Here is a 116,539-nt window from a genome sequence, read left to right on the forward strand (position 1 = left end):
AAAGAACATCCATATTTCATATTTGCCCTTCAGGGGATCTTCGCGATGGGGAGAGAACCAGGGAAGTGCTCTTTTGCATTGTTATATACCAAGCAGATCACAGGGATACTACCATTCGCAATGGTAAATCACAAAGATGTTTCTAGAAATCTACTGGTGTTTATAAAAGCCATCCAAGTCTTTCATTTGCTAATATAGCATTGTGTTTATTATCAACTGGAAGACGTTGTCCCTCTTGGTATTTTTATATCTTTGATGAAGGACTTTGAGGCTGATTCCTTGACTTATCAATGTTTTTAATTAATTGTTTCTATGATTGTGAATTATGACTTAGTTTTTCTTATTATTGGAGGACCTGTGTTTGTCTTTTGTAGTTTTATATAAATACTTGCTGCTGTCTATCTTGGCCAGGACCCTCTTAGATAAGAGATCTTTAATCTCCATGAGCCTTTCCTGCTTACGGACATTTCCAAGGTTTAATAAATAATAAAATAAAAACTGCATTGAGTCGTTTTGAACGCACTTTAAATAACATAATTTCATTAAGATTGGAAGCATTCATTTGGAAGTTTGTTTTAAACTGTATTTCTTAAATCTAAGGGACTTTGGAAAGGAACTATTTTTCTTTACCTTTAAATTTATGACAAATGTTGCCCAATGTAAAAATCGGTCATTTATACCACAAATGTACTTTGCCCACCATTTAATGAATTTTACATTGTCCAGCTTTTCTGCTTTGGCTTTTTTGTTAATGACCAAATGTGGGCATTGTTGTTCATATTTCTGTGTAGTGTCGGTTGTGTCCTTAGACCCATCTGGAATATGTAAATCATTTATTTATTTTCTAGCTCAAACGATTGGTGTCCTACAGAAGAGGTTTTACTTTAGTCTTTTCTGGGTACTGTGTTCAAACAGGCATTCCCCAAGCAATTCAGCATAGCTTAGACTGGTGGATTTGGAAGAGTCCAACAAGACACTGTTAAAGAAAAAAGTCCCTAAGATAAGCACACACAAAAGCCATTCGTGACACCGTGTGATAAATCGACGCTGTCCCGCTGTGTAGCTGTTCCGCCTAGCCAGGGTTTTAAAATCGTAGCCATGGATATTTGGCTCACTACAATCGTGTGTTGTGCTTTAGCCTTGTCCTTTATATTAGCTACGCTAGCAATTGCTAGTTACGTACCTTGCCACACTGAGGGCAGTGATCAGCAGGTGGGCGAGGCGGACGCTGGAGTTGTCATGCCGTGTCACCCGTTGATCAGACTTTGTCATGAGTTCCAGATTATTATCACCGTAAATCATTCAGGCGTCGCAGTTTTTTTTTTTAAACTGTTTACAGTTGTGTGAACAATTCAGTTCACATCCATATGACCGACTAAAGGATTACAGATTTCTTATTTCTTGAATGTGTTCATATTTACAGTGGGTACTATCTGTCAGCTGTGAGAGAGACGCCACTGCATCCATCTGTTAGTAGGAACACAAATCCACCACCATGGCGAGATGCAAGCACCCTTGTTGCTTTATCTGGGTGCTCCTGTTTTAATTGGCGTACTATATTCTCATCCAGAGAAAATCAATTAGCGAGGAAATCTAGCTGAAATAACAGATTTTACACACTTTGTCCCAGCGTCTCACAGACTGCGTGAGCTAAATCCAGGGGTGGGCAGGAATTCAAGCTGAGCTTGTTTCAAACTGCAAACAAAAATATTGATCAAACTCTGAACTGGTCTCGTGTTGTTGGTATACTGAACAAAAAAACTGAATTTGCAAACCGCTAGTTACATTTGGGAATTCTTAAACTCTTCTGCATTATCCTCTGCTCAGGCTGCTTAACCCAACCACGGTCCAATCACCAATCTAGAAAAGAAGACCAAGACAAATTTGACCAATAATAACCATCAGGAAATCTTTAGCATTTTCATCAATAGCAGACTCCAACATTTCCCAGGGAAAAAAAATATTCAGATCAAATGTTGAATTGGCTTCTGACAGAAATACTGTGTGACAGACCACGTATACACTCTGCACAGTCTTATTGGAAAAACAAACAAAACAACTCTTCTCATGATTTGTTGATTTAGAAAAGGCTTTTTTGACTCAATTTGGCCTGAGGGTCTGCTGTACATTTGGATGAATGGCAATGTTGGGGGTTAAACATAGAATATAATTTGGTCAATGTGAATGAAGTGTGATGTTAAAATTTGGCTGCAGAAAGGCTTTACCAGGGCCAAAGGTGCAATCTGAGGGCCATTATTTTCAGCATTTACTGCAAATGTAGGTGACTCCAAAAGTATTCGGAAAGTGACAATTTGTTGTTATTTTTGGCTCTATATTCCAGCACTTTGGATTTGAAATGGTGATAACTTGCAGACTTTGTTTTGGGCGTTGTTTTTTACCCATATTGGATAAACCATCTAGAATTTATTTCAGAGAAACCTGTCAATGTGTTGCATATCTGTTAATATACTGTAGCAATAAAATTAAGTAAAATAGATTTTCCCCCAGTAAAACTGATATTATGTGGCATTGTACCGCAAAACCGTACTTATCACGACACACGAGTTGGGAAACATTCTGACTCAGCATCCTTGTGCTCGGTCCAACAAATTGGGCCTCTAAATAAGGTATTTGTCTGTCCACTCGATGGTAATCTACTGTATTAGCTTTTGACAGACTGATACAGTCCTTCACCCGGTGAGTTTACAAAAAAGCCTGACAGTGAATAGTGATCATACGCAGTTCTGTCTCTGTCTCAGTCGACTTCCATGAATTCTAAGACAGACCCCCAGTATGGCTGAGTGTTTTCCAGGAAACCCATGGGAGGTTGGGTGAACTCTTCTCAGTAAGAGCTGGTCTTAACTGGAACCGAGCCAAACCGGCCGGACATTCTCACAGCAGCTAACCCCCCCCCCCCCCCCCCCCCCCCACCCCCCACCCCCGCTGCCATATAGCCTGTCTGGGCGCACGTGTGTAGCTCCTCCCCCTGGCCCACCTCTGTGCTTGCTGACCAGGCAGAGAGATGGGCCTGATATGCATTGTGGTTTCGCTAGCTCTCGCTAACGGTGTCAGTGGTTCTCACAGAATCAAACACCCTGCCGACTCGGCTCTAAACCAGCCTGTTGTTGTTACGTTGAGCAACATGGTTTGTGGGATAATTACCACACAGTGTTTTGTTCACCAATATGCAAATATTGTCTTCAAAAGTGATATTGTTAGGAAATTATTCACATTAACAAAACAGGCAAATGAACCACCTCACAACTCTTGTAGAATAGAATACAACTTCAGGAATAGAATAGAAATGCTATAGTCCATTAAAGTTTTGGACATCTAAGTGTGATTACAAAATTGTTCAAACCCTTCAAAAATTAGTAAATTTTACTAGAAAATAAAGGGTATTTAATTCTGCGTGGGAATTTTATTTTAAAACACTGACATTCAAAATCAATTATTGAATGGTATTGCATAGAATATATGTGGGTAAATATTTGTAAGTTATTATGTATGTTAAACTGAAATATGTGGCTTCTCTCAAAGGTTGTAGCCAGAGGCCTGGGTTTCCAGTGACAGAGTTTTCTTTACATTGCTTGTGTGGCATTGATACAGCTTCCATTTCCTGATTATGGATCCCACTGTTTTCACTGTCTTCATAGCCTGACTAATGTGGTGTTTAACGGGTAAATGGGACAGAATAAGTCACAGGTGGAGGCTGATGGAAATAAGAATGCATCCCTGTTAGGTCAGTTTCTTTCATCTGTGTCAGCTGGGAGCTTCCACAGCACAGAGGGTTGAGTACTTATGCAAGCAAGGTCTTTCAGATTCTTTACTTAGAAATATTTCCCATAAAACCTATGTCACCAATCCGAAAATATATTTTGAATGTCAGTATTCTTAAGAACAAATGCCGACCTACTGAACGCCGTGCCACATGAGACTGTGAATCATTGTTACAAACAAGTGTTGTTTCTGTACTAACTATGTTGGTATGTTACATGATTGCAATAAAGCTTCTCAGGGATTTGTGGTGTGTGGCCAACGCATGCTGATGTCGGAAGTACAAAGAAGACTTGGTATTCTGGCCATTTACCCCCCCCCCCCTCCCCCGCCCCCAGGCCTTATTGCTTAATAATACCTTGTATAATAATAAATGTGTGTGTACACCAGCAAAGTGAATAAGACAATAAATGAACAGAGCCAATTCCTTTATTTGTTTTCCCGGGCGATAGGCAGAAAAGTGTTAATAATCAATGAGGGTGAGTTAAAGAATTATTCAGTTAGCTTGCAGGTGCATGGATCGCCACAATGAGGTGCTAGAAAGTGACCAGCCAAGGAATGCCCTGCCAAACCTGTTTTCCCCTCTCCCAGTGTGCTGAGACGGCTTCTGGTTCCTGCGTGGATCCCCGTTGCGCGTCGTCGTTACGCTTTCCTTGTGCTGACGGCCGAGTGCCTGAGTGACTTCCTCACACTGGTCAGGCTATGACTAAAACGTCGGACGTGGCTCCGAACAGCAATCACTGCAGTCTTACGTTTTCTACCTGCTTACACTATGCACGTTCCGAATGACCAGTCTGATCCCAAGTTCCAAAAACTGTACGGGGCTGAAAACACTTCATAGTGTCTGGCTTTAGGTCACACTGGCACCCGGGAGACCATGTTTTAGTATTTTTTTTGTGTCTGGTGTGAAGAATATACCCTGAGTGGACCATTCTGTCTCCCTCCCCCTCTCTCTCCTTTTTTCACTCCATTCCTCCTCTCCTCTCTCTTTCTCCCCCTCTCTCTCCACCTCATGGTTTCAGACTGTAAGACACATAATTTACATCCTATTTGCAACAAAGTGGTTTCCACCACAGACTCATAGCTGTAAAACCACTGTAAACTGGTGGATGTGAGTCCTACTGACTGAAACTGGGTTTTTTTTCTAAACGGACCCCCGTTCCTCTCTTTCTCCTTCCCGTCTCTCTCCCCTCTTCTCTTACTCCCTCTCTCCCCTCTTCTTACTCCCTCCCTCCCTTCTCTCCCTCCTGTCTTTCTCTCCTTCCCTTCTCTCCCTCTCCCTCACTGTCTCTCTACCCTGTCTTGTTCTCTCCATTTCTACTCCTCTCTGCCCTACTCTTTTGCTTCCTCCTTTCCCTCCAGTTTTCTTTTTATTTCACACTATTTTCACGCTTGTCTGACATACTGTGACCTCCGAGTCCTCAGATACTTTCGCTGTGGTGTTTTGCGCACTATGTTTTGGTTTTCTGTGCGGCTGCTTAAATTATAGTTATAACCCTTACTTGAATGTAATGTAATTATAGTTATAACCCTTACTTGAATGTAATGTAATTATAGTTATAACCCTTACTTGAATGTAATGTAATTATAGTTATAACCTTACTTGACTGTAATCTAATTATAGTTATAACCATTACTTGACTGTGATCTTATTATAGTGATAACCCTTACTTGACAAAACGTAATTATAGTTATAACCATGTAATTATATTTAGATAAGTCATGGTTATATAGTTATAACCCTGACTGTTGTCTAATAAGTTATAACCTTAGCTTGACTACATTCTGATGATGGTTCTAACCATTACTTGACTGTAATGTAATTATAGCTATAAACATGCCCTGACTGTAATCTAATGATAGTTATAAGACCGGTTTGACTTATTTGCTGCAGAAGCCACAGTTGGTCCTGTGACATCTTTTACATTACACTCACTTTTCCCCAGTTACTTTTGCAATTGACACATGTTGTATGAAAGCTATATCTGACAAAAAAAAACAGAAGAAGTCCCTTTATTTAATGGCCTCACATTTTCTCACTGAAACTGACAATTTTCATGAGTCTTGCGTGGATACTGAACGGTCCTCACTGGCTTTTCAGCCCCTAGGCTTTAATGGCCTTTTTGATGTAATTTTCTATAATTGTTGGATGTGACCCTTCTTTCCCAGGTGGATCACGTTCCATTTCAACGTAGTTGTATTGTCTGTGTGTGTGTGTGTGTGTGTGTGTGTGTGTGTGTGTGTGTGTGTGCGTGTGCGTGTGCGTGTGCGTGTGCGTGTGCGTGTGCGTGTGCGTGTGCGTGTGCGTGTGCGTGTGCGTGTGCGTGTGTGCGTGTGTGCGTGTGTGCGTGTGTGTGCGCGAGAGGGGGTGTTCTGGCACTGTATACATGCTGGGCTTGCCAGGACTCGATGGAGGACCAGGCTATGTCAAAGCAGCCAGCAAGAATGTGTCAGTTATCCTCAAAACACACACACACACACAGGTTACTAAATATGCACACACAACAGTTAGTGAACATGACAAAAGTGTGTGTGTTGCTGTGCTCACAGGGATCTGCTCTTATTTAGACAGGACCGACTTGTCAATCTGATAGCCAGTGAGGCAAAACGAATAATCTCAAACACACACACACACCCACTCACACACACACACACACACATATTTTAGTTTAAGAGAAAGCTGCCTTCATGTCAAGGTTCCCGGGAGACTAATTTGACCACTACATGCAGAGCAGGTCTTTGCTGACCAACGCCTCACCAGGCACAGCTCTCGAGAACAGGGGACTAACCTGAGCAACTATCCTAGACCAAAATCTAAGGTAGACAAAATAATATTCATTTGAACGGGTCATTTTTCAGGTATTTCTGCTAGTGAGCTTTGCCTTGGTGGAGTGGGCTGCCAGTGTGCTTCATAGTGGTTCACCGTGATGTCGATGGGGGCAGCGTCTCACATTATTTCCCTTGGCCCTGATTAAATTAACGCTCCAACCAGAAGGCCATAGTTGCGGACCTGGGGCAAACCTGGGATCAATCAGGTCCAGGCAAGTGGGGCTGACAATCCCTGAGCTGAAAACTGTCGTTTTCCTGTAGCTTTTTCCATGCAGTTCGATGTACTTGCGGTTGTTTTTAAATGAAACCACAGTTGTATTTATTTATTAGGCCTCTCGTGTCCAGTGTCTTACAGGGAGATATGTGTGTTAGGATTTGGTGTTACCTGGCACTTATGGAAAAGCAGGGAGCCACACGTTGTTACATCACACCGTTAATGTACGCGAACAACCAATACTTCTCTATACCTTCATAATGACTTACAGGTTGGCTGAGGGTTAATAGCATTAATTGGCTAGCCAGCTAGTGGAACATGAGGCAACAAAACCCCAAGCTAGCCGGTTTAAGCATGTATGTTCTTATCACCAGACACAGGTTCTAAGTAGCTCGCTAAGCTAAATGAATAACATACGCACCACACTGGCTATTTATTGTAGTTAAATATTTATGACGGCCAAAAGAGGTATTTAAAGTGTGCGCGTGCGTGTGTATGTGTGTCTGAAGTCAAGTACAGCATGCTTAAGGACGCCCGTCCATCTGAGTGTTTATGAATGGGTCTCGGGCTGGGAAGCCATGCCAGTTAGCAATTCATTCTGTTGGTTTCGGAGCCAGAGCCAAGTCAGGTTGGACCACAGCAGGCGGTAAATACACACACACACACACACACACACACACACACTACTGGCAAGAAACGCTTCCAAAGACATTAAGACATCAGCCCAATTTTCAACTGTTACGTGTCAGAGTATTCCCATTTTCCAAGATGGCCTCCAGAAGGTTGACATCTTAGACAAACAGGGGGGTTAGTCTCCTGGCAGAGAAACCTGTCCTGACTTTATATTTTCCCCTCGCTGATAATAGTTCGGCATAAGCCATATAACAAACTAAGGCAGATTGTTCTAATCTGTGCATGTCTTTCTGCATTGTCCTCACATACACTGAAGAAAATTATAAACGCAACACTTTTATTTTCTCCCCCATTTATCATGAGCTGAACTCAAAGATAGAAGACTTTCTCTATGTACACAAAAGGCCTATTTCGCTCAAATAATGTTCACAAATTTGTCTAAATCTTTGTTAGTGAGCACTTCTCCTTTGCCGAGATAATCCATCCACCTCACAGGTGTGGCATATCAAGATGCTGATTAGACAGCATGATTATTGCACAGGTTTGCCTTAGGCTGGCCACAATAAAAGGGCAAAAACAAAAGTGTTGTATTTATAATTTTGTTCAGTGTATATTAGAGCCATATCTCTATCTTATACCACACATCCCATTGTCTCAAATACCCACCACTCAAATCCCATTATTGCATATACTCACCACTCATATCGTGTTATGTCATACACTCACCACGCAAATCCCATTATTGCGTATACTCACCACTCATATCGTGTTGTCATACACTCACCACTCAAATCCCATTATTAATTATGTCACCACTCACCACTCAAATCCCATTATCTCATACACTGGCCACCCAAATCCCATTATTAATTATGTCACCACTCACCACTCAAATCCCATTATCTCATACTCACCACTCAAATCTCGTTATTACATATACTAAACACTCGTATCATGTTGTCATATACCACTCAAATCCCGTTGTCTCATATTCTCACCACTAGTATTCCATTATATCATACATTTACCACTCGTATCCCGTTATGTACTCACCACTAGTATTCCATTATATCATATATTTACCACTCGTATCCCGTTATGTACTCACCACTAGTATTCCATTATATCATACATTTACCACTCGTATCCCGTTATGTACTCACCACTAGTATTCCATTATATCATACATTTACCACTCGTATCCCGTTATGTACTCACCACTAGTATTCCATTATATCATACATTTACCACTCGTATCCCGTTATGTACTCACCACCAGTATTCCATTATATCATACATTTACCACTCGTATCCCGTTATGTACTCACCACTCGTATTCCGTTGTCTCATACTAATTATCATGCGATGAATAAGAAAATGGTCAATACCATGTCACAACTCTCATCAGAGAGAATTCTTCATATTCCTCTCCCTCACCCATCTCCTCCTTCCTCTCTCTGATTTTACCATCCATTGTTCCAAAACACAGGTGGGCTTACCAGGTGCCATTTTTATTCATGCAGACCTCCTGATTGCTGAAACAGGTGAATAGTGTTTATGGTTTGGGGTAGATGATCCACATGGGACCAAGATGGTTTTGTGCACATTGTTCATAAAACCAGTTTTAGTGTGTTAGCGATTGTCAAAAACTGTAATACAATTATATATTATCTATTTGAAAATGTGAAACTGATCGTAGATTAGCACACAAACCTGTGTTAAAGTTCATCCATGAAAGGTTTACCATTACTTGAAAGGTCTCTTTCTTCCGTGTTTGTTGGTCGAGGCCATTTCATTTCTGGCTGGTTGTCCAAGCGACGTGCACACTGTTTTGGACATCTGGAAAAAATTGGAGCATTTCAGTCTGAAACCTCAGGAGATGTGGTCATACCCCTGGCTGAGGTTAACAAATGATGTTGACAAATACAGCCCTGGAAAAAATTAAGAAACCACTGCACCTTTTTCTTTGCTTTCCAAAAAAGTCGAAAAGGAAAAGTTTTGAGTGAGGAACAGAAGCGTTCAATTTGCAATGGTCTCCTCACTCAAAACCTTCCTTTTCGACTTTTCTGGAAAGGTGCAGTGGTCTCTTAATTCTTTCAGGAGCTGTATGCACAATATCCCTTTAGCCTACAGCCACCTTTTACACATCAGGAGTAAGAGACTGTCTGCTAGAAATAATCTACAATGCAAAAACTGCCATCTTTCAAGACGAAGACCTTCTCATTTATACGTGAAATCGTTTAAATCCTAATCGTTTTTATCCAGGCCTTCCCAGTTCCCTCATCTGGGTGCAGAACCTCAGCTCTCCCCCGAGCCTCCCCAAGGGTCCCTCCTGGCCGACACAAGACCTTGGCTAACGCCGGATTAATTAGGGACTGGGGTCCCGGCGGAGATATCATGGGAGCTCTGTGTCATTTAGACCCTAAGAATGTCAGCTGCTGAACAACCCAAGACTCTGGAGGTCTTTACAGGTAGACGCCTGTGTAATTAAACCACGCACGGAAGAGCACGCACATCTCCCCCAACCCCGGCCGTCACCATTAGACCAGTAGACGCCTGTCTTGGTCTAACGGTTTAGACGCCGCTGCACGAGACGTCCGCGACGCAAATTTGACCAGTCACACCAGCGTTCTGCTGGTGAGAACCGCGACCTAGACTGTACCACCTACAGTGCCGGGCCTCGTTGTTCCATGAAGTCTGAGGCTTCCGGCGTGAGCTGGGGTCGTTGTTGTCTGGAGAGAAAGTAAAGGCTCGATCCTTATCTTGTCGTTGCCCAGAGCCCATGCAGGCGTGCTGGTAATATGCATCGGTAAACTCATAAACAAACTGTAATTACTAACCCATTGAGACGGAGCCTTTTCAAACACACCCACATAACACACACTCACACTCACACACACTCTCACCATAATTCTAATCCCTACACAGAGGGCTTGAGTATTGACTCCCCTCTTTCAGAGGGTGACTAGCTGAAGAGTGCAAGTGGCATTTAAAGACACGTGATGTGTGTGTGGGCGTGGCTATGTGGGCGTGGGTGTGGGGGTGTGTGGGTGTGGCGTGGGGGTGTTGGGCTAAGAGCTGAAGTATGCAGTGTCAGAGCCAAGAGCTAAAGTGTACAGTGAATAAATGATTTCCCTTATTATCGTCAATGTTCTTTTATGTGATTCCGGCTCTATCTCTTTTTTGTTTTCTGACCTTTTATTTCCGTTCCTGTAGTAGAATCAGCCACAAAATGGGAACGTTTGTGAAATGAAAGATTTACGACTTCCTGTACAAACACTGCAATCAATGAAACAAATATCACAATCAGCATGTCGCACCTCCCATTTCCCCCAGTGATGGTAATGGGCTTGTTGGGTATATATTGTGGAGCGCATGGAGTGATGGGGCTAATGTACAGATGGCACTCCTTAATTTGATCATCCAGTTGTTTTCAGGAATTTTCCTGCGCAATAGGAAGTGTGACAGTTTAAAGGCTTTGAAAGGCTTCTCGAGTTCCTAATTTCCCATTGGACATGTTCACCTGTGGCTGCCAGCCCGTTCCAGCGTGGGGCGCGTTGCTCCACACACAAAAAGAAACCGAAGAAATATGTTTTAGGGAACTTTGGAATTTGGAGAGTTCAGTCAATGCAAGACCTAGGCGAAGGATAAGCTTGGCTGTATTTTTAGTATTATTCAAGGTAATATCTCAACTGATTATTTTCCTGAGTAGTGAGAAATAGACAGTATCTGGCAGCATACATTGATGAGTTATGTGTGTATGTTGTACTGTGGTCAACTCTTCACATTTCCCAGTGTGAATGTCTTTCATTAGCACTACATCAAAGTGTATCCTATGAAGAGGAGTCTAGACATCCTTTTAACAGTCATGACCATAAATACTCAAGGCGATATTATGTCCAGTGGGACAAGATGGGTGAAACATTGCGTACGTTCACCATACAGGGATGTGACTCTGGCTCAGACTATATTCTCCGGATCTGGTCGGCAGCTCAGCTTTCTGAGTGAGTCCAAAAGCTTTTTTCTGACATTCTGGACATTAATATTGCAGGGATTAGGCATTGTCCTCATGTATTCTCGTAGACTAGATTCATAGACATAGTGGTCAGGCCTTGACTTCTCAGTCGTGCTCAGCTTACATCCAACCGTAATCCAGCGGTCTTTCTTTCCGTTTGGATGTGCAGCACACATGCGCGCGCGCGCACACACACACACACAGACTCCATATGGGTCGATAGCAGGTAGAGGTCCAAAGGTGGATGCTGCTCTTCTACCTAATACGGTCTCATCCCAAACCTCATCCTTCTCATCCCCAGCCTTCGTCTTAGAGGTAAAACTCTGTGATCAAACGCACTGTGCTCCTCACAACAGAGCCCCCCCACCCCCCCCCCACCCCCCCCCTCACCCCCCGGCCACAGTCCCGCCACCCTGGATCCGGGGGGGATTTGGGGGGGGGGGCATGTTTATGCAGGAGAAGGGGACCGACCGAAGGCCAAATTAGTTTTGTCTCAGAAATCCCTATATTTCCACGATTGGCGACACGAGAAGACAATCATTGATAATTCATTTCGTCTTCATCATGCGGCCCATTGTCATTCATTATTCCCTTTGTTGAATACGACGACACGATCATTGTATGAATATGAAGACGGCATTGTGCTCCGTGTAATTATATGGTAATAATAATAACAACACGTCCCTCTCCATGGATCCGTCAGTCAAATTCTGAGACTGAGCGCATTTCACTAAAGGGCAAAAAGAACATCTTCCATCGCTTCTCTTTGCCTCATTAAAAACAAGGAAAGAGTAGCACTACTCCAGAACTATTAGTTTCCTCTCAGCTTGTCTACGATCAGGGGGGGCAAGAGCCAGATAACTATTGTTGAGTGGTATGACGACACCCCTCCAACCCATTCAATCCCCAGCTGTTTCTGTGGCAACGTGAGGCCTTGCTGATCAAGGTCGAGACCTGCTCTCACCGTACATGTTCTGATACCCCTGAAATTCCCTCGAGGCAGAAGTAGCCGGGCCTTGGTTTGTGGCCTTTAGCTAAAAGTCCCTAGTTCCCCCATGCATGTCTCGACGACGCCCCTTGGTGTAGCTAGCCAGGTCAGGGCTAGTCAGAGTGGCTGTATGCGTCCCCCCCCGTCCCCCCCCATGATTTCTTCGCAGTACAACAACAGCGTGTGGTAGCAGTTCCTCTGTGCTTTAAGGAGCGTCCATCGCCCCTGGCAGCATGTGTTATGGGGAGGCCCGGTGCCCCACAGACCAGCTCACTGTCCTCCGTTTGTGTTTGTGCGGTCAAATTTAATCAAGACGGCATCTGTTCGTGTTTAATGTGAGTAATTGTCCCCTGTGTGTGTGTGTGTGTTGTGTGTAAGCAAATCGGCGTGTCATTAACTTAACTAGCAGGCGTGACAATTACACCTGAGCGAGAGTTCAGATATCCGGCTTTCACGACGAAGCGGAAGCTGGGTCAAACGTGACCGTGTGTCCCGGAAACCTGGATATTTCCCCGCTGGGGGAGACGGAAAGGGGACAAAACGTGCAGCTATTTGTTTGAAACCTTGTGTGTGTGTGTGTGTGTGTGTGTACACAGCCATTTTGTTGACAATGCATGCTCCTAAGGTTTGTCTAAGAGGCCACTGAAGGAACTTCAAAAGGACCCTGCTAGGAGTTTTAATTACCAGGCGGCTTAACTCGGCACCAGAGATGCAGAGGGATCTATCGGTGTAGTCCATAAATCTTTCAAGACCAAGATAGACGGACGAGACGAGGAGCTCCACGCCCTCCGCTCCACAGCCCCGGACCTCCCAGTATCCTCTCCCCTCCAGCCTGAACACCCTATTACATGTACCTTATCCAGGACAACAGCCTCCAGGTGAGAGGGTGGATTGGCAAGTCGCTTGTCATAAATCAGTAGGGCAATGTGCTTCCACTGGACTCGAAACCGACCGGGGACTTGCGTATTATGCCAGGCCACGAACCAAGTCCCTCTCCTGGGCCCAGGGGCTGGCGTTGAGGCCCTTCTTGTTGGCTGCACCACAGGAATTGTCAAACACGAAGGTCGATGACCCGGTCGGCCTCGTCTCCGTTGATGGTGCCGTTAACCATCCGGCTGTCTCGATCAAATGGAGAGACTTTCCTTCCGGAATGTCCTTTAACCCCCTGACAACTAAGGTTTCTCCACATTAAATTTAAATCCTGTTTATATTAGGCGCTAACATGCCCCCTTAGTCTTGATCTCATCCAAATTTTGATTCTGAACAGGGCTTTAGACGGAAAGGTTAAAGAAGCACCCGGAATAATTTCACAGGCAAAAGGCAGCTTTTGGGATTTTGCATTTGACATGACTATTCATCTGCTCACGCTGCCTTTGTTCTCGGCTGAAACTGAGGGAGTGTTAGGGATGGAACACTTGAAAAGAAGAGAAGTCTGACTTCTCCCTACCAGGTTGAAAGTGTTCTCTGTTCAGTAGCTGGTGGCGTATTATTGCAGGTTGCTGTTATTATTATTGTTATTGTTATTCCTCAGCGTATCGCCGTGCCAACCCTGTGCCCCACCCACCTCATTATAGATCATGCATATTCTCCCAGGAGTATTCCTCAGCGTTGCACCTCCTCTCCTTCTCCACAGGTACAACTCTCTGGGGTCCCTCTGTTCTCTTCTACCTCTCCCCCCCCCCCCCCCCCCTTTCATCTAGTTCCTGCTACCAACCCCTCACATCTCCGCTCCTTCACTCCATCCTCCTCCCCACCTCCCTCCTCCTCCTTTTACTTATCTTTACTTTGGTTATGTGACCCCCCCCACCCCATTCCCACTACCGCCCTCCACTTACCCCCCTCCCTGCATGCTCTCACCTTCCATCTGCATATGCAAGTGCTTATTTTGAAGTCACAGCCCACAACACGTATTCAATATTAATGAGAGGCCTCATGAATGTTTTAGGCCTAATTAGACCTCTCTCAGTTCCTTAAAGGTGGCGTTCGTGCGTGCATGCGCGTGTGCGTGTGCGTGCGTGCGTGTGCGCGCGCAGATGTTTGTATTTAGACTTGGGACAGTCCACTCTAGTCGTCAGTAATACCCTTTTTAGTGAATTGTGGTTAAGAGGATGTTGAGGTTGCTAAGAACTGGGTTTCTAAGAATGTGGGGGAACCAAAAACAGAACCCCAAAAACACAGAGTATTCAGAACAGGGGGCGGTAACAAAATGGAAGACGGGGTAACAGCAGGCCACCGTAATCAGGGGCCACCTTCCGTGGGTGTCATTATGACAGACAGCTGGGCGGTAGACATGGAACCAGCTCCTCCCCCCTCCTCCCCCCTCCTCCCCCTCCTCCCCCCTCCACCTCCCACCACCCCCTGCTGGGGCCTCAGTTAGCTATTCTATTTCATCGTCTCGTCAAATGATGTTGCTTCTACAAATTACAGTTTCATGAGAGGAGTACAGGCCCTTGGCAGGTGACAACCCCCCCCCCCCCCCCCATTGGAACCTAACGGCCCCCCACCCTCCCCTGTGCCACCTCTGTGTTCCCATGGTAATTTGACATTCTTCCTTCTTCATGGTGAGCTTCATTATCATAGGCAGTCCTCATCCCTTTCGTTCCCAGGCCTCATCCTCATCTTGCTTACTTCCCCAGTCCTCATCCCCCGCCCCCCATACATCCTCCTTCCTCCCTCTTCTCTCCTGTCCCCCCAGATTACTCTCTGGGTTTTCCTCGGAGGAATACTCTCTGCTCCACTCTGTTTGGTTTTCCTGATTCCCAGAGGTCTGTCTGTGTCTCCTCCTCGTCCTCCTCGTCCTCCTCGTCCTGTCTTCCTCCTGCCTGCTGGTTCGTATGCAGAGAGGATCTGCGTCAGAGTGACAGTGGCAGCCACAGCAGCAAGGCACACTACAGAAGAGACGCACCTCTGATGGTGAGCATCAAGGGGGCGTTGACAGAATAAGGGCGTCTGGGAGTCTATGATCAGAGAGGAGAGGGACGGGGGGGGGGCGGTGGGGGTGAGACAGAGAGAGGGGAGAAAAGGGGAAGGGAGGGGGGAGGGAGGGGAGAGATGCCCTCTTTTCTTCTCACTCAGATTCATTATCATCAGCCAGTCATTTGACATAGGTTGACTGATGACACCTTTTTGACTAAGGTGACTAACACACACTTCCACCTCCACACACACACACGCACACACACTAACTAATGTAGGCCCGAGCACACATACTAACTTTGGCCTGCACACACACACACGCACACACACACACACACACTAACTAACCAACTTAGACCTGCAAGTGCAAACTAACTTTGGTACGCAAACACACACACACACACACATGCGCGCGCAGTGGCTTTTAATCGCTAATCCTCCCGACGGCTCTTCTCTCCTTTCTTCCTTGACGACGCGTCTGCTCTCCTCGACACCTCCTTGGCGTCGTCTTCCGCCTCCTCCCAGCGATTTCCACTTCAAAACATCCCGCGCCCCATCAAATACGGTCAATAAGCGTGCCGTTCTGTCATCAGCCAGCTTCACACTGTTCTAAATCACCGGTTGCCTCACAAATGGAGCGTGTGTGTGTGTGCGCGTGCGCGTGCTCTGAACTGCTGCTGACCCGGTGAAGACAGATCCAGAAACAGTGATGCGTGTTCTCTCCTGGCTCCTCCTCTCCCTGTTTTCATCGTGAGTTGAAACATCCGTCCGTCCGTCTGTCCCACTAAAGGATTGTTCTTTTCTCATCAGGTAGGTTCTCAGAGGTGTGCGCAGAATGTCCCAGAGAACCAACAGAAAGAAGGTATTTTTGCATTGTGTCACTTTGGAACTGTGATGTGTTTCATCTGGAAACTCTAGAATATCTACAGTCGGCCCTGCAGTTTTAAAACGACGAGGACCTTCTGGCAGACTTCTTTATATCAAGGTTCTGATGAGCAGAAGAAGGTTGTGCAGATATTTTTGTTCCGGCACCAGAAGGTTTGATGGTTGCATCCTCCCGTTGGCTTGGTCGGTTCCAGGAAAGGAGATGGTGTTGCTGGGTCACTGGGGATCTGAATATGAAATCCCGATCCCGCATGTCGGTTAATGGGACATGCATAGGGCTCCTTCAGATGGGACGTTAAAAGGGTTTCTGAAATGTTCGTTTAGTGACAGATTAAGCCACATCAAATGTTTACATAATTGGGATTAGAACAAAAGCCTTGGCCTGACCCTAATCGTAAATATAGACTTTCCCTGGGAAACTACGACTATGACGAAAAATCGGAGCCTCATCAAACCCTTATCAGATCATCCATTAGGAGGGCAATAGGGATTAGATAACAGACAGTCCACTCACCATATGTAATCTGCTCATTTAGTTTTCAAATGAACCGAAGGCCAGCGGGTCAGAACCCGTTCTCAATAAGGCCTTGTCATGTTAACATACTGCTGTAGGTCGCTGGGTCTGGGCTGGCCCTACGCTCACTTTACTGTAAATTAGCCAGCCCTCGTGGGAGAGAAGAACGAATACCAATAACAACAATTCCATTACGTTTGAGTTATTTAGCAGAGACTCAAATTTGAAGCAGTGCTGAGGTTATTAGCAAAAAAAGAAATAGGCTGTTTTGTAGCGCCAAGCTGTCCAAGCTTTGTAGGTTCAAGCTTTGACTGTGGTACTAGCTGGCGTGTGTCCGGAGAATTAGCAAGCATCACCCAGAATGATTTGGCCTCTCAGGAAATCTTGGGAGCTGTTATGATTAGACATCGAATATGATAAAGTTATATTATATAATGAACGTTACGAATTACTGTACTTTACCGCTGGAAAATGTATTGCAATACTGGTTATTATACTTCTGCAGTACAAACCACTAAACTGTCCCTGGGTGTCCTCCTGAACTATTATAATCAGGGTTTGGTGGTGGTTTGGATTAGAAAAAGTAACCTTTAGCAGCAGTGGTCAATGTTTCAGGTGCCTAATTTTTTTTTTTACTGTGTTGCAGTTGTAGACCAGAAATGTCCCTTACAGAAATACATTTTGTAGTCTTGTGTGTAAATTTTTTCTTACTGTAAAACAGTTCGTAGTCTAGTGAGTTAATTTTTCTTACTGTAAAATACTTTGTAGTCTTGTGGATTCATCTCTCTGACTGTAAAACAGTTCGTAGTCTAGTGCGTTTATTTCCCTCACTATAAAAACCTTTGCCGTATAGTGATTCCATGAACAAACACGACCTTGGTGAACCTCAAGATAAACGCGTGATGGGGGATTTTCAAACATTTCTCGGGGAATAATACTCATCGATAACTGTATTAGAAAGGACAAAGTAACAAAGACATATCATTGATCCTTTAACCATAATATAACTTCTGTAGCACATGGCTTGTTCATTCATTGAAGAAATACTTGAAGAAAAATGTGTAAAACACATAACATGTTAACCCCCCCACCTCCCAACATTGTTCAAGCTTTCAGTAAGTGTATACTTGACACATTAGAAATAAGAACAAATTTCCTCAGAAAGAGAAAATTGTCACCAGTCAGCGCCGCCCGCATGTCATTTCATAACACACGTATGTAACAAAACCGCCCATTGAACCAAGAATGCTTGGGAAGGCGTGGCCTGTAATTGCTTGGTGTGAGATTTGTAATGCAGTGGTAAGTGGCAGAGAGAGATTTCAGGCGGCTGTATGCTTCATGCTTTTGCTCTCAGGAATTTCTGCCTGCATTTCACCAAAAATATAAATGAAAGACCCTGTCATTGTTCAGATCCGGGCCCTGCTCTCCTACTCCCTTGGTAGCGTGCGCTTTATTATTTCTCCAATTAGAGTCAATTGACCTGACAGAATAGAGGGGCAATTAGCAGTGTGTGTGTGCCTGCGAGCGTGCGTGTGTGCGCAAAGAGTGCGTGCATGCGCGTGTGTGTGCACGAGCGTGTGTGTGTGTGTGTGTGTGCGCGTGCGAGCATGCTTGGGCCTGGAGGGTAATTTGCTCTAATGTTCTCAGCAGTTCTTTATGTAGATATGCCCCGCCCAGCTAAAAGCTAACAGCTAACTCTCTCTCCCTCAGGACCACAACAGCTTAGGATTTTACCAAATCTACCTCTCCTCTTCTTCGCTCAATAAAGTGCAATTATGAAATGATGGGGGTGTCATCTTTAATTTCGCTAGGCTCTCTTTCACACTCTCCCTCCCACTCTCGCCGTCTTCCTCCCTCTTCCTCCCTCTTCCTCCATTTCTTTATCTTTTCTCTCTCTTTCCATCCATCCATCCATTCCTCCTTTCTTACCCTACTTTAGCGGAGAAGAAAAAGGAGGATATCTGCAACTCCAATGATATATTTTAGCATATACACGCAAAATTAGATAGGCCTTGTTTATGTGGGTTTTCACATGATGGTGGTGCTGGTGGTGGTTTCAGAAAGAAAAAAAACAATCCTCTACATTGTTGTGGAGATTCCTTCATATTCATCGTACAGTAAGTATCAACTGTGTGCATTCAGAATCAGTCTTAAAGGGTGGCTGCCTGGCTTAAATCCTGACTTACCGTTGCCATTGATAAACTTGATGAGTGTAATTTACGCCTCAATGCAGACGCGAGGCTTTGTCATTGTTCTCTCCCAACTTGCCGCCTGGTGCCAGGATGCTGTGTTCGCCGGCGCTCTTCTCCAACGCACAATGCCCCTGATCTCTCGCCTCCCCTTGTCCGGGGGGGACTTGCAATCCGGAATTTCGGGGGGAAAATTCCTAATCGGCTGATTAATTATCCTAGTTATTTATCGATGTATTTTTTTGCTTTTGGCTCAAAATCATTAGTACCGGGCTAATAAGAACTTCAAAGAACGAAATGGGCATGTGCGGAGGTCTGGAAGAAAAAAAGGGCAGTTTTAGGGGCCTCATAGAAGAAAAATTAGGCCGCCAAAACAGAGCCAATTTCTGGTCCCATTCCGCCCCTGCCATCGTCTCAGCTCAGAGCTCAAGCACAATACCTGTATCCCAGTATCCTCTCTGCCTCTGTTGAAAACTGTCTGACACAAAGGAAATAATCTTCCCAACTAAGCTTCTCTTCCCTGGCATCCTGCATCTATATGAGCAGACTAAATCTCCAGAGGTAGACACACTGGAGGAAAAACATCAAATACGCTTCTTAATTTTCCAATACGGTAACCTGAGTTGGAATCCAAATAACGAGGGCAGTGGAATAGCCGCGTATAGAATGACCTAAGGAGCTGGCGACACAGGACGTGTGTTGTAAATGCAAATCAGAACACAAAGAAACAACATTGCATCTGATTTGATACTTGGTGCGTTCAGCGTTCACCCCCCCCCCACCACCACCACCACCACCACCACCATTCTAACCATTACCATCATTTGCTTGACATTCACTACATCTGTTGTGTTAAGTGACTGTAATTTAGGTGACATTGGCACAAAGCTCCTTAAAGCAGCCCCAGTGGACCTTTATCTCTGTTAGAGGGGGCTCTGAGAGTTGTGGAGGGATCCAGCCACACACACACACACACACACACACATCCAAGGACCAGAGCTAGTGCCTTTTCACAGCTGGAGAATCGTCAAGGATCATTTCTCTCCTCACATGATTAATTATGGTTGTATCACTTAAATCTAAATCTGATTAATTTCGGTCACGTGTCTCAGACGTCCCAGCCTGCAGCCTGTTCCTTCTGTAGGGCCCTACTCATAGAGCTCTGGTCCAAAGGGGTAATGCTAGATTGGGAACCTCCTGCTAATGTACGCATTTCCGTCAGGACCGGGATATATACAATAGGTTGCCGTTGTGACGAACCTTTGCATGTACCACAGCAACCCTAACTATCGTAGCAACATACTACCTATCGTAGCAGCATCCTACCTATCATAGCAACATCTTACCTATCACAGCAACATCCTACCATTCACAGCAACATCCTACCATTCATAGCAACATCCTACCATAGCAGGCAGTGTGCCGCAAACCACACTTCTTTTTCACGTCACCCCTTAAGAGGTGAATCTGTTTTTTTTTGTCTTCACACGCTGAGCTGTTTGGCCAGTTGGATGGTATCACTCGTGAAACTTTAAAGACGACGAGGCCCCAGTCCTCCTGTGTGCTAACCCATATCTCACGCCCCAACTGATTCATAAAAAAAACACCTGACTCCTGGAAAGGTGGGCTCATCCACAGAACATCAAAATAGAACGATCTTCTCTCTTCCAAACACAAGGCATATATTGTGTACGGGTCGTCAGTGACCTGTGTGAATATGGCATTCTGTTTAACGAGTTCAATCCTCTGCAACATTGGACTTCTTTGTTGGGCTAGTAAATGAAAGGTGGTTTGCTCTAATCCCTGAGCCTACGGTGATTTTTTTTTTTTGCTCTGTCCCCAAGACAGGTCGTTCACCCTAATTGCTCCCAGATCATTGCTGTAAACTAAGATGTGTTTGTAGAGTACTGTACTTACCTGGCGCAAAGACAATAAAAATATATGAATGAATTCAACCAGGCTTGATGTAGGACTGACATTTCCCCTCCGCCCGGGGTGAGGAAGCTAGAGGATGGGAGAAGGGATGGCCCTGGCAAGCCAATGTGCACATCCCACTAAAGGTTGTCAAGGAACTGAACGAGTGGTACCCCGAATTCAAAACTGGGCTACACTCCCTCTAAACTGGACCATCTTTAGATAGAAAAAAAGGGTTTTATTTACTATAATTAACATTTTGATAGGAGCTAGAGAAGTATGGTCTGTGAAAGCACTGCACTGCAGTTTTTTTTCTAACAGTATTCATCCTGTCATAGTTCTGAGTACCACCGTCTTCCAGGGGAACGCACCGTAGTTGACCTCTCTGTGACCCTCCATGGATTAGAAGGTCACTGTGGGCAGACATTGAAGGAACTGGATTTTTACTCGTTTTAGATTAATTCCAAATAGTCAATGAATTAATGCAACCAATGAATTAAATATATAAAGAGAGAATTACAATTACAGGACACGTATCAAAGATAAAAGTTATCCGGAGATTGAAGACGTTGCAAGAGCAGAAATGCATGCAGAAGTGAGGAAGATTCAAGCGAGAGCTCTGGTTTATACCCCCAAAAACTGAAATAGTGGAGGTTGGATAGCTAACCTTAAGATAACAAGACCAGTCCTAAAAAATAGTCAATTTTATCAACTAGGGACACACTCCAATCCGTACTTCCTGGCGCCATATTGTAAAACAGAGCGATCTACTCATCCATTAAGACCTGACTTTAGGTCCTGTAGTCAGATCAGATATAAACCTTTGTAACGCACAAACCTTCTGATAAAAGCACATGACCAGACTGAGTATAGGCTGGGAAGGACATTGAGCACATAAGAATTGTGTGTGTGTGTGTGTGTGTGTGTGTGTGTGTGTGTGTGTGTGTGTGTGTGTGTGTGTGTGTGTGTGTGTGTGTGTGTGTGTGTGTGTGTGTGTGCGCGCTCTGCAGGCCCATATGCAGAGGTGTGTTTTTACCTGACTAATGAAGCAGGCCGGGGTGTGCCTCCATAAGTAGCTGTAGATGTATCATTTAACCTCGACCTCTCCGCACCCTCCCAATGTAACACACACACTCCGCAGGTGCTGCATTCTAAGTGGCTGTTGTTTGGAGGCCAGAGCTGTCAGTTCTCTCCTTAATCCCTCTTCTGGAGGAATGTTCGTCCCTCGTCAGCTGGCTGTACGTGTGCACTGTCTTCACACAGCCCCATCCAGCCTGCCAATGTTCTGTATGGCTGGAAAAACAGTCGGGTCAGGGGTTGTGTGACTGTGGCCGTGGGCCCTCCGAGGGGTGGATGAATGGATGGAGGGAGGGGTGGAGTCAGGACCATGGTCGGGGGAGTAGTTCACAGGTCTATGTGTCATCATCACTCAGGTAAAGCCTTATTGAGACTGATGGGGGGGGGGGGGGGGGACAAACAGCCTATTGGGAAGGAATGCAAAATTATCCACAGAGTTCAACACAAAACCCCAAATAGAGAAGAATTGGGACTATACCCTCTAATTATCAAAATCCAGAAAAGGGCTGTTAAATTTTACAAGCACATGATGGTAAGCTGTTCTAAACCTTTCCATAACAAAGCCGTCATCGACGCACACTTTACGGTTCGGTATTTTAGTCGACCGCTTTTGTGCAGAGCGGTTTTCCGTAGTCAGTGTTAACATTTCCATACTTATTTCATGACGGCCCTCACCGTAACCCCTCACCGTGGGAATCAAGCTCATCACCCTGGCATTTCACACACTGTCACACTCACCGAGCTACACTGGGCCCCGGAGTCAGACGGATTAGTGACCCGATGCCACGAGAAAAGGCCAGCCTGTCATCGAGCACCAATGACCCTGTAGACGTAATCAATATTTATGACTTTATTTTTTTGTTTTGTCATCAGACTTGTTAGTACTAAATAGTACTAAAGCGTGTCTGATGATGTCTTCTGGGCAGTACAAGGGACACTCAAAGGTTAACGGGTCATATGCCTGGTGCCAAATACTGTCATCGTCTTGACAGCCTGGCGGTACTGTACAGTAGGAGCGTGTGACTAGTATTCGAGGCATCATACACTTTTATCTTTAAGGTTAAATATTGTTATTGTCACGGCGATCGCCACTGGTCATTGTTAGGTCATTCAAAACGTAAATAGAACTAGCATCTCAGTGGAATAAGTAGGATGTTTGGCAGGGAAGTGCAATATTGGGATTCAAAACCCCAAACACAATGGTGCTGCCCATATTAATCTTGGAGTTCTCTCTACGCCAGTACATCTTATTATGTTAGAACTCTATTATTCTGAATCATTTGCCTGCATTCCTAATGCGCTATAAATTCCATTTTTGTTTTTTACGGAACTGCCAGCATAGATCACACCACTGTGGTACTCAACAACTGTTTTTTTGTTGAAATACTCTTCCAAATGTACCCAACCTCTCCCAGGGTCTGGGACAATGTTCCTGAGGGTACCCAACCTCTCCCAGGGTCTGGGACAATGTTCCTGAGGGTACCCAACCTCTCCCAGGGTCTGGGACAATGTTCCTGAGGGTACCCAACCTCTCCCAGGGTCTGGGACAATGTTCCTGAGGGTAACCAACCTCTCCAGGGTCTGGGACAATGTTCCTGAGGGTACCCAACCTCTCCCAGGGTCTGGGACAATGTTCCTGAGGGTACCCAACCTCTCCCAGGGTCTGGGACAATGTTCCTGAGGGTACCCAACCTCTCCCAGGGTCTGGGACAATGTTCCTGAGGGTACCCAACCTCTCCCGGGTCTGGGACATGTTCCTGAGGTACCCAACCTCTCCCAGGGTCTGGGACAATGTTCCTGAGGGTACCCAACCTCTCCCAGGGTCTGGGACAATGTTCCTGAGGGTACCCAACCTCTCCCAGGGTCTGGGACAATGTTCCTGAGGGTACCCAACCTCTCCCAGGGTCTGGGACAATGTTCCTGAGGGTAACCAACCTCTCCCAGGGTCTGGGACAATGTTCCTGGGCTCCTCCCTGACAGAGGACCTGACTTATGGCACCTGTCTGATGGCAACATATTTTGCCACACTCGTCTTGTCAGTGTGTTAGATACATTGACAAGACATCAAAGCCATGGTCAAAATAATTAAGTAGACTCAAGGACAATGGGAAAACTAACATCTCCGGTTTGTAATGGCCTTCTTTGGAAAATTGACGTCTCTGGTTTGTAATGGCCTTCTGTGGAAAACTGACATCTCTGGTTTGTATTGGTCTTCTTTGTGGAATTAGCCTCACTAACTTTGAGCAGACTAGACTGGGCTGCCATAGGCTGTACCTGTAGAAATGAAACCTCTCACTCTCCTTCACAATCCCTTTTAATGCAGAACCAAAACCAGGGCTTTACAGCTTAATTCATACTCAGGGACTTTGCATGTTTTAAGCTGTATGCAAATATTATTGGATTTCCAAAGGATTTGGGGCGGATTTCCCGCCATGGATTTTCCTTTACAAATTTACGTCTTCAGCAAATAAAGTAAGAAATACATTTATTTAGCTTTGGCACAGAAGCAAACAAATAAGATGCTGAAATATATTTGCAACTAAATTCAAGTTCAGGGTGGTGGAACTTTCTTGTTGACCCACTAGGATACATTGTTCTTTGAGGAAGACGACTGACAGTATCACACACAATGATATTCATTTCCTAACCAAGTGTCACTCTGCATATCTATAACTGACAAATCGTGTAGCCGAACAAAGGAAGTTTGTGTCCATCTGGGTTAATGCCTCTTCATTTTGTCACACTTTAATATTGAATTACAGTCGTCGTCTGAGAAGGATTGTGATGAAACGTTGGAACCGAATCTAGTTCTGACAAAAACAAGGGATAACCGCCCCCCCCCCCGCTCCCCCCATCATATCGAGTAATAGGATTTTGACTACGTGACACCTGAGAGCTGTGTGTTGTATTCAGGTGAGAAGTATGGGGAGATGTTTGAACTTGACCAGGTTAGTTGCGTTCCCTCCAGCGATGGAAGAAGACACAGGGAAAACACAGAAGCCAGAGTGGCCTGTCAGACCGGAGAGACAGACAACCCAGTGACCGAGAGATAGACGGCCTAATTACACTCATTTATGTCCTGTGTGTACACAACATTACTGAGTTTATCCCCTAACTCTGGGAAGCCTGACAGAGAGGAATGTGTGGACATGGAGCTCAGGGTTATGAAGTGGACAAGCCGCTCCCCAGGCTTTCTGTACCTCGTATGGAATGGATCCCGCATCTGTTGTTGATTAACAGTTTCATTCATAACAGACTTCAACATATTTACTGGTGCCAATCATTAATAACATAGCCTTTCCCAGTTTCCTTCCGAAACTAATGCCTGACTCTAGCTACCAAGCAGTTGAAATACTAATAAACCGTTCTCACTGCCCCATTTCAAGAAATGTCAGAGGGATTGGAGTGGGAGAGAGGTAACCCCTCTTGAATTCCTCCTCTGGATGTAAAGACAGACCGTCCATGATGTCAAACTCACAGTTTTAACCGTCGTTTGTGGCTCCTCTCTCTCCCTGTGCCTCTCTTTCCCCCGTCTCTCCGTCTTTGCCCCTCCTCAGGTCTCCCGTAGTCGAGGCTGTCGGAGGCTTGTGAGAGGCAAAGAAAAGCCGAGACTCGCCACAAGCTGAAGGGTTCATTACGGCGCTGGCGCGGGAACAGACGGAGCAGAGCTGGATGAAGCGATGGAAGGACTCTGGGTCTGACTAAAAGCAGCTGTGGACAGTTCTGTGGGTAGAGGCCTCCTCAGTGGCGTTGACCTTAACTCTTAAGCCTAAACAACCCGACGTTTTCTCCGGGCGTGCACGTTGATTTGGTTTGGTTGTGTCCGGATGTGTGCGGTGGCAGCGGCGGTGGTACCGACACACATTTTTAAGAAGTTGTAATGTGGCCATTTGAATCATAGCCTCAGTCATTTAAATGACGGGGTTGCGATGTCGATTTCCAATGCGTAGCTTCGCTGCTGTGCCGAGGGTTACGGTGACTTCTGATATTGAACCAAGCTGAATAAAATAAAACGGGAAATAATTGAAAACACAAAAATGTCAGAAGCATGTTTGAAACGGAAAGGCTTTGGTGAGACAAAGGCAGCAGAAAAACACTATTTAAAACCCATTTCGGTAGCATTATTTTTGGTGCTTGGTGCATGTCAGTCGCATAAATTGCGTTCTGAAAAACATCAAAGCTCCATATAAATGTATTTCTCTTGGTATTGTTACCCTATCTTTGAATAACTCCCCCCCGGGGCGACAATGTGCTTATTTACATTTTTAAATCTGCATTTTTCATATAGATCTGTCTGGCTCTGATTTTAATATCAGTGATGTTTCCCATGACACCTTTTGTTTTATTATGCATTATGAATCTCTCCTTTCACTCAGTCTCTCTCTCTCTCTTTCTCCATCTCTCTCCTGTCTCTCTCCTTTCCCTCCATCAATTTCTCTCCTTCTCTTTCTCCATCTCTCTCTCCGGCATTTGTTTTTAGCTCTTTCTCCATCCCGCTCTTTCTTCGTCTCTCTCTTTCTCTCTCTCTCTCTTCATCTTCCTCCCCACCCCCCCACCCCACCCCTCATCCCTTCTAATCCCGATCCCACACACCAGGGTTATGAGTGTCTGTGTTCTATCGGGGGGGGGGGGGGGGGGTTGTAGAGATTTATCATTTCAATCTCATCTCAATAAATAAAATAATCTCTCTTCTCCTGCATGTGACAGCAGCTAATGGCATTTTGTTATCGAGGTGAGGAGAAACTTTTCTGACTTGCAGGGAAGACTCGTGCTACTTGCTGAAACGCGGGCAGTCCTGCTGTGGGCTGTGTGACACGTCAGGTATGTGAACGCAGTGTGTCTGTGGGCGTCTCGTAAGATTACAATAAAGTGCGTTATATCGGTCATGTAGGGGTGTGTACTAGTCTGAGCTCAGTGTTTAAACGTGCTGTGAGTTTTGTAGCATCCAGGTCATTAGTGTTATTAGTAATGATATATTTCTACCATGCTATAAGGCCTTTTTTTGCGTTAATGGTTCACATGATATTGTTAGCATAACAGAATAAGTTAAGATATTTCCTACCATGCTACATGGTTTATAGCATTCATTTCATGAATGGTGGATAATGTGTTATTGTTATCGTGCTACGAGGCCTTTGGCATTCATTTCATTAATGATAGTTCATATGATATTGTTATCGTGCTGCAAGGCCTTTGGTGTTCATTTCATTAATGATAATTCATATGATATTGTTATCATGCTACGAGGCCTTTGGCATTCACATCATTAACGATAGTTCATATGATATTGTTATTGTGCAATGAGGCCTTTGGTGTTCATTTCATTAATGATAATTCATATGTTATTGTTATCATGCTACGAGGCCTTTGGCATTCATTTCATTAATGATAGTTCATATGATATTGTTATCATGCTAAGAGGCCTTTGGCATTCATTTCATTAATGATAGTTCATATGATATTGTTATCATGCTAAGAGGCCTTTGGCATTCCTTTCAGTAATGATAGATCATATGATATTATCATACTATGAGGAGGCCCATGTCATTCATTTCATTAGTATTAATTGCTAAAAGATATTTCCTACCATGCTACAAGGTTTATAGCATTCATTTCATGAATGATAGTTTATATAATTTTATCATGCTGCAAGGAGGCCTTTGGCATTCATTTCATTGGTATACTTATTTTAGTAGCTCAAAGGGTAAATCTTTGTCAGTTAAATTATACATATTCACATTTATTACATCGGGTTTTGGCCTTCTGCGACAGCAGTAAAATCAAACGTCTCATGTACCAATCTGAGCTTCATGAAAGCTATCCCTTTCATATGCTTTTATCTGCTCTCCTGGATATGTTCTTAAAACACAAGGCCTGTCACATCTCCTCTCCCACAATCATGTGTATAGAACAGAACAAGACCAGCCATCAGATGTATTTTAATTGCTATCTCCCTTTCTTTTTTTATTCCTCACCCTCCATTCCCTTCCTTCATTTTCCTTCTTTTTTTTTTTTTTGCCCCAGAAGCAAATCAAGAGCAAAATGTAACAGGAGTGACAGGAAAACAATTGCGTTTCAAATTGAACTCCCGGTAGAGTATGTTCACTTTCTTAACCTGACAACCCTCTCTCTCTTTCTCCATCACATGGCAGAGGGGATGAGAGAGGGACTGGGAGACAGAGGGGAAAAAAAGAGGGTTGGGAAGACAGAAAGGAAGAGACAGAGGACAGAGAGAAGGAGGGAGTTAAATAGAGTGAAAGAGATGGAGAGAGATCATCCCACCCCCCCCCAACCCTGTCCCCCATCGTCCCCCCCCTCGTCCCCATCCTTTTGAATATGTGTTTTCTGTTTATCATTAGTTGACTGGGTGCTTCATCACTCAGTGAAAATCCCTATCTGCAGAACATAAGGCAGGCAGACAGCGGGAAATCAATCTTTTGTGCATGGCCAGAGAAACACAGGACACAATCAGAGAGAGGGGAAGACAGGGGGAGCAGAGGGGTAGTGGGGGGAGGGGGTAGGTGAAGGAGCAGGCAGGCAGGCCGCAAGGAACGGGACGGGTGGGGGGGTGGAGGGGGGGACGGGACGGGGGGACAGGACTCACGCGGTTGCCGACGGTGATGGATGGCGGAAGTGAAAGTGTCAGGATGGCATTATGCAAATAGGGGAGGCATCCGAGCATCGCCCCGGTGATTATGGGGAGACTGGAGAGAGCCGCCTGTGTTTCCCCCCGGCATCACACACGGGGTGGGGGGGTGGGGGTGTGGTGGGGTGGGGGGGGGGGAGAAGGGCAGCCATCTTGGCTGGTTGTTTTCTCTGGCAGAGGGGAGGGGAGGGGAAGAGAGGAGGCGAGGAGAGGGAGGGGCTGAGAGTTGTCTAGAGGTAGGCAGAGTGGGAGGACAGAGGGGGAGAAGAGGGGAGGAGAGGATGTCTGAAGTCTGAATAGCATCTCCCCCCCCCCTCCCTCCCCCCGCTCTTCCTAGAAGAGGGTAATAGGTCTGGAGGACAATGAGAACCATCCGTGTCGTTTATTAGAGTCTTTTCTGAGGGCTGGATTCAGGACAATGACTGGATAGAATGACGGAGGCAGAACATTTACATGACAACGATGAATAATGAACTTCAAGTGGTGGCAGATAAACTGCAGAGGGATCAAAAACGTTGACAGTTCCTATGTTTTTATACATACCAGGGGGTTGCAAAATGCTTGAATTACATTCCCTGTAGAAATTCTTTTTTTTTCTCCTCCAAAATCCTGGTTTTGGATTCAGGAATCCTCCAGCTTGGATTTTGGGAAAACTAGGGAATTCCTAGGGATCTCCTGTATTGTTGTAAATGTAAATTCACTCTGTGGTGGCACAAGGCAACCTGGAGAACAGCAGATACAGTAACCAGTAGTACTCCTTGGAGAGTCAGGTAACCATTACTAATCAGTGGCTCACATTTGCACCTTCAGTTAGGGGTTTATCGATGAGCCCAGGAGTAGAGGCTTGTTGCATCATCATCCCAAGTTATGGCTGAACTCCGACAGTTTTGTAGCTTTTTTAAGGCTAACAGAGGCAGGTGAGTTCTTTTAATTAGGCAAACAGGTGTGGATGAGTTCTTTCATCTGGCTAATAGAGCTGGATATGTAGTTTTACCAGGCTAGCAGATGGCGATGAGTTAGTTAAAGCAAGTTGCAAATATATTACATTAGTATATACTGTTAGCAAAGTTCATATTTGTTAATTATATTCAAGAATATTTAAGATGCATGCAGATACATTTTAATTTCAAGTATGTAAACCGAACATAATTAATGTAGTGACTTTACAAAGGTAGTGAGAGGTAGTGTGGTAGAGAGGTAGTGGTGTGCAGGAGTAGTAATGTAGAGAGAGGTAGTGTGGTAGACTGAGGTAAGAGTGTGGAGGAGTAGTAATGTAGAGACAGGTAGTGTGGTAGACTGAGGTAGGGGTGTGGAGGAGTAGTAATGTAGAGAGAGGTAGGGGTGTGGAGGAGTAGTAATGTAGAGAGAGGTAGTGTGGTAGAGAGGTAGTGGTGTGCAGGAGTAGTAATGTAGAGAGAGGTAGTGTGGTAGACTTAGGTAGGGGTGTGGAGGAGTAGTAATGTAGAGAGAGGTAGGGGTGTGGAGGAGTAGTAATGTAGAGAGAGGTAGTGTGGTAGAGAGGTAGTGGTGTGCAGGGGTAGTAATGTAGAGAGAGGTACTGAGGAAGAGGTAGTGAGGTAGAGTAGGTGAACGGTAGTGAGGAAGTGTGGTAGAGAGGTACTGAGGAAAAGGGGTTAGTGAGGTAGTTAGGTAGGTAAAACCTCTACTTCAATACCTCTCTCAAACTCAGCATAACCAAGTGGGCCAGACTGGGACAGTCAGGTGGGGTGTGGACTGGGACAGGACTGGGACAGTCAGGTGGGGTGTGGACTGGGACAGGACTGGGACAGTCAGGTGGGGTGTGGACAGGACTGGGACAGTCAGGTGGGGTGTGGACAAGGCAGGGACAGGACTGGGACAGTCAGGTGTTGTGTGGAGAGGACTGGGACATGACTGGGACAGTCAGGTGGGGTGTGGACAGGGCTGGGACAGTCAGGTGTTGTGTGGAGAGGACTGGGACAGGACAGGGACAGTCAGGTGGGGTGTGGACAAGGCAGGGACAGGACTGGGACAGTCAGGTGAGGTGTGGGCAGTGGCCGCAGGAGTCATCTGGCAGCAACCAAGGCTGCAACACATCCAGGAGGACTTCAGACAGGGACAGAGTCATTCTGACCAGGTAGATCTAAAGGGTGGTCCGAGGGCCCACGTCCTCCTAAGGTCAATCAGGACACCAGGAAAGTTAGAGAGAGCATTCCTAGGATTCCGCAGAAGACGTGAGCAGACTGACCCTCATCCCCGTCACAGAAACAAATGCAGCGTAAACAATACGGACCTAAGACAGGACAGACAGGCCCGAGTAACAATGCTATAGCAGAGACACTGTGATCCAGTCCGTTATTGGAGGTCATTAAAATCCTCTCGGTTCCAGTTTCCTAACATCTACGCCTGCGTGTGTGTGTCGCTCGTACCCTGTGATTTAGTAACAATCAGGGCATCATTGAGCCCCTGGACAGTCCCAGAGGTTCTCAGTTGATCTGGGAAAGTGCCAGTCAACAGCGTCAATGCCTTTGTCACCCAGGATCTGCGTCCACACGCTGGTCGGGCATTGTCCTGCACCAGGAGGAACCCAGGGCTCGCTGCACCAGCGTAAGGTCTGATGATGGGTCCAAACAGCAGTCAGGGTACCATTGGCTAGCACGTGGAGGTCAGCGCGATCCTAGAAGGATAAAAGGACCCACTAAAGGATGTCAGACCCTCATATCACCCTCATGGAGTCTGTTTCTGACAGTTTGGTCAGAAACATGCACACCAGTAGCCCACTGGAGGTCATTTTGTGGGGCTCTGGTGGTGCTCCTCCTGTTCCTCCTCGCACAAAGGAGAAGATACCGGTCCTTCTGGCTTGATGCCCTTCTATGGCCCTGTCCAGCTCTCCTTGTTTAATGGCCCATCTCCTGGTATCTCCTCCATGCTCTTGAGACTGTACTGGGAGACACAGCAAGCCTTTCGACGACATGAATGGATGTGCCATCCTGGAGGAGCTGGACTACCTGTGCAACCTGAATGGGCTGCTGGTACCTCCTCATGCTACCAGTAGTGACAAGGACACTAGCAAAATGGAAAACTAGAGAAGAATCAGTCAGGAAGGATAAAGCGGGAGAATTGTCTGTGGCCACCAACTGCAAAAACATTCTCTTTTAGGAGGTTTTCTTGCTGTTGCCATTCCAATGCACCAGTCACTTTAATTTCCATCAAAACAGGTGACATGGATTCACAATCGTTTATGCTTCCTAACTGGACAGATTGATATCCCTGAAGTTTAATTAACTTGGTGTTATACCGTGATGATTGTGTTCCCTTAATTTTTTTGAGCAGTGTATTTCCCCATCCTGAGGATGGAGTAATACCAAGGTGTCCTCCCCTGGGCTTGGGCCAGGACAGTCCTCCCAGGGGAAGGTTTAAATATTTGTTCCTCATGCCAATAAAGCCTTTTGAAATGAATTGGTAGTGGGGTATAGAGGGGTAGGGAGAAGTAATGAGGTAGAGAGAGGTGGTAATGAGATAGAAAGAGGTACTGAGGAAAAGAGAAGTTCTGAGGTAGAGAGAGATAATGAAGTAGAGAGAGGTACTGAAGAAGAGAATAGTAGAGAGGTGTTTTAGTGAGTCAGAGAGAGGTAATAATGTAGAGGTAGTGAGTCAGAGAGAGGTAATAATGTAGAGGTAGTGAGTCAGAGAGAGGTAATAATGTAGAGGTAGTGAGTTAGAGAGAGGTAATAATGTAGAGGTAGTGAGTCAGAGAGAGGTAATAATGTAGAGGTAGTGAGTCAGAGAGAGGTAATAATGTAGAGGTAGTGAGTTAGAGAGAGGTAATAATGTAGAGGTAGTGAGTCAGAGAGAGGTATTGAAATAGAGACAGGTAGTGAGGTCAAGAGGTACTGAGGTTGATGTAATCAGACAGTAAAGTGGCAGTTAGAGTTAAGAGTTATTGAACTGGATTACCAATATAATGCATTACTTCACACCAGGGACCATGGTCATCGTCTCCTTTTTGTATTAAGTTGCAGACCTGACAATATAGTGTCATTCTCACACTGCCTACCACCACAAAACCTTGAAGCAAGTTAAACAATTTGAGGGAAAGTTAGCTAACAAAAGATGTACGGCATAGTATGTATTGAAACAATAGTATGTATTATCCTTTCTTGAACGCAAAAAACATACATTCCAATCTCATAAAATGAATGCGATCTCCGGCGGAGGCCCTCTCATGTACCAAATGTACCACATTAGTGGAGACTGGATGAATTACATTCCCAAATAACCTTTACATTTCAATGGCACCATCTGTAGCAGTTTAGTAATACCGGTTTAATAGACCCCCTGTTCTCTTGAATGACGTCATATAATACCAGTTGACCAACCGATATCTACCTCATTATCATCTTGACTCTAATGCCAGATGCACCGGACTGTTATTGGATCGCAGCCCAACCTACCCAAGTGGTTGTCCCGCCCCCCACCCACCTCTAACTTTAGTGCTCCACCTTCCACCATAGCAGACAGACAATGGAAGCCGTCTGCACGACTCGGCTCCGCCTGATTGGACCCATTTGCATCAGACACCTCCTCTGCATACTGATTGATGGGTTTAATCAACGAATCAGGAGGAACGCTTACGCATCAATCTCTGTCAGTTTCATGTCTTTCTGTGGTTTCCCAAAGGCTAGGAGTCTTCCGGAGCAAGACCAGAGCAGAGAGTTTGGGCAGTGTCTGTAGTGATATGTCGAACCAGAAAGAGTGAAGGTGGCCCGACCAACCGCTAAATCATATGGGTGAATGAAAAATGAGTTCCAGTCAGTCAAAGCTGATTTATGTGCACGGATGACAATTCAATATAGCCCTGAGGGAAATATGTGTACTTTCATTTGATTTGACCAAACCCCTGTATAGATATAGTACTTTGATCTGTCAATCAAAAGCCCAAATGTTTTGTTATGCTTTACATATGTAGTATCTGACGGAACGTAATAGTACTGATGAGAACTGGTTACCGTAACAAAACGTCTGAAGGGTTTTCTCTACCTGTACTTTCGCGTTTCATCGGTCCTAGAACGGATGTAAGAGCCCCATGTCTAAGTTGAAATCAAGCAATCCATTGGAATTCATCTCCATCTGCCCTGCATATTGGTGACATTATGTTGACTCTGTTGGTGGTCTGTGTTGACTCTGTTGGTGGTCTGTGTTGACTGTGTTGGTTTTGTTGACTGTGTTGGTGATCTGTGTTGGTCTGCTGACAGTGTTAGTTTTGTTGTCTGTGTTGACTGTGTTGGTGATCTGTGTTGGTCTGCTGACAGTGTTAGTTTTGTTGTCTGTGTTGACTGTGTTGGTGATCTGTGTTGGTCTGCTGACAGTGTTAGTTTTGTTGTCTGTGTTGACTGTGTTGGTGATCTGTGTTGGTCTGCTGACAGTGTTAGTTTTGTTGTCTGTGTTGACTGTGTTGGTGATCTGTGTTGGTCTGCTGACAGTGTTAGTTTTGTTGTCTGTGTTGACTGTGTTGGTGAGCTGTGTTGGTCTGCTGACAGTGTTAGTTTTGTTGTCTGTGTTGTCTGTGTTGGTGATCTGTGTTGGTCTGCTGAGTGTTGGTTTTGTTGTCTGTGTTGGTCTATGCTGACTGTGTTGGTTTCGTGGTCTATGCTGAATGTGTTGGTTTTGTTGTCTGTGTTGACTGTCAGTTGTGTTGTCTGTGTTGGTTTTGTTGCTGGCCGTGTTGATTTTGTCTGTGTTGACTGTGTTGGCTTTATTGACTGTGTTGGTTTTTTGTTTGTGTCAATTGTCAGTGCAAAAAGAAAAACAAGGTACATTTTCCATCTTCATGCCAATCTATCATTAACCTTTACTCCGTTTTAGTGGGTGTGGCAAAGTGTGTATTGAACCAATGAGTGATGTAAACAAAGGACACTGGGCATGTTGAGAGCATTCCGGAATACAATATCCCTCACTGTTTTTGAACTGGACCTTCAGTCCATTCAGTTGAATGTTCCAGAACGTCAACACAGGCTAAAGTATTTAACAGTATGAAACATTCCTTAATTTGTTGTCATTAACAATTAATGTTATTTATTCACTTACCTAAGCTACAGAAAAGGGTAGGGCTTATGGCTTTCAATAACACTATTTCTCTCTGTAAATAGTGAAGAGGTATTAGCTACTCAAACTAACAGAGTCTGGCACAGAAACAAACAAATACACAAACACACTCCAGCGTGAGAAGATGAGGAAATTCAAAACAGATTCACTACAGTAAAACTTCACAAAAGACCTGTAAAACTGACTACGACTGTAACCTTCTGGATTTTATGACCTACTTATGTTCTAGTATTTTTTATCTCCCTAAAATCACTTCCTCCATCAAAACCTATAGCCTCGCAGAAAAGGATCTCACTTCTGTTGTAAACGATTCCACTAAAACATTGTCGATGGCAAGAGCGAGACTCGGAGAGGGTGAGAGCGGCAAAGATAGGGAATGAGAGAGACAGAAAGAAAAAGAGAAGTGAGAGAGACACAGGGAAGAAAGTTTAATACCTCCACATTTCTTAATGACGGCACTAGCAATTAGAGCGACTGCATTTTTCTGTAGCCGCGAGTCAAAGGAAAACAAATAAAGCAGCTCGATTTAGAAACCTTATTAGATGTTGAGTCCCTAAACAATTAAAGTCTTACCGCTCAGGAGCTGGACTGAACGTCCAATAGGAGGCCTCCGTTTAGGTGGTCTCAGCTTTAGAGGTGGTCCGTTCTGGAGCTGTTTTGTGTTTTCCTTTCAGTCTTTTTTTTTTTTGTGTGTGTGGTTGGGGCGGGGGGGGGGATCTTCTACAGCCAGTGCAAACACAACTAGAAATGTTCTATAATTCTCTCTTTGTTTGTGTGTGCTTTCTTTGTTGAGTTGTGACCATTCCTGAACACAAACCTTTTTATGACATTCCTGAAGGTGAGATGGGAAAAAATGGTAGGTCTTGTCTTTGGAATATAGTAAATGGGTCTTAATTAACATAGATAATAATTTGTGTTTTTTTGGCATTGAAAACGTATTCCTTTTTTTTTATTATTTGGTGAAGCAATTAGAGACCAAGGTATTACATTTGGTTGTTCATTTTGTAGGATTGTAGCTCACCATGTGTCAAATGCTTAACGTGCTTGTTGAAATAGCTTTTTAGTTTCCTCATCAAATCAATAGGAATGATATTGAGGATATGTATTTTCTTAAATCTGGACATTGGTGTTTTACAAAATATAACAATTAAATGTTATTTTTAACAGACAAGATTCACATCTGTGGTTGAAGACAATGTTGAATAACCTCTATTGACCAAAATAATTATGAAAGAGTATTATGTTATCTACAGTACTGGGCAAAAGTCTTCGGCATCTGAAAGTTGAACTAAGGGCATTTATTGGGGTAGTGTTTTAATTGAAATATAATTATAAATATATGTATATAATAATTATTTCTTTTTACAAATAAACACTATCCAAATACATTACTTTAGTTTGACTTTCAGGTGCCTAAGTCTTTTGTACAGTACTGTATATCTATAATTTATGCTTTTCTTTTTTAAAATTCTCTTTTCTTCCTTGCAGTCGTGCTTCTTCACTAGAAGATAATTACACTGAAACTTTATGATCGAGCATTTGGATGGAACATCTTTGACACAAAATGTGACCCCCCCCCCACCCCCGCCCCACACACACACGACCTGTATTTGCACATAGTTTGCATCAGTGAGATCACATGTAGATAACGTGTTCTCTCACCACTAGGGGGAGATGGTGGTACCTTTATGGTCTGGTGTCCTTTAGGCCCAGGCGTTTTGATTGTCTTGGCATTATGGCAAATACCTGACCTCAAACAAGACTCCCAGGCCATAAAGATAGGACCACAGCCAGGCCTACATATAGGTAGTCGTGCCGCCCCATTATCACTTTGTTGCCGGGATGTTTTTGCACAGCAGGAAATCCAGACTGCAAAAAAAAAAAGTATTCTAAAGTTTTTTTTTTTGTTTTTTTTTGTCACTTGAAAATGTCATGCATAAAAAAGGAGAAAGTATGAAACCCTTGAAATAATGTATAATCCACAAAATAATTCACATTTCCTGTTACCTCAGAATCATCATCCCGCTGTGTGAGATTTAAGATGGTATGGTGTTAAATGAAAACACACACACACACACACAGAGTTTTCCACAAACACTGAGCTATCCGCCAACCAGTCACCCTGTGGTAGAAAAACAGCAGTCTTTTGGTGTCTGCCTCCTGCAGGGAAGCAGCCCCCGCCTCACACACACACACACACACACACACACACACACACACACACACACACACAAGAAGGAACATGTTATCAAAGCGTCCCGTTGGCTGCCCGCCAACAGCAACGTGCTAAGACTGAACGCTAATCCCGTGTTTAATGACAGCAGGAGTGAAACGCCAGGACCGAGGCCCGAGCCGGACTCTCAACTGGAACACTAGTCCCCAATTCCCAGGGTCCCCACAGGAGTCATCCCAAGACCGGCGGTACAACGTGATTATCCAGCGTACGTTACGGAAGCCCGGTGATCTTCCTTTGACCAGAGTCCACCGGGCAGAGTGTGCCATTTTGGATGATCACCAAGGCTAAACACTAATACCAGGCTGTTGTTGGTATGTTTACTATGGGGTCTGTGATGGGTGGGGGCTGGGGGAGGAATAAGGAGTCTTCTGGCCAAAGGTTAGGGGGACCTGTCAACTAACTAGGGGTGGCGGCCTCTTCTGGCACGTTATGAAGAGCCGGAGACTAGGTCTGGACCACGTTATGAAGAGCCGGAGACTAGGTCTGGACCACGTTATGAAGAGCCGGAGACTAGGTCAGGACCACGTTATGAAGAACCGGAGACTAGCTGCAGCCGGACCACGTTATGAAGAACCGAAGACTAGCTACAGCCAGACCACGTTATGAAGAACCGGAGACTATCTAAGTCCCCACCACATTATAAAGAACCGGAAGACGATCTACAGCCAGACCACGTTATGAAGAAGCAGCATGACTATCTAGGTCCACACCACGACTGCCAGATTGCAGGAATTTGCTGTGGTGGGATGTTGGGGAGAGTAAATGTGGTTCGAATTGTGTTTTGTTAATCAAAAAGAATAAAACTCTGTGCGTGCGTGCATGCGTGTGCGCATATTTGTGTGGGTGCATGTTTGCGTGCATGTATTTCTGCTCTGCTTTGTCCCAATCTTGTCCACATGTTAATTTAGGTGTGTACGAATGAAAGATCCAACCTTATAAGTGTAAACAGACAAGATCAGGACAAGAAGCAGGATAAATCTTAGTGGCAGATATAAACAGAGCCTCTGCCTCCTACACCAAAGAAACGTGGGTGAGCTCATTGGTCTAATCAGGCTTGCGTCCTCTGTAAAGTGTTCTTTTACATTGCTGCAAACATGCATTTGTGCAATTAACTTATTGAGTTTAATTCAGGTTACTGCGATTAGAATGCACTGATCCAGAGTCAAGGATAATCAGGAATTTAGTAACCCTATCTGTTATCATGCAGTGTTTTGCCATGTTAAATGTGTAGTAATATTGTATGAAATAATTGGTTAAATTGACACTTCACTTCAGGCCCTGAGTATGTGAGAGGTGGTCTTTCATGGAAATTAATTCACACAGAGCAAACAGGGAGAGGCAGAGAAAGAGGGATGGAAATGCAGAGCAAGAGCGATGGACAGAGTGAGAAAGAGAAATTGAATTAATAGCTTCGGGTCATGGGAATAATGATTTCTTCATGGACACAAATGGCCCAGGCACCGTTTGAAAACAGAAAATGCGCATGAGGCATTACACTGACAGGCCTTTACTGAATTTGTAAAATATGTAAACACGTTTCATGTTATGACAGACGCATGTGAACATGCACCACACCAACGCATCTAAATGACCCACTTTGTATTCAACTCAATGCAAATTCCCCACCTCCATAACTGCATCGTTAGGTCTCACAGACGGGCACTGAGTCCTTTATGTTAAACAACAGAACATCATCTGTTCATTACAACAACAAAATATCAACACGGAAGTGTTCTTCCCAGAGCAGAAGCTGTGCCATACCAGGTTGTCGTATTATAAACTAGTCCTCATTCTTGTCTAATTAAATACAAATAATACTTGACCAGGAAAGACATTACAATGTATAGTACATGCCCAAATTTCTGACTGGTACTGTATCTCTGTCAAAAAATATTTAGATTTAATGAAACTTACCTGCATTTTTATTTCAAATTTATTTCAAAAAAGCTCTTGTTTTTTTGGAGATATTAAATGAATCTAAGATTTAAATTGAATGTAGATTAACTTTATATTTATTAGAAGGTTTGTGATGGGAATGGGTCACAGAGGCAGAGTTTGGAAACAGGCCTTGACTTCCCACCCAAAATCCAAATGCATCATCAGTGTCTCCACACACCATGATTAACAATAAACCAGGCAAGCCTAGTTCAGCCGGTCCGCAATTAGAAGGAATTAATGTTGTTGCCCTGGCTGGACTTGATCTGTGGTTTCCTATGTGGCAGACTGTCTTTAACCACTACACTATTTAGTGTTTTACATTAACTATTAACATCCAAACCAACACTACATTCAACATGTTAAATTTGAGATTACTTTAGATGGCTAGCAAATGGTTTTACAGTACCTATAATGAAAACAATGACTCCATTCACTCCATGACTGGTTAGTTTCTTTAGAAGACAGTGACAGTTGAACCACAATGCTATGTCAACTATTTAAATCAAAGTGTTCCTTGTCGGTGCAGTTTGTCCATTCCAATATAACTGTAAACCCTTCAAAAGTTCAAAAGGTTTATTTGTCATTTGCAATAACACGTAATGGCAATGAAATTCTTGGTTTTCCTACTCCCGACAGTGCAGTTAAAAGTAACAGTAATTATAATACATAAATAAGAAATAACACAAACTATCAATAATAACACTATACAAAAAGCATGCATCAATAATAATAACTATTATTAATAAGTATAACTATAACTATATAACTAACTGTACAATGTAAAAGTGACAGGTGAGCATGATATGATTGGCAGATGAGCATTATATAAAGTGACAGGTGAGCATGATATGATTGGCAGATGAGCATGATATAAAGTGACAGGTGTGCATGGTTCTATGGATGGAAGGGAAGAGGGGTTCCTGAGTTGAGCAGCCTTACGGCCTGAGGAAAAAAAGCTGCCCCGTAGCCTGTTCGTTTTGGACGGGATACTCCTGTACCTACTGCCTGACAGCAGTTTGGTAAACAGTCCATGGCATGGATGACTACACCGGATGCTGTAGAAGACCTGTGATACTTCACCTGATATGGTGTTATGTTTGAACACTGCTTGTTATGGACTGTCGGTTTGTGAGGGTGTATGTGGTGTCACACTTTTTGGTGTGGCCACGAGGGGCGGTGTTGCGCACTGCTTCGTTATAAGTAGCCTGATAGTTTTGTAAGGGTGTAGTGATCAGGGATGATGGAGGCTGTCTTCATTGGTTGTAAGCTCTGGTCAGTTAGCCAGTCTCTCCATAGGGTGGGTGTGACCTTCAGGTCGACCAATAGGACAGTTGACTCATCGCCGTTTTGGGGAGAACCCAGTGACAGTAGTAGATGGAATCGGATGACATGCCGACCAGCAGGAAAAGGATCCCTCACAGAAGACACTATTACTGTTACTGCATAGCAGGGCATGGCACTGTGGTGGTGAACACATCCTCAACAGTGTAGGACAGGGCCGTAAAATGTCTTTTCTAAATTATTTGTGGTGGAGGTAGAGTACACTTGACTACTAATTTCATAGATCATTTCTTGCTAAATCTACAACAGGCAGCAAGTCCTTAATTTACAACTCTTTGTTTTCTAAAGGTGGGCAAACTTAACCACGTCAATTATAGATCAACACAGAATTTCCAGCAGAATTTATAACAGGCAGGAAGTGTGTTATTTGATGCAAAGTCCATTTCCAGAATATAAACCAAAACCAAAATCAAAATCCAAGGTGTCCTGAAATGTCAATAAGCTTCCTTAATTGCCTGGAAATGGAAATGACAGACAAACCCTGGTACACTGAATGACAAAGCTTATGACAGATGATGCATGGTGGCCTATAGGTCAGGGGTCATACTGGGCCACATTCGATCTGAGTCACGGGTCAGGAGGGTTCAAGGATGATCACGGGTGACATTAGGACATGACAAAGGGTCAAAGGTTATAACCAGTCCTCAACAGGAGTTTATTACATTCAGTTTTCCTGAAGGAGATAAGAAAATGAATCTCAGAACATGGATACTTGTTTATCAATATAGTCAGTCGAATATGTAACTACATTATTGGTTAACTGACATCATATAAAGCCTGGACAAACTGAAGGGTATTAAACTGTTGTACTGAATGATCACCAGGCCAATAATTACACAATAATTCTTCCTCGTTCTCATCCATCAACAGTACTCATCCCTGAGATCAGGACATTAACCCAAGGAGGAGTGGGGAAGGGCTGGAGAGGTTTAAGGACGCATCTGTGTCTGATGGTGGGAAAGAGGAATCAAGGAGTAGACAAAAACAAATAGGCGCACACACACACACACCCCCCTATTATTTGACCTGCCTTCAGATAGTCAGAGGCTGTGAGAGGCTGCGCCTGAACTTGAACTCTGGCCTTTGACATCTTTCCACAGAGGAGGGAGAAACAAAATACAAGGGAGAGAACTGTTGTCCGGTACTTGAGTAAGGCTGCTCATGATCCTACCAGAGTTCAGACCCCTCCCACCACAGTTCAGGCTCCTCCCACTCACACCTGATGTTTCCCAGTAGCTGAGGTGGTGAAAGGTTACGTAAATGGAGCTGTGCCTTCAGGCCAAAACTCTCTGACGGATAAGACTATTCTTCCACATTCCCCTGACCCCTGACCTAGTGATGCATGGACTTTGGAACAGATCCTTTTCCTGGTTACTCATCAGCCCTGTCAATCACCAGGATGAACATGCTCAGCCCACATACCCGGCGGTCAACACTTTGAAGGAATGTGACCCTTGACCCCTGTGTAATGTGTTCTATCGCTAATTCATACCTTATCAGCTTCATCAGCTGCTTCTGTAACACGAGCCAATATAACCTCCTAGAGAGAATACAGGGACTGCCATTTAAACACGGTAAAAAAGTGAGTGGCCTCATCTAGTAAAATAAAAAGAAAACCCAAATGTGTCTGTGTGTGTTTGTATGGGGGGATTATGTCTACTATAGAAAATAAATGGAGGAAATTATACGCTGAAAATACAATAGGATGGTGTTATTAATATTGTCTACTGGAAAAAAAGTGTGGTGACAAAGAATAAACATCTGCTTTTGGGTATTCATTGAGAACGATTCATATCAGCACTTTTCTCTCCCTTGTTAATCGCTGCCTGATTGTGAATACGTTTCTTTTGAACATCTTAGATCATTAAATCCTTACTGTACAGAGTACCGCTCTTTTGTTCTTTTTTAGCTCAGAACGTGTTCCTTTCATTTTCCTTGGTTTCTATCTGGGGGTCTCTCCTGAGAGGCGTGTCTGCTCTACTTACCAGGAAACACTTTCTAGAGAGAGATATGTAAATCCGGACACAAGAGAGAGAACTAAAGTTTTGCTGTTTCAACCAGGAAACAATGGAAAGAAATATTCTCCAAACGTCTTAAGACTTACGGTAGAAGGCATTCAGCATGTCTGGACAGTGTTTCTGTTTGTTGTGCAACAACAAATGTTCCCTGCATTTCATGACCTGTTTAAAGAGGGTCTCTTCCACAAAACAAAAACTATTCTTCTTTCGGTAATAGTACAACATAACCATAATTCCCACTTCCCTTGCTTCGGTATGGGTTCCTGGTTCTTTGCAGTTACTCTTCCTCCTTTTCTCCATCCAATCCTTTCTTCCTTCCTTTCCTTAATCTGCCTCCTCCACTTTGCCCTCCTCTAGCACTACACACTTTGCTCTGGATTGAGCTGTTCTTGTTCATTATTGCTCTGTATTATGTAATGTTTAATGTGTTTCGTGCAGACCACAACAAGAAAAGCTGCTGCCCTAAAAAAAAATTATAAAAATAAGAATCTAACAGGGAACCCAATAACATCCTTAATCCTACAGGGCAGCTACAGTTATCAGCCCTAAGTGACACTGACTAAACCGATGGCGCCAGGCCATTGCCAACAGCCCCACCCTCTTATCGATTTCGGCAGCCCACCCTCCTCAAGTGTCCAGTCCAGCCGTCTGGTTGGCTGACAGAATAGTCTGGAACTCCCCAGTCAGAAAGTCAATAATTCTGATAAACACAGCCCTTCACCTGGGTCCTAAGCCCAGCATCACCACTTTAGCAGCCAATTGTCTTGACAGTCATCGAGCAACAAAGTACATTGCCACAAGCCCAGATAGATATTAATGGAGAAATAAATAAAAACATTAATAAATAACTAACAGCATGTATAACTTGCCAGAGAGGAGAAAAAGAGCAGGAGAAAGAATGAGAGAAGGGGAGCGAGTAAGAGAAAGTGAGAGAGGGAGAAAGACAGAGAGAGAGGCGAGAGCAAGAGAGAAATCATGTGTCCCTGCTTCTACTTAGTGGAAAGTGAACATACGTTAAAGAAAATTTGATTGTTAAATGTATTTATTTTTCAATGGGCCCTGAAAGAGGGGAGAGGCATTTAAAGAGCAGCCTTAATGCACTTGCAGAGAACAAATAAAACAAACTGAGCCCTGGTGAACCACTGGTAAAGAACACATAACACACACAGAGCCCTGGTGAACCACTGGTAAAGAACATATAACACAGAGCCCTGGTGAAGCACTGGTAAAGAACATATAACACAGAGCCCTGGTGAAGCACTGGTAAAGAACATATAACACAGAGCCCTGGTGAAGCACTGGTAAAGAACATATAACACAGAGCCCTGGTGAAGCACACGAAGAGAACAAAAAATACACTGAGCCCTCATGAAGTACCGAAGGTAGGATTCATGCAGGGACTTGCTTTGGAATGGAGACCAATATGGTTCCTAGCTAAATGCCTGTGAATTACTCAGTAATGCTGAATACCAATCAGATGCTTGACATACACCGATCAGCCATAACATTATGACCACCTGCCTAATATTGTGTAGGTCCCCCTTTTGTCACCAGAACAGCCCTGAGCCATCGGGGCTTGGACTCCACTAGACCCCTGAAGGTGTGCTGTGGTATCTGGCACCAAGACGTTAGCAGCAGATTCTTTAAGTCCTGTAAGTTGTGAGCTGGGGCCTCCATGGATCGGACCAGTTTTTTCCAGCACATCCCACAGATGCTCGATTGGATTGAGATCTGGGGAATTTGGAGGCCAAGTCAACACCTTGAACTCCTTTTTGTGTTCCTCAAACCATTCCTGAACCATCTTTGCTTTGCGGCAGGGCGCATTATCCTGCTGAAAGAGCATCCACGTGACGTAAAAGGAAACGGGATTCATCAGACCAGGCCACCTTCTTCCAGTTCTGATGCTGATGTGCCCATTGTAGGCACTTTCGGCAGTGGACAGAAGTCAGCATGGGCACCCTGACTGGTCTGCGGCTACACAGCCCCAAAAACAACAAACTGCGATGCACTGTGTGTTCTGACATCTTTCTATCAGTACCAGCATGAACTTTTTCAGCAATTTGAGCTACAGTAGCTTGTCTGTTGGATCGGACCACACGGGCCAGCCTTCACTCAGTGAGCCTCGGACACCCATGACCCTGTCGCCGGTTCACCGCTTTTCCTTCCTTGGACCACTTTTGATAAGTACTGACCACTGCAGTCTGGGAACGCTCAACAATGGCTCCAGTTTTGGAGATGCTCTGACCCAGTCGTCTAGCCATCACAATTTGGCCCTTGTCAAAGTGGCTCAGATCCTTACACTTGCCCATTTTTCCTGCTTCTAACACATTAACTTTGAGGACAGAATGTTCACTTGCTGCCTAATATATCCCACCCACTGACAGGTGCCAAGATGACGAGATTACCAGTGTTATTCACTTCACCTGTTAGTGGTCATAATGTTATGGCTGATCAGTGTATGAGCTTAATAGTTTCAGGTTTTAAAATAACACAGAGTAAATAATAAAATACACTAACCCAGAACCTGACGTGCAGCATTTAAAAATGTCTTATTTATTAATTACTATGTATCAACTAGAACCCTACGGTCTCCGAGCCCGGACCCAGACCCGTTTGTGCTCTTGTCAACATGCACGGCCGTTCGTACAAACAAATCAAATCTAGTACCAAGCTAAGACAAAGGTTTCTCCATGACATTAAGTGGACAAATGGCTGAAATTCACTAAATAGAACAATATGAAACTCTTGAAACCAGTGTTTCATAACCCTGGTCCTGGCGTTTTTGTCCTAGCGATGACACACCTGATTCCAATCAACGAGTAGATGATCGGTTCAGTGCGTCAGTCAAGTGTGTCAGAGGCACAGCAAAAACTAAAACGTGCACCCCTTGGGGTCCCCAAGGCCAGGATTGGGAAACACTGCTTTAAACTCATTGTTTCCATGTGATTATTCATTCTAGTTCATTCCAGCCACTGTTATCATATGCATTCTCATATCAAATGTCATCTTCTGTCACGTCCTGTGAGAATTAAGTTGCAAAACCTTTTGTGTAAATGTAAATTTTGCTATTGTCTTACTTGATGGAAAATATGTATAGGGATCTAGCTGCATTAGTCCGTGGAACACGAAACGTGGTCCCGCAGAACACGGAACGTGGTCATGCAGAACACGCAACGTGGTCACGCAGAACACGCAACGTGGTGACGCAGAACACGCAACGTGGTCACGCAGAACACGCAACGTGGTCACGCAGAACACGCAACATGGTCACGCAGAACACGCAACGTGGTCACGCAGAACACGCAACGTGGTCACGCAGAACACGCAACGTGGTCACACAGAACACGGAACATGGAGTACAACATGGAGAACGTGGTCAGTGAACAGAAGAGATATCTGAACAATGTCCCATTTCAAAAGAAGCATGTTACTACTGGAAAAAAACATCAGCAACCATAATGTGAATATAAACCTGAATACTGTTGAATATGAATTTCCTCAAAACACAAAGCAATGAGTCACAACTAACGCAATGTGTGTCTACCTCCCTAATTAAAAAATATTGTGTTGGAAACACCCCCACTTTGTAAGCTTGTTTGAGCTCTCTTAATTGAAGGTCCATCCAATGGCCCTTTCATGTTCTCAAAGCGTTCCGATGCTAACCACAAGATTCTCCCCCTCAGCTCGGACTGCAGTCCACATGTTCCCTGGCACATCTCCTGTCGGGACAGTGTTGCTCTGCCATGTTGCAGAGATTCCTACATATTTCTATGATTATCATCACATAAACACACCGCAGCAGAGCCGAGCTCCCGCTTGAGGTCTTCTACCTGTAATTATGGGATGGCTAAGTTTCCCCAGGGTTGCCCGGGAGACCTGGCAGCTTGCCTGGGTCTTTACGGGGCTTCTGGTCTTTTCTTGTGGCTGTCGCGCTGCAATTAACACTGTCTCCGATCACTGGGTGGCAAAAGACATTGAGACAGACACCCACACGCCCGAAAGCAAACCCACATGCACATAACACACACACACACACACAGAAGACTTTGGCTGGAGGCGATGGGAAAGAAAGCGCATGATAGGAAAAACATAGTTAATTATGTTTGACAGGTATCTATTAAAGTGCATTCTTAGCCAGACCTTGGAGGTCTTCACACATCTAATGGAAATATAGCCGATGTCCCGAAGTCCACCCTATTCCCTTGCCTGGGTCAAAAGTAGTGCACTGCTGTAGCATGTTGGGGAACAGGATCCCATTTGGGAGTCGTGCACTCAGCTAGCTGCCCGTTAAAATCTAGATGTCTAAACCAAGGGGTTACCTTTTTATCAAACTGGGTTCTCTCATGAAGCTCCTGAAGACGGAAACAGTCTTGCAGTGTTATCCATAGGACATAGAAACGTTTCCTTGGTCGACGGTTTGCAGTTGTTTCTGTCCTATAATTGTGCCATAATCAAATTTGCAGTTATGAAGAAAAGAGAAAAATCTAAGTTGTTCTGATAGTAGAAAACTGAATCTTGGCCTTTAGGGGGAATAAACCCTGGTCTTTAGTGGGAATAAACCCTGGTCTTTAGTGGGAACAAACCCTGGCCTTAAAGTCCTCCCTGTTTGTCCGTCTGTAGGACGGCGTGTCTGTATGTCCGTCTGTAGTGAGTTGAATTAAAGGCAACCAGTTCAGGAATTAAACTTAATTTTCACTAAAGAGTATGTTCAAAAATATTAAATTATTATTTGACACAAATTAAAAAATATATAAATTTCATGGCGCTGTGTTTAATAAGGATGTCTTAGAAGTCTTCAATTTACAATACTACAAAGTACCTTCCCCTGGATACTGTGCACATATTCCATCTCTCTGTATCTCATTCCATCCATCCGGGTATGCAAAAACAGGTTTTATTATGTCTTATACAAGTAAAAAAAAAATAAAGCATGCTTTGAAGCCATCTCAGACAATTTGCTACACAAAAATGTTTTTCTACGGTTTTAAGCCAATCACGGCACCAAAAGGAACAGAAGAAGGTGATGAACAGAACAAAAGTTTCACTAAAGTTTGTTCAAAACATCAAATCATAATAAGTTGAATTGCAATTCACAAAACAAGTTCTTAAAAAGTTGAAAAAGTTGCTTTAATTGAAAAAGTTGCTAAAATCTGTTAAATGCATAGTTCTGCCCATTTTATATGCATACTTCTCTGTGATCTGTCTCCATATACCTTTATCTACCTTTCTGTCTGTATACCTGCCTCTGGTTACCTGTTTGTCTGTCTGTCTGTCTATCTATCTGACATGTGTCTACATGTCCGCCGGTCTCTCTACTTTTAATTTTCGTTTTTCTCCCTTCCACAATTCTGCCACGTCCAATTGTATCTATGGCCCTGTCTGGTTGGAACACCTCTCAACAGTTTCGGGAGAGCTGAAGATCACAGCAAGCCTTCATGCTACGCATCTCATTGTTCCTTTGTCTGCATCTCTCTGTCTCTGTTTGTTTCTCTCACACTCTCTCCCTCCTTCCATCCCTCTCTCTTTGTCCTCCCTTTAGTTTGAAGGGTTAGGGATCACCCACAGAGCCAGGGAAGATTACAGTGATAGTACTGTAGCCTCTCTCTTTTGTCTCTGTCCAAATTCTTTAGAAATGACAGAAGGTACCAATTATCTTTCAGGTCCTAATGCTCAAGTCTTAGACATGTACATTTAGAAGCTCCTCAGGTCTGTGTTCTGAAACCGTAAGGCAAACCAGAAGGATGGAGGTGGGTTAGTATGACTAACTAAAAGATCACAGAGAAACTGGAGACCCCATCCTCGGGTCTATTGGTTAACCCCTTAAATAAACGTAATTACGTGCGTGTCACATAAGAGGAGATTATCTCTGGCAAAGGAAAGTTAACCACCGGGTTCATGTTTTAAAACGATCACGCTCAAATAACCGTTATAAAACAAATGTCCACATGACACACAAACGGTGCGTGTGGCGCAGGAACGCGACCTTTGGCATAGCCTGGCAGGGTGAACCGTCCCCACGCCACATTACCTGCCCCGGTGCTGACCCCGGCCGTCCACACAGCCGTCGCTCTCCCAGCGGCTCAGAGGTGAGAGGTGGTGCATTTCGTGGGTGATTGCAGCCGTCTCCGCGGCGCCCGTTTCCCTGCTCGGTCGCTGCCACATAAAAGTCACAGGGCACACGGACTGAGGGATTACAGTAGGAGGGACAGCCCTGCCCCGAAGCCATTTACGCTCGGCACAGGCGCACGACAGCCTCGGCACAAGACTTTTTTTTTTTCTCTTTTTTTTTTTATGCATTCCATTTCACTTTAATTACTCCAATCTCTGCGCGGGCACACAGGAAGAAAGACAGAAAGCCCCCGAACGCTTTTCTCCGTTTTCTCGCCGAGCAGATTACAGCGCCGGTCCTGCCAAGTCCGCGCCACGCTGCATCCTAAGATAGAATTCAAATTCAAATCGCGAGGCTAAAGAAAGTGCAGCTGTCACCCCGCGCCGTTACCCCTCTGGCCTGCGAAGCCCCCGCCGCCCCTGTCAGATCAAAGAGGAGCTGTCCTCCTCCTCCGCCTGGGTTAAAATGAGCTGTCCTGGCTGTAAGGCCGTGCCAGTGTTTGGTCCCTCTGGGGCCTCCGGTCGTCTGCCTAATCCCTCCTCTCCTGACTCCACACTGACAGGCTGAATAAAGGCATTAAACCCCACAAAATAATTACCAATTAAAAACGCCGGGAGAAGACATCAGGTATGGAGGAGGACGGAACGGTGAAGCGGAGAGGATGAGGAAACGGTGACCGTAGTGCCCCCCCCCACCCGCCCCGCCCCTCCCCAAACGAGGACGACCAGTGTTTCTCCTCAGGTCACTTTGGGTTAGTGATTCCAGAGGTTCTGGATTAGTGAGGCCCAACGAGTCACAATCACACCAAGGACAGGTTAGTCTGATATCTCGTTGTCACACACTCCTGAACGGAAGATTCCAGTACAACATCCGCCTCAGCTTACTCCTCCTGTACCTCCACACCTCAACAGAAATTAAACATCTCAGTTGCAGAACTTTTAGTAACCCAACATGCTATTGGACACACATCTGATTCCACTCCAGACATTTTGGGGAACAAATACCATCCAGATAGCTTCTAGTCATGTTTTCATTGCCAATTGTTTTGGTGGGTCATCACGAGCCGAGGTGTCGATCACAGCACAGACATACTCCTAGAAGCAGGAAAATCCAGAGGAAGATAAGCCCAGTCTGTGCTACTGTCCCCACAGCTCTACAGCTTTCTGACGGAATGCAACACTTTAGAAACATCTGCCTGTCCGAGTTGTTTGAATGAGTCGACCCCGACAGCAGAATACAAGCTGGGTGTGTGTGTGTGTGTGTGTGTGTGTGAGGGGGTTGTGAACAGGGAAAGTCAGCACTGGCAGAGGGCTTCAGGGCCTTCCCTCAGGTCTGGTGGAGCAGTAACAGTCGCAACCCCCAAGCTGTGGGGAAACCTGAACGGACAGGGTTTGGGTGGGTTGTGGTTGCACCGTGTACGGGCGTGTGTGCGCATGCATTCATGTGGTGTCCGCGTTCGCAGACTGTCGTGCCTGGGGCTCTAATCCGGTAGCGCCATGCTGCCGAATCCAGGTAAAGTGATCTTAAATCCACCCAGCACTCGCCCTCTGTTCTCCCTCTGCTCTCCCTCCCCCACTCTCCCCCCCTGTTCTGCTTCTTTCCCTCTTCTCTTCCTCCCTTTCTCACCCTCTGTTCTCCCTCTTCCCCACTCTCCCTCTGTTCTCACTTGGCCGTGGTAAGCCCTGTCTATTAGTGCTGCCGAGATCAGTCTCTTTGCTTTCCTCTTCTCTAAAGACCAGTAGGACCCACGCTCTGACAACTTAATCTCTTCTGGGCGGAGGGGAAGAGCAAACAGGGGGGAACTGGCTTGTGGCAGAAGAGTTCAGACTTGACCATGATCCCTTTTACTCCCTGTCCCAGGGAAGTCTGGCTGCTTGGAGACGACAGCTAGAGATTTACCTGTTCACCCCTTTATCCGAAGTTAGCATCTGCCATGTCGTGCAACTGAAACAAATAACCAGATCCCATATTTCTATGGTTGCAATCTCTGGACCAGATTCAAGTCTTTTGGCCATCTGGTTGAACTCATGTGTCAGAGTTCAACCAGATGAATAAATACATAAATCCTAGATAAATGTAAAGTGTAATCGGAGATAAACCCTGGTCCTAGATGTGCCTGGGAGACCACAGTGTATCCTATTCAGTTATGCCAAAACAGGATTCCTGTTCCCTCGATATGCCCGTCGTAACACGCTCAGCTGAGTCCCCGTGGCAATGTAACAGACATCTCCTGTAAATCATCAGAATATTTACAGATGTCTTCGTCTCCCTCGGAATCCGTTAACCGCCACTGATTATGCAGGCCCACGGGACGTCCATCCCCAGGCCCGCGGGACGTCCATCACCAGGCCCGCGGGACGTCCACCCCCAGGCCCGCGGGACGTCCACCCCCAGGCCCGCGGGACGTCCACCCCCAGGCCCGCGGGACGTCCACCCCCAGGCCCGCGGGACGTCCACCCCCAGGCCCGCGGGACGTCCATCCCCGGGCACACCGATAAATGCATTTTCCATTGCACGCACGTGCACGCACGCGCAGACTAAAGGTTGGAATAGACTTCGTCGTATGGCGTAGGTAAGCATTACTCATGCATATGCAAATGTATTTACTGAACCAGAAAGATGACGGACGTTCACAAAGAAATTATTCTGGTAAACATCGACACTGACTTAACTTTCAACCCCAGCGTTGCAGTGATTTCATCCCAATAATTTTCTGCTATGTGTTGGTCTTTATAAAGAAGACTACCAGAGTTGTACAGTGTTGTAATGCCGGAGCGCTGGACATCCAAAAAACTATCACTATTTTCCATTTTCAGAACAGCTCCCAAGAAAAAAAGCAGAGGAAGAAGTTTGTCACCATCAATCCAATAGACCACTGATCACCAACAAGGGGAGGTTCGCAGACTTCTGACCAATGGCTTTATGCAAGCGTCTATTTGAACACGAAAGAAACCTAGAAAGTGTACAACCAGCCAAAAGAACTTTGATCGATGCACAGCCCGCCTGGAAAAGACACCAGTGGAGAGATCAGGGCAAAACCTGTGAACATGCGACAAAAAGGCAAACAGACAGACAATGACACTGATTACGCCCACACAGGCCCCACCATCACCTCATCGCTCACTGGCCCCACCATCACCTCATCGCTCACTGGCCCCACCATCATCTCATCGCTCACAGGTCCCACCATCATCTCATCGCTCACAGGCCCCACCATCACCTCACCGCACAGTTCTACCAAGGTAGTTACCATGACGCTGAACAACCATACTAATCGTTTGCTCATCTATCCCACGGGCAACACAATGCGGTCTACCAATGGAGTTGATCATTTTGCCATAGTCATCGACTACTGTCAGGTCTGTTAAGCATCTGCCAAAAAAGAAAAGGCAGGCATCACAAGGCCTGACACCTGTTCAGTCTGTTCTGACATGTCCTCTGGTTCCACTGGAGTTTGATGCCAGACGCCCAGGTTGAGACCCAAGGTGTGGTCACCATGCGGGCAGTGATACACACTGTGTGTACGTGCCTTCAGTCTTTGGAACACAATAACTAAAGCTTCATATTGGACCTGCAGAGTCAAATATATATATATTACACACACACTATATTTAGAGTCAACAGACATTTGCGACTGAACTAGGCAGCGTGGGTGTTTTTGCTCTCTCTCCGAGTGATCAAGGCCAAGCTGATATATGGAAATCCCTTTTCATCTCGGTATCCCAAAATGATAATTTCACAGTCAGGTTATCATGATGATTTACGAGTTTGTCTTAGTTGGAAAACCGCCAACTCGGTTCGAAGCTACTACTTCTGTCTTGTTGACTGAAAATCTACTCCTGGTTTTGTTTAAGGCTAACCCTATAATCCATTCATGTCTCTCCATTGTACCTCACCAGACAGAAGGAGTGTCCTAAATAACACCACTTTTGAGCAGGAGTCATAGGGCTCTGGTCAAAATTAGGGCACTTAATAGGGTTGAGGATGTAATTTGGAATATAGAGCAGGTCCATGCCACTTTGTAAACTGTGCATTATCTACTGGGGAAACAAATCTGTCCCATCTTAAACTACAGAACTATGAGAACATGGAATCTGGTGTTCTAGAACCTCTATTACTTTTAACGGTGTTCCATTAATGGTGCTCCTGGTTTAAAGTTTTTAAATATTATGGCCAAAACCATTCCCATGACGATGTGGCAATGTCTCTTTGTTTGGCACATAAATTCTACAGTATGTCTGTATGACAACTGTGTCAATTGGAGTTTCGAAATTCCTGTATTTTTGGAAGAAGGGACAGAAAATCCAGCAACGCCTAAGCAGGAGGTCTGTAGATTCCGGGAATTTTTTCAAACCGCGTTGAGACACGACCGTATGGCAGGACATTAAAGCCTGCTCTGTATACGCGAAGTGACTATCGTGTGAATGTTTAGATTGCATTGATTGGCATGGCAACAACAATGTGCTGAAGTACAGTACATCCTTGCAGGCCTAACTGGGACCTCGCTGAGGACGCGGTGCCCCGGGGCCAACTGCTGGTTTCTACATTTAAGTTTGTTTGACATTTTCAGACAAACTGGTTGAACTGCTTATGCCTTTGACAAACTGAAGAGCATTTCTGAAGGGGGGTGTGTGTGTGCGGTTCCTATCTCTATTCACTTCGGGGGGGAGAGGGATGTCTGCGTATATCCACTCACACAAATACCAAGCCTAGAACCCTGAAGAACAAGCAAAAACATGTTGGAGCGCAGTGGCAAAGAAAATAACACATGAAGCCGGAACCTCACCTAGCCAGGCTCCAGTGTCCGGGGAGATTGTCAGTCCTCTTCTGGCCATGTCAGGGGGAGATCGAGACGTCTACTTCGTTGTCCAGATCGAGACGGCCACTTCGTTGGTCATCGAATACAGGTGGGACCAGCTGGGCTGTGGTGAACAAAATGGTGCAAATATAGTTGATCTACCAGTCAATTTGTCACTGGCTGCATGGTGTGTTTTGGTGTCTGCTGGCAGGTGGCTTGACCGAGTAGGGGAGACTGGGGGTAAACTGAGGAAATTTTTTACTTAAATTGTCCCCTAGACAAGGGGAAAAGTGACTGAAATAAAACGTATACATCAACCATTATTTCAGGACATCCCATGAAATGACAATAACACACCTATGCCTTGAAAATATGATTGCAAAAAAAAATATTACCTGTGGCTCAACTTGCCCCAAGTTAGGGATATTCTGATCCTAGTCATTGGGTAGGTTTTGCCATCTGGGGGTTAATTGAAATTTTTCTAAATAAACACAATAATCATTTCTTATTTAGAAGAAAAAGTAAACATTCTGTAAGTTTCTCTTGTAATTTCATTTTGGCTAGAATGTTACAGCTTCCCAAAGTCCTGAGCTATATCGGGCAAGAGTGTTTCAAATATGTTTTTTGGGATAGAAAGCTTTTGGCACGGACTCATGGGCTACGCATAACTTTTATTCAGTATCATTGGGCATGTAAATTCCACTGGAACTATTTCCTCTTTGGCCTAGCCTATTGGTTGTATTCAAGAGCAGTAATGTATAATAATACATTCACACAGGCAGCCCAATTCTTATAGTAATTTTGACCAATCACATCAGCAATTATGCCCCAGATCCAAATGTTGTTAAACTAGCCAGAGTAAGCCACCCTTTAAGCATGTGTGCGTTAGAAATGACTGAGCCAAAAATCTCATGACATCTATGACATTACATTATGCGATGACAGAAACACACCACAGATGCACAAGTTTCATGGCATGGTATATTTTAAACAACAATTGAAATAAGAGATAAGATAGTATTTCTTACATCACCAACTTAGCTTATATTATGGTGGGGCAAAGTGAACAATTGATGCAACTTAACCCAGAGCATCCGGCTCATGTTGCCCCTCAGCCACTCTGGAAAAAAGTGCTTTCCTCAGAGCTCCTCTTTTGCAAAACAACGAACACGATTTTACACAGCTACAATTCAACAACATATACAATACATATTTTCGAGCTTGGATAATTTGTTTTGATTTAACCATCAGTTTTTATACCTGACATAAAGAATTACTTTGACAATCCCAAAATACAGGTGCTGGTCATAAAATTTGAAAATCATCAGAAAGTTGATTTATTTCAGTAATTCCATTCAAAAGGTGAAACGTGTATATTATATTCATTCATTACACACAGACTGATATATTTCAAATGTTTATTTCTTTTAATTGTGATGATTATAACTGACAACTAATGAAAATCCCAAATTCAGTATCTCAGAAAATTTGAATATTACTTAAGACCAATACAAAAAAAGGATTTTTAGAAGTGTTGGCCAACTAAAAAGTATGAACATGTAAAGTATGAGCATGTACAGCACTCCATACTTAGTTGGGCCTCCTTTTGCCTGAATTACTGCAGCAATGCGGCGTGGCATGGAGTCGATCAGTCTGTGGCACTGCTCAGGTGTTATGAGAGCCCAGGTTGCTCTGATAGTGGTCTTCTGCATTGTTGGGTCTGGCGTATCGCATCTTCCTTTTCACAATACCCCATAGATTTTCTATTGGGTTAAGGTCAGGTGAGTTTGCTGGCCAATTAAGAACTGGGATTCCATGGTCCTTAAACCAGGTACTGGTAGCTTTGGCACTGTGTGCAGGTGCCAAGTCCTGTTGGAAAATGAAATCTGCATCTCCGTAAAGTTGGTCAGCAGCAGGAAGCATGAAGTGCTCTAAAACTTCCTGGTGGACGGCTGCGTTGACCTTGGACCTCAGAAAACACAGTGGACCAACACCAGCAGATGACATGGCACCCCAAACCATCACTTACTGTGGAAACTTTACACTGGACTTCAAGCAACGTGGATTCTGTGCCTCTCCTCTCTTCCTCCAGACTCTGGGACCTTGATTTCCAAAGGAAATGCAAAATGTACTTTCATCAGAGAACATAACCCAGCAGCAGCAGTACTCTCCCCTACATAGGCTCCCTAAGTCTCAAGGAAAGTGTTACACCCTTGAATAACACCGATTTCCCAGCATGCTTTGAGCATCGGTTCTTATTTACTTTACAGTGCTCTGCATTGACAAACACAAAGGCACATTACTGCCTGTCATACGTCTCAAACTGGAGGTCTATTTCTGAACAATGCAAGATTTTAAATTCATTTTCAGTACATTTATAAACACGCACCACTCTACCACGCATCTCACACCGCAGGTGCGACGCTAGGTTGTACAGTATAGCTAATTAGTTCGATATTCCGGTAAAACCCATACAGGTATTACTCAAACATTCTGTACCAGTGCTTGACTTGGGCCTTTACTAAACTAGCTACCATCTAATTTGCTATATATTCCGGTAAAACCTATACAGGTATTACTCAAACATTCTTTACTTCTAATTTTAGGCAAACCGCGTTCCAGTTCCTTTTTATGGCAAAAGAGCAAGCCTTATTAACATGAACATTGTCTAAAAAATTGGGATTTGGCAGTTCCTGCACTTATTTGATCCCAAATCAATTCATTTTCCAAATCAACTCAACATTAACACATCTTTGACAACACTTTATTTGCATTTAATTATTTACGGCTCACCTGCACTGACCAACAATGGCATGTCGTTTATCTCAAATTCAAGTTATAGTGCCGAATGCTGCAATCAATGCCTGCACATTGAAGACCCCTAAACTGACCCCAAAGTGCCTGAGTATCACAGTGATAGAAATCTGAATATGTCTGCCTTGAATGTGAATGTGCAAATCTGTGTAGAAAATGCATACATTATTCAATATTAATGTAAAAATAATGAAACATTAAAAGCAGAGGATCACTCTTAATCATCATAGACCACGTGTCCCAGAAAAGAACGTGTTGAATATTTTTTTATGACTGGTGAAATCCACCTTCTTCAAGCTTCCTGAATCTAGACAGCCACAAACTACAGAATGGTAGTTAGGGGGCGCAGACAAAATGTACAAAACACAAACCAGCCAACCAGCAATCGGGCTAGTACTGACATAAGTAAATCACAATGGATTAGTTTCCATGAAGCAGCAGCGTATCGTGGTGGTGGAGATTTAGCGCAGTACACCTAACTAGGTTGCAAAGTAATTTGTGCGAAATAACGAGTTAGGTGCTGGCCTTTTAGGCGACTTAAGCTAGCAAACAAAATGTGTCAGTTTCTTTTAAGATCTTATAGGTGAAAGAAACCTGTCAGGCCTACCGTTGTTCAAATCTGTCCAAGTGCCCTGTCATTATAGATAGCAATACGTCACCTTCAGTAGGCCTCCGCTGCCTGCTCAAAATGTACTATATCAGCCGAAGACAAAAATAATAAAAAATAGGAGATATTTAGAACAATTGTCATCTGAAGGACAAGCACTCTGCGTGAACCGGAGATCCTTCAGAGGCAATCACTGGCGTGAACACTGCAGAAACACATGCTCCAGCACGGCGGCCATTGTTGATCCTTCCGATGCAATCGGCAGAGACACAGCAGTGGCCATATTTGTGAACGGCCGCATGGCTGGGAAATGGAAAAGTAGCCATTAGGATCAGCCAGCCAAACACCACGCGTGAAAAAGAAAAAGGCCTTGGTGGTACTTCGTCAAGGACGATACCCAGCAATCAGAGCTAGCTGGTGCAATGACATTGACCTCTACACAACAAGCAAGGCAGCACCATGTTGGTGGATACAGATGTATGGATCAGGCCTTGCTCCTCATGGAAGAAAAGAGGGAGTGTGGAAGAGAAAGAAAAGGACACCTTTTTGGCTGTCCGTCAAAACACGATGCTAAATGAATCCCCATTCCCTTTGTACTAGGTTACTTTTAAACAGGTTACAGGAGAGGCATATGGCACTCAAGCCCAGAGGTGGTCTATATAAATAGATTTGAAGCTATTGACATTTTCCTGAAGCCAGATCAGGGATTGGTTCTCAACACTGCTCACTTTCAAGCACCCCCTCCATCTCTGGTTCACTATGCATAGGACTGCGGGTAAGGGGGTATTTTTACATCCCTGGCACAGAGCTTGGAGCCGTTCCATATGGCCAGGATCAAAGGTGTTGCTGGGTGCACAGCTCTGCTTGGTTGCCAGCCACCGCCGTTAATTAGAAAACAAGATCAGAGGCGGTATTAAAATCCAATTAATGTCCTATGAACAGACTGCCAAGTGATGTTCACTAATGCATCGCTGAGCGCCATGCTAATTTCAGTGGCAGCATTTGGCTTTGTGTGTCAGGGGGTGTTTTGCAGGTGAGCATGTCACCAGCAGGGGCTACCTCTGGCAAATCGGTGCAGCCGAGGCGGGTTCACTTTAAAGCGCATTTGTTCACGTGGAATAATTTCACTCAGAAACAGAGCTTGGTTCAATTTACCAGGAGGGATGAACCACCATGAAGTTACAGCAGATGCCTTGCAAGCAGACATCCATGGGCACATCTGGGATTACATTTGATAATCATTAAGGACCAATTAAAAGCAATATATTTTAAATGTGAACATTTCCAACTTTGCTTTTTAAACTTGCAGATAGACATCTGAAGACAAGCCCTCTAATAGGAGAATTGAGAGCCTGCAGCTGGTTGCGCATGTTGCCACTGATGAGAGCTGTTCATGTTGAAAGGAGCGCTGTTGAGCAACAGAAAGGATCGCTGATTAGGAAGTCAGGGAAATGACTCGAGTGCAGGAAGTTGACAAACCCGACAATGGTGGGCATGATCTCTGCTCGGGACAGTCAAATCTCTGCCACTGGATTTAAGTACTGCGAGCATTGAGACTGCACTTCAGACATCTAATTTTAAACATTAGTACCATAGACTGTTAAAGCTGCCATTAATGACCAAAGTGAATTGATAACCAACCCAGACAAGGATTCAAATAAAAAAAGTTTATTAGACCACCATAGCTGACATGATCCAGGTTAGTGCAAAAGACACAAGGCCTCAGATGGAGGATACCGGTTATAAACCCACGTCACAGAAACAATGTCACAGGCCAGTCTCGAACTCAACCCGTCGGTGTCGCAGCTCTCCTGACGCCATGGAGCAGCGGCATGTACTGGACCAGTTTAGGAGGATTGTACCTGACGAAGTGGGTCTCTCGCCACTCGTCCTTCCCAAGCTCATAGCCGGTTCTGAAGTGTGTTATGGTGCCAGCGGGGAACCTCCTAGTGATGAACAGCTCACCATATCGGTCCTCCAAATCGGCATGGCTGGGCTCCACAGACACCGGTCTCTTGGGTGGGCCCACTTTAACCGGGACGGGGAAGTCCCCCTCGACCCCGCCCTCGTGATTAGTCATCGGAAAGCGTTGCTCTTCTGACTCGGTCAGACTGTTGCCGTGCTCGTAGACACTCTTGACATTGGCGATGTCGCCCGCCTGGAAGTTACTGTGTAACAGGGGACGGATTCTGAGGTCAACCCACTGGGCGGGAACGCGTTTCGCGGCGTGAGGCCAGGGGTCACGCAAGCTGCCGGTCTTCTGAATGGCTGTAGAGAAGACTGGTATCAGTTCAGCGGCTTCCTCGGGGGAGGAATCAGGACTGTTGTCAGTAGGCTGCTTGAAAGGTCCTGGGTAGAAGGGTTGGCGTACCGAGCCTGGTAGGGGGGAGAGGACAGATGTCAGTGGGAAACAACTCTGAGGAGCCATCAGGTCAGACATACATCCTAGGCTGAGGCTCCAGACAGACCCTTGGTTTGGGAAGGGGGACCCTTTAATGGAGACACACAATGTCCTACTGTCTAGGGGAAGGCTGGCGTCAACACATCAGGAGACACCATCCACTGCCACATCGGTCATTCCATATTCCACCGCACTGTTTCGCGTCAAGCCACTAACCACGCAGCAAAGATCCATCCAAACAGCAACAGACCGCAAGACTCTCCAGTTAGGTTCACAACTCACCTGCTTGGGCAGGCTGCAACTCCGCAGCCCATTCATCGGAGTCGCCATCTTCCTTATCTGGCAAAGGATAATGACTACTATAGTGATCCTGATCCTGATGGTAGTGAGGATGTTTGAAGGCGGAGCCAGTCTTGTAGACTACGTGGGGGGGGGGGGGGGGGGGGTTACAAGTGAAGTGTCAAATTAAGAGATCTTAAGTCATTCAACAGCCAAAGCCAGCATGGGTCTCAGCATTGCATGTGGTTTGTAAATCCTGCTTTGTTGTCGCCATGTACTGTCCACCAATTCAACCATATCAGAAGCAATGAGTTCTACAGCATGTACACAGGTTTCAAACTATTAAGGACCAATTAAAACCATTAACTATTCAAATATATTTTAACATTTTACACAAAGTTCTATTCACATTTAGATTAATGTAGTTAATACAGTAATGAAGGATCACATGCAGAATGTAGAAGAGAAAAATCTCTTCTAAAAGTTGTTCTAACAACGGAGTACTGGGATAGTGGTGTGGTGACACAGCAAATATTCAAATGGAGTTCTTACCAGCATGATAAGGATAGCAATGAACACCCAAGCTCAGCAAAACCAGAGAGATCACACTGCAGAAATGAGAGGAAACCCATTAAACTACATCAAAACCCAGCAGTCAGACAAGGCCATTCAATGGGACAATGTATTACCCTGAAAGGCGCTTTGCAGCCATGGCACTAATTGAGAAGCAACAACCACCAAAATGAGGTAGACTCCTGCTGGTTTGTATTTATATGTTGGGAGGACCACCTTTAACCAATCACAGCCTAATTAGATAACAATGGACAGAGCCACGTTCGACACCAAGCAACATTTTGGAATTGAGCCATGATCAGGTACGTTCTGCAACTGAACGCAGCTCTCTCAATGTTAATTCAGAGACAGTTTCAATCCAGGCCTTGCTGCCCGCTTCCCCTCGAATTGTGTGTAGGGTGTTCAGGACGGTTGGCCAACCCTTTTCCTGTAGATACATTGTCCTGTGGGTTCCCTCCAATCCTAATCTAGCACACCTGCTTTTCATAATATACTGGATGGAAAGCCACATCGGGTTAGAGAACTCATAGAGCAGATTCCCTCACTATCCACACAGTACACCCACTATGTCACCATGCTGCATAAAGATATGTTTTTGTGGCCTCGGTCGTAGCAGGGCATGCTCACGCCACGGCATATGCATTTCATAGCCGTCGGGTAGAACCTAACGATTTTCTAAAATGCCAACCTTGTTGTTTGGAACATGGCGTACACCAAAGGGAAGGGAGCGACAGTCATGCCCCCTGTAGCTCTTCAACTCAACCCCCCACCGTTCTGCGATTACAGTGTACATTAGGAAGATGCTTATTGGCCAAGACTGCACACACTACAAACTGTAAATTATGGAACTATTGACCAGCATAAATTAACCGTGTAGTTTTTTTTTAAAACTCATATAAACATTCATCTTTGGGTCATGTGTTTTAAGTGGCATTGGTATGAAGGGCATTTTACTTCAAACAAAACCCCAGATCACCTTTTTGCTTTGAGTTGACAGTAATGCGGGCTGAACCGTGGCCAAGCGGTTATCGATGCCACATCTACCATGGTGGCATTGCCTGATAGCATTAATGGATATTGGGTTTCCTAATTTTCCTTACAAATCACAATGAAAAGACTCTGCATTGATCTTTAATTAGCATGCGCTGTTAATCATTTTTATGAGTTGGTCTCTGGCATTGTAATGGCTCTTTTGAAAGGCAGAGGCAGAAGAAAAGCCCAATCAGCAATTCACCATAGTAGCAGTTATTTTGTGTGTTTGCGTAAACATTAAATCGCCTTGTCCATCGTCTGTCCCTTGCTTTCTATTTGAAATGGTATATTTCTTTTTTTGTATTTGCTCTTTCAAACCTGCTTTTTAGTCTACTTCTAAAATGTCCTAAAAGTGTACAAGACTGTTACGTCCCCTGTGGAGTTAAACACCAAAGACGACCCACAGTCATAACAGGTTCCACTCCATAAACACCTGTCAAAACACAGGTCAGAAAAGACTTAATGAGAGGGACAACAGCCAAAATGCAGACTTTCTAATGCTTCAGATCCCGGCTCTTTCTTCCCCCTGTACTTCAGATATAAAAGAGTACCCCTCCAGACATCCCAACCTCCATCCACTTCTTTCAGAGCAGTGTTCTACCTCTGCCAGTCTCCCCTTGTCTTACGCATGAACAACAGAGACCTTTCTCTTCTAAAATAATGGACTGCATACCATGTTTCAAGCCTCATGACATGCAGGTGTTACCTGGGTGGTGTTCCGCACGGATACATATTTCTAAGGAGGGAATTAGAAGGTACTAACTAAAAAGACACAACACAGATATTAGCTACTGCACCAAGGGACAGGAAGAGAGATAGAGAGAGAGAGACAGCGAGAGAGGGAGAGAGGGAGAGAGGGAGAGAGGGAGAGAGATGTGGAGAAAGAGAGAGAGACAGGGAGTGAGAGAGAGGGAGAGAGTGAGTGAGACATGGAGAAAGAGTGAGAGAGACAGGGAGAGAGAAAGAAATTGAGAGAGAGACAGGAAGAGAGAGCGACGAAGAGAGAGAGAGAGAGAGAGAGACAGAGAGGCTTGATCAGATTTCAGCTACTGGCTTCGTTCAATCATAACTCGGTTTAGGAGTTTCTCAGGTTAGGGAAACCGAAAAAAATGTTAATCTTCACATATCAAGAAGCCGCGGTTAATCAATAAAACAATGTCTCTCCCCATCTACTGTTTGACACGGAGAGTGGAATGGATATCAATCTGCGGCTAACAGAATACATCCTCTCACTGCCACATTATATTATATTATATTATTACATTATCACAGTCTAAGTATCTATCAACTATGGGCATTATCTTCCACTTCAGTTTTCCAGGGTCTTATGCTCTATAAATTAGCGGTGGCACATCGACGCGGAACTCCCCCGGGGGGGAGGGTTGATATCAGGCTGATGGTAGTCAAGAAAGTCCTCGTCTGGACCCCCCAGGGGAACGGATACGATGATACCAGGAGGGGGAGACAGGGAGAGAGGGGAGAAATGGAGGAAGAAAGTTAAATGGGACAGAGGGAGAAGGAAAGAGAGAGGAGGAAAGAGAACTGGAGGGAAGAAGATAAAGGAGGTATAAAATAAAATAGAGAGAAAGTGTGGGAGGGGGAGGGGGAGGAGGGGAGGGATATAAATGGTTCTGAGAGCGAGGCAATGCAGAGAGGAGGGAGAGAGAGGATGTTAGAAAGAAAAGCAGGATGGGAGGCAGCTGTCCTGTCTTGTTCAATACCAACTTTTTCCACACAAAGCCAACGTCAACTACTGGATTGTTTTTTCAAATATTCCCACCAGAAAACACTGATTTAAGTTATACCACAAATCACCAGTACTCCAGATTACTACCGCTGTTCGTATGTACGTGCACCAGTCTGTCCGTTGGAACTAAATTGCAGTTCTAGATGTTTTCCACAGTGACTGGAACATCTGTGTGCCATTTAATCCTCAGACCCGTCACTGCAAGCTCTTGGACAGTAGCACAGTGGACTATCACTTCACTACATTCTATAAGCATAAAGTCAGATCCCATAGCCACAAAATCAGAGTGCTCCCCCCCAATTAAAATTGGTCCTAATTTAAGGATATGGTTACGCTTGAGGGTAACAGTGTGATTGTGGTCAGGGTTAAGGCTTTAAAAGAAAACATTAGAAATAGACATGATGTTTGAAAGCAATGGACCAACGTCTCACATGAACAACAGCCTATTCCCATGACTCCCTGTTGGTTTGACCAGCAGGTTTAACCGGTTCACTAATCAGCCACACGGATACGTCCCTCACTGAGTCGCTCCGACTGGCTACCACGGTTCTCCGCCACGAGTTTCCAGCCAGTGTTAGAGGTCACAGACAAGACGTGCCATTACACATCCCTCTCCAGCCATTGTAATGTAAGGGCCCCTGTCTCTCACCGAGGCCTGACGTTATGTGCAAGTATGCAACGCCACGGGACCAAAAGTGACAGCGGTGGGAGGGGCCTTCATTGTCCCTCCCTTTAATCGAGCGAGCGGGGAGGCAGTCGGGTCACAGCGAGATGGGGGCAGGCAGTCACAGCAAGGTTGAAATCACGGTCCTCAGTTGAACCGCGTCCTCTACTGAACAGGGTGGCAGCGGAAGCTGTGGTCCATGTCTCAACCACACAGAGCCACCACAGAGAACCAGCTTTCCTGTGGATCACAGGGTCCGATGGAACGGGCCCCAACGGTCTATATACAGTCACTAATCTATTTTCCCTGACCAGTGTCCAGGGAAAGAAAGGGGAGATTGTGCTAGGTTGCACCCCCTGGGGAGGTGGAGACAGTGACCAGCTGGGACACTCTGGGAACCAGAAGATGGATGGATGTAGAATGTCGCGGAGGGGCAAAAAGGGATGAAGTGGAGAAATGGAGGGAGAGAGAGAAGGACACAGGGGTGGAGAAGGAGGGATGGAGAGAGGGAGGGTTTGGAGGGAGGGAAAGAGGTGGCATGAAGAGTGATATAGATTCTCTAGTGATGAGACCACTCTGCAGTCGATTGGTCGCTGGTTCGAATCACAGAGCTAAAAGGTTGCTGTTTTGCTCTAGAGCAACTTAACGCTCCTGTAAGGGGATCTATGTGAGAGCATCTGCTAAATGACTGAAACGGAAATGGAAGGACAAAGAAAAAGGAGGAAAGAAAAAGAGCTGTTTTGAAGGTTTGTCTAGAGAAGCTAATGCTGTGGCCCAAGTGCGGTCACTGAAGAGCTGTGGTCTTTTAGAATCTGAGGATTCCTTCCCCCTGTGGACATTCTGACCCAGAGAGAGACCGAGACTGTGGTCGTTTTGTCAGCTCAGTAAAAAACTGGAAGCATATTCAGAAAGGGGAGAGAAACGTTGTTTCTGTTTTATACCTAGAAGGCACACATTGACTGGTATTAAAAGTAATAATAATAACCTGTCCTGAAATGAAATGAATTGGTTGTCCCTTCTTTGCACAAATCTGACTTTCTAAACAATAACCAGAGGCCATTGTTCCACAGGTAGAAGCCCCAGTCTGCTTCCCTCTGCACATGCGTGAGCACGTCCATCCCCATTGAGAAGTAACGTATGGAAGAGTGAACTGTGTTGATACAACACCTCTAACTTTCAGAGCGTGAAGAGAGTTTGTAGTGTACTCCAGTTTAACACATGTTTGTCTGTATTCCATTGCTCCTGTTTCTCTCTAGACAGTATGGGTCATGATGACAGTGTTTCTAGACACTGTCTCAGACATTTCTTTCTGTAGAGGAACAGTGAAGCGAAGCGTTTCTTAATCTTCCTATGAAAACCTCTGTCTGCATATTTGCTCTTTCTACCTCTCCCTAAGTCTCTCTCTTACCCCCCCCCTCTCTCTCTTCTCCTTTTCTCCTCTCTCTCCCCTCTTTTTCCTTTTGTCTTTGTCTCTCCTCAACCTCGCTCCCCTCTTTTTAACTCTCCCTCTCTCTGTTTCCCATCTGACTTTAGTCACTTTCTTTTTCTCCCCCTCCCTTCAGTCTCCCCCTCCCTTCAGTCTCCCCCTCCCTTCAGTCTCCCCCTCCTTTCAGTCTCCCCCTCCCTTCAGTCTCCCCCTCCTTTCAGTCTCCCCCTCCCCGTCTCTCTCATGCTCAACTATCACAAACGTTCCCTCTCTCTCTCTAATCTCTCTTCATCTCCCTCCTCCCCTCATTCCCTCTCTCCTTGGTGTAACGCCACTGTGTTCAGCGAGACCTCCCTAGAGGACACTTAACACAGGCAGGTAAATTACCCTCGGGTGAGGTGGCTCACAGGCACTAAACCCCCCACCCCCACCCCACAACCCCCCCGTCCCTCCTCCCAGCCCCAGGGTCAGTCACTGTTGACACTGGACACATCAATCGGCTCGTCGTTGGCGAAATATTAAATCTTCCCATTTGATTTGGACTGCAATCATGTCATAAAAACAAACTAGCTGTGAAGCCTCTGGCCTGCCAGCGTGCTCGGCTTTCATCAAGTGCAGACTGGTTTTAATTACAGACCCTTGGCGGCGTTCACCACGCCATGCCACCGGCGGCCGTGTTTCACCGGGCCTGGCCGGGCAGCCTTCCTCTCCTCCTGTTTCTGTAAGCCGCCGCATTCTTTCGCTGTGCGTTAATCACAAGGCAATTGAGGTTGTTGGAAATGCAGTAAGACGACTGGAGATCGGGGGGGGGGGGGGGGGGGCTGCTTAGAGCCCTGACACTGCATGGATGTGTGGGTGGGTGGGTGGGTGATCCACGTCTATGCGTACAGGTAGAGACCTGAAGACCCCACAATGATAATAAAGCCCGAGAAATCATTCCCTGTAAGATTTTTGGCATCTTCGTGATACGGAAAATTCATTTTCTGGCTTAGGGGTTAGGTGTAGAGAAAAACATGCTGTCGGGCATAGTGCTGGTCGTTACTTTTAGGTTTAGAAATTACCGGTTAGGTTTACAATTAGCGTTAGGCACAGGTTAAGTTTAGGCATATAGGTTAGATTAATGAGATAAATGTTAGGTTAAGATTGTGGTAAGGGTTAAGTTTAGGGAATAGGGAACATGGATTTCTGGCTCGGGGCTTTGTCTCATCTCTTCAAAAGGAAAACAAACTTGTGGGTGTGTGTGTGTGTTCAAGGTAACAATTTTTGAACTCTTAAAGAGTTAGCTAGTGTTGCGAAAGTATAAATTGTTGCCAGAAAATAATTTAATCGTTTCCACTTTATCTTTGGACAGAGATACGCAGTGTACTGTTTGAACAAAAGAGCACACTTTTAGCAACAAGGCTTTCTCTCAGGCATTATAGATATGGGAGAGATTATCTATGGGCTTTATTAGCAAATTATCTCTTTCTAATGCTGTCTTGTTTTTGTTAGATGGCTTTTTATGGTCATACATCTTAATACGTGTTCGCTGGGCTCTGTATTTGCCACATGGTTAAGTTAAAACAGATCTAATCTTCAGTACTCATTTATATAGATCCTCACAGCAGGGCGCCATATGTCAAATCACGAGGTGAGCTAAGCTCTGCGGTGATACAAAGACAATATTTATGTGTAACACTTAAAGATAATCTGTAGATAAGGTGTGGGGTATATTATTATTTTTTCTTTCACATTAGATTCACCTTTGTAAAGAGATGAGGAGACACGTAATGCTGAGGTCGATTCCTAACTTCCTAATTTCCAAATGACATCAATGAATGACTACTGAAAACAGCTAATAAAATTACAAGTTAGATACAATAGAATTCTAGATCACGTCAGCTCTCTATAAATGTCACATTATTAACTGCTAACAAGCAAAAAAATTGAAACACTTGATACATTTGAATAATTTAGTAGATACTCTTATTCAGAGCAACTTACAGTTACCGCATTCCTCTTAAAGGAGCCACAAAAAGCTTTTGATCACATGTTCATAGCCATAGAACAAGCAATATAGGATACAAAATTTTTTATTTCAAACCCTAAGTTATATGAAATTCGCTAGATTGACAAGCAAGCTAGTTTAGTTGTCTAGTTAAGGTAATCTACAGTCGTAAATACACTGATTCTGCTATACACTAGAAGGTTTTCCTCTTTTAAGGTAGCCAAGTTAGCACAACCACGTACCATCGCACTTTTGACGAAACGCAACGCACTCTAGCATTTCGTTGCAGAGACAGCTGCAGTGCATTCTGGGTGCTGCAGGCTTTGGATTAATCCGACATGTGAACCATACTGAATGCCCAGGCGGTTTGACTTTGCAAAGGGTAATTATTTTGTCGTACACAGACCGTGCCTTCATCGGCGGTGAAGGTACAATCAACATGTAGCCTGTGTGAAATAGGGGTCCACCAAGCATGCCGACTCTTTTTGTGAAAATTGTTTAAAGGAAGTGACATACTCACCTCCAATGTACTACAGACTGTCCGCTTGTTCAGCCTGTATGGTGAACGTGTAAAACATTGCAACTGGCCACACTTTGATGGGTACAGGGCATTGGTCCTTCCAGCGGGGTCATTCACTGCCAAGCTGGTGTGCCGGTGTGCCGGTTCTGCCTGTGGTTGTGAACCATGGTCATCATGAAAGGGCAGTGGAGCATTTTGTGAACCTATTGCCTCTGCCGACATTCCCCACATGTTTGATGTGAGTCGAGATGACACCCGTGACTGAGTCACTGGAGTTCCTGGACTTCATCTGCTAAGTATACGGGCTGATATCTTACGGCGTCCAGCTTAGCCACGGTTGAGTTCTGACCAAACAAATGAACACTCAAATCACCCTGTTAGAATATTCATTCCCCTCCCCGGGGATTAGGCCAGGGGGTCCCGTGGAGTGCAGTTCACTGTCTGGTTTTGGCAGGTTACTAATCAAATATGGTGGCCTTGCTTCATCACTGCTAGTGACTCCTTGTGGCAGCTTGGGCCCCCTGTGAGCTAAAAAGGCAATTCCATCCAGCACGTAAATGGGTAGTGAATGGGTAAGAGTGTCCCAAATTTGGACTGGTACTGTACCTACATAGGTAGTAATGATAATAAAACTTCCGGTACATCCACAGGTCGCGGGGAGGTGTTTGGATCAGCGAGTGCCGAGTGGAGGAGGAAGGCTGGGGCCTGAACATATATTAATGAGGCATTGCACTATCTTCTTCATGCAAATGCGCCCGTTTCCTCAGCATGATTCACATAGGTAATCAGTAGTGTGAGTACCAAATTCAGGGCCAAAAAATTGGCACAATCTCATCGGGAGATTGCGCCCCTACAAGCCACGGCTGTGTTTATACCTAGATAGGTAGTAATGATAGCATCACCTTAGGGGGATAATGTAATAAAATGTATAATGCGTTAGATATATCTATATAGGTAGTAATGACAGAAGTACTGTAGTATTTAGTAATGATAATACTGCTTTAAAAAGATATGAAGTAATAAAAAAAACTAGACATATGTATGTAGTAATAATAGGAATACCTCGTGTATATATAGGGCAAACATTTATTGAATTTTTTTATGTTTCGTGTATTGATTTTTCAACACATTACAAAAATACATATATGTTCAAAACAGCCCATGTGTACTGCTGCTCTGAAACAACAATGCACTCGCTCAAAAAATAAAAAGAAGGAAAAAGATTTTTGTACAAAGAGCAAATGCTGTGAAAAATGAAAGTTGTGACTGTTGAAAATGTGAAATGTGTTAAAATTACAATTTTAAGTGCCATCACAATAACTTCAACCAACCATGTGTAAAAATCTATGTTGTTCATGAATGCCTCCTAAAATGTATTTCATAAAAAGCATTTTCTCCCAGAATTCATTGCATAATCCCATCCCAAAATTCCTCTATTATCCTACATAATATACCTCATTTTTTTTCTTTTTTGTTGTGTTCCTTACATCCATGTCAGGATAGGTTTACCCGAAAACATTTGAAAACAAATACAGTGGCCGCAAAACCTCTCAATGGACCCACAATTGAATTGGGACAGAAAAGTGGGCTATAACAGAAGGCTATCAGAAATGCTGGATCATACTGTCATACTGTGGATCGTCCTGTCATACAGCAATCAAAAAAATTATACCTAGCAATTCGTAAGAATTTACTTTAGAATCCCTCCACCATTATAATCTCACATGTGTGCTCGCTACAGCATTCAAAACATCTGAAGAAAATAATACTTGGTCGTTTCAAAACTCGCACAGAGGTTTTCATCATAATCAATGTACTTCAACGATGTAAACAGTATTTTAGACTGAAAGTCCTCGTGTGAATTGACTCGCGCTGCTGTGTCTGCCGGGTTTTCTCAATAGACTATCGGTCTCCACCGGATCAGAGAGCCCTGGTACCGGGGTAAAGCACCAGTGGAAATGCGGCATTAGTAAAGCATGGAGCCATGCCTGCACTATAGATAGGGTTCATTTTCAAGGGCCACCTAAATGTAAAATGGAGGCTTGCGCGACTAAGTCACTTCATATAAAAGTGCTATTAAAGGTAAAACAACTCCTGAGTTTGATTGCCACCCAATGTTGCTCTACAGTGGAAATTGTAGAATCACTACCTAGGAATGCCCTAAACATTTAGCTACTCGCAGTACGTGGTTATTAAAATGTGTTTTATTCCCAAATGGATCCTCCCGCCGCCGTTTAAATCAATCACGTACAATGCGATATGCTATTACATTTCCATATGCAGATTTGAAATTGGGGACCAACAACCCCGGAGTGTTTCTGTGTAAGAATCTAATTTCATCCAACAAGATGATGACAAATAGGACGATTCCAATTCTAGGCACAGCCATATCCAACTGGCTAAACACGCGGAGAGCAGGTAACTCGTAGAGATATCTTTGCGATTAGGGGATTTTTTTTCTACTGACTGGGGTTTTATCAAGGGAATAAGTGGCCTCAGTCTTCTTTAATATTGGTCGTCGTTCTCAGTCTGATGCTCCTGGTGTTAAATTTAAACAGTGGTTATATGGATAAAAACATACTTTTTGTATGCTTTCAATTTAATTTAAATGGCTTTGATCCTTGCTCTGGGCTTTCTCTCTTTCTAACTCTGTTTCCGTCCTTATATTTATCTCTTTTCTAATATCTCTGTCTCCTATCTTTCTCTTTCATTCCCCTTATCCTGCCCCCCTTTTAACATTTTTCTCTCTCTCTTTCCTTTATTTCAATTTTTCATTTTTTACCTCAAGAATGATCTAATCACATTTCAAGGTCGTGTGGCCAGCAGTCGAACAGCTGTGGAGGACATTATTACCATAACTCAATGTAACTTAAATATCCTTTTTTTTGTCTTGGGATGAACAATCCTCATTCCTCGTAGCAGAAAATGACAAATTGTAAAACCCTAAAAGTCATGAATACCACGTACAGTGTCTTCAAAAATCTGTTATTGGGCGTTAAACGCCCCTATCACTTTGTTAAGCCCCCACCTCTTCTTTTTTAAAGCTGCTCTAATAAGACATTAATGTTAAGTTGGTGAACTGTGAAAGCAGTCAGACAGATTGAGGCTTAGAGCAGAGAATACAGGCATTGATATGAATTCCATTTTGCAAATGTTCTACAGAATCCTAGGTTCAACAATACAAGGTTAGAACAAGGTTAGAACAAGGTTAGAACAAGGACGTTTAATTTTTTTGTAATCTACAGACACTGCTGGTCATGTTTTCTAACAACGCACTAGTCTCATGAATATGTTTATTTTCAAACACTTCTGTGTGGAATCTCAAGTTGTCCTAACCTAGACTGAATCATAAGAGGATAAGAAGAACTCACCCAGTTCCAATGGAACAGAACACTTCTATTCAAAAATGTCCCAGACAATTCTGGAATGCACAGCAGGGTGTTTCGAAGATTTGTCCTAACAAATTGCTTTATATAATATTTTCAACTGTTAAAAGGGTGTAAACAACGTGGCTGCGAGGTTGTTCAAATGTAGTATGGTCATAAGAAGAAAATTATATTGGGAGGAACTGTGTTGTAAAATGTGGTAAATTGTTGAAAAACAATGCACATATATTATTCAGCAGCCTACTCTGATAACTGAAGCCACTGTTCCTTTGATTGCTTTTCGTTAAAGTGGCTATACTAAATGTACTGGAGCTGGTATAGATTTAGTTTCTGTTATCTTAATAATGGTAGTTTAAAGAAAAGAAAATATTTACATAACGTTTGACAAATAAAAAAAAGTTTATTCTTTCCCAGGACAACCAGACACACACAAATTAAGTTTTATAAAACTGTAAGATCTCCTTTCCACATTTACGTCCTCCAGCCATTTCGAACTGATATTTCTTAAAGATCCCCATGGCAATTTCATCCTGTATCTATGGAATGTAAGTCAACATGTGCAACCACTATTTAAGTCCCCTGCTAATATTGGGAATGTAGGGACTGGATGGCTTCATAATAATAAGAGCATTTTGACATTTACAACACAAGCAGATATAAAATAAAAATCAGTTGTTTGTATAAAATTTCATGTACTCTCTTCAGGTTTCTAAAACAAGGTAATTTGGGATTTTTAAATCCCCAAATTATAGTTAATATTTTATTGTCATATTGACATTCAGTGCTTTATGTCAAAGACGAGGAGATGGATTGTAGTCCGCTGCTGAAGTTAAACGATATTAAGAAATAACTGGTATTATTATACTATAATTTAAGAAGTCGACATCTTCACGTTAATTATTTTATTTAGTTTCCTTACAGAAAACTAACAAGTTCTATTTCTAATCAAGTTTCCAGTTATGGGTTTTTAGAAAAAAAAATTGCATTTTTTTTTTTTTTACTAACTAGCTAACTAATTCCATATGAAACCCCACAAAGAGGAACCTGCACATGCCAAACATCTTTACAAAACTCCAATAAATACAGAAATTATTGCACAGTAGAAAGGCTCCATGGATTTGTTGAATAATAAAATCCTCACACAGATCGTTCGTTGTCCGGAAACAGTGCATTTCCATGACAACACCCCATCCCACGTTCCTCTTTGTTTATATTTCTCAGGTGGCCGTTTCTGTGACAGAAACAAAACAAAAAACAGTTACATACATCAAGTTGTCCCAAAATATTTAAGAGAAAGATTATCCAACCAAGTCCCACGTTGAAGTCTGGGTAAAATGTTTGTTCAATTCGGTCTGTGGTGTCATCCTAACCTAGCCTTGAGCATTTAGCCTAGCCTAGCCTAGCCTAGCTCCTCTCCGCCTCCTCCACTTTGACCTCACTGGCCATCAAGTGTTCCCCGTGCCACTTCTTCATGTGTTTCTCCAAGGTGCTGTACACACTGAAGGGCATGTGGCAGATGTCACAGCGGTACACCTCCTTCCCAAACTGGCCGTGGGTCTTCATGTGGCGCGTGAGCTTGGAGCTCTGGGCGCAGGCGTAGCTGCACAGATCGCACTTGTAGGGCCGCTCCCCCGTGTGGCTGCGCCGGTGCACCGTCAGGTTGCTGCAGTTCTTGAACACCTTGCCGCAGTACTCGCAGGTGTCGCTTCGCCGGCTCTCCTTGCTCGGGGGCCGGCCGGGCCCAGGGCCGCGGAGGAGGTGAGGCGTGGAGCTGCCGCTACGGCCCGATATTCCCCCTCCTTCCAGGAGCTCCCCGGGAGGGGTGGAGAAGCGCAGGGACCCCGTCTCGGAGGAGGAGTGCTCCGAGGAGGTGGCGAAGGGGGACTGGCGGGCGTCGCTGAAGCCGTGGAGGAAGGGCTCCCGGATGAAGTGGCGCGAGGCGGCGTAGCCAGCCAGGAGCTGGGAGTAGACGTTCTCCGGGGAGATGAGCGCGGCCGCCGCAGGGAGCTCTGGTTCCTTCTCCACCTTCACATCAAATGGAATGAAATAACGGTTTATTTACACTGAACGCATGAAGACAATGTCACTGGAGGCCTGGATCCACTTCAGAAGTCTGTTTCGTGCTACTGGTCGGCACTGCAGTTTATTTTATAAAGCCCTTTCTTACAATGGCATTTCTCTCAAAGTGCTTTTACAAAACAGAAAAAATGTGAGAAGATATGAGAAGCAGAAGGACGCTGTGTTATCTAAAAGAGGGGTTCTTACCTTGATCCTCTTATTGGAGGGGTTGGGACTAGTGATGGGTGTTGGCCTTCGATGGAACAGCCCGGTGAAGGAATCTTCTGATCCACTCATTTTACCATTCATCACGGGCCTTTCCTCCCCGTCCAATGCTCTGTCAATTGCTCGCTCTCTCTCCCTCTCTCTCTCCATCTCGCCTCTCCCTGAGTCGCCCCCCTCTCCCCCTCCCCCGTTAGACTGCCTGTCCCTGTCCAGGCTGATGCTCCTCTTGGAAGTGGCTAGTCTCAGGTGATTGTCCAGGTGGTTGTATGGGTGCATGGTGCCCACCCCTCCGCCTTCCGCCGCTCTGTCCCCGCCATGGTGCTTCTCGTCTGGGGAAGGCCTCGACCCGTTCTCCCTGCTCTGCCTGTTCACGTGGAACTCCGAATCCATGCTTAGGTTGGACTCGGACCGGCTCAGGCCGTTCCTCATCTCCTCCTCTTCCTCAATTTCCTCCTCCTCCTCTTCCTCCTCCTCCTCCTCTTCCTCCTCTTCCTCATTGTCCATCCCCATTCTGGCCTCCCCCTCCCTGTTCTTCTCCCCCTCTCCTGCCTCTCCTCGGCCCCCTTGCTCCGGGGAGCTGCCCATGGAGCCGGACTTGTGCATGTGCGTCTTCATGTGCCTCTTCAGCTTGGAGGCCTGGGAGCAGGCGTGGTCGCACAGGTGGCACTTGTAGGGCCTCTCGCCGGTGTGGCTCCTCCTGTGAACGATCAGGTTGCTCTGGAACTTGAAGGTCTTCCCGCAGAACTCGCAGGACTTGGCCTTGGCCTGAACCTGCAGGGGGGGCCACATAAACGCACAGGTTTTTTATTGAGCGATTGAGGACAGAACCGGCAACACAGCACAACACAACCATAAAGACGTCCCCGGCGAACGCGGTGCGTCAAAAAGACGCGCAGATATTAATTCCCCCCCCCCGGACATACCTGAGCTTGGTTCTGCCCCTGGGTAGGGGTGTGGGCGTCTCCCTGAGGTGTGGGCGGCTGTGGGGGGTAGGTGAGGAACAACGGGGGCTTCGAGCCCGGCTGGAAGAGGGTGGGGCTCAGCAGGCGGTGCATGGGGGGCACCCGATTGGGCGACAGGGGCGGCGTGGGCCCCCCGTTGTTTGTGTTGTTGCCCACGGCCAGCTCCCTCAGCCTCCTGGAGAAGTCCATGGACGGCGGCTCCATGGGGGCGAGACGCATCACTCGCTCAAAGGCACTGGAGTGCTGGGAGAGCAGCGAGCCCATTTCCTCCGGGCCCAGGCGCTCCAGGGGGTGCCGGGGGGGCGGGGGGCTGACGAAGGGCGGGGTGGCCGGGAGGCGCGTGTCCAGGTACCCCGGGGGTGGGTGCGGGTGGTGCGGGTGGAGCGGGTGGTGCTCCCTGAGGAGCGGCGCCGCCATCCGGAGGAGGTGAAAGGGGTTGGAGGTGTCCCCCAGGAACGTCGGCAAGGGGGAGCGGGGGAGGGAGTCCCCTCCACCCATGGGAGGCGGGAGAGCCATGCGGGGGGTGAGGGTGTAGCTGTTGGGGTGGGTGTCCAGGTAGATGCGAATGCCGTGGTTGTGTTGGGCATGCTGGAGCAGGAACCAGGCGCTGGTGAAGGTCTGCTTACAGGTGGTGCAGATGTAACTGGACGGCTCATCCTTACCTGAAGGAGGGAGGGAGGGAGGTGGGGAGAGGGAGAGGGGGGGAGGGAGAGGGGGAGAGAGGGAGGGATGGAGGGAAGGAGTTATAAGTGGTTGGTTGCTATTTCAATCCATTACAGTTTTCATTGATTGCAAAGACACTTTCAGTGAAACTGGGGTCCAGTTGATATCTATCATAACCAGTTGATATCTATCATAACCAGTTGATATCTATCATAACCAGTTGATATCTATCATAACCAGTTGATATCTATCATAACCAGTTGATATCTATCATCACCTAATGAGCACAGCCGTGTTCCCAAGTCCTTTGTCATTGCTCTCACGCACAGCTCAAATGCTAAGCAAAACAGTGAACACAGCTCTTAAAAAAAAAGAACAGTTGAGTAAGTCATGTCAAACTAAATTAAAACATTTGGCCAAAGCGGTAACAAAATACTCCTTGAATGTGAGCCTTTTCAGCACGTGTGAAAAACTGTGCTGCACAATTTTTCAATCAGCAAGCAGTCCTTATTCATGCATAACAGACATCAGTTTTGAGTTGCTATTTCCAAAAGGCCAGAGCGAAGGACAAAGGAGAGATGGAGGAGCCATAGAGGAAGAAAGGTTCATCATACTGTGTCCGTATAACTGACAGAATTAAAGAATCTACAAATGGCACAGAAATATAAAGGTATTTGGGGTAGGATAGTAGTATTTATTGGGTTATTGTGCAATGATTGTTTAGTTAAGAATTTGATATCAGTTTTTGATGCAATTAGTTGATTTTATTTGTCATGTATTCAATGTTTTGAGAATCTTACTGAATTGAGGCAAATACATAACATTTCTGTGATTTAATTGTTTTCTATCAAAGTGTTCACAAGTAATTAGAAAAACAGTAACATAGAGCTCCATCTCATTTCCATACCAAGGTAGGTGGTCAAAGCAGTTAGTGAGTGAAGGAACCTTGGGAGGAGAGACTGAAGGGAGGAGAGATTGAAGAGGAGGAGAGACTGAAGGTAGGAGAGACTGAAGAGGAGGAGAGACTGAAGGGAGGAGAGACTGAAGGGGAAGACAGACTGATGGGAGGAGAGACTGATGGGAGGAGAGACTGATAGACTGATAAAGAAGGACAGTGATAGACTGAAGGAAAGCAAGGGAACGTGACACAGATGGTATGTAAAGTGTAGATTCCTCTCCAACCAACCCAGTGGTCATGTTAAACCAAGCTTTGTGTCACTGTCTGGACGAATAACAGCCAGTATGTGGTGTACCCCCCCTAACCAAAAACACACACACACACACACGCTCACACACACAAACATACACATACACGCACACAGGCTCACACACACATACACTGTGTCCTCCATGACCAATGGTCCCTTAAAACGGTCTTAAACTTAATAAAATCTAATTAATCTATCAGTCAGTGTTGTGTGGGCTGGTCTGTAACTCATAAAGCCCTGATTTGGAGCTTTAATTCGGTGCAGGCGAACCCTGGTGCAGTGTGTGGTGTGTGTCTGTCTATGTGTGTATATACATCTGTCTGTGTGTGTGTGTGTATATATCTGTGTGAGTGTATATATGTGTGTGTGTGTGTTTGTGTTTTTATTTGTCTGCCTGTGTATATATATATATATATATATATATATATATATATACATATCTGTGTTTGTATCTGTGTGTGTGTGTGTGTGTGTGTGTGTGTATATATATATACATCTGTGTGCTGCTCTCAGGCATCTGTATCCATTCATCATGTTATCCTGGGCTGGAGAGTCTAACTCCCAGCGTCACCCAGCCTGCCTCTACATCTGAGCTGTTCACATAAAGCCTACTTAAAATGGCTACACACACACACACACATCGCTGACTGAGAGAAGAACAGGCAATATCAGCAAATTAGCCTCTCATTAATACCTTGACCTAACCTCCACAGGCCTCTTGTCTAACCAAACACTGTGCCAAGACAGCACACATTGTGTGTGTGTGTGTGTGTGTGTGTGTGTGTGTGTGTGTGTGTGTACTATATGTGTGGCATACACTAGGCCGTATGCCTGTTAATTTGGCTGGTCTTCACAGAGCCCCTTGGCAGGCAAGTGTTGGACAGATTACAACTTGGATAGAGAGGAAAGAGGGAGAGTGAGGGATGATGTACAGGAGGAGAGAGGGACAGAGAGGGATGATGTACAGGAGGAGAGAAGGACAGAGAGGGATGATGTACAGGAGGAGAGTAGGACAGAGAGGGACGATGTGCAGGAGGAGAGAGGGACAGAGAGGGATGATGTACAGGAGGAGAGAAGGACAGAGAGGGACGATGTGCAGGAGGAGAGAGGGACGATGTGCAGGAGGAGAGAGGGACAGAGAGGGACGATGTATAGAAAGAGAGAGGGACAGAGAGGGAAGATGTGCAGGAGAAGAGAGAAAGAGAGGGATGATGTACACGAGGAGAGAGGAAGAGAGAGGGATGATGTGCAGGAGAAGAGAGAAAGAGAGGGATGATGTACACGAGGAGAGAGGAAGAGAGGGATGATGTGTAGGTGGAGGAGAGGGAAAGAGAGGGATGATGTACAGAAGGAGAGAGGGAAAGAGAGGGATGATATACAGGAGGAGAAAGGGAAAGAGAGGGATGATGTACAGGAGGAGAGGGAAAGAGAGGGATGAAGTACAGGAGGAGAGAGGGAAAGAGAGGGATGATGTACAGGAGGAGAGAGGGAAAGAGAGGGATGATGTACAGGAGGAGAGAGGGAAAGAGAGGGATGATGTACATGAGAAGAGAGGGAAAGAGAGGGATGATGTACAGGAGGAGAGAGGGAAAGAGAGGGAAAGAGAGGGAAAGAGAGGGATGATGTACATGAGGAGAGAGGGAAAGAGAGGGATGATGTACAGGAGGAAGGGAGGTGACAGGTCTTTAGGGACCCACTGTGTATTACAACATACAGTGTAGTTTAACATAATGGGGCAGAACACACTCATAGTCCTGCAATTACCTAAAGTAATGAACTTCTCAGCTGTGTGTGTGTGTGTCTCTGTGTGTGTCTCTATGTGTGTGTGTGCGTGTGTGTGTGTGTGTGGCCAGCTAATCAAACCCCTGTGGACCTCATCCCGGTGTGAATGCGCGTCTTGTCACATCTTCCGGAAGGTGCCATATGCTTCTGGAGCTGCTAATAGACTGGCAGCTGATGACTTTCTGCCTCCTAATGACGGACACACACTAATGTCATCAACTTCCTGTACACGCCAGCGGAGAGAGATAAACATCAGGAACATCAGAGAGAGAGCGAGAGAGAGAGAGAGGGGAGAGTGAGCAAGGCACAGAGAGAGAGAGAGAGAGGAGATGCAAATGAGTCAATCAGGGTTCTGCATGGTGTGAAGACAGCTTGCACAGTGTTATGCTGTGAAATCAGCCATCAGCCTCCCCATCAGGAAATACCCCATCTTCATGTGAAAGAGCCCGACCGAGGCAGACACACACACACACACACGCTCTCTCACACACACACACACACACACACACACACACGCTCTCTCACACACACACACATGCACACACGCACACACACTCCACCACGTGTGTCTGGACGATACAGACCCTGTAGAGGGTCACAGAGGGCTGTGCTACGATTCAATTTGCAGTAATTCCTGTCATCCGTCCATCACCCGCAGAAACGAACCCACGCACCTGTCTCTGCCCCTGTCCCGAATGCCAATGCCACAATTTACCACCCTGCCCCCTAACCTCAGAGACACACACCCTCTCACTTGAGTTAATGGGACAGGGACAAGAGGTTAATCTGGCTAATATAACTCTGTGTTCAATATGGAGGTCAGTTTATATAGGGTGGTATTATTATTCGACTCCAAATGGAGTTGGAGGGGTCAGTAATAAGTGTGCGAGGGACTAGATGCAAAACTGGGAGGTGTCAGTAATAAGAGGGGGAGGGGCCAGTAGACAAAGTGGGAGGGGCCAGAACTCAGACAGGAAGTCATAAAGGATGGATGTACTGTGTGCCGGGAGGTTGGCCAATCATAAAATAGTTTCCCTCCCTGCTGGGCTAGCTGAAACCACCTCAACCACCACCGCCAATTAGGTATTCTTCAGGGACCTTAGATCTGAAGCTTAACGTCGCCTTTATTCTTTCCAGATTGGCTTTTATAGCAATTATTTGCCTTAAAAGCACAAACAAAATGCCAGATTGAGAGAGAGAGAGGGGAAGAGCGAACAAAAGAGAGTGAGACACAAGAAGAGTGAGAGGTGCCATTGTATTGAATGATTACATCTGGTATTAGATACTGCCGAAAGTTTTGGTGAGGTTTGTTGGGGTTTAGTGAGGTTTGGTGAAGTTTGGTGAGGTTTGTTGGGGTTTGTTGAGGTTTGGTGAGGTTTATTGCGGTTTGGTGAGATTTGGGGAAGTTTGGTGAAATTGGTTGGGGTTTGGTGAGGTTTGATTAAGTCTGGTGGGTTTGAAGCAGGTAACCCAAACATAGTAACATACATACACTCTCTGCTTCAATAACTCACATCTCCATCATAAACAAAAAAACACAACCACACCTCACCTCACACGCACACACACACACACCCATACAGAGAGCCGCACACACACCCACACACACACCCATACAGAGAGCCGCACACACACACACACACACACCCATACAGAGAGCCAGCAGACTACAGTGATTACAAAGGCGAACAACCTGATCACACTCTTGGAATGATGCATATTAGTAAAAGCACACAAGACAATGAAAAGTCTTACAGCCATCTTTGTGTGTGTGTGTGTGTGTGTGTGCGCGCCCAACACACCAACACACCACTGAGACATTCAGGAAGTTCAGGTTCATGGTGCATGAACACAGCTAACGAGACTGACACACACACACACACGTACATTGTGCCTGGCTGAGTGCCCCTCAGAGGGGCAAGGAGCTGACACCTCTGTAAAACAGCTCGTCATTAGCATCGCTGTGATCTAGAGACTCCCTGGGGTCCCCTACAAACCCACCTCCTCTTTCCCCCTGACCCCTCCTGTTCCTCTCTCTCCTCTCGCTACCTGACTCCTCCTGTTCCTCTCTCTCCTCTCGCTACCTGACTCCTCCTGTTCCTCTCTCTCCTCTCGCTACCTGACTCCGCCTGTTCCTCTCTCTCCTCTCGCTACCTGACTCCTCCTGTTCCTCTCTCTCCTCTCGCTACCTGACTCTTCCTGTTCCTCTCTCTCCTCTCGCTACCTGACTCCTCCTGTTCCTCTCTCTCCTCTCGCTACCTGACTCCTCCTGTTCCTCTCTCTCCTCTCGCTACCTGACTCCTCCTGTTCCTCTCTCTCCTCTCACTACCTGACTCCTCCTTTTCCTCTCTTTCCTCTCGCTACCTGACCCCTCCTGTTCCTCTCTCTCCTCACTTTCTGTGCATCAAGCATGCTGTTTTTCCCCCGGGGGGGGGGCGACAGCATCAAGCAGTAAAGCCCCACCCATTTCCCCCCCGCCCCCTTCAGGTGTGTGTCCAGGTGGCTTACGATAACTCAGCTTCAGTGTCGCGGAGGAACAACGCTGTTGTGGCGTTCTTGAACGAGGACACATTTGTAGTGCCGGTTTGGCCCACAGTAAAAACAGAAACACCATATCAAATGTTCCTTCATCAAAGTTTGCCAGTGCAATCAAAATGATACTACTGGCATGCAAAAACGTGTCACAGAAACACATGCTGACCTACAGTATGACTTAAGACAATAGACCTTTATATATTTAGACTGCCTGACACAAATCCTGCATGTATTGTTTCCCTGGCAACTGTGACAGATGACACTGGGTGACTCTGAACAGTCCAGAGTTGTGATAAAGACCAGGTGGTTTTGGGGGGGGTTAAGGTTTGGGGGTTTAATTAAATGCTGCAAGTTTGACCATTGTATGTGTCTCGTACTATGTGTTTTGTTGGGTGCTTTTGTTTGTTTGAATATTTGGTTTAATTTATTTGGTTTTCCGGGGGGGGGGGGGGTTGAGGTGTAATTAGGTGGAGGGTAGTGCCAATTAAGGAATTATAATTCTCCCCCCCCTCTCTCTCCCTCCCTCCCACCCTCCCAACCTCTCTCCCTCATTCCCTTTCTCTCTTACGGGGTGTATTGCTCCATAATAACCCAAAGCAGACCCAGACCCAGAGCCATCATAACTACTAACACGTGTAACAGCTCAGTCCGCCTGTGTGCATTTTATATGTGTGCCCGATTGCATGTGTGCGTGCGTGTGTGTGTGCGTCTGTGTGTGTGTGTGTTAGCACGTGCGTATATGTGTCTGTGAGTATCTGAGCAAGGCCTGCTGAAAGCCATGATCACACTCTATGGTGTCCCACACAAGAGGAAGTTCCTGTCGTCAAGGGAAACAAGAGGGCCTGCTGAGACTCAGCTCGTTAACATCTTAACTCCTCCACATCTACTGGATTGGTCGGACGGCGTAGAGGAGAACCTTCCCCAACGTTTGTTTTCCTTCTCGTCAGGACAGGTTTGTGGAGGAACTAGTTCCAGGCATTTGTTTAATGTCTGCTTAGCCGATATAGACACAGAGAGGCTCTTAATAGGTACAAAGCTGCCCAGTCAGTGGACAGAGGGACACTCCCACAGGCACCTGTTTCAGGTATGTCAATAAAGGTATCACGTATCAAGGTATCATAAAGGCCACAACGTAGCCGGAGACCTCGGCAACCAGACCGTCATAGACTGGGAGACCCCGGCAACCAGACCGTCATAGACTGGGAGACCCCGGCAACCAGACCATCATAGACTGGGAGACCCCGGCAACCAGACCGTCATAGACTGGGAGACCCCAGCAACCAGACCGTCGTAGACTGGGAGACCCCAGCAACCAGACCGTCATAGACTGGGAGACCCCGGCAACCAGACCATCATAGACTGGGAGACCCCGGCAACCAGACCGTCATAGACTGGGAGACCCCAGCAACCAGACCGTCGTAGACTGGGAGACCCCGGCAACCAGACCGTCATAGACTGGGAGACCCCGGCAACCAGACCGTCGTAGACTGGGAGACCCCGGCAACCAGACCGTCATAGACTGGGAGACCCCGGCAACCAGACCGTCGTAGACTGGGAGACCCCGGCAACCAGACCGTCATAGACTGGGAGACCCCGGCAACCAGACCGTCATAGACTGGAAGACCCCAGCAACCAGACCGTCGTAGACTGGGAGACCCCGGCAACCAGACCGTCGTAGACTGGGAGACCCCGGCAACCAGACCGTCATAGACTGGGAGACCCCAGCAACCAGACCGTCGTAGACTGGGAGACCCCGGCAACCAGACCGTCATAGACTGGGAGACCCCGGCAACCAGACCGTCGTAGACTGGGAGACCCCGGCAACCAGACCGTCGTAGACTGGGAGACCCCGGCAACCAGACCGTCGTAGACTGGGAGACCCCGGCAACCAGACCGTCATAGACTGGGAACCATCCAATGCCTGCCAGGCTCCTAACAGGGACAAGCTGGGAAAAATAACTAGAAAGACCTCTGTCAGTAAGAGCTATGACTCAAAGTGCATTAGCTTTCAGAGGCATTTCGGCGAGCCTGACTCATCGACTAGTATCTGTGTGTGTGTGTTGTGTGTGTGTGTGTGTGTGTGTGTGTGTGTGTGCGTGTAGCTCTGGCTCTGCCTTCTAGCATGTGGCGCTGAATGGGTTTGATGGATGACCATCATTGGGGCTTGTGGCTGAGATAAGATGCATGGAATGGAGAGAAGGGAGGCAGGACAGAGAGAGATGAACAGGACATAGACATGAGGAGAAAGAGAAGAGAAAGAGAAGAGAAAGAGGGAGAAAATACAGGGAGAGATAAATCCATAGGTGACTTAATGATGCTCAGTGTTTTAGATTATTAACCTTCATCTCTTCCTCCTTCCCTCCCTGCCTCATCCTCCCATTCTGCCACCCCTCCCCTCCACCCTCCTTCACTAGATCCATCCTCCCTAACTCCTCCGCTCCACCCCTCGGTCAATCCCTCTATCCTACATTCAGGCCCGACACCAATCCCTACATCACCTGTTTCCAATCTCTTTAGGCACAACAGGGAGAGCAAAGAGGGACCATGAGGAGAGAGACCATGAAGAGAGAGACCATGAAGAGAGAGACCATGAAGAGAGAGACCATGAAGAGAGAGACCATGAGGAGAGAGACCCTGAAGAGAGAGACCATCAAGAGAGAGACCATGAGGAGAGAGACCATGAGGAGAGAGACCATGAAGAGAGACCATGAAGAGAGAGACCATGAAGAGAGACCATGAAGAGAGACCATGAAGAGAGAGCACTGGTTCACCTCTACAAGGCATTCCATCTGACCTCTATGGCATATACTCTTCTGATGTTTTAAATGTCATGTGGAGCGAGGCTGTTCTGCTGGGAGGAGTGGCTGGTACGGGGGTATGGGGGCCGATGAGGATTGGATCGGCTGAGAGGACCAGCAGGCCTAGGGAGGCCTAGCGAGGACTTGGTGGATAACTGTGGAGTGACTGGCTGCCATGCCTTCATGTGTTAATACCTCCCAGCACGGTGCTGTGGCAGACACGCAGCACATCGACATAATGGTGCCCAGATGGGTCAGCCAGACGGTTAAATCCTGTCAAATACCACCACCTTCACAGAGACCAAGTCTTCCTTCCTCACCAATCTGATGGGTCAGCCAGACGGTTAAATCCTGTCAAATACCACCACCTTCACAGAGACCAAGTCTTCCTTCCTCACCAATCTGATGGGTCAGCCAGACGGTTAAATCCTGTCAAATACCACCACCTTCACAGAGACTAAGTCTTCCTTCCTCACCAATCTGATGGGTCAGCCAGACGGTTAAATCCTGTCAAATACCACCACCTTCACAGAGACCAAGTCTTCCTTCCTCACCAATCTGATGGGTCAGCTAGACGGTTAAATCCTGTCAAATACCACCACCTTCACAGAGACCAAGTCTTCCTTCCTCACCAATCTGATGGGTCAGCCGGACGGTTAAATCTTGTCAAATACCACCACCTTCACAGAGACCAAGTCTTCCTTCCTCACCAATCTGATGGGTCAGCTAGACGGTTAAATCCTGTCAAATACCACCACCTTCACAGAGACCAAGTCTTCCTTCCTCACCAATCTGATGGGTCAGCCGGACGGTTAAATCCTGTCAAATACCACCACCTTCACAGAGACCAAGTCTTCCTTCCTCACCAATTTGATGGGTCTGCCAGACGGTTAAATCATGTCAAATACCACCACCTTCACAGAGACCAAGTCTTCCTTCCTCACCAATTTTGGGACCCATAAAACCTGCTCCTCGTCATTGTCCTGAGGCAGCATTCAGAGGATCCAATTAGAAGTCCATTGCTGTTTCTGGGATCAGTTTGGCCTTTGAAACCCGAACGGCTGAGGTTATATAAGCCTGATCCTAGACCAGCACTCCTTATTGCTACAGAGTTTGACCTGCAGCTGCTCCAATGGCTGCCAATTAAACACCTTTATTGTCTAAATTGGTGATGTTAACAGTACAACAGTCCTGTTGACTAATGGAATGGCACATGGTAAGCAGGCTTTTGTTTTCTTTCACTGACTGATTGACATGCAGGTCAAACGTGTCCTTAATTCCCGTCCTGGGCCGCGGCGTCAACAAACTGCCTGTCTGCTTTCACTGGACACCTTCATCGGTTTGCAACGGAGCCGAAAAAAACCAAGCTATGCAAAAGCGTGAATAATCGCTGGGCAACACAGCTATGGGGGAGAAACCAGTGCACTAACACAGACAGACAGGAACCATGTCGGCCCAAACCTCTCTCCCTCGCTCTCTCTGGTAGACACAGACAGACATATGATCAGAAACATATTCTCCGCCCCATACATGGTCCCACATTCATAATATAATAATAAGAACACAAGCCAACGGAGCAGACACTATAATCCAAGTCGTACATGCTTTTGTTTTATTTACACGAGGCCCGTGCGGGAATCAAACACAGAACGTTCAGTGTTGTGCACGCCACGCTCTAGCAACCGAGCCACACAGGACAGGCAGTCTGTTCTGACTTGGGATCAGGTAGGGAGTCACAGCAGAAACCCACTACACCGCGGCCTCTGATTCAGTCTGTCTTAAGACGTCTTTCGAACAGCATTCTGCCTCCGTGTAAACTCTCTCTCTGGCTCTGTGGCCTTCCCGAAACAAACACTTAGGTGTGTCTAATTAAAGCTAACCGTCATTTGGCTTGCACTGGGGGTGTCAGCTAAACTAACACATCTCACTTTGCAACAACCCAACCGGCCCCCCCCCCCACCGCCCCCCCTCCCAGACGGGTGTGTGAGAGCAATGGGTCTGTGTTTGGCCCTGGGCTTCCCCTGTGGGCTTTGTCTATCTGTGGCTGGGCTGTACACAAACCAAACAAGAGAGCCAGAGAGAAAGAGAAAAAGAGTGAGGTCGTGAGAGAGAGAGAGAGAGAGAGAAAACCGAGAGTGCGAGAGAAATAGGGAGAGATACGGAGACAGAGGGGAAAAATGGAAAGAGAGAAGGACAGGAAGAGTGACACAGAGGAAGAGAGAGGAAAAGAGACAGAAGGAGAGTGAGAGGCAGAAAAAGAGGAAGACAGAGGGGAAAAAAGAGAGGAAAAGAGAGACAAAGAGAAGAAAGAGAGAGAGAGCATCCCCTGGCTCTTATCACTCTGATGCATTTCCTGCTGCTGGCACAGTTCCTGCATAGCTTATGAATAAGAAGGCTTTCATCCATCTAGACTGCTCCTTCAGCACACACACACACACACACACAGTCCCACCACACCCTAGAACTAGCTGTCCTGGTTCTTGCTTGCCACAGGCCCAGACTAGCTCCAGTCCCATTGATAGCGCCATAGGCTTTTTACCATTTAGTTCTTTTCATCAATGACATTGTGGGCAACCTTTAATTCTGTCTCTTTTGCGTAAAATAAGACGCAATCTTTTTTTTGGAGGATAGGGTATTTTTCTATAAATCTTTAACGATGCATAAAACGGACAATAATGAAGCCGTTACAAACGTTCACAGTAAAGTTTGGACACCGTGGTGACCACCCAGTGTCGTTTTCTCCTACTGCACACATGGATGAATGGAAACTACAGTAATAAAGGAATGCAATATCTGTCAGTGGTGAAACACATTGTAAAACACGACGTGACCCATTACCACTGTCTCTCCCTATTCACGGCGCACCAAGACACGGCGTACCCACCAGACAGACGGGCCAATAAGACGATATGAGACAGCACAACACCACAGTCGCCGGGATTATCCGCCCCCCCCACACCCCCACCCCCCACCCCCCCCCCCCCCGACAAAGAAGACCCTACACGCATAACCACACTCTCAGGAGGTCTGAACACAAAGAGAGAAAAAAGACGTCTTCTGAACGTCCTCCCTGGTCAGAGAAGCTCTCCTTTGTCACAGATGGAGTGGAGACTGGGATTTTAATCCTGCGTCTGGAGTTCTCTTTCACGGCTCAGGTCGTTACACAAAGTCTGTTTTTTTTTTAAGCGGAGGCAGGTATGTCTGTCTGTCTGAAGGGCAGGTTTCTAAGTGCTTCGGGACACATACTGGACTGGCGCTTCACAGAAGATAGATAGATAGAAAAAGGGGACCTGCGACAAGTTGTGATCGACGACACTGCCGAACCTCCTAACAACAAAGCACTTAACATGAAACACAGACTGACTGTGTGACAAAGTCCTTCCGCTATGACCTCCTGGGTGATGTTCACCGCCTCTCTTCACAGCCCCAGATCGACTGAGAAAACACACGGTCTCACCACCGCAAAGCAGCCAGCCAGCCCTTCTCCTCGCAAACAACAACTGCTATTCATTTTCACTTAAGCCTTGACTAAACCCAAAAGCAAAGTGTTGGCATGTACTACCATGATCCGTGTTCCCCAAACACACTGTGACACACACACACACACACACACTCACACACTCACTGTGGACATAGCTGGATGGTGTGTTTTAATAGGTTTAATACTGGCCTATTAAGCAGCATAGACATCTGGACAACACCGTCAGGCAGCACATGTGTCCACACACACACACACACACACACACCAAACACACAAACACACGTCGAAAGTTAGCGGCAGGCAGCTGAGCGCTTGCTAGCCTAGTCCAAATTAGTGGCAAGTTTTATTCCCCTGCTGTGGCAGGAAAATATCAAATGTGTTGCCATATGAGCGCCATAAAGACAGTTGTGGACCGTTTGATGCCTTCATGTGGGAGCCTTTAAGCTTAAACACTGTGTGTGCGTGTCTGTGTGTTTGTTTGTGCTCACACAAGCGTGCGCGTGTTTTCACGTGTTTTCTTTTACGCATACGTGCGTGTGCACCCGTCATGTTTGACGCCTCCGAGTATGGACCTGGCTGACCCTGGTAACACACACACAGACCCACACCCAAACACAGACCCACACCCAAACACAGACCCAGACCCAAACGCAGACCCACAACCAAACACAGACCCACACACAGACCCAAACACAGACTCACACACAGACCTACACACAGATCAAAATACAGACCTACACACAGACCCAGACCCACACACAGACCTACACACAGATCAAAATACAGACCTACACACATACCCAGACCCACACACAGACCTACACACAGACCCGGACACAGACCCAAACACAGACCCAAACGCAGACCCAGACCCATGCAGTCAGACAGCCCTGGGGTGGTCTTCCAGAGAGCCTGGGTACAGGGTATTATAATGGGCTAGAGATGTGGAACGAGTCAGGGCAGGATGGAGGTGGTGTGGGGGAACTGTATAAGGTTCTGCTGGTATACATTAACTGCTGAGTAAAACGCAAACGCATGTGATATAAATGTAGGTCTTCAGCCTGGGCTTAATCCTCTGTTGTCCTGTTCTTAAATCAGTGCAAAAAGTTTGCAGAGAAGAAAAATCCTGCAGCTCTCTCTCACTCTCCCTTCTCTCTCTCCCCCTCCCTCAACCACATCGCTGTCACTCTCTCTCCCCCTTTCACTCTGTCATTCTCTTCCTCTCTCTCCCCCTATCTCTCTCCTTTACACTCTCATTCTCCCACCTCTTTCTCTCCCTCCCTCCCACCCTTTCTCACTTTCTTTCTTTCTCTTTCCGAAGTCGGGGGAGTATTGTCTCTGCGTGCGGTAGCTGAGTAGACAATAGTCCCAGTCACACTTCCTGTATGTCTTTGAAAGTTTGTAAGAGGGGTTTTATTTCTGATAGAAGTGTTATTTCTATCATGTACCAAATGTATTTAGTGTATAAAACTAGTACGACACCACGACCCCCTTCCAAAAATACACCCTGCAAGGAACCCACCACGCACCAATTCAGGACGTACACGAGCAGGAGGCCACAAAGTACACACAAACACACACACACACACACACATGCACAACGCCCTACTGCCATCCCATAACCTTTAATCACAACCCTGAAGCCTGGACATCAAATGAAGCAAGAAAAAAAAAAAGAGAGAATCAAGAGTAATTAACGCAGTTTCATATGCAAATGTGATTATGCAAAAATACAAAGTCATTATGCTAATGTGTGTGTGCGTGTGTGGGTGTATGGGTGTGTGGGTGTGTGTGCATGTGTGTGTGCGTGCCCACGTGTGCATGTGTTTCCTTGAGCCTCCGTATAAAATATTCACAGCTCCAATCAGAGGGATCAGCCTCTCCATCTTTTATCTCCCTCTCCTCCCCCCTCCTCCCCCCTCCTCCCCTCTCCTCCCCCCTCCTCCTCCCCTCCTCCTCCCCTCCTCCCCCTACCCATCTCTTCAACACACTCTGCAGAGATATGACATATATAGTTATTTTAAAAGTAGTGCAGTCTGTGTGTGTGTGGGAGGGGGGGGGTGTGAGTATTCAAATAGTATTTAATATATGTAAATTACTTTCACATACAAATATTTCCTAGTAAGCATTTAGAGATGTAATTAGTCAAATTACACTGACTGAAATTCATACCCATGGGTTTAACCTAGGTACCTGAAAATGGTATTAGAAAATACCTAAAATTCAATACTGACATGGGAGGTCCAGGGGTGTGGGGCTGGTATGGGAGGTCCAGGGGTGTCTGGATGGTATGGGAGGTCCAGGGGTGTGGGGCTGGTATGGGAGGTCCAGGGGTGTTGGGCTGGTATGGGAGGTCCAGGGGTGTGGGGCTGGTATGGGAGGTCCAGGGGTGTCTGGATGGTATGGGAGGTCCAGGGGTGTGGGGCTGGTATGGGAGGTCCAGGGGTGTTGGGCTGGTATGGGAGGTCCAGGGGTGTGGGGCGGGTATGGGAGGTCCAGGGGTGTTGGGCTGGTATGGGAGGTCCAGGGGTGTGGGGCTGGTATGGGAGGTCCAGGGGTGTGGGGCTGGTATGGGAGGTCCAAGGGTGTGGGGCTGGTATGGGAGGTCCAGGGGTGTGGGGCGGGTATGGGAGGTCCAGGGGTGTTGGGCTGGTATGGGAGGTCCAGGGGTGTGGGGCTGGTATGGGAGGTCCAGGGGTGTGGGGCTGGTATGGGAGGTCCAGGGGTGTGGGGCTGGTATGGGAGGTCCAGGGATGTCAGGCTGGTATGGGAGGTCCAGGGGTGTCAGGCTGGTATGGGGGTTCATGCATCTGGGTACATAATGCAGCATGGGTTCCATTTCGTCCTAAATTCAGAACACTCTCTACTCTATTCTCTCCTATGTCAGTCTGAAAATATAAAATATTCCCATCACTAATCATTTATATATTACTACAAATAGCAATTCGCAATAACAAGTACATATTTTGGGGGGCTGTGTGTTTGAAAAATCTAACTTAGCCGTAAAAAAGAAACAAATATGTCTGAAAGCGGGTTTGATGGCTCGTTAAGTGTGTGTGTGAGTGTGTGTGTCTATATATGTGTGTGTATTTATGTGTGTGTGTGTGTGTATTGGTGTGTGTGTGTATGGGTGCGTGTGTGTGTGTGTGTGCGTGTGTGTGTGTGTGGGCCAGGCTGAAGCTGTTACACTGGCAGTCTACTGATTAGGGCAGCTGGGTGCCGGAGCGAGACGGAGACCCGGCCCGGCCATACAGAAGGGGTATGAATATGCAACACCCTGATTGCTTTTCATGATTAAAGCCTATTTAATATGCTAATGAGAGTGCGCCAGGTGATTAAAAGAGCAATGGGTGGCGGGGCCGGGAGACGAGGCCGACACGGCAGACGAGACATGGGAGATGAGCGGAGCGCTCTGACACATCTGAACACGCCCCTTGACGCTGGAGCACCAAGGGGGCGAAGAAACCGCGGACACAACCCGCAATACCGCTGCGACAACCACTAGGGCCAAAACGGCTAACGCCTGGCGAAAACCCAGTCGCCACCGCCGCCACAGAACTAGCCAGCACTGACCACAGAGCCATGACTTCTTCCCACATTGAACCAGAGAGAGAGAGAGAGACGTAAAATAGCACATTGAAATTTGGTTGGTTAAAAAAAAAAAAAAAAAAGGAGAGAGAGAAGGTAGAGAAAGAGATAAGGGAGAGTAGATAGAGTGAGAAAGGGATGGAGTTAAAGAAAGAGAAAAGGGAGAGTAGTTAGAGAGAGAAAGGGATGGAGTTAAAGAAAGAGAAAAGGAAGAGTAGATAGAGAGAGAAAGGGATGGAGTTAAAGGTGGATGTCTGTCTCGTGTTTCATGAAATATTCACACAGAGCTTACGTGTGTGTGCGTGCGTACGTGTGTGTGCGCGTGCGTGCGTGCGGCGTTGAGGGACTAGTGGTGAGGCTTTGAGTGTGTGAGGGGATGTCTGCTGATGAGATCTCCAAACTCTCCAGAGTGGATGTGAGACGCCCAGCCACAAGGTCAAAGCCAGGCCAGGGTCGTCGTGGAGACAGTAGCTCCGCCCTGGTGGCAGACCTGCACTGTCTGACGACACGTCGTTCTCGAAACATGAAACGTTCATGTACATCTCAAAAACGCACCTACAAACATACACACAGACCTCAACCGCACACAGACACCTCTCACACAAGGTTTGAGTCGTCCTGAGAAAGAGGACACAAAGGGGACAATTCTCATTGAACAACATCACCGTGGGGTGTGTGTGTGTGTGTGTGTGTGTGTGTGTGTGCATGCGTCTGTCTTTGGTGTGTGTGCATTCATTTAAATGTGCTAGCACTGCAGTGTCTACGCTCCACAGAGAACAAGGCCGAAGCAGGATGTTACAAAACCAAACCGCTCGCTGAGGTAGCGAAGGTGTGTTTTCTGACTGCGTGGGCAGACTGACTTGCATGCCAGTACTGTGTGTGTGTGTGTGTATGTGTGTATGTGTGTGCGTTTCAGAGCCCATGGATGAGCCGTGCTCCCTCTTTAACCACACCACTCTGCCGTCTGTGGCCCGGATAGGCTAGCGTGTGTTACTGCGCTCCTCCGGCGGCCGCGTCGTTCTAATTAGCCCTACGAAACACAATCGGGTTAGGCCGAAACTTTCCAAGACGGCTTTAAGTGGCAATCTAACGGGTTGAGTAAAGCTTGGAACGCTCCTGCGCCGTTTCGGTCATTAATTCAGCCCTAGAGGGCTGGCTTGTGCTGCATGCTTTAGATAAGGCTTGCCTTTTCCTCTGGTGAAACAAGTCATGGGAAGGTTACCGTTAAACTGTGGAAATGAAAGGAGACTCGATGGGGTGGGTAGGTGGGAGCTGATGATCCTGACACACCCGAACATAGAAATGCATATCTCTTTTCTGTCTGCTGACACTTGAAGGAGGTGGCGTCTGATGTGCTGCATTTGCTACGGTAAGGTATCCTGTCATGACCTGTGGTCATCTCATGGATATTCGGCCATGGCTTTATTTCTTATTCCCTGTCTGCCCTACTTTGCCAGACCAGTTCAGCCCGGCCCAGTCCTTCTTCGGTCTCCCAGAGTGCCAGCCTAAAGGCCAATGGATGCCATCGCTAAACACAAGCGTCCCGTAACAGCAGGAAATATGCAGATCTCCCCGAGATGTGTTTAAAGAGGCATCTGAAGTGTGTAATTTTGTCCTTTAATTAAAAAACTTCCATTATTTATAAATATAACTTGACAATTCACGGTTCCTGTAGAATTATTTCCCAGCTGTGTGTTAAACTGGCTCAAATTAAGATTCAACATCTGTAGTGCAGCAGTGACTGTCTGTCCCGATAACTTTGAGCTTGTCTGCCTGCAGCACCACATGCTAATACTAAACTGTCTCTTTAACCCAGATGAATGGGACTATATCCTCTATTAAACCTCCTCTGCAGCTCCCAGCCACAGCATTTTAATAAGCTTTCTTAACCTTTTTATGCGTCTGAATCTCCTTATGAACACACACAGGGCACGGCCATGGATTGGCTGTCGTGTCCCGGCACCACTGGTTTCAACTGCAGGACTGCTTCAGGCAGCTTTAGAGCTGAAATTGTCAAGCGTCAAGCTTGTGTGTGTATGTGTGTGTGTATGTGTGTACGTGCGTGTGCGTGTGCGTGTGAATGTGCGTGTGCGTGTATGTGTGTGGTTACTAATGAAATCATGCACCGGCCTATATTAAACCTCTTAAATGACTGTTTCAGGAAGAAATTAGCTGGGTTACTTTAGGAACCTACTGTATCTGTCTTGGTGTAGGTGAGATGTCTGTGTGTGTGTGTGTGTGCGCGCGTGCGTGTGCATTTTCGTTAATTTAGCTCCTCAGAGCATTTCAAACGTAAGTCCCTCCTTTCCCACTGGTTTCTGTAATGACCTTCTCTTCCCTATTGCTGTTTCACAACTCCAACTACAAAACACATCAGGGGAACATCTCTACGACAAAAAGCTGTGAAGTAGAAACGTTTAGAGAAACACACATACTATCGGGATCCATTTTGTGGACTGTATTGATTCGTTTCACAACACCCTAAAAAGACATGAAGAGCTGTTGATACTTTACTAAAGTGGCATTGTCCAATACAACCCCATAGTACTGTATGCTGTGTCTGCCATTTGCTTAGCAGACACTTCTCTCGAAACGGACAAAATCGATTCCACATATTTGTTTTACAGGTGACCCCAGTGGGAAGTGAACCTGCAATTTTGGTGTCGCTGGTACCATTCGCCAAGAAACTGAAAAACTGAGACACGGAATTGCTGCAATATATACAATCAGTACAATACTATAAAATAGAATTCTGTCAAATAGAATACTGTAAAAATACATTACTGTAAAAATACATTACTGTAAAATACATTACATGAGTACAACACAGGTGGACGATGTCTGATTGCCATCCCTATGAACATATCAACAGGTTGTTCCCAGATGCTGGCACAATGAGGATATTTATTGAAGAGCAACTATTTTGAAATACAAACACAAATTATGTGTATTGCCTTATGTAGACATTGTGCAATGTACTGTATATTTACATTACTGTGCCACATAAACTTTAAAAGGATTTTTTTTACAAATGCTGCATTTTGTTTTTATTAACTAGATGTCATTGTGTGTTTTGTTTTGGTTGTTCAAGGTATGGATTTAAGCAGAATTCACAGTAAATGGATTTTCTGAATAAATGTTTGCTTGGTGAGACGTCGACAAACAAAATGAATATGCCATATAATGTTTGGAATGTAACGCAAGTCCGTTTCTTTTCCCGTTATGCACCGAGAGTTTTGGAAATATGTGTAAAAATAACCAGCTAAAAAGCTGTGGGAAGTGGTTCATTCCCTACCTGGGATTCCCCTCTCCTGTTTGGGACAGACCCCTTTTGCTGGCGTCAGCCTTCTCTCCTCTTCCTCTTCCCCATGGGGGGTCACCTGCACTCCCACTTCCACCGGCACCGCCCCTCCTCGTGCCAAAACAGGGCTCCTCCTCTCACCCGGTTTGGGGAACTCTCCAGGGGCGCGGCCAGACCCCCTACACAGCCTCCTCTTGTGCTCTATGAAGACCAAGATGTCACCAAGGGGAAAGTTGGTCTGGCACCTTCCACAGGTCAGGAGGTCATGCTCCGCTGGTCCCACCCTCCTCTGTGTAGGAGTGGGGCTGGGAGTGGACGGCTCCGGGGAGCAATGTCCCACCCCCGACTCATGATTGGCCTCGGCTGTGGAAAGGGGAAAGAGAAGAAAAAAAACGTCAGGAAATCACTGTGTCATGAGGAACGATACAGAACATCTCAAGTCCAAAACATACACAGTCTATAAATGAAAACTAAAACTAATCACCAAACACAGTATACAGAAGACACGTTAAGAAAGAGGCTTATGACCTCCAGGGGACTTTCCCGGTCATGAGAAGGCTAGACTCATTCGACAACACCATGAAAAGGTATTAGGTTTGTACCTTCCAAATGCCATATTTCCATACCACCCCAGAGAACCTTCATACCATGTTGTCGCCGCACCAAAACAGTAGCTTAAAATATCCGCAAAAATAATAAACCGACAAACACAGGAGAGCTTCAGCCTTATCCGCACGAAGATCTCTGAGAAAGATCTGTAGAGGTGTGGCTGATGAGTACAAAGCTATGAGCCGTTTGAAGGCGGTCTACGAGTTTCCGGTGAAGATGTTGACTCTCCTCACTAGCCTCTGCCACAGGCAACCTCAGCACATCACACGACTGAAGAGTAGGTCATATTCACATGATGAGAGATGGCTTTATTCTTTGTGTGCAGCGAGGGGAGAGGGACCTTTGTGTGTGTGTGTGTGAGTGTGTGTGTGTGTTAACACAGGTGTTTTCTCCCCAGTGGCAGAAGAGCGACCACACTGAGACTCCTTCTTCACACAGGTGACATTGTCAGTGACAGGCCATAACAAAGTCTTGGTTAACACCGCAGGGGGAGCGGGCCGCCAGGGAGTCGGAGCGGGTCTGAGCGGGTACCCGGGAAGAGGCATTGATGCCTGGGATGGGCAGCATTCCTGGTCAGAGGTAGTTCACTGCATAGGGAGGAGGCTGCCATTTGGTAAACAGAGGCTTTCTCAGTGCTGATCCTCCATTATATCACTGTTTCCAGTGCACTCCCTAACCTGGCTATTGCCCTGAAGGGATTCTGTGACAGATGCTTTTCACACAGTATATTTCTCTTTAATGGTGCTTTGGAACATGGCCAGGTCATTTCCATGGTATAAAATAGGAAGACAAATATGTAGCTCTAACCTGAGCCGGACGGTAAATCATATGATGAGTCATTTTCTAGTGTCTACCGGTGTGGGTGTGTGTGTGCATATGTGCACGAGTTGGTGCGTGTGTGTGTGTGTGTGTGTGTGGTGTGGGTGGGTGTGTGTGTGTGTGTTATTGCGCATGTGTGCGAGAGTATCTGGGTGTCTTCCACATCCCAGAGGGGTTTCAAGATGGGTGATTCAAAAATGAACTAAATAAATTCCCAATGTGACTGCATCTATTAGCAGAGAGCATCAGGCTGATGGACAGCTGGCTATTTCCCTGTCGAAAGTTCACACTTGCTGTAAAAAATGAGAGAGAGTCTGGGAGGGAGAAAGAGAGAAAGAGCAAGGAGGAAATAGAGAAAGACGAAGAGAGAGAGAGAGAGAGAGAGAGAGAGAGAGAAAGGGAGGGAGAGCGGTAGAGATGTTTTTCGTTAATCCAGAGAGGGTTGGGTAACATGAGTTGGGTGTCCCTGGGGTAAGGAACGTAAATTAACAGGCGTTGTCACCATCACAATCAGCCACTGACAGGCTCACTCAGACATCTTCTCACCCCACCCAGGCACCCTCACAAACTCCTCGTACAAATTTCAGGGCAACAGAATGAGAGACACAAACACACACACGCACGCACGCACACGCGCACACACACACAGCAGGTCATCAGGTGTGTCCACGGTAACTGGCCTTGTGCCATTCTAAAGCAATGGAAAGTATTTTCTCGAAGTAAGAAGAGTGGAGATTCGCCTCAGGTACATGAGCGTAGCAGGCAAACTGTCCAATGTGACACATTCCACCAAATCAAATGGAAGGAAGGCCAATCATGTGCTAGCCTGGTTTGCCGTCTTCGTCCAGTATCATACCACAGCACTTCATGTTCATGGAATGTTAGATCGTGCTAGGACCTAAAAACGCCTCATAACATGAAAAACAACCTACAATCTAGAAAGATTAGGGTTATAGATCAGGTTAGGATTAGGATTAGGGAAGATGGAATTTTGTTTCTGTGTCCCCACTAGGTTAGTAATACTGTGTGTGGGTGTGTATGTGTATGTGTGTGTTTGTAGGCTGTGTTTAAATTGGTGAAACCAAATTATTCCACTCCAGTAACTAGATCTCAAATCAGTTTGTGTTTGCTATGAAGAAAAGGTGCAGGAATCAATCATAGACATTAACTCTGCCCCACGAATGTGGGCTCGGTGGCATCCCACCCCAGGGAATATTTTGATATCCTCCTTGGTTGAGCAACTATCACAAGTTTAGCAAGACGAGGGGAATCTAAGTGCTTTTAATGCTCAACAAGGTTAATTTGCACATAACTGCACACACACACACACACACACACACACACAACAGTAGCATTTAGCACAGTGCCAGTCTTATCAACTGTGAAGTTACTCTGGCAGAAGACTTAGAGCACCCCCTGTCAGTTTAACAAGGGTAGAGAGATCGAACTTGATACTGTGTCATTAGACCGGAAAGAACCCAGAAAAAATATACACTACCGTTCAAAAGTTTGTGGCCACTCAGAAATGTCCTTGTTTTCCATGAAAATATGCAAGGAATTACTTTGAATAGGAAATATAGCAAAATGAATAGGAAATATAGTAATTGACAATGGTTTAAAATATTGATTTTCAATCAAAAATAATAATTGTGTCCTTGAAACTTCGCTTTCATCAGAGAACCCTATATTTTCAGCAGTTACAGCATTGCAGACCTTTGGATTCTAGTTGTCAATTTGTTGAGATAATCTGAAGAGATTTCACCCCATGCTTCCTGAAGCCCCTCCCACAAGATTAAATGGCATTATAGGCACTTCTTAGGTACCATTCGGTCAAGCTGCTCCCACAACAGCTCAATAGCGTTGAGATCTGGTGACTGTTCTGGCCACTCCATTATAGACAGAACACCAGCTGACTGCCTCATTCCTAAATAGTTCCTGCATAGTTAGGAGCTGTGCTTTGGGTCATTGTCCTGTTGTAGGAGGAAATTGGCTCCAATCAAGTGCCTCCCACAGGAAATGGCATGGCGTTGCTAAATGGAGTATTAGCCTTCCTTCTTCAAGATCCCTTTTACTTTTACAAATCTCCCACTTCACCACCAACAAGGCACAACCAGACCATCAAAGATGGCGTCAAGCACTCCTCCAGCATCTTTTCACTTGGTTTGCATCTTATGAATGTTCTTCTTTGTGATCCGGACACGTCAACTCTTGATTTGTCTGTCCATAACACTTTTTTCCAATCTTCCTCTTTCCGGTGTCTGTGTTCTTTTGCCCATCTATATCTTTTCTTTTTACTGGCCAGTCTGAGATACGTCTTTTTCTTTGCAACTCTGCCTAGAAGGCTAGAATCCCAGAATTGCCTTTACAATGTTGATGTTGAGACTGGTGTTTTGCGGGTACTATTTAATGAAGCTGCCAGTTGAGGACCTGTGAGGCGTCTGTTTCCCAAACTAGACAATCTAACGTATTTGTCCGCTTGCTCAGTTGTGCACTGGGGCCTCCCACTCCTCTTTCTATTCTGGTTAGAGCCAGTTAGCGCTGTTCTGTGAAGGGAGTAGTCCACAGTGTGGTAGGAGATCTTACGTTTCTTTTCTCTCACATGGAATAGCCTTCATTTCTCAAAACAAGAATAGACCAACGATTTTCTGGCCCTTTTAAGACTCTCATCGAACCCAAAATTGCTGATGCTCCAGATACTCAACTAAAGAAGGCTAGTTTTATTGCTTCTTCAGTCAGCACAACAGTTTTCAGCTGTGCTTACCTAATTGCAAAAGGGTTTTCTAATGATCAATAGCCTTTTGAAATGATAAACTTGGATTTGCAAACACAATGTGCCAACACAGGAGTGATGGTTGCTGATAATCGGCCTCTGTACGCCAATGTAGATATTCCATTTAAAAAAAAATAATAATCATAACTCTCCAGCTACAATAGTCATTTACAACATTAACAATGTCTACACTGTATTTCTGATAAATTTGATATGGACCAAAAAAAAGTATTTTCTTTCGAAAAACAAGGACATTTCTAAGTGACCCCAGACCACTGAACGGTAGTGTATGTATGCATATATATTAGGGAAAGCAACATTTGACTAGATTGACAAAAGACTAGTTTAGACTGACTGATTAGATTCAAAGGAACCCGGTAACGAGTCCTCATGCATTTCAAAAGTAATGTAGAGATAAAATAATACGTTGCTTTGTTGCCTCAGCTCATTCTGGGACGTATCTGACAGTTTAAGAAATGTCTAGAATGAGTTTAGACCTGTCCTACCCCACCCACCCCCAACCCCGTCTTCACCCTTCAGATACTTAAAGCTGACACACACACATGCCAATGCACCTTCACACACATGCATGTCCGCGCGCACACACACACACCAATACACATGAAGACAGCACACAGAAAAGCCCAGGAGATCATCTGCTGTCTTCAAAATAAATGAGACAACGCCACGAATGATTCACAAACAGATGGTAATGATCAAAAATTCAAGTGACAAGCGATCCTGTTTAACTGTGCATGCGTTTTCACAGGCCAAGGCAGAAGGAGCTGGTGCAGCAGCGTTGTGCAAGGATAGGGCACCGAAAATGTGTGTGTGTGTGTGTGTGTGTTTCATTAACTTATCCCCATGTAATCTATCTATCTCACTGATGTCTCATATCATAAATCTGCATTCACCATTTCAAAACACAAGGGATAAAATTCGTCCATGTCGATGACATTAACAAAATGTGCTATAAAAGAGGTTCATATTTTAATTACTGAATTTGAGATGCATGGAGAAAACAACTGTTATTATAAAAATGGCATGAATGAATACAAAGTCTAATACGAAATTTAACAATGTATAAATATAAATACAGATTGTCATATGAAATGTAAACTTAAAGTTAAAACTTGTTAACTGGATTATTGATTTTTTTTTTTATTGAAATAAATAGGTTTATTTAAATCTCAAAGCCAAGTCAGGATGTAAAATCAGGTGATCTGGTTCTATTTTGGATCATTTTCTATTGTTTTGGATAGTTTCCTAGTGTTTTGTGGTGAAAGACCCAACTGTCAATCATAACATGTCAACAATCTTACTCATAGACTGGTAAGAAATGTTTTAGCAATTAAAAAAATTATTGTGAAGCATTCAATTGCCCCTCCCTATTTCACAAAAGCTTTCAATTTCAACATTTCAACATTTCTATCCTGTTAGTTTTCTTTGTCTCTATCGCAATTATTTATTCAACATCTTGACATGGGCAAATACTATTTTCTTTTATTAAAACCGCATTTGATCACAGAATATAGAAATTTGAAATGAAAGTATTTTTTTTTCTCTGAGAAAGGTTCACCTTTAATGGCTCAGTAGTTCACATTTAATCAGAAGTGTATTTGGTCCTGCAAAAGGTAGACAACAAAGAACAGATAACGGCAAACGAGTGGCAAGTATTTAACACACATGGATAAGAGTGGACTGCACGTCGACAGTTTCATTATTTTATAACCAGATAGAGGGAGCGGAGCAAAGCTTCTCTGGGACAAATTACGGGTTGTGGGGGGGTACAGTATGGCGAAAGGACCTGTTTGGGTGGCATTAATGTTTTTGGGACCTGTACTGCTCAAGGAGAATATTTGGGACCTTGGTTGGGGGGGGGGGGGGGGGGGGGGGGTCCTTGGTGAAAAGGGGCCTTTGCAGGACACGTCTGCAAAACAGCCTTTCCACATGTGTCCTTGTCCTGGACTTACGCAGGAACTTGATGGAAGTCGCACCAAGTTATACGACAAAAGCACCAGTTATCCTTTTATTATCGACATCCTCGTGACTAGGAGAATAAAATGGTGGCAGTTTCCTAGTTTGTATCATCTGCAGCATTTCACAGCCACTTGGGGAGATCGATGAGCACACACACACACACACACTTGCGCGCACACACACACACACACACACAAATAGACTAAGCCGTTATTTAATCTGAATGTAAACAGATACTGTATTAGCATATGCTAACTCCACCTCTGGTAGTCAATACAAAGTGGTCTAACATCCTTATACTCACTGTCCATTCTTTAGGAGATCTAAAGAGATAGCCCGTTCCTTCATGTGCTAATTTTGAATAAACAAACAGGACAAGGTATGCACATAGGCCCTCATCTATTACAACACTTTAAGAACATCCTTGATCTGAAACTGTGACCTGAGGATCTCTGAGACGCAAAAAACACCCTGCATTCCAACAGAAAATTAGCTTCATCCATTATTTGATTAATAACCAGACATTTTCAAGTAAAAAAAAAAATCTCTAATTTCCAAGCAAGTGAAATCAATCTATAGTCTTTAAACTGTCAGACAGAATTACCAAGTATAAATCATAGCTATCGGCTCTTACAGTTTATGCCTGTTGAGATGATTTGTTTCTGCACACCTGTCTACAGTATGTGCAAGTCTGGGAGGGAAAGAGCGAGAGGAAAAAGCCGAGTGAGAAAGAGACATAAAGAACTAGGGGGGAGAGAGAAAAGGACAAATAAAAAGAAAGAAAAGAAAGAAAAATGGAGATAGACAGTGAGAGACAAAATTTGAAGTAAACTCAGTATTTACAACTAGTCACAACATCCAGAAAAATGCAGATTTTCTGGTTCTCTCCTCCTCTTCCCAACATGAGTGTGACCTCCCGGCCCATTGCCGCAGGCTAACGACCTGGCTCAGCCGGTCTTTAAACAGACACCATGTTAGGCCCAGAAGATCTCACTGAAATTATGGCAGTTTGTTTTTTTTTCCCTTCGTCGACTTGACATCCTCCTTCGGCCTCAACCCTCCTTCCCTCCTTCCCCCGATGGCTGTACCCCCCCCCCCCGACCTGGGGGATACGGTGTGCTACAGCAGAGCAGCTCGCCCAGTCACCATCTAAAAGCTCTTCTCATGAGCCCCCTTTGTGTATTTGGGTACACTGATCCACTGGCCCTTTACATAAAGACAACCAAATGACAGCACACACACCAGAGCATATTTACACACACACACACACACATTATAGGTGGACAGAAGAAAGGAGAGGTGGAGAGATAGACGGACAAACACACACACTCAAAGCACACACCAACTACACACACAAACACACACACGCACACAATATACACCAACTAAACGTACAACATATAACACACACAAATATCAAGACATACACACTATCTCTCTACGAGTGTACAGTCCAATTAAATTCCTCCAGGGAACATTTGCTTTGTATTTTACTTTAAAGTCTAATCATTTATAGAACTAGTTGGTTAGAGGTCAGTAACTGTTCGGTCCACTCTAGACACACACACAGCTATTGTACACACACACTCAGCTACAAACAGAGACACACACACACACACGCACACACACATCCGCTAGTTGAATAGGATCTCTGTGTCCTGCAAGCTGTCAACCTGAAGGCATTGCAGGTTGAAATGACAGCTAGGTAATTCAATAAGTAGGTGAGTGTTGATATTTGTCCATGTTCACATGTGTTGCATAAGCAAATTGGAAATACATTTTCTTACGGATCCCACACTCCTCAGAGAAAATGGCTGCACATAAAAGGGTCAGAAGTTATCGAGCCCCTCCCTGGAAAGGTTAGAGTCACCCGTGATACAGGTCTACACAGCTTTAGATAACCTCCATCTTGCGTAACTCCTTATTCTCTTTTTGGAAAACTAACACTAACTGGGAACTAACTGGGAAACATTTTGGGCCCACGTGTCGACCGCTCATATAGGCGTTAATGGGGCTTAAACCCTGGGTCTTGGGGGAGGGAGGAGGGGGGTTCGTCAAGGTGGAAATTCCCCCTCCAGTCCTGTGTGAGCAGCATTCCAGGGCTGTTGATGGACTTCAAAACAGTGACAACCCTGCCTTAGGCCAGCCTGTCCGTCACCTTCACCCATTTTTCGCGGCTGATAAACTGTGAGGTGATTTCCGTGACAGAAAGTACACAGTCTTACTGCCCCGGGCTGTAGCGTCTCTGACAACACACACGCACGTCTTTCACGGTCACACGTGTCATCCAGCGGCACGGCAATCTGGCAAAACTATACCTATTTCAACTCAGAAGCAGTTTGCCTTGTGGAACGGGTGGGTGTTAACCAGGACTCATTAAACCCACCTGTAATACCGAACGCGTAATAACGGCTGCATTCTAATTGTCTTACAAGCGCGTGCGGTTAGACGAAGTATAAAACCAGTCTGTAAGTCCCTGCAGCTCGCTAACCAACTGACAGCGGAAACGGAACAGCTGCAGCTCACAGGGATCACAGCAGAGCAACTCAGATGGAGGCTGCATGCCTAGGAGGCTAGCTACACCAATACACAACATCAGCCCGCGAGGTCATACCACAACTGACAATAACATGATCTACGTAGAGGTTCTAATGTAGGCCTTCCTTTGTCTTGGTGGAATTAAAAACATGCAAAATGCTTGTCCAAATATATAAAGTTAAGTAGTAGGCTTTTATTCGTGCTGGTACGATTATATTCGACATTTACTTTTATTTGAATTGGCTCTGATAGCTGTGGTTGAGGATTAAAACGCGGAAAGATTAAAAAGTCATAATTGAAATACATATTAAACCGTATGCAGAGTAACGTGCTGTAAAAAGGAAACAGAGTAAATTATTACATGTTTAAATGCTCGTGGTTAGGACAGAATGTACCTAAACGTTCTCAACACGAAACAGATTGGCCAAAGATTACATAGACCTCTGTTATGAATTAGCTAGATTAGACCACTATGAAATTGGATTTAAGCACGGGAGAGAGCGCTGGGAAAACTCCGTATTGATTTAATTGATTCAAAATTGGATTATCTGACGCTTTTTAATCATATGCCCACAAAACTCTTCAACCAGTTGTAATCTGATATAACGGGCCGTGCCTGGGAAAGTCGCATTGATAAACAAGGCTTTCTCATGATTTACGGGATTAAATGAAGGCCTGGCCAACCGAATCCAACACGAGAAGTAGGAAATAGTTCTGATGCATTTTGGCGACCTTGGCGGTACTTGAGATTGCCCGCCCTTCTGAATCCATAGGTTAAGTAATCCCAAACCAATAACTAACTAATACAACCATGATCCATATGCTTATTTCCTCAACTAAACTTGCTGTCCAGGTGTGACGTTTTGCAAAAAAAAAAGTGTAGGCCTACCACGCACAACATGCCAATAGGCTCGTCTGAAAGGTTGGTGTAGACTGAATAAAATACAGGCACCAGCCTATATGCACCTGCCACATTGACATAATTAATATTCATAATATGGTAGAATTGATGTAGGCAATAACATGCTCAGAATGCTTATTGGAATTGGTTAAATTGAATAATAAAGGATCTGCGAGAAATCATGAACCACATGAGGAAAATTCATTTCACGCAAAGATCTAATATCAGCATTCACGAAGGATGTGTGAGTGTGTGTTTGTGTGATCTATAAAGGATAAGTCGTTATGCACAAATAATCTAATTGCTACTTTTTTTTTCTCAAAGACACTCAAAGTTGTATAAGCAACATATTGCACTTTCAAAACACGTGCAATTAGCTCAGTTCGTTTCAATAACACCAGACACTAAATAGTTACTCAAAGGAGAACCAAATGTTAATGTTTAATAAAGAATTTTAGTTTTTTAGTTTTAAATTGCAACAATAAATACCATATTCATGTTTCACAATAATTTTGTTTTAAATGTTGATAAATACTACGCAAAAAACCTAATACGCCGTAAGCATCAATGGACTTTCGAAAATATATATGCCATCAGTCGTTCATGACAAAAAAAGTTAATCTGCACTTTTTATTTTTGAAATTATTTTAGACGGTGATAAAAATAAATCCATTAAAATAAATCCATTCAATCCATCTTGCAACTTGGCTTATAACTTGAGGTACTAAATATCTAGGCTGTAGAGTAGCCTAATATAGCTTATTTGTTTTAAATAAATCCTACAACTGATTCGGGATTTTTTTATAGGTCAATGCAAAAAGTCAACATTCAAGATATAGTCAATTGATACACAAGGTCATTATACTCACGTCGTATTGTTTCTCTTTGCGACAGTGATAGGTGCTGCGGGTTCCCCTGCTTGCGACGGGACATTGCCCCTGCATCTACTCTGGCATCGCCCGTAGACCTGCGCTTGGAGTCGGCTTGCTCCGTGGTGCTCCTTCGCTGCTTTGACTGGTACCCGGTAACCTTTACAAATTCCTTACAGTTCAGATGACTATCAGAAAGCTACTGTCCGTGGAAAAGAGCTTAACAGTGTTTTTATTGAGGTTTGTTGAAAGGCGGGTAAAAACCGTTGGTCAACTGTCCAGTACTCTTATCGCAGAATCACTTCACACCTAAAGCGCAACACCTGGAGTGGTCGCAGGAAGCTTTAAGATAGAACAGACACCAGCAGGTGCAAATATTTATATTCTGTTATCTTGCGTTTATCAAAACTGACGGGATTATTGCGATAATTGCAGATAATAAAGATGATTTCTGTTTCGACCAAGGTGCCCTATTCTGCAGCGCGCTGAGTTCAACTGTCACCTCTTCTTCTCCTCTGGGTCTTTTTAGAATTAGAACCAATTAGCTTCTAATTCTATCTGAAGCCCCAGATTCCTTCAGTGTTGGGTCTGCCAGGTGATGTGAGCTTTGGCACCATTCAGTCCACACGGCGCGTGTCTTGGCAGTGGTGAACGGAATGGCACGGAACTCTCCGCTCTAGGAGTTGAGGGGAGTTGGAGACAACAGCACAGCCAGCCACCTCCTCTTTCTCTCCCAGCCAGTCGAGGTCCAGTGTTTCTTAATGGCTTCTTCTTTCACAGAGACGTGAGAAGTAATGTCGCTCTGGGAGAACCCCGCGTGTGTGTGGCTGGGGTTGCCTCCGTAAAATTGGATAAGAATTCAAGTTCAAGTGTGGACGTGACGTTGCGTCCTCGCAGAGAGACATCAGAGGGACTTCGGGAGCAGTGGGGGCGACTAGTGGTGATTCGCCCGCCCATTGGCTCACCTGGAGTGGGATATCATTAGCACGCTCGTTTGGTGCGGAAAGGAATTAGATGGACAAGAAGAGGGGGGAACCCGAAGCAACCCTTGCGCATTCAGCGCAGACCAACCGTTCTAAATCCGCTTTGCAATGATAATGATGGGATATCATGTAACGAATTTCAAGGTGGATTTTGAAAAAGCTTTAAACGGGCATTGATAAAGCTACTTTGAGTCTGATTAGGCCTAATTATTTGAATAGTTAGTGTAACGCATTAGAACTCATAAGTGATTGAGTGCAAAGCTTTGCTTTAAAATGAGATATGGCTGCAGACAATCGCTGTGGCAAAAATGTGTTACAACCACCATATTACTAGGTCAGTGTTTCAGTTGTTTGTGATGTTGTACATAGTTATTTTTGTATTCCATTCTCCCTTTTTTAATAACATCTGGTAGGCTACTTTTTCGTTCTTGCACTAAGACTCAGTTATTCTTAGTATAGCTCCGATTTGACAGCCGCTTCACTGAGGATGTTTTTTTATTTGCAACGTCTGTGATACGTGCCTTAACAGAATGTCCTGAAAATCTGGATAACAACGGATGCTAAATTACCAAAATGTATAATTCAGCTAAGAGTAAAATCCATATTTTATGAAAGTTAATTGTATTAAATTGGGGTTATTTTACAAAAAATATATATAATTGTGTTGACATAATGTGCTATAATGATTCCAAAATGCCATATTGTACCACATTTAAAGCACGACAAATAACTCAAATCCATTGTTACATGTTCTACAATAGGCTGACCGGACAGTTGGGCCTACTGTGTCAAAGGGGAAATCTCACCTTTGTGTTTGTCTGTGTTCTACAAATGTATCTATACGTAGCTACGAAGCAACAGTACCCTCTGTTGGCATTACGATGTTAAGCGCTACGCATTTATTATGGCACTATTCTTCCCTCGTGCTGTTAGTTAACTGGATGCCATTCTACAGACTGGTAAAAATACGATTGTCTTGTTACACTGTCCGATCTTCTCACATTATGAGTTAGCATTAAATTGTTGGGCTTTGTCTAGGTTGCCTTTTCTAGTATTTTATTTACATTTAATTTTCGTGGACAAATTATGTATGTTTAGCCTTTTTTTTAAAAAACAGCTTTTATTACAAAACAACAAACGTTGTTTAAACTCTAAACACATTTTCAGATCACAATGAATAACAAAATACAAGACAAAATCTAACAGTCACGTTTTCACAAAAAGTAAACTAACTGCTGAGTGATTCAACATTTATATTAAATATAACATGCTATTACTTAAAATTTGAATGCATTAATTTTCCTTTCAATTGGTGTTTATTAAGTACATTAAAAAGTTGCTTTTCTGTGAAAGAATGGCATGGTTATGATAACATGAAAAATATTAAAATGAGCTGACCGACGATTGGCCAACTCAGCCTTTTGAATCAGCATGAGCATACCACCCTTCAGGTTTGGGTTCCTCAAACCAGTGAGTTATTCCCCCAGGTGCCAGACACCACTAGGACATTTACTGCAGCCTCAATGACAACCTACCCACAAAGAGACAGCTTGATGCAAAACAGTGCAGGCCAAACAGTGCAGGTCTTTATTTTATTCTTTTGATTACAGCACACCTATGCTGTGCTTGTATTACATTTTGAATCACTTTGGTGCTTTAAACAAGTAACATTTGTAATTTCAAAGGTATTAAATATAGTATATCGTGGACGTATCCCCAGGACACTGCAACCATCAGGATGACCCTCTATAAAACTGATGACTAGGCAGGGATGAAACCTATCAAGGAGTCTTTTGAGAGGCCACTGGCAATCTGATAGGAGTCTGGTTAAATGAAGCACTACTTTATATTGAAAGCTTTGCCATAAAACATCCCTTAAATCAAATGTTTATTGATTGCTGGTCACCATAAATTGCATTATGAAACTAAATGATCCACTTGAGACATAGAAAGTTAAATATCGGATTCCCTTATAGGGGGTAAATTGTTAACTTAATAGGTCATTATTCCAGACGGTGTAATATTCTGTGTCTGTTCCAAAGCATTTAAATAGTTAAGTGATGTATATTCCCATGGACCTCTCCACTGAATATCCTGTCATGCCACAATTATGTTAAAACAAGAAGCATGTATCTAATCAAGTGCCAATCCTATAAGCTACTGCAAGATTATTTGCTTTGTTGTTCAATTAATTGTACAATCAAGGTGATTGAAAATGTAGTATAAATAAAAGAAAGTATGCTAAAAGATAAAAAAAAAACAGTGGGCACAATTTCCATATAAGATCATCTGCGGGAGAGAGTGTAGGCAGCTATGAATATTATATGATGGGCCATTTTAAGAGCATTAGAAGTCTGATTGCTTGAGGCCAGGCCTATGGGACATCCAGGAAACTAATTATTTATACAAATGAAACCTCATAACAGCTCTGTCTCAATTCATCACAACCCTGAATGACTAACAAGAGTCCCTGCTCCAGCAGTCCTATCTCTGTGACTCCTATCTCTGTGACTCCTGTCTCTGTGACTCCTATCTCTGTGACTCCTGTCTCTGTGACTCCTAACTCTGTGACTCCTATCTCTGTGACTCCTATCTCTGTGACTCCTCATTCTTTTGCCTCTGGCTCCCTGACCCCTGGCTCTCTGCGTCTTTGCTTCCTGATTTGGCTTCTCACTGTTTGGCTCCCTCAATAATATATAGGTACAGTATATCTCAATGATGGCAGACTGCTGTTGTCTTGGGGCAAAGACAGCTACATCTCAGGAACGTCAGGCTGAAACACCACAACATCCCACTGGTGGACATGGGAAAGGTTTTAAACCCCAAAGTGTTTTCTTCCCGAGAAGACATGAGACTTGCATTTCAGTCAGGGCTGGTTGAGTATCATCTCATAACCAGAGGAGAGTACGTATTGAAACGCTGGCGGGCATTCAACACAGGGAAATGGAAATGACTTACAGCTATGGGAGCAAAGGCTTCACGGCTAGGGTTAATAGTTTAAAAGTTTGGTCTGTGAAAGCTACTGAGTGGGAATAAAGAACGAGTGTACCAATGCTACATGGCAATGCAAACGTGACCTCTGCAAATCATTGGGTCTTTATGGTGCTCCAATTTTAATAGCAAAAATAGCATCAAAGCAGCCAAGTGCATTGTGATTTAAGTTAAATAATTTAACATCATGTGAAACAGGACAATGAGACAACAAAGACAGGTCCACTGAAGGGACACATCATGGTTAATATGAATATTGCTCTGGGATTTGCTTATAGTGCCTCATTATGCAGTGTTTAATATTAATAAAGGGGTTAGGAGTATATTATTCATGAGATGGTTTACTTACTGTGTACAGTTTGCGTGTGTGTGTGTGCACGTGTGTCAGTCTGTCTTTATGTGTGTGTTCCTGTTTTACCATCGGAGTGAGGACCAAAGGTCTTAAACACTATTTGAAAACAAGGGAAATCATGCAACGTGGCCAGTCCTCTCTTTAACAAGATGCTTTGTCTGACTTGGGGTTAAGTTGAGAGTTAAGGTTAGAATTAGGGTTTGGATTAGGCAAAGAATTACGGTTAGGGTTAAGTTTAGGCATTAATATTTTGGATAGTTATAAAGGTTTGGTTATTTAATTTAAGATTAGGGAAATTGTTAAGATTTGGGTTGGGTAAGGAAAAAAAAAATGCTATGGTCCTAAATTGCCTGTCCTCAGCTTGAAAGAGAAACATAAAAGTGAGCATTTGCGTTTATATGTGTGTGTGTGTGCTGAATGTGTCAACTCTTCCAACAGTTAAAATTATTCCCAGTTTTATTTAGGATTGCTGTCTTATTTTTCTTTTTTTTATTATCGGGATTAGGTTAATGATTCAGTGCTGTTTGTTTCTTCTCCTGGGAGGGCCAGGGTGAGATGAGGGATCCTACTGGGAGCATATTGCCTCATGCTCTTGGACACAAAACTAAACAAATTATGACCTGTCAGAGGCCATATATCTCATTCCTCAACCAAATACAGATTTTGGGAGAAAATGAAGTCAGATTATGTTTTTGACTGAAACTAGAATGATGAGGAAATAATTGAGAGTTTCACCATTCTAGTTAACTCTAACATCGTTAACAAACACGTTGCCCAACACGGCCAGATGTTGCAGATAAATCTATAAAACTTGATTGTGCGCAGTAACGGTGTTATTTGTCCCTCAAAAAGGGAGTTCAGCTGCAGTGCTAAAGGCAACTAAGCACATGACAATTGCGTAGTTATACAAGTTCCTCTCTTTAGACATTATGAATTTGATTAATATGTTTTGTTTCATTGACGTAGCTATCCATTCATCCATCCATTCATTCATAAATTTCTGACCGGCCATTGCGCTTCCCCACGTGGACGAGTAGTAGGCCTATGGACATTGTCTTTTGCAGTTCTCTGTGGCCCCCTAGTGGACAATCTTGTCAAAAATATCAATCCTTAGTGTTGCGCACGCATACCACTCTGCCACCGACTTCTGACGTATAACAAAATGGCAGCGCCCATGTTAAGATGGGGACTCTTTCGATGACTAATTCAATCTGAATATAAAATAATTTAGTTGATTGTGGATACTGTTAATTATTACAAAGTCTACATGATAAAGGTAACGGTCTTTTATTTCAGATTGCTGATATGAGTCAAACTACGTTGAATAAACGTCTGTTTGCGTTTCGTTTGTTTCAAAAGTAATTCGCAAGCTAACGCGTTAGCCTCTACTTGTGTTGTGTGTAGGGCACAGAGTGCTAACCAGCTAAAGTTAAGTTAGCAAGTTCGGCCTGAAAGTATTGTCAGCTAGCTTGAGTTCTTTAACTGAAGCGTTTTTATTTTTGAGTATCAATGCTTTACTGTTGAGGGATCAAATGACCATATTATCGAAACAGTAATATTTCTAAAACATAGTAGTTGTCTTATCAGACAGTAATAATAATAAATGGGCCTTCACTTCAGATGTGTTGTGATTGACTCGGTTATTCAAGATATGAAATACCCTAAAGGACTTTGGTTGTACATGATAATAATGCATATTAGCCTGTAGTCCTGGGTCCGAGCCGACGTATATCGGCTTGCTATGCATCGGTTAGCTAGTTACAAATAGAACTAAGGCGGCTACCTAGCTAGAACATGCCTTAACTTACAATCTAAGTTAAGGCCACCTATATGCAATGTATCCGAGTGGCGAATAGCTAGTGGGCGGGCGGTGTCTACGGTAAAACCAACGTACGATTATATTTAAAAAAAAATAATAAAGCGATGTAACCTAGACAATAGCCAGTTTTTCCAAAGAACGACGCTGAGCTACTAGATGTTATTCGTTATTTGGGCCAGTAGACTAATGGTATGACTCTTTAGCTGTTCAAGGTAGCTGCTAGCTAGTTAACGTTCTGGTTGCTAATGTTTTGAAAAACAATCACATGGACACCATTACGTATTTTTTAAGGCGGTTTCTAGTTCATCACATTGAAGGATAACAAACTAAGTTATACGTTTAGCTTTGACAACGATCTCTTTATTATGACCGTACACTTTATTTAATTGTACTTCTGCAATGACTCTACTTCTCTACGTTCTCCTTCGCCAGTCTTCTGGCTCAGCTGGTCCATCGTCATCCTCTCCTCAACAGATGAAGGAAAACAACCACCCTTCCAGTGGCCAGGCGTTCCTGGACCATATCAAGCCATGCTGGTACTGGGACAAGAAAGACCTGGCCCATACTCCTTCCCAGTCAGAGGGCCTAGACCCAGCTACAGAGGCCCGGTACCGAAGGGAGGGAGCCCGGTTCATCTTCGATGTGGGGACAAGACTTGGACTGCATCCTTTTGTGATCCGGATTGTTGACCTTTTGAGCTAGGAATGTTGTGTGTCCATAATGTTCTGTTCCACACAGCTCTGTGATGCTTTTTGGCTGATGTCAGAAAAGCCCTATTTGTATATGCCTGAAACAACAGGGGCAATGCATACTCAGTCTGTTTATGGCTTGGTTTATGTTCATCCTTAACTCTGTCTTCAGACACTATGACACCCTGGCAACAGGTATCATCTACTTCCACCGTTTCTACATGTTTCACTCCTTCAAGCAGTTCCCCAGATATGTAAGTATGCACCCAAGTTAGATTCGTCTTGGAAATCACTGTTTTCTGCAGTGTTGCTGCAGAAAAACGCTAACTTCTGTTGCCACGTTCACCCCAGTCAGATGTGTTGTAATTGAACAGTGGTTGATGTGCTGTGTTTCTCCAGGTGACTGGTGCGTGCTGTCTCTTCCTGGCCGGGAAGGTAGAAGAGACTCCTAAGAAGTGTAAAGACATAATAAAGACAGCTCGCAGCTTACTGAACGACATACAGTTTACCCAGTTTGGAGATGACCCAAAGGTCAGATATCTTCCTCTTTTCACTTACCTTTTCTATCTGGTCTCAGTTTGTAGGTACATGGAAATCTGGAGTCAATTTAAAATTCTAAGGTTCATTATTGCTTCCTTATCTCAATTGGGATTTTTCTTTATTTTGTAAAATAATTTCCTGAATTTAAATTGAACCGACCCCACTCTTGTTCTTTGTTAATTCATTTACGGGTCTTTACAGGATTTCCGTCATCAACAGGAAGAGGTTATGGTCTTGGAAAGGATTTTGTTACAGACAATCAAGTTTGACCTGCAAGTGGAGCACCCATACATGTTCCTCCTGCGATACGCCAAGCAGCTCAAAGGTGTGAAAGGTGGTGTTTCGGTCTTAGTTTTATTTCATTTACAACTTCTTGCTGTGCTAAACACTGTCTTCTGAGCGTGTCTGAATCTTTTGGGCACCCTTGAAACAACTCAAGCCCATGACATTGCTCACTTGACGTTTCAAAGGATCCGTGTCCGATATACATGGCATAGATCTGAAAGTTGCACAACATCCCTTGTGCCTGTGAATTGAAAAACCCTTTTCCCTCCCTTCAGGTGACAAAAACAAAGTTCAGAAGCTAGTACAGATGGCGTGGACCTTCGTCAATGACAGGTGTGCAAAAATATTTACTCTCTCTGGGTCCCTAAAGCAGTATACTCCTCTTCAGGGAAAAAGGGGGCCTTGTTTTTCTGTAGTGGCTAGTCATTTGATTGGTCTCTTATTTGCATTACAATCTCAAATGCTGAATAGTTTAACGGTCTCAACAATGACTCACCCCACCCTGTGTCCTTCCTCCCAACCCCCCAGTCTGTGCACCATGTTGTCCCTGCAGTGGGAGCCAGAGATCATCGCGGTAGCGGTCATGTACCTGGCCGGGCGGCTGTGTAAATTCGACATCCAGGAGTGGACGTCCAAGCAGTCGTCACGCAGGTGGTGGGAGCAGTTTGTCCAGGACGTCCCTGTGGAGCTTCTTGAAGGTCTGGTTGGGCCTGAAGGTCTGGGAGGACGTTGGGATTTGGTCTGGTTGGGCCTGAAGGTGTGGGAGGACGTTGGGATTTGGTCTGGTTGGGCCTGAAGGTGTGGGAGGACGTTGGGATTTGGTCTGGTTGGGCCTGAAGTTGTGGGAGGATGTTGGGATTTGGTCTGGTTGGGCCTGAAGTTGTGGGAGGATGTTGGGATTTGGTCTGGTTGGGCCTGAAGGTGTGGGAGGACGTTGGGATTTGGTCTGGTTGGATCTGAAGGTCTGGGAGGATGTTGGGATTTGGTCTGGTTGGATCTGAAGGTCTGGGAGGATGTTGGGATTCGGTCTGGGTGGATCTGAAGGTCTGGGAAGACATTAAGATGTTACAGTTTTTCAATATCTTTCTTCTGACATTGTGCTACACATTCTCGCTGTCACTCCCTCTGCTAGACATCTGCCACCAGATCCTGGACCTGTACTCCCAGGGGAAGACACCCATTCCGCCAGGCCTGGAGAAGGAGACCCAACAAAGAGGACCCCCTCAGCCCCCTGGCCCAGCCCCTCCACAGGCCCCGTCATCCGGGGCTGGCCCCCCACTACCACCGCCCCCACCGCCCAAGGATTCGCCCCAGGGCAGTCCCCAGCGCCAGCTCAAACGACCACTTGTGAGTGAACACATTGAGGGTCTCAGTTGTCTGTCCCTACAGTGGCCCGCAAACATATTCATACCTCTTGGACTTTGCCACGTTTTTGTGTGTTTTTGCCACTGATCAACACATAAGTGAAGAATGTCAGTGTGAAAAATGTCAGCTAATGACACATTTCGATGTCATTCTTTTGGGATCCACAATAACACTGATGAATGAATTAGTTTGAACAATAACCATGATGAACCGCGATAGGTGACCGCCAGTAACACAGCTTCTGTGGTAGTTTGTTGTTCCTCGGGTGGTACTTACTTTAAGTCTATCTGGATAATAGCCTCTGCCAATTGACTAAATCATATGAAACTCAGAACTTTAAATAACTGTGTTTGTGTGTGTGTGTGTGTGTGTGCGCGCAATCATCTTCTCAGAATTCCCCAAAAGAGGAAGCCAAACCACCAGAACAAGTGGGTTCTAAGATTCCTCGCCTGGAGAGCCCAATGCCTCCCCTGCCCACTTCACAACCCCCCCCTGGTATGTTCCTTTATAAACCAATATCGTGTATTTTACGTAACTGAAAACTTAATCCGAGTGCTCCCAAAGTGCGGCTGGGTTTTGATTTACACGCCTGAAAGACCAGTCCCACTTTCCCAAAAGTGTCTTTAGGTCAAGATTTGTTTTTTGTGTTTTAGAGGAGATGAGAATTGGCATTTCTTCCGCCTTTTATTTGAAACTGTCTCTCCCCCCCCCGTCTCTGCAGACCGGAAGGCCCCCCCAGCTCCTCCAGAAGCTGAGCCGCCGCCGGCGAGCAGCGAGCCCGCCCCGCCACCCCCAAACCACGCCCCCCCACCGCACCAGCCCCCGCCCCTGCCTCATCGCCCCCCACCCCCCCCGCCCTCCAGCTACATTATGGGTATGTCTACCTCCAGCTCCTACATGTCTGGGGAGGGCTTCCAGAGCCTGCAGTCCATGATGAAGACGGGGGAGCCCTCCTACGCCCCCATGCCCCCCAACTACGGGCCCCCCATGCCTTACCACCCGCACGTCTACCCCGGCGCCCCTCCTCCCGGGCCCCCGCCCAGCGCCTACCCACCCCCTAACCTGCCCCCTCCCTCCCCGGCATACCCCCCGCCAGGCTACAACAGCTACCCCGAGTACCCTCCCCCTCCTCCGCGTATGCCCCCGGGTCACGGGGTGCCGCCCCCTGGGATGGGGATGCCCCCCGGGGCGTACCCCCCACCGCCAGGCCAGCCCCAGGTGCCCCTGCCGCCGCCCGGCATGGCGATGAACCGCGGCGGCTGGATCAGATGAGAAGGAGCGGAGGTGCGGGAACAGGGGGCCGTGTGTCGTATCCACGAGGCCCCCGGCCCAGGGAGGGACTGGTTAGACTCGTCCGTTAAGAATATGCTTGTTTTCAGTTGCTAAATCTTTTGGTGTCGTGTCCCTGACGAATATGACTTTGGCGTCCGCTGGAGATCTCAACGGACGATGGAAAGCGCCTTGCGGAGGAATTCCTGTTGTTCTACAGTGTCTCGGCTGTTCTGAGTCCCCAGACCTGGAAAGGCTACTGCCTCTGGGGTCTGTCCTTCCATTCAGTTGCACAGACAGCCCGACTTTGATCATTTTCATTTGGTTATTGGTATTTTGACCGGTGTGGACGGTGTGATGTGACTGAGTCGGATTGGTTGTAGTGTTAGTGGGTAAAAAAGGTCACATTTTGGCTGCTACTGCCGACACAGCCAGAGATGCTATTAGTTCCACATTCCAAATAGTTATTTATGAGACAGATGATATGGAATTCTTGGAAATAGTCTTATATGGAATTCTTGGAATAGTCTTGTATGGAATTCTTGGAATAGTCTGATATATTTTAAGAAACATTGAAAGGAAATACATTTATATTTAGATTACATTCTGATTTAATGCTTGTTTTTGCTTTCATTCTTTGTCTTTGTTGAAAAAAGAAAAAACAGTACTGTAATAATTTTACCTTGTGCGTGTGCGTGTGGAAAGCAAGTGGTTGCATTGCAAAAAATACCAAACATTTCTATCCTTATTCATTAATTTAGCTGTGTGAATATTGGTTAACCTGTGAGATGAATTGGTCTGGATTAAATCGGCGTGACTACAGTAATAGTTGATGGCAGTGGTGAACTGAAAGGCATTGGTTACCCACCCGAGGGACTTTACATCACACCAGGTATAGAACACTGGACATCAGGGGTATATATGTACATAGTGATTAACTTTGGGGAATCTTGAGCGATGGATCTTCTTAGAGAGCTTATATCAATTTGTGCCTTAGTGAGGCTTTACTTTATAAGAAGTATTGTATGCTAACTGCGCACACGCGCACACACACACACACATATTTGCTTTTGTATCTTGTAGGCACTTGGGATAATAAAAACTTTTTTTTCCTACTTTGAAAAACGTGTTGTCTTTGTGACTGTTGAGTGCAGTGCCTGGATGAATTCTAACCTAGGCTTGATACACGCTGTAGTGTTTTATTTTTTGCTAACATGCTGGCATTACCTTCCCACTAACATTAAAATTGTAATTTAAAGGCTGAACTTCCCTATAAACATGAGTGGATTGAATCCCGAGGTTGGCTCTGTTTTTCTGTTGAGTGGTGTTATTGTTGTGTTCAGAACAGTGTGATCAGGTCTGGAAATTAGATTTGTCTGCTTCACTTTTCCTGACCTTTTGAATAATCAGATTAGACTTTTATGTGTAGATTGATGGCAGAAAAGTGTTAATTATAAATGAAGTCTATAACACAATGGAAAAGAAGGGCTCTGAATACTTTGAGGACACTAAATATTCCTCAAAGCATTTAATAATTACTGGCACTACTAGAAATCTTTATTGACCAGATCTAATAAAAGCATCTTCCAAATTTGCTCAACTAAAAAATGTTTCTGTCATTAAAACATTTCTACAAAACGAGCCTGAGTTAAGTGGATCAAATCTTTTGAAATGTTGAGTTACAGATGTTTCAATTAAATTAGATTTATATATATATATATATATATAGATATATATGTATTTTTTTTTAATGTACAGGTAGTAATGCTTTCAGATAAACAATCCACATGTTTAGAGAGGAAATGTGGAATACTTTTTGAATAATGTAGTAATATATGGGATGAGAGTGCTTGGGGCAACAGGCACCCAGGGGCTGATTCCCCCCTTTATGGTTATGCAGGTCATTTACACAATAACAAGCTCAGTGCTTGCTTATACTAATCAGCATTCTAGCAGCCTCACTAATGCTTGCCAGCTAGCTAGTTACCAAAGGAGATGCAGAGTACCTTTTTTTGTGAGGAGATGTTTTCAGTCATAGGTGGGGACTAGATTAGGTGTGAGTGGTGCAGGAGGTAGGAACATGTGCTCTGATATTACTGAGGATAACTTTGTGACCTATGTATTAGATTTGTAGAGCAAGAGAGTGCTGCCACATCAACATAACATTTAATAAAATAACTAAAAAAGTATAAATTGCATCCATTTGGTTCCCTTGTAATTTATTCGCCTGAGCCTAATCATCATCCACATACCTTTTTCCTCCCAAAAATAGAATTTTTGTGTCAAGTAAACATTGTTGGGGGGGGTTACCCCATGTTACCCTAAGTTCCGTTTAAATTTTTCATTGCAAACCTTTAATCAGGATCCAATTAACATCTGGGATACCAGGTAAGCGGAATTATTGATGAGGTCGAATAGAAAACGAGCTCTGGACCTCGAAGGGTCAGAATATCCCTGTGACTTATCATCAAACTTTATAGGAGAGGACAATTACTGTAATTTAGAAAATGGGAGGGTGCACAAAGATCAAAATACGAGGGGTGCCAGTAAATGCAGGGCCGTGCACATTAAAGTAACATTTGCTGAAGGTCATTTCAGCCCT

At 45.0% G+C, this 116,539-nt stretch overlaps 3 protein-coding genes across 6 annotated transcripts; 1 reads left to right on the plus strand and 2 right to left on the minus strand.

The window, feature by feature from the left end:
- Positions 1–58,194: 58,194 nt before the first annotated feature.
- LOC105024315 lies at positions 58,195–59,974 on the minus strand. Its single transcript, XM_010894177.4, has 4 exons — positions 59,912–59,974; positions 59,775–59,830; positions 59,226–59,363; positions 58,195–58,918 (listed from the first exon to the last, which is right to left on the minus strand). The coding sequence occupies exons 1-4, from the start codon at positions 59,932–59,934 to the stop codon at positions 58,329–58,331; spliced, it is 807 nt and encodes a 268-aa protein (XP_010892479.2). The 5' UTR covers positions 59,935–59,974; the 3' UTR covers positions 58,195–58,328.
- An 8,269-nt stretch (positions 59,975–68,243) lies between these two features.
- LOC105024351 (B-cell lymphoma/leukemia 11B-like) lies at positions 68,244–105,211 on the minus strand. Of its 3 annotated transcripts, none has more exons than XM_013140297.4 (5): positions 103,645–105,211; positions 93,153–93,521; positions 73,764–74,464; positions 72,823–73,611; positions 68,244–72,582 (listed from the first exon to the last, which is right to left on the minus strand). In XM_013140297.4, exons 1-5 carry the CDS (start codon positions 103,706–103,708, stop codon positions 71,962–71,964), a joined length of 2,544 nt encoding a protein of 847 aa, XP_012995751.2. In that variant the 5' UTR covers positions 103,709–105,211; the 3' UTR covers positions 68,244–71,961. The 3 variants fall into 3 exon arrangements, with proteins under 3 accessions (XP_012995751.2, XP_012995752.2, XP_012995753.2); XM_013140298.4 differs by lacking the exon at positions 103,645–105,211 and adding an exon at positions 93,761–94,002; XM_013140299.4 differs by lacking the exons at positions 93,153–93,521; positions 103,645–105,211 and adding an exon at positions 74,743–75,232.
- Positions 105,212–109,116: 3,905 nt separating this feature from the next.
- On the plus strand, positions 109,117–115,229 carry LOC105020482 (cyclin-K). Of its 2 annotated transcripts, none has more exons than XM_029117037.2 (10): positions 109,117–109,246; positions 110,222–110,451; positions 110,651–110,732; positions 110,878–111,009; positions 111,220–111,352; positions 111,579–111,636; positions 111,832–112,001; positions 112,436–112,650; positions 113,061–113,163; positions 113,390–115,229. In XM_029117037.2, exons 1-10 carry the CDS (start codon positions 109,238–109,240, stop codon positions 113,938–113,940), a joined length of 1,683 nt encoding a protein of 560 aa, XP_028972870.2. In that variant the 5' UTR covers positions 109,117–109,237; the 3' UTR covers positions 113,941–115,229. The 2 variants fall into 2 exon arrangements, with proteins under 2 accessions (XP_028972870.2, XP_028972871.2); XM_029117038.2 differs by having other exon boundaries at positions 111,220–111,343.
- Positions 115,230–116,539: the final 1,310 nt, after the last annotated feature.

Source organism: Esox lucius, chromosome 23, assembly GCF_011004845.1.
Source record: "Esox lucius isolate fEsoLuc1 chromosome 23, fEsoLuc1.pri, whole genome shotgun sequence".
Classification (NCBI taxonomy): domain Eukaryota; kingdom Metazoa; phylum Chordata; class Actinopteri; order Esociformes; family Esocidae; genus Esox; species Esox lucius.

Bases quoted from the DNA above. Each gene is read 5' to 3' on its own strand.
- LOC105020482 (XM_029117037.2), top strand. The intron at 111,010-111,219 runs GTCAGATATCTT...GGGTCTTTACAG, and splicing joins AGTTTGGAGATGACCCAAAG to GATTTCCGTCATCAACAGGA. The intron at 111,353-111,578 runs GTGGTGTTTCGG...CCCTCCCTTCAG, and splicing joins GCAGCTCAAAGGTGTGAAAG to GTGACAAAAACAAAGTTCAG.
- LOC105024351 (XM_013140297.4), bottom strand. From the start codon at position 103,708: ATGTCCCGTCGCAAGCAGGGGAACCCGCAGCACCTATCACTGTCGCAA. The intron at 93,522-103,644 runs GTGAGTATAATG...CCCTTTCCACAG, and splicing joins GCAAAGAGAAACAATACGAC to CCGAGGCCAATCATGAGTCG. The intron at 74,465-93,152 runs GTAGGGAATGAA...TCCCTCCTTCAG, and splicing joins ACAGGAGAGGGGAATCCCAG to GTAAGGATGAGCCGTCCAGT.
- LOC105024315 (XM_010894177.4), bottom strand. From the start codon at position 59,934: ATGGCTGCAAAGCGCCTTTCAGG. The intron at 59,831-59,911 runs GTAATACATTGT...TCATTTCTGCAG, and splicing joins GCTGCAAAGCGCCTTTCAGG to TGTGATCTCTCTGGTTTTGC. The intron at 58,919-59,225 runs GTGAGTTGTGAA...CCCCCCTACCAG, and splicing joins GTTGCAGCCTGCCCAAGCAG to GCTCGGTACGCCAACCCTTC.